At 48.2% G+C, this 144179-nt stretch overlaps 1 pseudogene; it reads right to left on the bottom strand.

The window, feature by feature from the left end:
* Positions 1–60727: 60727 nt before the first annotated feature.
* On the bottom strand, positions 60728–123097 carry LOC149865459 (uncharacterized; annotated as a pseudogene).
* Positions 123098–144179: the final 21082 nt, after the last annotated feature.

Raw genomic sequence — 144179 nt, 5'->3', positions numbered from 1 at the left:
CAGTTTATTGTGTGGTGCCGTGCGGTAGCAGGGGATTTGGAGTCCTTCTGGTCTCTTGTTCCAGTGACTGGACAAGGAGAGTGGAGCTCTCTCAAACAGCCTGGCAGGAAGGACACAGAAAAAAGAGTTCATTTGTTACCTTCCTTGTTACCACCTTGCTGTGACGCCTCTCATCTATCTTGTTATACCTCCTCGAGGAAATGAATCACTTGTTTTCCCCTCTCAAGGAGGTTGCTTTTCTGACACAGGAGGGCTTTTTTGGTTTCTAGCTTATCTGGGTGTTCATTTTTCCTCTCTACTTCTGGTACAAACGTAATGTCATAACTTCAACCAATCAATGCTTGTATTTCCTTCTCTTTGCACCACCCCAATGAATTTCTCACCTGTGCAATGGAGACAACTAAAATAGTAGTCGGCTAAATATGACTTAAGCCCAGCAATATTCATTCTGTGGAAGAGAATAGCCCTAGGGACTCCAGATGTCAGTTCAGGAATGTACATGCCTAGCTTGACTCATCTTATTGCTCTTAAAATTAAGCTTTTGCTTGAGGCCTGATTTCAGCAAGGTACTTCAAGGGACAGACTTGCAAGTGTTATACATCTACCATGGAGCTGGATTTCCCTGAAAGTTTAACACCTAATATGTCCCATTAAAAAAGACTGGTGAACACTTCCTAAAAACCTAGCTAGTTACCTTTCACTGGTTCACATCCACCTTTTTTGCAAAAGACTTCCACATTACCAGAAGAGCCAGAACTCTGAAACCAGAGGTTGGCAAAAATCAGGTGTACTTCTATTGCATCAGAAAACCTCACTGTATCAGCTGGGCATTTGAATCTTCCAAAAAAAAGTTTGTAATGGATAAATATAAAATGGGGAGAGGCAATCGATAAAATAAAACAGAAGAAAAACCAAGGCTAAGTAATCTCAACCTTCACTATTCTCCCTAGTTCTTCATGGTCTTGCAAATGGCTATGAATCTTCTCAAACTCCAGTCATCTTCTGGAATAAATGATTTAGTAATTAATGCAAATAATTCTCCATTCATTTTGAGACTATTAGCCATTGAATATGTTAAATGCTTTTTTGATTGGATGCACCAGTTCCATAATACTGTCATTTAACACCACTGGTCCAAACTGGGTGAAACTCCTTTCACCTCTGGTGAAATGTCTACACCTGCACTTAACTGCAGGGTAGGCCAATTAGCTGTGGAGCAAACATCATTGTCTACAAATGCAATACTATTAGGCTGCAGTAAACTAATTAATGCTGCCATAAAATAGTCCTGTCTGGGATTAGTACTACTTTTTATGCAAGGTAATTAACTGATTTTTAAGCACGTGTGGAGATGCTAGCTGTAGGTGCAAATTGCACCTAGTCAGCCCAGCGTGCCACCTGGGCACATGGCTCTGCATTTTCAGCACCTTTGTGTCCTGTCTAGCCCAGATGCTGCCACCCAGGGCTGACCTGCCCTCCTTCACCCCTCCCCCCATGCCCTTTGGCAGCATAGGCCTACCCTGCAAAAACCAGGCCACATCACCAACACAGCTGTACCAGGAATCATTGGCACACCAAGCCACCTCCACCCAGGCCTCATGGAAGAGCTCCCGTAGGCCTTGAAGATGTTGTGCAGCACACAGGTTTCGACAATGGCTCCAGGGAAGGAGGCAGCGGTATGTTGGCCTTGGCAAACTCGGGGTGGGTGGTGAGGGTGCACCAGCATCCCTTGAGGTGCCCAAAGGCAAATTCCACCAGTGTGCAGCTCTGGGCCAGGCACCAGTTGAAGTGCACCAGATGTCAGGCAAGGTATCCAGTGTAGGGGTGCATGAGCCACAGGAAGGATAGGTAGGTAGGATCCCTGATGAGGGGCAAGATGGGTCACGTGGCCCAGCTGCATGTCTGGGACTCCTGGAGCAAAGCAGCTGCTCTCCACCAGGGCTGGCAGATTTTCTGGAAAATCTGGGCATTGTGGGTGCTGGCGGCCCAGCCAGTGTAGATGTTTGTGAAGACCCCCTGTGGTTTACCATGATCTACAGCACTACAGAGCGGAAGCCTCACTGGCTATAGAAGGGGTGTTTGCCCGGGGTGGGCAGGTGATAGGAATGTGTTTCCCATTGAGGGGCTCAATGCCCTGGGGGAAACCAAGTTCTCAGAAGCCCCCCACCAACTTCAGGGGGTCAGCAACCTGGACCACAGTGTTGGCTAGCATGTCCTGGAGGGCACTGCAGACCTTGAGGAGCACCTCGGAGGTGGGTGAGGTAGCACAGGATGGCAGGCAGGGCAAAGTTTCACAATGGCGATGGCGGTGTGGGTCTCTGCAAGGAGGGGCTGGTGCACCCTGAGCTGCTAGGCTAGCCCATGGAACATGGACCAGGTCACGCAGAACAAGTTAAGCCACCAGTCGTCTCAGTTATGCCGTATGATACAATGCTACCAGTCCTAGCTGGTGGGGTGGGCCCAGGAGCAGCAGGGCCAAAGCACCATGAGCTCATGGATTCCAGACTCATTGGCACTTACATGGCCATTGTCAGCATTGCTGCCTGCGTCTGGGAGGTGGGCCAGGGGCTGGTGGTGGGTGGCCTGGTGGCAGTGGGTGCAGCATGGGCTGTGCCAGGGGCCCAGCTGTCTGGCAGGCTGGGGAGAATGGGGTCAGTGTCATCGGGGCCAGGCAGCCACCAGCATGGGTCTGGAGCATAGCTAGCATGGTGGTGAGCAGGCCACGGCACTAGTCATCGCTGCCGGGTGGAAGGTGAGGAGTGTCCGTGGCATGCCGGCTACAGGCTTTTGGGACTGCATCCTGGAGGGCTGTCAGCAGGCTGCAAACTGCTTGGTGCCAGAGAAGCATGCGACTGAGGAACAAAGCGTGGGGCTGGCACACGAGTAGCTGTGCCCAGAGCCTGGAGCTCACCCTGGCTGCTGCAGAGGAGCAAAAGCAGGGCAGGAGTATCCCTGGTATAAATTGTTCTACCCCAGCTCAGATTGCTGCATCCAGGCCTAGTTTACTCTGGCTCAAACTGCTCTGGAGTTTATTGCTTTGTATTATTTACACATGTAAATGCACCCTGTGAAATCTATTTTTTGCTGATAGATACGTTAAAAGGGCTGCTTTGTTGTTTTTATTAATTGGCCTGCCAAGCTGCCTTATTTGTGCATGCTGCTCCTTGCACAGTGCTGTGTTGAGGGTAAGCCCAAACAATTTAGGTCACAGGATTTTTGTCTGTCTGTGCCTGGATGCACTTAATCTTTGTAAATCTCATTTCTAGAATATGGACTTGACATGGCAAACTCTGAAATTTTGCTTTTCGTTTGGAGATTTCTGCCAGCAAAATCACTTCTGAATGTGGATGGGAAGTATCAATTCTGGCATGGCTTTTTTATACCTGGAAAAAATGTCTGTGTGACTATATTTTTAATAGCAGTTGTCATGATTTTGGATGGTTTTACATGGGGTACTGGTAGCCAGATCACTGCCTTTGGGCTTCTGCAGGCTGGCTTTTGCGCCCTGAGCACTCCCTGCTGGCCCCAGCATGAAATGATCTTTAAACAGGCAAAGCAGCTAAGCAAACTCTTGTTTTTCTGCTGTAGACACTGGAGGTGTTCCCTGTGGCTCTGGCCTTCACACAGCAGGCTTGTCTTCCATGTAGTTCAGCTCACCACAGCTTCTCCCAGCTTTTCATTGTGGCTCTACTTTCTGGGGTTTTTAACTTTTCAGGAAGCCAGTTCCTCATTAATAGCCTTTGCACAGCTGCAGCTCCTCAGCCAAGTTGGCTGGCTCCTCAGGGACCAGACCACCCTGGTGTAGTGTCCCAAGAAGAATATTCAAGATACCGCTGCTGAAACATGAAGCTATTCACTTCTAGGCCACTGACACCGAATCTGGTCCAGATTAGAAGAGGCAGCAAATCACTAGCATCTGTCGCGGGTGCATTGCCATCTCACTGCACTTAAGACAATCAGTTCATTCAAAAAACCCACCCAAATGTGACTGGTGATTCTCTTCCAAGAGAGGACATTGACATCGAGATCAAACCCCTTGCTCCTGGAAGCGCAGATCCATCCAGGTTGTGTCTGAACATGCCACTTCTCGCCCTGAACTTTAATGCAGGTGTCACGTGTGTTTGTACTACAGTAGCACACAAGATCTCGCTGAGACAGAGCTGTACGACACGGACCAAAACCCTGATCCTAGAGCTTTTCAGTCTGGTTACAGCAAATGGATACAGGTGGAAAAATGGGGAACAGCCCCAATGGCGCCTGGTGTTGAAGTTGTTACGGGCCCTTCTGGGGCTGATGTGTGTTGCATAGCTGTTGGAAATGGCAAGACAGCTCGATGGCACATGTGGTCCCTTCAGGTCCTGTGACCATGGCATGCATGCCACTTCAATTCCATCAGCCTAGAAAAACCCGCAGCTCTTTGCAGCATGTATTAGGCTCTGGTTTGATGAACGAAAGAAGCCATATCCAGACATCTTAGTCCTCTGCCCCAAAGATCTGCCAATTGAAATAATAGATTTTGAGGAGAGGTGGCAGTATTATCCTTGTCTTTAACAAAAGGGAACTGAGACGCAGGTTGAGGATCAGCTCATCAATGTACCTACCTACCTTTGAGACTTTGACACAGTCCTGTTCGGAGCCCCATATCCAGGCTGTGACCATGTCAGTACTTTAAACATCAAAGTGATTTGTGCACCATCCTTGTGCAGCCTAGATCTGAAACCTAAATCTCTTGCTTACTACTCAGGACCTTAACTCCAAGGCCATCCTTCTTCAGAGCACAGCTGTCAGCTCTCTGCTAATTAAAGCAGGAGCCTAATAACTCAGTATATTGAAACTGTCTCTGTATCACAGATAAATACAGAATATCAGTCTTTCAGCTCTCTCCACCTACCACCTTTCAATAGTACTAAATTCGCTCATTAAAATGGAACCACACTGCACAATAATAGCCCAGCATGCCATGATCACACTATAATAAGCTCTTCTGTGAGGATACTATCAAATTCCTTCTTTTTTTAAACTTTTAGCTTTTGGTTGGGAAGGCTTGTGTCAAACTCGAGAATCAGGTAGCAAAAACAGGGGAGTACTAATTAAACCCACAAGGTCACCCCAAAAGATAGCTAAAACCCAAAGGGAACACTTTCAGGTTCAAATGTTATCAAGCAGACGGGTATTGGAAACCACAAGCCACTTTGCATTGCTCTGTTCACGCTGCTTTCTTCCATCCCCGACTGGAGAGGACTGGTGAAACTGGCCCAATACTTTTTAACTTGGTTTAACCATCTCCCCCTCCTCAGCCAGTCACTGTAGATGCATTGTGGTATTGCTACCTGCTGTTTAGCCGGCAGAACAGTCTCAGCACCCTCTAGTGCTTTATGACAGCATTTTAAGCACACTTTTATTTTAATTTTTGTTCAACAAATAACAAGAAACATTGCAACCAAACAGGCTTTTTAATGAGAAAATGCTAATTTAGAGGACACGTTGAAATTATATTGGTTACAACAAAAGCTTTTTTGGGGGATGGTGTCTCAGAAGCAGGATGGTTATTCCTGGATAACAGACGGTGGAAGACTTGACCCTGGGATAGCCGAAGCTTTGTGGTTAGGATGGCACCTGCCCTGTGGAAGATGCAGGAAGCGGAGTGGTTATTCTAGTCGCATGAGTGTCGGCGTTCCTGGTCATTCATACTCAGTCTGGACAGGAATATGAAATAAGGCCTGTGTACGCTGGGCTCTGGGGTCAAGCCCAGCATGCATCTCCTCCAAAACGCCGTAATAAAGCTTTGCAAACATAAGTGAAACGGGGGGGGGGGGGGGGGGGGGGGTTGCCTATGTTATGCCTTAACCCCATGACCAGAAATCCCAAGTCTGTTCCTCCTGTTGGCTCTGTCCTAAGAAACCCCATCTCTCCTTCCTTTCGGGGTCACGTTCCACTTTTCTCTACCAGATTTTCTCTATCCATCTCTCACAGGCTGCTAACTACTATCCTAAACTCTGCAGTCCAGGGAACTTCTAAATCTACCCTGTTGTCCTCCGACTGCCAAGGTAATCTAGTCTTGGAAAATCTATCTCCGCTGTTTATAATGCTCTTTACTACATAAAGGGCACATCTACGTTTGAAACTAATGCCATTTAGACTGACTGCACAGTAAGTTTTACTGCACAGGAAGTCAGCCCTGGGATTGCATCTACACGTGCACCCTGTTGGGAGCAAAATTTGATCCTTTTCTAGGATTAAGTTGATCCAGGGTTGCTCGTGCCCTGCTCTGACCTCCTGCTACAGCCTCCAGCTCCAGCTGCCTGGGTGCTGTAAGGGGGGACAGGCTCAGCCTGGCAGGGGTCTTGGTAGGCATGGGAGAGGGGGATGGGATGGGGTGGGCAGGCACAGTCTGGCAGGGGGTGTTGTTCTGGGACGCTCTGATGAGTGTGCCATGGATAGTGCCTGCTGTCCACAACAGTGGCAGACAAGGCACTACCTGTGAGGCACCCAAGGGCTGCCACTCCCTACCCCCCATAGTAGAGCCCCTGGGCTGCTGCCTGCAAAACCCAGGCCCACAATGCTCCCCCAAGACTACACCCACTCCAGACGGTTTCCATTCAACAAGCTTTATTTCCCAGCACGGCACGTTCCCTCTTACCCCCCACAAAGCCTAACACCAACCATGAATAAAACACCCTCTTCCCCATACAACCACATCTAGCAGTGTGGCTGGTGTATGTGTGCGGGGAACAGTGGGCTGGTGGTGCCAAGGAGTAGCGCATGGCACCACTGTGGCTCCGGGCACCACGGTAAGGCCGGTGGCCCAGGGACTCGGCCAGGGGTGAGGGCGGGTGCTGGCCAGCCCGCACCCCCTCATCCTCTTTGGGGAAAAGGCTCAGTGGGGGCCATCTCCCACTCAGGGGCCACATGGTGGGTGCGGGATTGGGAGATGCCAGCCCAGGTGGGAAGCCCGGCTGCCGGAAAACCAGTATGGGAGCAAGGCGGAGTCTCCTGTCAGGCCCACTATCATGGGGTGGGGGCCAGCTACTGGGGCAGCGCCATTTCCCTCCCTGCCCATGGGTGGCCACCTCATCCAGCGTGGGCAGCCTGGGTTGACACCTCTGGCAACTGCAGGCATGCAGGGACAGGCCAGGGAGTGACCCATCCATGGCCACTCCAGCTCCACCCCCGGCACCCTGCAAGCACGCCAGTCCTGCATTAGCCTATTTTAATGGGCATTAGCTAAAGAGTACAGGTCTTTTTGGGTGTCTGTACACTTGCAGGGCCGATGTATCTAAAGGTGCTGTATACTTTAGGGTATCTCTACGCATGCAGCAAATATACAAAGGTGCTTTTAACTTTTAGTGCTTTATTTAAAGTGCTTCAGATTAACATGCTTTAAAATTGAATCTGCGTGCCAGGGCTTCATGCAAGTCTCATGCCTTGCTGTAACTTTGCACAGTAGTCAGCAGGGGGAGCCAGACACTGCGTAATCGAATTGCACTGCTGCCAGCGGGTAAATGGTGCCTGCCATCTCCTTTGTCATAAAGAAAAAATAAATGAACAGAATAAAAATCAACTTGGTCAATATTTTTAATCATTTTCACAACACCCTCCGTGAGAGGAGGGAGGGATAGAGGCCAGGGCTACAGATGCCACGCTCCCCACTGTGTGCCATCCCAGTAAGCACATCTGGAGCTTTGCTGGAGGGGAGAGGACCTCCCCAAGAGCCCTCCACCCTATGGTCCAGAAACCTTTAAGGACTTTTACACCCAGAGAAATGAGGGCTTCTCTGATCTCCAGTCTACTTCCCAGAGTAAGGACGGGGTGGTGGTGTCACACTGAGGACCAACTAGCACACTGCACCCCATAATGCACAGGTGGGCAAGCCCCTCTCCCACCCCATACTTCACCCCAGCCAATTACCCCTGGAAAAGGGGCTAGCCACCTGATACCTGCTTGCAGCCATCCCGCCACAACACTGTCAGGCTCATCCCCAGGTTCCCCTGCACCCAAGAGGGGGACAGCAGGGAATACACCCACTTCCTGCTATCACTACATGGCCACCGCACACCCCACAAAAGGAGGAACCCCCCAAGACCTCTGCAGCCCCCCAGGACCCTGCCCATCAGACCAGACTGGGTTCCTGTGCATAATGGGGGATAGTAGGCAACATCCCCCCTATCCCCCCCAACCACAGCTCCACCCCACAGGGTCCTGTGCACAACTGGGGTTAAACCCCCACACTCCCCTTCGCAGCAAGGGGGTGGTGACCTCCCCCAAGGCCCCCCAGACCCTGAGCAGCCACTGCATTGTAGGAAGAGAACTACCCCCACCCATATCTCTGCTCATTAGCACCTAATTAAAGCTAAATGAATAGCACACAGTACACGGTTCTCACTGGGTTGAGAGTTCAAACCCCAGGTCTAGCCTGAAAGCACTAGTGTGCACCCCCCTCCCCACCATCACAGTTTGAACTGGGGGGGGAGCCCCCTATGAGACCTCCCCAAAACTCTCTAGGCCCATCTGGTGGGGTCACTCCCACCCCCCCACTTCTGCCCCAGGGGCAGGCTCCTGTACAACCTCTGCTGCTGCTCCTGGGGTTAGAGCTTGGCTGCAGCTTCTGCCTTGGTCCGAATCCATTGCCCTGCTGGCACCAGAAAACCCCCAAAGCCCCCCCCCCCCGCACCCCCATGGGCCCATGCATGCTGTGGAGAGCAGGTAAAATATCTGCCTTGCCACCCATTGTAGTGAGGGTGGGAAACCCCTGCGCGATGCTCCTCCCCACCCCAGCCTGGGTCCCACGCACACCTCGGGGGGAGCAGGTCCCTACACCTTCATCAATGGCCACTGTAAATTCCCTGGGGGGGGCGGGTTCCCCACAGACTGCCTTTATGGGGTTGCCACAAGAAACGGAGTAAATGCAACACAGATACTGTCAAGTGAAACTTTAACAAAAACTTCATTTGTGTAGCCAACTCTGTGCATTGAGTTCAACTCCCCACAGCACATCAACAATGAAAAACTGCCCTAGGGTGCTGAGCTAGGGTTTCCCACCCCTGGCATCCTGCTGCTTGTGTTGTGTTGTTTAAAGGGTGCCATCCTTCCCCCACCCTTTTCGCCCTTCCCCGCCTTCTCCACTGCCCCTGAACCGTGGGGGGCCCTGCGAGCCTGAAGCGACGGCTGCCGGCCCGCACTCGCACCTGGTGGAGCCTCGGGAGTGATGGGCCTGAGCCCCAGGCTTTCCTGAACTGCTCCCAGCTGGGCAGCAGACTCTGCGACCAGCTCCCAGCATCGGCTGCTCACCTCTGATGCCCTGACAGTGGCCGCCACCGCTGTCTCCATTGTAGCCTCCTGCCTTTGCCAGCTTTCTAAACCCTTTCCCCAGACTTTCTCATGCCAGGCATCTTCTGCCCGTGCCCTGCATTCATCGATGTCCACTACAGCCTGCAGCATATCCTCTTTAGACTGCCTTCTATGAAGATCTCGCATCCACTCGGGTCCCGACCTGGCAACCCTCCATGGTCCAGCACCACGCTAGGCACGTGGTGCCTGCCGACAGTGGAGAGTCAGATGTGGCGGCTGGAGACAAGGGAGAAATAGTTTTGTGTTAGAGGCCACACTGCCCTCTTTCCAGGCACCTGGGGCTTCAGCCTGTGCTCTGTGCCCCTTCCAGACCCCCAGCACGAACCCCCAGGCTCCCTTAAATGCTCTGGGGAGCTGGTTAATCATTGCAGCACGCAGAGCTTAAAACCCCTGGGGGAGAAGCCCCCCAGGCAGCTGTCTGCACCAGCAGCGTGCCCCATGCTGCTGCCACTGCTCTGAGTGCTGCAGCCGGGGCTATGGCTGGGGCTCCTGCCTCCGCTCTGCACCCCTAGGTCCCATAAAAGATCTGGGGAGCGGGTTAAGCACCCGCCTTCCCGCATTGCAGCACACAGAGCTCGAACCCAGGGAGGGGGGGAAAGCCCCCCCACAATCTCCCCAAAGCCCCCTAGACCCCAGGCAGCATGTAGCAGGGCTCCCCCAATTTTGGGCCAGAGCATGCTGGGGCTACAGATGGAGTCTGGGAGGCCCCGAGACCCCCCCCAACACAAACCGCCAGGCTCCTTTAAATGCTCCGGGGAGCATTTAAATTACCTGCTCCCCACCACACTGAAGCACACCAGAGCTTAAAACCAGTGAGGGGGTGGAAAGCCCCCCACCCAACCCCTCTGAAGCCCCCAGGCAGTATGCAGACACTTGCCACTCCTGGTGCCTGAGCCATCAGGGGCATGGTTTGGGGTCTGGGTGGTGGTGGTCTTGTGGCCATACTCCTCAATGTCCGTATCCTCCTCTGTGTCCTCCAAACCCTCCCCTTCATCTGCACTCAGAGAGGCCTGCTCCTGCAGGCCCAGGCCTGGGACTGAGCAACGACCCCTGGTTCAGTCTGGGTGTCTTGCAAGGCCTGCCAGAGCTGGCAGCAAGGGGATGTTCTCATTCATCGCCATCTCCACATTGTGGCGGTCCCCAGGCATGAAGCTGTCTTGTTGTGGGTTATTCGGGGTCACAGTCCCAATACTCTTATCACTGGTCCAGGGAGCTCCTGCTCCCCTTGTAGTGCCAAATGTTTTGGTTGCCTTGCAAACCTTCTCCTTGGAGAGTATTTGTGACAGCTCCTCATAAAATGCACCTTTCCCTCCTTGCTCCGGATCTGTTGTTGGCATCTCTGGCCCGGTAAGTCACTTCATCACCTTGATCTTGCAGCGGCACGGCTTAAAGTCTCTGCTGTGGTCACGGAGCTGCATCTGCTCTGCGATGTACTGGAAGATGCTCTTGTTTTGGTGGCCGTCCTCCAGCAGGCGCTGGATTGTCTCTTCTCCCCGTATGTCCAAGAGGTCCGTTAGCTCCGCTTTGTCCCAGTTGGGTGCCCGGGGGTTGGCTGAGGAGTGAGAGCAGTCTGCATCGTCCCTGGGTGGCACAGATGCCAGCCTGTTCCTGGCTTCCACAGCTGATTTCCACACTCTCTTCCCAGGCCCCTTGTCTGTCTGTACCTTGCATCTCACTCTCTCAGCGCCTGGGTCAGCTTGCTCTCGGGGAAAGGGGTGCGTGACTTGTTCTGCCCCAGAGCTCGGCTGCATTCCCTTTTTCTTGCTGTGCTGGGTGTGTCACTATATTCCTCCTCACGGGTACTTTGCAATTCAGACTGAAGTAATCCCCATTTGTTAGATGGTAATGAGCCAGAAAGTCACTGTCTGTCTTTCAATCCCGTTTATGCCATCTGTCCTGTGCTAGCGCTCAGTCACTGGGAGTCGCCGGTGCACCTTGCCCAGCCAACAAGGGCACTGTTCCTGCCTGCTCTCATGTGCTGAACTTGTCACTAATGCAGTCCCTATAATACAGTAACTGCAGTTTTTCCCACCCCAAAGTTGGGACTGTTTTAGTGTTCCCAGCTGCACCTTGATCTCAGATGAAATGCATAAGAAATAGCTTCTAAAGTCTGTTTATAGCCTGGGAGAAATACTCCTTCCATCTGCATCCTTATCTCATGTGTAAACCATTCCTGGTGTAAAGCTTTCCCCTATCAGGTCACCTCCCTCTGCAACCTTGCTCTGTACTACTTTTGCACCGCTGCACTTAATGCAAGTCTAGCTAAGTGGTAAATGTCAAATATATATGTACATACTCTAATAACTAACTAAACTATAATATAGTATGCTAACCGCATGTTAAAAAGTAAATGAAGGTCTACGCCCAAAATCTAGCCAACAGTTGTTATGTAGGGAAAAACTGTGATCCAGTTGGCCTTTGTGTACCTCCTGTCCTTTGGTTTGTTGTGGGCGTTTTTGGGGGGTTTTTTTGTTTTTGTTTTTTGTGTGGTGTGTTTTTTTTTTTTTATTATTATTTTTTATTGTGGGTTCATTCTGGTACACACTTCTCATCTTGTTTTATCCACATAGTTTCTCATATCTAGCATGCTAAATGCCCGCATGGAAACTCTGTCCGGAGACGCCTGTCAGATCAATGGATGCTAATGGCTTTTGTTAACAGAGCTGTCGATCGTTGTGGAGCTATAGATGTTCACAGGTTTTGCATTTATGGTTAAGGTAGAGTGGGAGTCTGTTGATTTTGAAGGGAAGTTTTCTGATTGAGTTGGTAGAGGCTTGCAGGGTGCTTGAAGGCCTGGGGGGTTGGGAACCCTTCATAGTTGTTAGGGGCTGGAAGGGACCTTCCAGGAAAGACTGCTGGGATCAGATGAAGCTCTGATTTTTGTGTGTGTGAATAAGCTGCAATGGTTTGAACATCATTATCCAACACTGGAATCTATATGTAACAACCAGGGGAGTACAATCATTGGGGGGGGGGGCAGTTTCTTTTTTGCATTGTAGTAGGCTATCACAAGGCTTGTGGGGACTGTTCAAAGTTATACCGTCTTTCTCTGCTGGAGTGTCCTTGCTAGGTGAGGGGGGTGGGGTGGGTTGTAGCCATGTAGGTCTAAGGACATAAGCAGACAAGGTTTTGGGGGTAAATCTGATATCTTTTTTTAGACCAACTGAAAAGCTGGCCTAACGAAAGGTATCAGATTTACCCAAAGAACCTTGTCTGGCTGGGTAAAAGGCTCTTTTCCAGTTGATGAGGTGGGTGTCAAACGTTTTCAGCAGATGCAGTGGTATCCAAAGACTTGACTCGAGGTTACAGCTTGCTTGTTGTGGCTGGGTAAGTGGTTGGGTTTGTGGACAGGTGGTGTGTAACAGGGAGCGGGTCTGGGGGTCGCCGCGCTCTACCCTAGCGCCTCCCTGCCGTGCCAAGCTGCCCAAAGGGCACCCTCCATTTTTGCCTGCCACATCTTTGATGTTATATATATTATAGGGAGGCCATCTTTTCATCCACTTGGACACTGTTTCCCTTCCTGTACACTGGCCCTGTTTCCATAATGGGCATTTCAGTACACCCCCGCCTTATGGGCTATGCGTGGCTCCAACCACCCCTGTACCATGCCCGAAGCCTCGCAGATGTAATGGGCGTTCTTCAGTCTCACTCCATGTTTCACTGGCACTTGGGGTCTTCGCAGCCCTGCATCACTTAGCACCTTGTCTCACTCACCATACCGTGCCCTTTTGGCTTTCGTTGGTCACTGCCCCACTCTACTGTGAGTCCCCTATGAGGCCTTCTCCAAGCCACCAGTTGCAAACAGCAAATGCAAAACATAAGTCCTTGGGCTAGAACATAAATCCCAGCCGCCCTGCTAAAACCCCTTTTGAGCCACTTCAGGGTTGCTCCATCTCTCACCCACCAGCAGCTACTAGTGCAGTCAGGCCTCCCTCTTTGCTCACTCGGGAAGAGCTCTTTCCCCTTTAGCTTCCAGCAGGGAAATGGCTCCTGGCATCCAGCCTCTGCTTTATATAGGAGCTAGGCCCTGCCCCTTCCGGTCAACTGACCAGGCAGGTGTGGGTCACTAGCTCCCTCTGGTTACCCTAACAGCCTGCACCTGGGTGGATATCCTGGCTCTCCAAGCACCTTAGTGCCCTGCTACATGGTGCTTGTGGGTTTCCTCTACACAGGGGTGTGTAGGGTGCCATCCCTGATGTGGATTGTGGTGCTAGGAAACTTTGATGGTGCAGGAGAATTGGATCAAAGGGTGGTAGCTGTTGACTGGGTGGTGATTCCACAACTTTTTGAATGGGCAGATGCACTAATTCTTGGTCTCCTCCTTCAAACTGTCTCCTGAGCTCTTTTTGTTACATTCAGCCTCTAGCCGGTCGTGGACCTTTTAACAAGTTGGTTTTCATCACTTCCTCCACTGTGTTCAATAACTTGCATGTTTGCACGATGTATTGGACTCCGGGCTGGATTATGAGATGCTGGGGCCCTAAGATGGGGATTCCCAGCCTTTCCGTGCTATGGCCCAGCAAGCTGTGGACCAGAAGTGGCCACGGCCTGGCAAACTGTGGGCCACCACGTGGAGCCCACAAGGTAAAGTTACTTCCACGTCACGGGTGGGCCAAACCTCAACCATGGCTACCGTGGGCCTTGCGGTAGGAGTTATGGCCTCTCCACCCTGTTCTGCGGAGCCATGGTTTGCCAGGCCATGGTCACTTCCAGTCCAGCAGCTGACCCTTCACGGCCCAGGGGTTTGTTTAGAGGCCCCTCGTAATGTGGGGCCCTAAGCTACAGGTTGCTTAGCTTCTGCCTAAATCTGGCACAGATTGAACTGGGTTCTGTTCTTAAGTTTTCTCTTAGTCATCTTTAATAATGTCTAAGATACCTCCCAGTTGCCCCCCAAATAACTCAAAAAGGGAACACTCTGTAGGTGCCTGGGGGACCTGTCTTATAGTGAACATTAATAGTGCTAATAACTAGTCCCAGTGTCTGGGATCCTTTGCTATAATTTTTTTTTAAATGTTCTTTAGTAGTCTGTCAAATTGTTCCACCAGGCCATCAGTTTGCAGGTAGCACACAGATGTCTACAATTGTTTGATGTGTAGGGTCTTGCATGCTTCTCATACCCTGCCCCATGAAATTGTTCCCCTGGTCAGATTCTCTCTCTCTCTCTCTCTTCTGTTTGTTGCCTTAAAGCAGTGGGTCCCAACCTTGGGTCATGACCCAAATGAGGGTTGCAGGGTGCAATGCCGCTGGCGCCATGCAAAAAAAACTGAGATACACTGTGTGTTGGGAGCGCCACCACCACACTCTGCTCCCAGCAGCGGGTCATGGCAAAAAAAGGTTGGGAACCACTGCCTTAAGGAATCATGCCCACCAGTACCCACCAAGTTAACTATTAGCCTCCCTTAAACAGGGGAAAGGCAGCAACTGATTTCTGGGGACAACTAAAGACCCAAGACCAACCCACCCAGGAGAATGTGAACTGACACTTCAGATACCCATGGGGCTGTTAGACTGGCAGGGCACAGAGTTGAGATTCCAGGTGGTGGAGCTGAGTGTAATCAAAATATTAGTATCCTGCTGCACTTCTCTACTGGCTCTCCTTCTCTTGGGTAGACCTCTCTGGTATAGGAAGACTTTCTCTTCTTTCCTTGGCACAGTAGTTTGCTATATGATCTACTTCCCACATCAAAATGCCTGCCTCCACCATTCTTGTGAGGGGCAGGGTTCCCTCTGTCTGCCATCCCTCTCTTACAGGTCTTCTTCCTTGAAGAAGTGAACTCCCTGGTTTCTCTCTTCCTTATCCCCACTACCTGTTCTTGCTTCAGTTCACCTCCTTCAGCCATGACTTTGGCCTATTGCATGGCTTTCTCGGATGTCTGGGCAGTGTTGCTTCATCCTCTTTTAAAGATGTGTCAAAACTGAGAGAGATTGCTGTAGTACAGTCTGGTTTTACTATTTCTACTGTAGCTTGCTCTTTGGGAGGCTGCATCCTGGAGTGCTTGTCCCAGCTGTTCATTTTGAAATTGTTGGCAATAGGACTCCCCAAAGATTTCTAGTTGTTTTAGTTTGGTTTCCTTCCATGTGTCATAGTCCTGGGCTGCTGCTTGCGATAGTGCCTGATAAGCAGTTTGGGTTTCCCCAGTCTAGGAGGTCTGTAGATGCATCCAATTAACCCACCGCTGTAATCCATTCAAAGGTCTCAATAAATGCCTCCAGGGTCATCCCCCCCCGTATCATTTGCTCTAAGGCAAGACCCCAGAGTTTCCTCCATGACTTCCATCTCCCTGTGGCTCTTGAGCCGAGTTGGTGAGTTGTTCAAACAGCCACTGCTGTCAAGTGAATAGAGCTTTTGGTTCTTCTTCTTGTTGCATTTGATCTTCAGCAATTCTCTAGCTCAGCCCTGCTGCCCCTGAAATATTTCTAGTTACAGATCTTGGTTCTTTTGCTTTTGTTCCATCACGTCTGCCTACTGTTGTGCCAACACACACGCAACTGATTTCATCCTTGCCCTGGGGTCTCTTTACTTCTGCCAGGAGAGAAAATATACTGGCTGTTGGCAAATAAAGCCTTTTTCCTTGCCAGTGCACCAAACTGAAACAGGCCTCAATTTCCATGCAGAATGTTGTGCCCTCTGATGGTTTGATAAGACCTAATAAATGCTCTTGCTTCTCAGTCCCTTGCTTTTTTGCCTATTATGCCTTTATTGGTAATTTATAAATTTTGGAGGTGGTTCTCAGGTGAAGCCAAAGTGACACCAGGTGCCTCTCCCCAATCTAATCATCGTGAGAGACCCTCTTTTGGGACTTACCTGCCAGTTGGGTCCACTGGGGCTGGCAAACCCACCAATAGAGTCCACCAGGGTTCAAGTTTCTGCCTTGGTTAAGACTGCTCAGGGCTGCAGTTCTCCTTGAGTCTCTTCCCATAGGTTGATGTACTAATTAGCACTGAACTGGGCTCATTTTATCTGGTCTTGTTGACTCATGCTTGCCTCTCCTTTTGGCCTGCTTTATAGTAACCCACCACCTCCCTTGCCAATAGGTCCACTTGAGACAACCTGCTGTGTCAGTCCCAGAGGTCTCAGCCTGCTGATGTACAGTCCTGGGCCTCACGCAGGGTTGGGAGCCCTCAAGATCTAGTCCCACACATACAGGGCTGGAAGCACTGAAAATCCAGGCGATGCCAAGCCACCAGTTTCAAATGAACAACTCAGCAGCAAAAGAAGTCTCTCCTTCAAATGCACTCATTCCTAGCTGCCAGTTCTCTGGCTACCACCCAGATAGCAGGTGTCACTCCCATCTGCCATTGCCATGTGGATAGCAACTTCACTGAACTTCCCTGGGTTCCCATCAAATTGATCCATCAAAGATACCTTGGCTTCTGGGGGATGTTGGAGAGCAGATACAGATGGGATGCCTGGAATAGCAACTTGCACTTTCTGGGCTTGCAGGGTCTGCCTGAGCTATCAGGGCTGCACTTTGTATCCGCAGAGCCCTATTGCTGCATGGAGGTTAAGCAGGATGATAATCAAGGTATTAGTTTAGTACCTGTGGAGTATCCCGATTTTATGTCAAGGCAGTGCAAAGGGCTCAAACCAGGGAGTTGGAGAGTGCCATCTAATCCAGAGCAATATCCGTACTTGTCCAAACTGGCCAGAAGGTGAAGAGCTGGGGAGTTCAGATGTGCAGTAGGATAGGCAGGCGTGAGGGGCTGGAGGCCAGACGGGAGTAGGGCTGAGCTACCACATACTTTGAATAGGCAGAGTACAAGGGATAGGCCTGTGTTAATGTATTCAGCCCAGCTGGCTCTGCAGCCAATCAGCTGGATTTTACTCTGGGGCCAAATAATCCATCTGTTAAAAGACGGATTTCTATCTACCACCTCCCTTTGTATAAGTGGCTCCAGTGGCTCATTATCATCACTACAAATTATCTTGTTTCTTGTCAAAAGGTGCTCTAGCATCTGGTTAGTGGGTTTTGCAATGTCTTTGTCAACTAGATTAAAGAGCTCCATCTACTGTCAGAAATCTTATCCTCATGTAAGTACTTCTCGACCAATGTTTCCCAATCTTTTCCAGCCCAAGGCACATTTACATTCATAAAAATTTTTCCACGGCACACCTGTTAAGGTATTCCACGTCTTCATCCCTATTGTGCTGCGGCACACTGGTTGGGAAACACTGTTCTAGACCATGATTATGAACATGGGGGGGGGGGGCACGTGCCCCCCCCAAGATTGCACCAGGGCTTGCTGCTCACTGTCCCTGCTCGATGACAATGACACATGCAGCCTCCAGTGTAAGTGGTCCCTGTTTGCCCCTCACCACCATGGTGCTCCCCCAGTCTCAGGAGGCACCAGTCGTTCGTGGTCACGTGAGATCTTGCCCTTCTCTTGGTAAGGCCACATGGATTGTCTGTCTGTTATAGACCACCAAATGTGTTGACTCAGAGTCATTCTTACAGCTCCATTCAGAACTACTTTCAGGCTGTGGATACTAGAACTGTGCATGTTATTACAGTAACAGTCATGCTTATGCCGTGTTGGGTGGTAGGGAGGTGATGGCATTTCCACCTGATGGTTTTTTTTATACACACTTCTGTGAGATTAATTATCATAAGCATTTCATTCCTCAGTGATTCAGCAGCAGCACTCAATGTTTATTGCATCCATTCATTCTTTCCTGTGCATGTTTGTAATAAGCGGGTGTCCTGGGGCCAGTCCAAATCACTGGCCCGCCCACTTGCTTCCAAGCAAACCACCTGCCTATCTTGTCTGCCACACCTTGATGTTAATACTTCCAAGAGATGTCACAAAAGTTGGAGGCTGCCCGTACTTGTCCTGGTGACAAGGGCCTATGTACACAGCTCCAACCATGCCTCACAGACATTCCTCCAGTGCTTTTCACCACCCCACTACTCCACGCCTCCGACTGGAGCTCGTGATCCCAGTGCCTTCGCACCAAGTTCTTCCTTTTGCTCACATTCAGGGCTCCATGCCCCATCCCCTTTCCTCCCTACACTATAGTCCCTCATTCTTTTGCCCCGGGAGCTTCACTAAAAACTCCCCAAAGGCTCAGGGCCCTACCCCCTGGAGCCTCAATCCTCACTCCCTAGTGCAGTCTCAGAACTCAACTGCGAGTCTGGGTGCTACCTTAAGTCCCTCCACCTGACCTGGGCCCTTCCTCAGCACTCAAAGTGAGTCTGGGCTCCCCCTGGTAGGTCTTGGAATGTGGGGGCTGGGGTTATAAGGCACCCCATAATCACCTTTCACTGTGGAGGTGACTGGCCTGGCATTTTCCAGGGACTACCCCACCATGGGCAGCCCCATGAGACCACCCTACCCCGGCAAGATGCAATTTTCTGTCCTACCCAGGACAAGCAGCCTTCTGCCATCTCCTTAGCTCCATCCCTTACTTACAAGGTGTTCTGAACAGCAGCTCAGCTGGTGGTCTCTCTGGCTGCTGGAAGCAGACTGCTGCCTTTGCTGTTCAGAGTCCAGTTCTTATAAGGGGCTGGGCCCTGTGCCCAATGAGACAGGGCTGCTTATTTGGACTTGCAGCCAGCTGCAGGCTGCTTTGCTGCTGCTCATGCCCCTTTGTAACAGACCACAGGGTATGCTCTGTTACTCAATGTTTAAAATGATTGTCAAAATAATTAAGACTTTTTTTTAATCGGGCCTATGACTGGGGCATAGGTAGTGGCTAAAGTAAGACAGAAGCCAAAGAAAGAGTCTGGAGCAGAGGGGCCAACAGCCAAGAACCAAGAGCAAGGACAAAGCTACACGTTCAGGATCCAGGGAACAGGAAAAATAAGCAGAACTTGGGACATGAGGACCAGAGTCAGGGACGGATCAGGGGGTGGAGTGCAGCAGCTGCACCTCACTTTGCTGCCAAGAACTGCTCTTGGCTGGCCAACACGTGCGCTGAGTTTGCTCCTGTGACCTCAACTCCCCGCTTTTGCACAATCCTAGATCTGCTACTGACCAGGGTATTACCAGAAATCAAGTAGCCAAGACCAAAGCCAAGTATCTGTCCAGTTGCCAGGGTGTAGATCAAGGGTCAAGACAGAACTGCAGCAAGGGCAGCAGTTGATCAAAGCCAGGAGGTTCAAGGAAGAAACCAGGCTGGAAGGTCCAAGGCAGCAACACCTGACAACACTGTTCCTCCTTAAAAAAAAAACTAGCAGGGTTGTGTAGCCCTACTGTCAGTGGCCCGTGGTTCCTGCTGACTTCCCCAGGTTACCTGGTCCTGTCCTAGGAAACCCCAAGCTGTGCCGGGGCGGGTATTTGGCCTGATCCTGGGTGGTGCTGCAGCATAGGCCCCTCTCTGTGGATGTGGAAGACAGGTGTCAGGACCCCTGGGATTCAAACCCATTTGTTGAAATTTGTTTCGGCAAAGAAATGTTGAATGTTTTATGAACATTTTAGCTAGCTCTAACCAACTACTAGACCAGTCTCCCTTGTTACTGAATGTTAATAACTCTGTTAGCTTTGCAGGACTGAAAGCAATATAAAAATGCTCAAAATGATCTGTTAGACTAATTTTGGACAGTAGAGAGCAGTAGAGCTATAGTAAGCTGCCTCAGTTGTGATACAGGCACACAGTGATCAGCTTCTATTCAATTCTCCTCTCTAGGGATTGGGGTGCAGGGGGAGAAAACGGGAAATAGAAGGTGAAGGGAGAAGAAGAGAGTAAAAGAGGAGGGCATGAACAGAAACATTCCTCACATGACACTTAAATACTGTATAGCTCTTGTAGCACATAGATTTTATAGCAAGTTTTAAAGCACTTTACAAAAGGAGGCCAGTAGCATTATCCCTGTTTTACAGATGGGGAAACTGAGGTGCAGGTGCAGCATCGTGTCTGTGCTCACTGGCAGAGCTGGAAATGACTCGCCATATCCTAGGTGTGTCCAGTGCTCTACGCAATAAGAAACGGTGTTGATTCAGGCCACTTGAAAGTGTGTCCAGAAGATTTTTCCCCTACTATCTGGAAGTAGAGGATGTGTGGGCTTTCTTTTTTTAAATTCCAAAGGTTTGAGTGAATATCTTGTGTAAATACTACTACAGCCCAGTAAGGAGTAGGAGCTCTACCAATTCTCTTTCCACTTTCTGATGATCCTGTCTAGCTGCATGTTTTGCGTGGCATTAGTTGTAGACATTAATTTGAGTAACTTTGTTCCCCTGAGCAGCCAGTTTTAAATACATGGGCTTCCTCTCAGGGCTCACCAGAGGAGACCTTGGCAGATGCACTCAATCAGTACTCTTTTTAGAAATGGGCCTTGGAGCAAAAGCATGATCTAGTGCAAGCAGCCTTTTTGGCAGGCATGCTGCAAATGAGTCCTGTACTGTCCCCAAGTGCTACTCTGACCCCACTTCCTCTGCGGGAACTCCTGCTCTGTGCTCCCCACCTGCTCTTCTGCTCTGCTTTCTGCTTCCTGCACTGTCTGCTGCTGTGTCTCCTATTCTCTCTCTGATCTGCCACGTGCCACACACAGGGGCTGCCCGTACCACTTCTGGTACTCATCCCACAGGTTGGCCATCGCTTTCTAGAGGTTGGAGGGCAGAACTCGCTGAGCTTTCTCCACTTGGGTATCTCATCTCAACAGGCTCATATGCTCTTTCTACTGGAGAATGATGATATTCTAGTCCAGAGGGGTGATGGGAACAGTAATGTTAGTCTATTTTAGTCATTCAGCTGATTTTCTTATTTTTACTATCAGTTGAATTTTTTTATGCATTCCTTTCTCTTTCCACATTCTCAAGTGTTTTGAAGATGAAGTACCGCGTAAGCACAATGCATTATTATTTTCAGTTGGTAGCACTTGGGGAAAGTACAGGGCTAGGTCTGTATTAACCTGGGAAATCCCAAACATTTCAATACATTGCTATTAATACTGTCAAGGTTTATATTATAATAGTACCTAGAATCTCCAGTCAACACATGGGGGAAAAAACCTGTCCCTTAAGGCTTTCATAACCTACCTATTTATTAAAGATAAGTTGTTCCATTTCATGGAGTTTCAATACTTTAGAATATGAGATGCAGCCTAACGAAGAATAAAAAAATACTTGAAAATCCTCTAGAAAAGAGATGGAGCCCCCTTACTGGACAGGTGCACTTGGTGATCCCATCTAGGGTCATAGGCTCTAGAGACCCTGGCTACCCCAGCGCCCACCTGGGGCACCTGGCTACCCCAGAGCCCACCTTGGCAGAGGTGCCTTGTGGTTTAAACTGGCAGGAAATAGAGGTTCAGCAAAATGAAATCACAAAATGCTTCAATTATTGTTGAATCGGCAAATTCAAAAGGAAAATGCTTCAGTAGAATTTTTTTTTTTCCCCTTGAGCACTACTGACAAGACTTGTCATCGATAATCCTGGTAATGCTGTATTACTACCTTAGTACTCAGAAATCCCAGATGCAATCGCAGCACCCTGGTAGGAGGCATAGTGCATGACAAGATACTGTCTCTGTCCCAATGAGCTTTGGATCTAACTTGGGCCCTAGAAGGACCTGTGCAGGAGGAGCACTGATGGGCACTGTGCAGTCACATAAGGGATTTTTGGAAGTCCCTCCATTTGTTAAAATGTTTGCCTGGAGGATGCCTTACAGCCTCGAGAAAGGTTTGCATGGTGGAACGGTGTTCAAACCCAAAGTGGAATTTTCCCTTCAGGAACGAAGGGGCATTTCTCACCTGTTTGTTCATGACGTACACTTGCTTCACCAGAAAAACTTTTCCATTCTTGTTCTCCCACCAGATAAGATCACACCCAGCGTGACAGCGCGGCGGTTCTTGCCTGATCTACACGTTACTCCGAACTCTCTGGTCTCAGGTATGCGGCATGTGATGCTTCAGGTGTGCCTGCACTTGGGAAGGACGGGCTGCTTTGGTGTGTGCTTGTTCGCAGTTCCCTGGTGAGTGATCCGAGGCAGGACATATCATAACCAGATAGTTTCAGTGTATATACCCAGAGGCAACATTTATTCATTCAGGCTTGAGTCCTTTTTTTCCTTTTTTAAACTCTCCTGTCTATTTGTATCTTCCAGTTAACATGGGCCTTAGGGCCCACCCATCTAACTAATAGCCCCCCCGTGTGGGGCCAAAGGGTGAAAGATGCAACTAATTTTTTAGAAGTTGGCCTGCAAGCTGAGGTACCAGGGTACAACAGGTGAGGATAGCAGGGTATTTTGAACTAAGGTTTATTTCAAACAACCTTTTGCCCAGGTGCCCAGTGTCGATGAGGACCCTGGGGTGGAGGGAGGCTACAGATCCTGACCCAAAGCTCAATGGCAAGGTGTTGGTTGAAAGGCTCCCGTCAATTTGAATGGGCTGTAGATTTCGAACCAGACTCGCCACTGACGCCTATTAGAGCCTGTAGGAAAGGGATGGTTGCTGTGAGGTGTGAGCTCATGGTTTAATTAAAAGGCAGATTGCTAGTAACTCCTGCATCCCAGTCCTAACCTCTGTAGTGACTTCTATCATTTCAGCTTGGTCAATGAAAGTATGCATTACGGTCAGATTAAATTCCACCTTTTGAGCGCATACATGGGCTTAGGCACCCAAGTGTGATTTAGGATTTCACCCTGCTTCAGCCCTTGAAAAAGCTAATGGAGAAGGTGTGTGGGTTTTCCTTCCCCTTGCTGCTTTTTTTGACTCTCTCTCAAGGGACAGATGACAGTGTGTTACAAAAGAAGATGAATTTAATGGCTGTTCAAGACCAGAACAGGATAGAATAGAATTGTACTGAGGTGCCTAAAGCACTTGGACACCCAACAAGTAGAATAGCATCTGTATCATGTGGAAACACCCCTTCAGAGATTGCACAGTTATGGAAAATGAATATTCAGTTCTGTATTTGTAAAGCCAAAGCTGCTCGTGACCATTTGCAAGCAAATGAAAGTCAAGTTCCCCGCATTTAACAACCTCATGGCAACATGACAATGTGAAACTTTTTTTTAAACCAAAAGCATCTCCTATGGAAAGTTCTACACTTTTCAAACTCACTTCCCCACTTAGAGTGGAATAAACCCAGGTTTGTTAATCTTTGGGGTGGGGGTGGGGTGCTTTCAAAACCTGGTCCCCCCCCACCCCCAAGGCTTTTAGAAAGGGTAGGAATTGGGGAAATTTGGTGGATATTTATGGGTAATCATTTGTGTATGACACAGGATGGGGGCAGATGACCCGAGTCATTGAATCCTGTCTGCTGCTACCACAGGCACACCATATGGGAAGGGCATATCAATTTAATATCCTGTTTGTTGTTTTTGGTGGTTTTTTTCTGCTAGTCCTTTCATAACATCTAATCATAGGAAAGGAGGATTGGAAGAGACCTCACATCTAATCCAGCCCCCTGCTTAAAACAGAAACATCCTGGTCTAAACCATCCCAGCCGAGTGTGTCCAGCCTCATAATAGGAATGTTCTTCCTAATCTCCAACTTGCATTTACCCTGCTGTAGCTTGCGGCCATTGCTCTAAAGCTCTGACTTCTACAGTCACCGAGAAAAGCCCGTCACCATCCTCTCTCTGACCGTGTATGAAATAGGTTGTTCCCTGTGACAGCTTGGATGGCCCTACCTTCTATCTAATACTCGGTGCTCTTCAGTCAACTCTACAATATTGTATCCTGTTCTCTTCTGTTGAGGTTTGAGAGCTGCCATCACCATACTATCCAAGCGCCTTCCAGAGATTCATGTGAAGTGACTAGTGTATCCTCTATAGAGTAGACCCTTCTTGTTGGAAACCCCCTTCTTATGAACTCCCAAGCAGATCCCCAGAAGTGTAAAGAAAGTAATACAAACAGGCTTGTTTTTTTTATTGGATGCATTTAATATAGTTTCTGAACTGTTATATTAGGGGGGTTTTGTCCCCACTTCCCTTTTTGTTCTACTTCAGGTTGTTGGTGCTTCACATCTGAGCACTTTGTATAAATGAACAGGGGTCAGACCTACAGAGTTTAGATATGCAGGGATCTACTGTCATTCATTCTTCCCCTTCCTTTCCCAATGTAAAATCAGTTGGGAATGCAATGTTTATACAGAGGCTGTGCTTCTGTTTCCCTTTTCCATGACGAGGTGGGAAGTGCTCTTTGTGCTTGGAGCGGAGAGTGGGAGATATGAGGCAGTTCCAATGTCCTATGGAAATCTGTTCTGCAGTTTCAAGCAAAGCTTTGGAGAGAGCTCGTATCCACCAGGCAGATTAGATTACCCTGAGGCTGCATTTTTGCATTCAGGTTACCCAAAGCTGCATTTTGGGGTAGCTAAATGCCATGCTGAAGGGAAAAAAAAAAAAAAAAAAGTTTTTCCAGCTCTGCTCAGTTCTTTTGGCACAGATGAAATAGAGAAAGGGTAAAGCTCTTCATGAATGTACTGTGTTCAGCTTTGGGGCCCTGTAAGTGAGTGGGTCCAGTCACCTCCCTTTCATCCTGTTATGATCACCGGGACCTCTGCAACATCTCCACTCCCTCTCACTTGCCATGTCCTGATGTTATGTTACTCTTTGGGAGCATAGATGGTTTTTAGAGTGCTGGTTGGACTGACGAGGGCTGGTCTTTCATGGGGCTCCCCCACCTCTACACCCTGCCCCTCTCCTCTCAGATGACAAGTCGTACTTCTCTGCTGACAATGAGCAAGAGTCACTGGGTCTTGGCTTCTCCCTAATACGATTCAGTTACTGACTCCACAACAGGTTGCTGGCCATCCCCTCTAGATGGGTCTCTCTCTGTCTAATGTTCCAGCCTAACCTGCAGCCATCTTCCTTCTCCCAGGGATTGGGGGATCCTGGGCGGTGAGATCTCTACCCACTGATTTCCAAGATCCTCAGTGACGTGGCTCTAGGTCCTATAACCTCATTAGCTGAAACTCAGATGCACAAGGGATCCAACTTTCTCCTGCTCTCTCTCCCTTGCCAAGGAGTGTTAAATAAATAAATTTTAAAAACAGGCTCTTGCCCTTGTTTGTATTATTCTCTGCAAGAAAAACCTGAAACCCAGATTTGGAAGTCCAGCTTAGCTCCCTGTACCTGGTTTCAACCTGGTGACCATTTTATTCAGTCCCTCCAAACAAATCCCTCCTTTGCCTGAGCTTTCTGAGGGTCCCTCAAGGCTAACCCTGTCTCTGGACACACTCTCCATGTGTCATAGTTCCATAGTAGCTAGGGTCAGGAAGGACCTGAACAGATCATCTAGCCTGACCCCTGCCACAGGCAGGAATGAATGCTGGGTTCAAAAGACCCCAGATGGGTGATCATCTAACCTCTTTTTGAATTTGTCCAAGGTAGGGGTGAGGACCACTTCCCTAAAAAGTTGGTTCCAGATTCTGGCCACCCTAACTGTAAAATATTGCCTCCTGATCTCTAACCTAAACCTATTCTCCATCAGCTTATTACCATTGTTCCTTGTCACTGCAGGTGGTGCTGGGGAAAATAGGGCTCTTCCTATTTGCTGATGATCTCCCCTGTTGAGTTTGTAGGCAGCCACCAGGTCCCCCCTCAGCCGCCTCTTGCTGAGGCTGGACGGGTCCAGGTCCCTCAGTCTCTCCTCGTAAGGCCTGTCCTGCTGCCATCTCACCAAGTGGGTGACCCTCCTCTGACCCCTCTCCAGGCTGGCCACATGCCTTCTGAAGTGTGGTGCCCAGTACTGGATGCAGTACTCCAACTGCAGCCTAACCAATGTTGCGGGGGACCTCTTGTCCTGTATGGAATCAGCCTAGTCAAGGGGCTGTGCAGCCCAGCAATTCTCAACTACCTGCCCAGAGATGCAAACACCTACATGTGATTCATGAGATCAACCTAGAGATGTCAAATCCCAAGTTGTACAGACTGTTTCTAACCTGCTGCAGCCACTCCGAGTTCAGTTGCTTTTCTGTAGTTAAGCACAAAGGAAAAGCAAGGCCACAAGCATACTTTCATTTAAGGGCACCATGGGATCCAAGCCTGGATCCCAACCATAACACCTCCAGCGATTTGGGAAATCAGCTAATTATTAGCCCTGGCCCCAGAGCAATTTCTGAGGTTCAGTTTAAGGCACTGTAAAAGCTAGTCGTAGAATTTTTCTACATCACAAGTGGAACATTTTTATGGCTGGTTGGTCATTTTATGGCCCCTTCAGTTTGGGTGCATTTGCACCCTTGTCATTTATGCCATGATTAATACATTCGTTGCCATATAAATATAAGGGGCAGTATCCCGGCCCACAAGGGTTTGGCTGGCTGAGTCTGTTGTGGCAGAGTCCTCTTCCCAGTCCTTCTGCACCACCTTTGTTCCCCTGGACACTGAACCTCTCTCAGCATCCTCCTTTGAAACCCCACTGGCTTCCTCCAGCCGAATCAGCACCGGCTCCCAAGGCACACGTTCCCTGGACCCTGGAACCAGTGTGCTGCTCCAATTCTAGGTGCCCCCTCAACTTCCTCACATACTGGGGAGTCTGGATGTTGGTTTGCCCATCTCCTTGCCACACCTCACGCAACATCTAAGAGACCCCATGGTCAGTGGCCATACATTAATTCATTTATACATTAATTCAAAGAGGGTCAATGCCAGGGGTGCCTCCTTGATGGCAAATAACAGGAGTGGAATGAGTAAATCCCACTTCCTGTGGTCTCCTTGTATGCAGGCCTCTTCCTGGGTTCATTTAAAATGTTTGAGGAGCACAACCATCTGAGGGTGGTATACAGAAATGCACAGGTGCCTTATTTATAACATTTTGCATACCCCCTTCAAGACTCCAAACATGAAATTTGTGTCTTGGTCTGTCAAGGGGTATTCCTGTTTTGGAGATCCACTTTATTAATTCTTCTGCCACCTCCTAGAGCAGTGATCTACCTTCTTAGATGGCCTCTGGGTACCTGAGGGCATAATTGACAAAGACTAAAATGTACTGGTACCCTGCAGAGCTTTTTGGAAATGGGCTCTCAGTGTCTAACGCCACCCTCCCAAAAGGGGTCTCAACCAGGGACATGGAAACCAATGGGACCTATAAGGGGAGAAATGTCTGAAACCTTCTGGTATTTGAGGCAGCTCTGACAGAACCCTTTGACCTGTATGTGAAGGCCTGGCCTCTACACTTGCTGCATTAGCCTGGCTACTGTCTTCTCTCCCCAGGTGCCTATCCATAGGGCGGGCCTGGGCCAACCATAAGAGCTCCCATTGATGCTTCTGGGGGAAAAAAACCTGGATCACTTCCTCCCCCTTTATCTGGCCCTGGTCAGTTTTGGTACAGGATCCCATCCCTTTTGTGAAAGTGGGGATAGCTCTTGACCAGGTTGGAGTGTCCAGTCTTGGTCATCCTGTCTTCGTATACATGACAGAACATGAGCTCCTCAGCTTGCTCTTCTCAGAGTCTTTCTTTCCCAATAATCCCATCCAAATCAATCACCTTGGGTGACTCCTCTCCTTCATCTCCAAGAATGTACTCATTCCTTGCCATCCCCTGGTCCTGGGTTTCTCCCTTGCATACCTATACCTTGGCTTCTGTTTATAACCTGATTTAACACCTCATGGAAACATGGACAGTCTCAGCCTAACAACATGGGGCACAGTAACTTCTGGGCCATTCCCATGGGTATCTCTTCCATCCAGCCCAGAATGGTCAACGACAGGCATCTCCTCCAATATATGTGTATGACTGCCTGTGCATACATACCTCTGTTCTCCAATAGAATTGGTAAGCATGCTGAGGGAGATTTGATGTGCTTGTGGTGTACATGGCTGGAAAGTAGTACTACTGCATTGTACGCTGGCTGTCACTGCCAGAAGGCTCACAATTTCTTGCCCATCAAGGGTACAAGTAGATTTGCATTACTATACTGGAGTACCCCTCTGAAGTGGGTGGCAACTGGAACTACTACCAAACATAAAATATCATTCCTCCATTGGCTTCCTGGGAGCAGGGACTTGTGCAGTTTTGGTTTAGGCTGTCCCCTGATGCTTCTGCAGGTACACAGACAGGCACATGCATGCCTGGAACTCTTTTAATCATATATGCTTGGTTCAAGGACTGAGATTAGTGGCACCACTTTTCTGTGTACACATCAGGGGACTGCCTATGCTCACCTCAAATCTGAAGTGTTCTGAGAGCACAAGGATGAGGAAAGTCTTTATAGGAAGTCACCAGGATGGGATTGCAACATTTTGTCTTTCCCAGTGTGCCTTGATTCTATGTCAGCTATTAGGCCCATAAGCAGATATAGGTGGCTCAGTGCTATTCTTTTCCACTCTGCTCAAATCCTTGAAAAAAAATTGTTGATTAAGTGGCTAGGAGCTTTTTCTGTTACTTTAAGTGTCAAATAATGGTATGTTAAAGTAGAAGTGCTAATGCATTTTCAGGGACTTGAACAGGGTGGAATAGATTTGTACTTAAGTACTTATGTCCATTTAAATTCTCAAAAGAATCACTGTGGTTACAAGAATCTGGATGCCCAAAAGTGTCACTGCAGTTTAAAAGCATGGAGATGTTTGGTCTTCCTGGAATACAGAAGAAGTTGACCTCTAGGAAGTTAAAGCATTTCTGGTTCCCCTGAGCAACTTGGCTTGCCCAAAAATGACATGTTTATTTGTTTTAAATCGAAACCAATGACTAGTCAGCGGATAAGGTGGTCAGGTCAGATCTTCGGGGACTAGGAAACGGACATCAGACTTTCCGTAGTGCTACAGGTCTGGTACATGAAGAGTTCATTCTTGTGGTATATGTATGACTCGTTCTACGCTGCAGGGGAAATGTTGCTGTCTGGCCTACAAACTTGTTTTTTTCAAAACCAATATAGCCTGGATAGAGATTCTGTTGGTATTTTATGTTCTTTAAAATGCGAGTTGACCTCATGTGAGAATACTTGAAGGCCGAAACTGACTCTGTGCATTGAACATGTCTAACATCATTTAGCAGAGCCAGGACTTGGTATCATTATTAACCTTCTCTTTCACTGACAAGGCATTTGTTGACAATGCATAGTTGTCTTTTGCCATCATAATTTAGATTCCTGTAATGCAAACAGGCATACTTTAGAACAGGTGGGGTTATTCTAGACGCCGCTTTGTTATATAAGAAATGACGGAATAATAATAATTAACATTAGGCCTGTAACGGGGCCAGTTTAGGGCTGATCTCCATGTGGCCCGACCACCTGTTCTTAGGCTAACCACCCACTTTCTTGCCCGCCATGCCTTGATCTTAATAATTAATTGATAGATGTAATTAAGCAGAAGGCTGCTCATTTTCTGCCCTGATGCCAGGGGGTGCTATCTGGGGCTCCATTCCTCCCCTACACCACAGCCCAAGCCTTGCAGATGGTATCTAGCTGTTCCTGTCATCACCAGCCCCACACTGGGCCCCAGACGCCTTCTGACTGGATCTCAAACAGATTCCCCTCATCAGGTGGCCTCATCTGCCTTCATACAGGCTATTTAGCTCCCTGAAGCCATTTTCCCCTCCCAGGTGTGGTCCCTTCCTGGGACCTTTGGCTACCAGCCCTGGTCCACCTCCAGGCCAGTTGGAACCCCAGGACCTCGACTCTCGGGTGCACCTCACAGTGGGCCCCTGGCCCTTTTGACCAATCTGGTCCTGGTCCCAGCATGGGCCAGTTGAGGGTACTCTCTCAATTAGTTGGAGTCTCTAGCCCCTCACCCCCTCCAGGGGTCCACCCCCTCAGCCTACACATAAAGGAGTAACCCACCCAGTGGTAGGGGCTAGGGGTTAAGGCACCCAACCCGCCTTTCATCGGGGTGGTAACTGGTCTGGCATTTCCTGGGGGCTCTTGCAGCACTGGGAGCCCCACCAGGCCACCCACTCCCAGCAGGATGCAGTTTTAGGTCATGCCCAGGACCAGCCTCCTACCATCCCCTACAGCTTCTCCCTTACCTCCAGATGAAACTCAGCAGCCCTCAGGCTCAGGGCTGCCTATATAAACAAGGCAGTTTGGCTGTTGGGGGTCAGGTAACAACATCGCCTGGCCTAAAATGGCTGCCCTCATTAGACATCTGGAGGCTGCCAACTCCAGGGCCTTAAAGTGGCAGACGCACACAGTGCCCTGCCACAAGGCCCTTGGTTATAGTTTCAAAACATGTTTAGACAAGCTTATATAGATTGAGTTTTCTTATGTAATGTAATGACTTGAACTGCAACAGAAATCTTGCATGAATTTATTTATCGTGTATACTGGAGCAATGCTGAGCTTGAAATCCCACTGCACTACGAGTATAAATCCACAGGTAGAAATGGTCTTTAACCCAGAACTTTATAGTCTAATTTGGTGAGACAGGGTTGGGAAGAAGTCGCACAAGGAGTGGCAGTGATTTATGCACCCAAGTTTTTGGAAGATGCAGACATGCAAGGATAAAAAAAATAAGCATTTCATACTCATTAAAAGGCATTCAGGAGGCCTGGATGTGTTCAATATAATTCTGAAATGGGATTTAGAAATTTCTCTTCTCAGAATGTTAGATTTCCTGTCATTTAAAACCATTGGGTTTTTACTAGTGAAAGGTATTAAGTGATTGGGTTTTTGTTTTTGTTTTCTTTTTATTGAATGCAAAGTTGGGTTCTGTAACCCATAAAGATGTTTGTTATCCACTAGAGGGAGTGTTTTGGGCATCTGAGGCCACTGAAAACAATGCCATTTGCCAAAGTAAATTGTAGTTAACTCTGGGATTCTGTTCTAAATCTGGAAGTCGTGGATTCTGCATGGTCCTAAAATTTGAAAGCAACAAATTCCCCTCTCCAATTCTTGATACCGAGTCAAATCTTTCACCATTTTACCTATGCAAATAGTGGAGGATCTTTCTTGAAGTCACTGAGGACTTTCCTTGAAGTCCTTCAGGATTCATCCCAAAATAATCTCAGGATCAGATTTCATAGACATTAGGGCTGGAAGGGACCTTGGGAGATCATAGAGTCCAGCCCCCTGCCCCAGAGACAGGAAGTAAAAGGATCCCAGCAAGATAAATGTCCAAATGTCTCTTAAAGGAGTCCAGAGCAGGTGCTTGCACCACCTCTGGAGGCAGTCTGTTCCAGGCCTTGGGTGCTCAGACTTTAAAGAAGGTCTTCCTTATGTCCAGTCTGAAATGGTCTTGGAGGAGTTTGTGACTGTTTGTTTGACCTTGTCATCCCTTGGGGTGCTCTGGTGGACAGGTGTTCCCCCAGATCCTGTATCCAGATCAGTAATGTTTCTTCTGTAAGTAGGTGCTTTTGAAAAATAGGCATATTGTCTCCTTAATTTACCATCTGGATACTTTTGTCTATACCAGTCTTTATTCCACTGGTTGAACCTCAGTGACCATAAGAACAATATGTCTTTTGATAGCTGCCAGCATTTTTCCCCACCTCTACTTAATGGCAAAGTCTATTGAACTAGTTTTCTTTGCAGTATATATAATGTCTCATCATTTGACCTGGAGGGATGACCTCAACATGGAGAACCATGAATCCTATTCTACTTATTAGGTGCTGAAGTGTGATCCTACTTCTTCCTACTTGAAGCCCTGGTTTTAACAGTTCAGTGCAAAAGACTGGGGGGTGGGGGGAAGTCCTCCTCCTGCTGACTGCTTTTTGTGACTTAGTCTCAAGGCTAAGATGATGGTGTCCAACAAGAATAGCTGCACTTGTTTTTTCAGGGATTGAGCATTTGGGGACCTTGATGCTTCCTTTGTCTGGTCTATTTACAAGCCCTTGATCTTGGGGGCAGGTGTTTTTTCCATTCATTAACCCCCTGCTGGACAGGTGCTATGCTGATTAGACTCAGATTAGTGATTTTTAGGCATTCTGTTGTTTCCATTGGCTGACAGCCATATCTTCCTGTAGTAGTCTTCAATTCCTCCCTCCAATGTGATTTGTTGAATCCTCACACATGGAGAGTTTGGCAGTTCTTTACAAACCTCTAGCCTGTATGGAGCAGTCCAGGGCCTTGGTCCCTTGAAAGATGCATGCATGCCAGTAGATCGAGTCATTATGTCGCTAGTTTTTAGACTTAGGCATCCAGGGTGGAGGGGATGGTTCCCTTTGGTGTCTGTGTGGCCTTCTAAGTAGGCTAATCAGGGTACCACATAGACACTGAGCACTTGAGCTTCTGGGATAGCTTTGTGGAGGGCTCTGACAATCCTGTCAAGCCAAGAGGCTAAATTTGCAAAATTCTGGTTTAGATGTCCTGATCCACAGGTCCACCTTTAGTCTCAGATACTTTTCTGATTCACCTGGAGGAATTGTTCTATAGTTGTTGGGGTCGGAAGGGACCTGAGCAGGTCGTCAAGTCTAAGGGCACGAATGAATGCTGGAATCATACGGCCCCAGCTAAGTGATTATCTAGCCTCCTTTTTGAAGACCCCCAAGGTAGGAGCGAGCATTCCAGGTAGTGCTTGGGGTAACAGGGCCTCTCCCATTCCCCGCTGATCCCTACAAGTAAGTTTTATAGACGGCCACCAGATCCCCTCTCAGCCGACGCTTGTAGAGGCTGAACAGGCTCAGGTCCCATAGCCTCTCTTCGTAGGGCCTGCCCTGCTGTCCTCGGATCATGCAAGTGGCCTCCTCTGGACCCTCTCCATGCTGGCCACATTCCTCCTGAAGTGCGGCGCCCAGAACTGGACGCAGTACTCCAGCTGCGGCCTGACCAGTGTTGCATAGAGGGGGAGGATCACCTCCTTGGACCTACTCGAGATGCATCTGTGGATGCAGGACAAGGTGTGGTTGGCCTTCCTGACCATGTCCTCACATTAGTTGCCCACGTTCATCTTGGAATCAGTAATTACTCCAAGATTCTTTTCTGCTTCGGCTGATGAGAAGGGAGTTCCCCAGCCTGTAGGTATGCTGCTGGTTCTTCCTTCCCAAGTGCAGTACCCTGTACTTGTCAATGTTGAATCCCATCCTATTCTCATCTGCTCACCCCTGTAACCTGTCCAGATCAAGCTGAAGCCTGTCCCTCCCTTCTAGCATGCCTACCTTTCCCCACATCTGAGTGTTGTCTGCAAATTTGAACAAGGTGCTTTTCACACCCTCATCCAAGTCGCTGATAAAGAAGTTGAACAGTGCGGGCCCAAGGACTGAGCCCTGGAGGACTCCACTGCCCACGTCCCTCCAGGTCAAAAATGGCCCTTCCACCACCACTCTCTCTGGGTGTGGCCCTCTAGACAATTTGTGACCAATTTGCCTGTGTAGGTGTCGATGCCACAGGTGCCTAGTTTTTTTTAATGAGAATGGGGTGAGAGACAGTGTCAAAGGCCTTCCAAAAGTTCAGAAAGGCTACGTCCACTGTGACACCTGCGTCCAAGTATTTTGTGACCTGATCGTAGAAGGCCACCCGGTAGGTCTGACAGGACCTGTCCCTAATGAACCCGTGTTGGTTGCCCCTGAGCATAATCTCCCCTGCTGGTCCCTTGCAGATGTGCTCCTAGATAATTTTCTCAAAGAGCTTCCCCAGGACCGAGATAAGACTAATGGGCCTATAGTTACCTGGGTCCCCCGTCCTCCCTTTTTTGAAAATGGGAACCACATTGGTCTTTTTCTCATCCTCTGGCACCTGGCCAGAGCACCATGAGTGCTCGTAAAGCCAGGCCAGGGGCCCCACAATGAGCCCTGCCGATTCCCTCAGCTCCCTGGGATGGAGATCATCAGGACCTGCTGATTTGAACACATCCAGCCCCTCCAGAAGTTCCCTAACTCAGACTTAGGAGAGACTCTGCCAGGCCTAGGGTCAGGGAGGACTATTTGGGATCCCAGTGAGGGGGATGTCCCAGTACCTGCTCAGAAAAATGGAGGCAAAAAATTTGTTAAAGAGGTCAGCTTTTTCATCTAGTGTAACCACCAGATTGCCAAGGGTGTCCTGGAGGAGCCCCACATTACCTTGTGCCTTCTTTTTACTCCCTATGTATTTAAAAAAGGACTTCTTGTTATCTTAGAGATGGGACTAGGACTAGCAACCCAGATCAGCCTTAGCCTTCTTAACAGCCCCCCTACAGTCTTGAGCAACAGAGGTATAATCCTCTTTGCTCATAGCCCCTCTCTTCCAAGGGCTTCCAAGGACGTATGCCTCCTTTTTAGCTTTTAGACGTTTCTGAATGCCTTTAGTTCACCATGGGGGCTTTTGAGCACTCTTGCCCCCTTTGACTTGCATTGGGACTGTCACCCTTTGGGTTCCTTAAGAAACAACCACTCGTCTTGGATTCCTAACTCCCCTACCCTCTGGGATCTCAGTGCCTCCCCTACTAATCTCCTTAACTCACTGAAATCAGCCCTCTTGAAGTCAAGGGCTACTGCCTTGCTTCAGGCCTTTGACACCCTGCACAGGATTGGTGAATTCTGTCCCTGGACTAGACAGTTAGCTTGGTCACTGCAGTACTTGGGGACAGAGGCAACTTTGTGATCAGCACAGTGCGGTACTTTCAAGATTGAATGGAGTCTTGGTTTACCAAAGTCTGAATGGCATATCCCAGCTCTGGTTTTGGCTCTTGATTCAGTGGGATTCAAGTCAGAACTGCAATCTCAACTCTGGCTCTGAACTCTAAGTCAGGGTGAGCCTAGAGTCAGTCCAACAGGAGAAGCAGGAAAGTAGAGGGAGGTCAACAGCAAGTACCCAAGTCTTTTCCCCACTAAGGTACTGAGAGTTGGGCCTACATTTTAATGGACGGAGTGGGTGGGGCCTGCTGTTGGTGGCCTCAGGGGATTGGCTGTTCTGATTTGCCCCATGAGAACCAGCTAGACCTAGAGCACTTAACTGGGCTCTGCAGGCGATACCAGTTCCCCTGCAGCCTCAGAGGGTGAATTGCCCTGAACCTCTGATTTGGGCTGGTTGGGCCTAGGTCTCTGTTCTGGCCTCGTTACAAGCCAAGCATCCTTCTTTAATCACTTGCCTGCTTGGTCACTTTTTGTGTTAAGCAGGTTGTTGATGTTCCTTGTGCCATGGGACTTCTGGCTTAGTTTAAGCAGGAAAGTTTCTTTTTCAATTATACGGAAGCTCTTATGGGCTCACCTCTTTGGGTTGCTCTTGGGTTGCTCTTCTTGAACCAGTTCCACATTGCAGGCCTCCGGGTGCACCTATTTCTCGTGCTAGAAAAGACCACTGTTTGATCTAAATTCTTTACACAAAATTCAGAAGACCAGTCCCCTGCTGGTAATCATGGTTGCAGTTCTCTGCATTTAGGGCTGTGGTGCAGGTCATCTCATACAGGGCACACTGAGATGTAGTCTCCCTAACGTGTCTCTGCAGACGTTTAACTAGAACTGGTGTTGTAGCCACGTAATTACTCCAGACCAGACATGCTGGGTTGGCATTACATAATTACACTAGGACGGGGTCCCTTAAGACTCAGTTCTACTACTTTTGAAGCTGTAAGAGTAACTTTCCTCTGCTAGGGGGCACAGCTAGCCCTTATCCTGCTGTCTGTCTGGGTTCTTGGTCTGGGTGACCGCAGACAGGAATTTCACCTGGATGCCTTTAGGAGATTCACAGATGCTAGGGTCAGAAAGAACCTCAACAGATGATCAAGTTTGAACCCCTGCCTAGGCAGGAAAGAGTGCAGGGGTCAGATGACCCCAGCCAGATGCCTATCCAGCCTTCTCTTGAAGACCTCCAAAGTAGGGGAGAGCACCACCTCCCTTGGAAGCCCATTCCAAATTTTGGCCACCCTTAATGTGAAGTTTTTCCTGATACCTAGCCTAATCTGCTCTCTGTCAGTTTGTGACCATTGTTTCTTGTTACCCCAAGAGGTGCCCTGGTGAACAGAGCATCTCTGATCCCTTGCTGCGTCCCACTAGTGAATTTATAGGCAGCCACAAGATCCCCTCTCAGCCTTCTCTTGTGGAGGCTGAAGAGGTCCAGGTCCCTCAGTCTCTGCTCATAGGGCTTGTCTTGTAAGCCCCTAACCATACGAGTGGCCTCCTCTGGATCCTCTCAAGTCTATCAGCATCCTTCTTGAAGTACGCTGCCCAAAACTGGACGCAATACTCCAGCTGTGGTCTGACCAATGCTACGTAGAGGGGAAGTATCACCTCCTTGGATCTATTTGTCATGCATCTGCTGATGCATGATAATGTGCCATTAGCTTTACTGATGATTTCTTTACACTGGAGACTTGTGTTCATCTTGGACTCCACCATGACTCCGAGATCCCTTTCCACTTCTGTGCTGCTGAAAGGGTCACTTCCCAGCCAGTAAGTGTGCTGGATATTTTTACACCCCAGATGCAGCACTCAGCATTTGTCCTCATTGTCCTGCATCCTACTGTGTACTGCCCACTTCTCTAACCTGTTCAGGTTTGCTTGCAATCGTTCACTACCCATGTCCTTCCAGGTTGATACCAACCCATCTGCTATCACTGTCTGGGTGCGACAGCTAAGCCAATTTGCCACCCACTGGACTGTGTAAACATCTATGTCACAGACTCTTAATTTATTTATGAGAATAGGGTGAGAGACCCTATTGAAGGCCTTGCTAAAATCCAAGAAAATGACCTCCATCTCTACTCCTGTGTCTAAGCATTTTGTGACCCTGTCATAAAATGAAACCACAGTCAGGCATGATCTACCTGCTACGCATCCATGCTGGTTTCCCTGCTGCATTATTTTTTCCCACTGGACTCCCACAAATATGGTCCTTCATAATCCTTTTCAAAGACCTTTTCAAGGATGGAGGTGAGGCTGATTGGCCTATAATTACTCAGAACCTCCTTTCTCCCCTTCTTGAAAATAGGGACCACATTGGCCCTTTTCCAGTCCTCCGGGACCTGCCACGAGCACTCAAACAGCTGTGCCAGTGGTTCTGCTATGACACCGGCCAATTCCTTTAGCACCCTCGATGCAGCTCATCCGGGCCTGCTGACTTGAACACATCCAGCCCATCCAAGTGACTCTGCACCAAGTCAGTGTTGACTGTTGGTGGGCTGGTGTCCCTCTGATGCCCATCTAGGAACCCGTTAGGAGACTTATCTTGAGCCCTGTTCAGGAACACCGAAGCAAAATAACTCATTGAATAGCTCAGCCTTGTCCCCCCATCTGTCACTAATTGCTCCTTCTTGTTCAGTAGGGTCCTATGCTGCCCTGCGCCTTCCTTTTATTCCCTACATACCTGAAAAAAAGACTTTTTGTCGTTGTCCCCAATGGGCCTTCATGAGTCACTACTGGGAGTCCTGATCTCCGAGTTGTTGACCACTCCCTTTTCCAGACTTGGGTGTTACCGTGGTCGTTCGTCCTCCCGAGTTGCCTGCCATGACTTGCTGTTACACTAGTGGGGCGGGGCTAGCTCATAGGTCCCTCGGTGGCCTGGGTCTGGCTCGTCGGTTGCACACAGGGCTCCACCACCCCTACACCCTGGCCTCACGCCACCTGTGGCCTCCACTTCCCCGTGCCCGCTCAGTTATGGTCCTGCAGGCTTCTATAACGGTTTTCATCTTTGAGTATTCCCCAAAACCTTTGGGTTACTCCTGCCCTGATGTCAGTTCCTTCACACCGGCCTGAATTGGTGCCTTAGCCCCTACCACAATAGATGCTTCACCACAGACCCATCACCCTACACACCATGTGCTCCGTGCCTCCTCAAAGGGGGTTCTACTGTACCGGCTACCTCGCTGACCCACCACCAGCTCCCTATGATGGTGCCCGGGAGTAGCACCTCTCAGCTGTTTTAGAGTTGCACCCCTTATCCCTCAATCGGCGTCCTCTATTCTCGGCGGTGATCCCACCCCAATCTCTCACCAGCCAGGTGATCCTGCAGCCTCTCGCCCCTCTTCAGTGATTCCCGCACCCACCGCCTCAGCACTTACTTCGGGGTGCTCTGAATCCTCCTGGGTTGTCTCAATCTTCCTTTGCTCACCCGATCCGGTGCTTCGGGGTCGATCTGCTGGCGTTCTGGCCATCACTCCTCCTCCTCTCAGAGCCACTGTTCTCTCCAGCACGCTGGCTCTTCTCCAACTGTCCAGTGGGGCTAGCGTCGGAGACGGCCCTGATAGCCGTTTGCTCCCCTTGCTATCCGCTGCCTCCGGAGCAGCGGCTGCCATTTTTAAATCCACTGGCCGGCGTCTGATGACACCATCAGCTGCCAGCCGCAGCCGTACATAGAAGCGGCTAACGAGCCACGCAGGTTCTCCCTCCGTCACAGCGTCTCTCCTGTCCTGCTCTCCCGGTAAGTTTCCCCTGCTTTCTCGGCTCCTGGGACAGTCATCTTTTAATTGGTGTTGCTAGCCTCAGCTCTGTAGTTGCTTTGGCTTTTCTAACTGCCTCCCTGCAAGTGCAGACCAAGTAGGTATACTCCTCCTTGGTAGCTTCCCCCTGCTTCCACCACCTATATGCCTTCGTTTTTACCATTTAGGCTCCCCTGGATTTCCCTGTTCAGCCAAGGAAGTTTTTTGGCTCCTTTCCTTCTTTTCCCTCATACTGGGATAGTCTCCCTCTGTGCCCGAAGGATCGCGTCCTTTAGGAACGACCACCCTTCCTGGACTCCCATCTCACCAGTAGTCCTATCCTGCAGTGCGCCATTGACTATGCTCCTGAGCACACTGAAGTTAGCCTTCCTAAAGTCAAGCACTTCCACCCTACTAGTTATCTTATTTGCCATATGACATGGGGTGGGTTCAATTGATCGGTGGTCACTGTCCCCAAGGTGACCACGAATCTGCAGCTCCCCTACCAGATCCTACCCCACAGCCAACACCAAGTCCAGTAAAGCATTGCCCCTAGTAGGCCCATATCCCTCCTGCATTAGGTGAAGGTCCTGCATGCAGCAGAAGAGAACTGATTGAATAGCAGCCTTCAACTACTTGGAAGGGGGTTGCAAAGAGGATGGAGTTGGACTGGTCTCAGTGGTGGCAGATGACACAACAAGGAGCAGTGGTCTTAAGTTGGATTAAATAGTGGGAAACACTTTCTCAGGAGGATGGTAGTAAAGCACGGGAAAAGATTACTCCTAGGGGTTGTGGACTGTCCATCCTTGGAAGTTTTTCAAGACCCGGCTAGACAAAGCCATGGCTGGGATGATGTAGCTGGGGGGTTGGATTAGATGCGACCTCCTGAGGTCCTTTCCAATCCTCAATTGTCTATGGTCCTATGACTCCCACATCTAGGCCCCATAGACTAGTTCTTGCTGTTCTTCATAGATGCTCCAGATTAAATGCAACTGGTCTAATCAGCAGAACTGGCCACACTGGTATAATTAAAAAGCATTCGTTCCTCTCTCCGCTCTGTTCTGTGCTGTCTGCAGCCCCTAGTAACAGCCAGTTAACAAGTGCTGACACTGTATATGTTCATAGTGTCTGGCTAAGAAGCTTGTGCTGTCTTTGCCACCTTCATTAAAGCAGACAGTGATCAGATAAGCCTTCTCCCTTCACTGCTGTCTGGGTTTGTTTCCTGATTATTAGGCTCAGAAAGGAAAACTTCCCAGGGCTGGGTGTCTGCTCTCCTAGCAAGGGCTGCATTGTTAGCAGTCATTCTCACAGCGGCTTCTGGGACTGGAATGGTGCTAACCCAATAAATCTAATTTCCTCCTTGTTTCCTCTCCCTTTGAACAACAATTGATAGTCGCCCAGAGCAGCACGCAGAGGGCTGCTGTCTGGAGGGGGGGAAACAACCCAGCAGGTGTGAAACTCAAGTGATCCTGCTGTCCAATTGTCCTTGGGCACAGAAATGAACCTTGGGGCATTTGCCAGAACTGCTTTTGAGCTCACTGACACAATGGCTGAGCAGCTTTGAAAAAGCAATAGGGAAAGAAGATGGAAAATTAAGATGAGTTAGAATCGGCTATTAATTATAGATGGGCTTAGAAATACTGCATTCAGCTTTCTTAACCGTTCACCCATCCTCTCTCTTCTACCTTATCTTAATCAAAGTCTACTGCATACAGCATGCATTTGAGTTTCAGGAGACTAGGGATACAATTCCTGGCTCTGCCACTGTCTAACTGGGTGTCCCTAGGCAAGGCACTTCATACCATCTACCTCAGTTCCCCCCAATGATAAGGGAAGGGCTTCCTCTGGAAGCTGCTTTGAGATCTCCAGATGAAAACGCAGTGCAAGAGCAATGCACCTTCCATCTCTTCCAGCAACCGACAACCATGTCTTTCATTATACAATCCTGATTCACCCCCAAATTATAGTCTGTCCTGTGTGGTGAAATAAGACAGGAGTGCTGTGGAGAAACAAGTAGTATGTGATTTTTTTAGACTGCAAAGCTAGAAGTAAGCATAAGGATTATCTGGTCCAACCCCCTGCATAAATGCAGAAATGCCCTTCCTAAATCGCCCCCTCCAATGTTTGTCTAGCCTTGAAAACCTAAATAACTACCACTACTGTGCTTCAAGTAATGCTTAAACTCACAACCTTGGCATCACTTTAACAATGCAGCCTTGGGTAGCATGCATTGATTAAGCACAATTTTGAATATTTGCATCCTAATGTATTTTCATGCATGAACTGAATTAAGGTTCACAGACCGTAGCAATCCTGCCATGGTCATATGAGTGTTTGACATTCTCCTGTGTTTTTTCAATGCAGTTGACTTGCATGTGATCCTAAACAGAACATGCAAATATAGGAAACTTTACATATGCATGTTCATCTGAGTTCTGCATTGGTTTATGGGCAGCACATGTGACTTCAGAGAAGAAAGTAAGTTAAATGCAATTCAACCACTTCATTTCTATTAAAGATGATGTACCTGCAGTTCTCTTTGTTAAGGGAGACGCATTATAATTTCATATGACGTGAGGCCATTTAAAACAATTCAGTAATGGATTAGTACTGCAGCAGTATCCCACACCATGCAGAATCCTAGGTTTTAGTCTGACATCCTACGTAAATTTAGACAATTGCACATGCCTTTTTAATTAAGAGATTAAAACAATAAAATCAGCAAAAAAAAAAAAAAAAAAAAAAAAGAACATGCCCACAGAGGCAAATCATGCCTCTGTACACATCCAGACCCCTGTTGTGGATGAGACAGCCACATCAGCTGTTTCTTTTGGGGCTGGATTTGGCTCTTGTTATTCATGACAGTCAATTGTCTATACCAATACAATTCCCCCCTGTCACTGGACTCGGAAGCCAGTGGCGGGAGAAACTCAGCAGGTTTGGAGTTTGGGTCTGGTATGGATGCGCATCATAAGGGTGATCATAGAATCATAGCAAATTAGGATTGGAGGGACCTCAGGAGGTCGCATCTAGTTCAACCCTCTGCTCAAAGCAGGACCAGCCCCAACTACACTGTCCCAGCCAGGGCTTTGTCTACCTGGGTCTTGAAAACCTCCAGGGGTGGAGATCCCACCCCCTCTCTGGGTGACCTGTTCCAGCATTTTACTCCCCTCCTAGTGAGAGGTTCTTTTTCTTAATATCCAACCTAAACTTCCCTTGCTGCAACTTGAGCTCATCGCTTCTTGTCCTGGCATCTGCCCCCACTGAGAGCAGTCCAGCTCCATCCTCTTTCTAACCCCCCTTCAGGTAGTTGAAGACTGCTATTCAATCCCCGCTCCGTCTTCTCTTCTGCAAACTAAATAAGCCCAGTTCCCTCAGCCTCTCCTCACAAGTCATCTGCCCCGGCCCCCAAACCATTTGCATTGCCCTCCACTGGACTGTCTCCAATTTGTCCACATCCTTTCTGTAGTGGGGGGCCCAAAACTGGACACAGGCCTCCAGATGTGGCCTCACCAGTGCTGAATGGGGGAGTGTGGGGGAAGAATCGCTTCCCTCAATCTGCTGGCAATGCTTCTACTAATGCTGCCCGGTATGCCATTAGCCTTCCTTGCAACAAGGGCGCACTGCTGGCTCATTACATTTCTGCAATCAGGACCACACGTGTGATCTTGAAACGTCGTAGAATTGCTGTGTGATAAATTCTGCTGCTGATTACAGTAGCATGACTCCAGCGTCACTGCCGGCGAGCAGTTTGGTCCCATGTATGGGTTAATTGAGGAACTGGATTCTGGTCTGGTTTCTGCCGCTGATTCACTGTGTGATGATGGGGAAGTTGCTTTCCACTCCCCCCAGCCTCAATTTCCTGCTCTGTCAAGTTGTGCTAGTAATTTGGGCCTGGAGGGGGGGTTGATTTAGATTCAGATCATCCCCGTGCAGCCCAAGCAAATGGAAACATGACCAGGGTATGGTTGTGCCTGATTCTGAAGGCAGCAGCGCTAGCATAAATCTGGGGGCATTTATCTGGATTCGTGCCTCCGTACAGCCCATGTTCTGCCGTAGAAGTGTCAGAATAAGTTTCCTGTGGTTTTCTGGCTTCCAGCGGGACTTTGCTGCTTCTTAATGCCTTACAGTCAGATCACGGGCTGGATTCTAATCTCACTTATGCGCTAATCCTGGCAACACATGCATCTGTACAAAGTACTACGTAGTATGCTGTCTTAAGGCAGAAGAGTCGAAAATCCTGAGAGGATGTGATGAGTCAGGCTACCTCCAGAAAAAGTCTGAGCAAAGTGCATGTATCATACTGAGATCCCACTCTGCCTTTGAAACAGAGGTTTCCCTGGGGGGGGAATAATCAACATTTTCTTCCATGTGAGTCACAGCTGCCAAAGACAGCGCTTACACCACATAGTAATTTTCCATCCTTTCCCCAATATTGCATAATGCTGCCCACTTTTAGAAAGGCAGGTCAAGGACAGTGCAGCAGCTTCTCTGACGAAGTCTGTTGTTGACTACTTGTAGCCTTCAAGCATGTAATTTGGAAGCACCAAAGCGTGCATGCATCGTCTCCATCTCCGTCTCTCATGCCTTATTTTCAAGGATGCCTTACAGCAGTGGTTCTTAACCTCATTAGACTTGAGGCACTTTTTAGGAAATGCCAGCTCTTAGTTTTCACTCCATTTTTTTGACTACGGCAAAGTAATAGAGCCGTTCTTCTGTTGGGAAGACCTCAGGCCCTAGTGGGTCAGAAGGTTTTTGACCCTGTGGATTCCTATAGGGTTTATCCTGTGAATCCCTTGGAAGTATTTCAACGCCTAACAGCGCTGAAATTGCGTGGCACCCCACAACACTCTTAAAAGGATCTCTGCTGCGGCACCTTGATTGCAAACCGCTGCATTTTATAGTATGCATGCACTGCTATGAAATGAGTGTTGTGCTATTGTGTCTCCACCCAAAAAGCTCCAGTCTCTTTTGCAGGTATAATTATGCAAGCAGTGTGCAAGTGATGGGGGGACATTTAGAAAGGAGAGAAGCAGGTTATGAAATCTTACTTTGAACTGTGGGAATAGCGCTGCTCAGATCTGAAAGCCGTTCCCTCATCTCTTAATGCTTTCCTGCCTAAAACCACTAACTCCCTTGTATTTTCCAGGACTACCCCAGATATTGGGGCTGTGTTCTGGTGTCCCCCAAAAGCACTTGAAATAAACTCTTGGCCGATTTAGGACCAGTTTTTCAAACTTGGTACAAATGCCCCTATCCTCAAACTAATGTTGTACTGGTAGGCAGCATCCTACTAGGACCCTGGACCATGAGCATGGCTTTACTCCTCCTGATGAGTAAGGAGGCCCATGGCTGTCTCCTCTCTATTGCTGCCTCCCAAACTGAAAGTTGTTTGGCCATTTTCACACAAGTCTGAAACCAGAAGAAGAGGAGGAGAGAGAGGATATACCTACCCTTTGGATTGCAGCTTGTGTAGACATATTCAGCCTGGCTTTGAGTTCAGGTCAGGCTACCTGTGCCTGTTGCTTGAGTGGGCCTACTTTATACCCACGTGTATACCCCAGTCAGACTTGTAAAGTAAGCAAATGTCCCTAGTAATGCTAACAAATGCAGTAGTAACCTCCTTTCCCCAGCCCCTCCTCGAGCCTGACAGTGCCATGTCTCTCCCTGTGGACATCTTGCCACATTGGACGCAGCTGATCAGTACTGCCAGCTCTTATGCAAAGGAAGAGGCGAGTTTGCAAGGGACATTCCCCAGGGATCATAGTATTTTCAAACTATTTGCTTGCTTGGAAAAGGGGCCAATAATAGCAGCTTGGAAAAGAACTAGTTGCTGCGGAGATGGACTGAAACTTCAGGGGCACAACTAATATAGGATCCTTCTCTATTCTTCATCTGTCGTTCCTTGATACCATCACATGAATGCATCAGATACCCGGGTTATCGATGGCAGTGCCTAATTGAGAAGACAGAGCATGGGATTGGACTTGAGGAGACATGAGTTTCATTCCTGACTCTACCACGTTATTCGAATCACCTCACCTCTTGGTTTCCTGGTCTCTTCAATTGACAGTGTGATGCTGACCAAGCTTTCTAAAGAACGGTTTTGAGGTTGACCAGTGAAAATGGCCATCTAACCACTACATATCTTGGTGCCTTGAGGGAAGCCAGCAGAGGCTGGCAACATCCCCAGATGAAAAGATTGGACTTCTCATGGTAGGCAATAAGACACTTCACCATGTCAAAGAAAACTGCTGTATCTGATACAAAACAGGGCAGGGAGCTATATTGGTGGCTGCTTATACTGACAGAAAGACACCTGTGTGAATTAACCACCAGGATTTATAGCCACCCATGAACCTGGCCTTTCTTACCGATTCCCACTTTTCCACCATGCTTTATACAGCCCACCACCTCACTCTCTTTACCATTGCTATTGATTTTATGGAGGTGGTGTGCTACCGGGTCATACAAAACTCTCAGGTGAAAGTCCTGGTTGTGGAGCTCTTCCTTGCTGGGGTCGTTTGACCCCAGTACTCTTTCCTGCCATGGCAGGGGGTCGGACTAGGTGATCTACTTGGGTCCCTTCCGACCCTAGAAACTATGAAACTATAAAGGGCCCAAATTCTGGTATATGGTTGTATGTTCAGGGAAGCGGGTAGGGAATAAGTTAATGGGATGAAAGGATTTTAGCATTAAGCAGGGGTATTGGTGTTAATAGCATCCTTATGGTGGCAAACGTTGCGTCTGAGGCAGCATGATTCTGGTGGGTTATTAAAATAAGGAGGTGGGAGAAAGAGGCAGATAGACTGGCCAATATACTGCTTCAAAGCAGTACAATTTTGTGTTCATATGAGCAATCCTTGTAAAGTCATGAAGTGTGAAATGAGTACAGTATGCGGAAGGACAGGGCTGGGTATCACCCAGGCTGCTGCTCTGAGCGCTGTTTATCTTCTAGGCAGAGGCCTATCTCCCTGGCTCCTCATGCTGCTCGGTCTGCCTGTGTCCATCTATTACATTGTCTGTTCTGTGGATCAGGGACTTTTATTGTTGTCATTCCATGTTTAGTGCAGTACTTATTTCCCTGGGTCCTTGTCCACTTCTGTATTGCTAGCACTACAGAAATTCAAATGCTAGTAATGCACAGCCCATTCTGCACTGCAGTGCTCTGATTCTGCAGGGTAACGTGGTGGACACCTTGGGCCAAATCTGGGTTTTCTATATCCAGCACCCCAATACACCACACAGACGCAGCACACGGCACCACCTGGGTCAGGCACAGTGTTGCCATGTCCACAAGACACTGAGGATGAATTAATCAGCTATGCTGCTTCTGACAGGGCTACTGCTGGGGAAGACGGCTTTGCAAGTTGAGGGTGGTCTAAAGTTTGAATAAGCCCAATGGGAGCAGTCAGATCCAGGGATGCTCTTGCCCTGCTCTGCCACCCTGAAGCAGCCAGGGACAGCTCCAGACTCTAGCCACAGCTACCCGAGTGCCAGGGGGCTCCAGGGGTGGGCTCAGCCTGGCAAAGGATGCTGTCCTGGGAGCTTGTGCATGCCATGGATGCTCCTCACACTCCCCCGCCCCCGCCCCTTCCCCCAGCAGTAGCCAGGGCACCGTGTCTGTGAGGCATGCATGGACCACCTCCTCCTCCACCCTCCTCAGTAGGGCACCTGGACAGCTGCCCATGGCCCCCAGGGCAACCCCAAGACCATGCACACTACAGGTAGCAGCAACCATGACACTTTTTATTTTTCTCCACCACACCATAACAGACCCCCTCCTTCCCCAACAGCACGCTCCCTTCCTAATCCCAACATGCACCAACAATAAAGGACCTACTTCTCATGTAACTATGTACAGTGTGTTTTGTCAAGCGTTGCGGGGAAGGGACAGTGGGGGGGAGCCATCTAGGATATAAATCCAGGGGAGAGGTGCCTGGCACACCTGCAGGTGCAGATGATACTGGGGGCTCACCTGGGGGTGAGAGCAGATGCTGTCCAGCCTGCTCCCCTTTCCCCACCTCTACCATGGGGTCAGGGCCAGCATGTCCTGTGTGCAGAGCAGGCCTACTTGCAAGCTCTGGCTCAGGAGCCATGTGGCAATGGGGTGAACAGCACATGGTGGGTCGAGGCCACTGGGGGACCCAGCTCAGGGGCAGGGGGCCCTGGCCACTGCAAGTGGCACTGCACCTTGTCCCAAGCCCACTGGGTGGTTTAGCACTGGGCCACAGTGGCTGCTAGGGGGAAGGCAGGGCTGGGGATGGGAGCTGGGTTGCAGGCTGCTGCCAGGGGACACGTGGGAGTGGGCCGTGGGTGGCTGCAAGGGGACAGGTGCAGCCAGGGCCAGAGGCTGTCTCCGAGTGGCATGAAGTAGATTGCTGGGGCCAGGATGGTGTCCAACACCTGGCAGTCATCCCCAGTTGCCTCCACTGCCCAGGCCACCATGGTGGCCTGCCACTCCTGAGCTTCAAGCAGTCTCTCAAGGAGGGCAGTGTGCCTCTCATAGAGGGCACAGTCTTCCTGGGCCCTCTCTCACTCCAGGTGCTGGACTCGCCAGGCCCACAGACTGACTGGGCACAGTGGTGAAGGAGTGGCTTGCAGATTTAACAGCAAGTTGCAGTCCTGCATGCACCACTGGTGGAGGCAGCACATGCGGATATCACTGGCTGACAGTGGTACCATCCTTGCAAGTGCATCCCCTCCCAGTAGCTGGTGCCTCTTCCCTGTATGCAGCTGGTGGACCTGGAGAGCAAAGACAGAGAGGCTTTTTGTGAGAGTTTGCAACATTGCAGAGACAACATGCTGTGTACCAAGGGGCTATGTGCTGACTAGCCTCAGATCAGGGGTTGTGCATGCACAGGTGCCTAGGGACTATGATAAGTTGCTACAGCTACAGGCAGGCACCAGTTGAGTCCTCCATCCCTCCTCCCTAAGGAAATGGCCCACCTGCCCCCACTCAGCCAGACAGGAGAAGAAAAGGCACCCCCTTGCCTCCTGCAGGGTCTCTGGCTCCAAGTGTGCAGCCCAGGATGGGTGAGCTGGTGCAGGCATGGGTGGCCATGGCACCCCCTTCTCCCCCTGCCCTTCTCCCTGTCTGGGCCTTACCAGACAGGCATGGCAGGAAGTCCTGATGGTCAGACTCTGTCCCTAGTGGTCCAGTTGCCTGCATTGCCCCAGGGCACAGAAGCACAGTGCCTGGCTGTCCATGCAGTTGTCCCTCTGGGGAGGAGATGGAGCTGCTCTCTGCTGAGGCAATCCCCAGCCTGTTCTCCCCACTGGGGATGCATGGCCAGAGTTAGCAGGGCAGGTGTTGGCCAGGGCTCCCTGAGCTGTCAGATGAGGCAGGGCGCACACTGCGATCTGCAGGGCCTGAGTGGCCCTCCCCCAGGGACTGGTCATCACAGCTGGGCCACAGCAGAGGCTCCGGCAGGCTGCCTGTGCTTGAGTAGACATGACGGCTGTGTCCAGGGTCCCTCACAGCCAAGATGTGGGCCAGCTCCTGCATGAAGGGCATAGTCCTGCAGGCAGCCCCAGACTGCTGGATGTAGTCTGTGATGTGGGCCCACAGGGCCTTGATCTTGATGTGGCACTGCTGCCCAGACCACTGGTGGCTGTGCTCCCACATGCAAACCACCATGGCCTCATAATTGTGGGCATTTGACTGCTTGCTTCAGCTCGACTGCCTCTGCACCTCAGTATCACCCCAGACAGCTATGAGGTCAGAGATCTCTCTCTTGAACCAGTTGGGGTTGTTGTCTATGGTGCTGAGGATACTGCTATGCAGCTGCTTCCAGGGGCTTCTGGGGGGTCAGGCAAAGACTCCAGGTGCTGGTGAGGCTTGGCATGTGCCTGCAGCGGAAGGCACAATGCCCAGGAGTCAGATAGGTGGTGGCAGATGCCCAGGGGGCAGAGCCTGGGTCCACAGACCTGGCAGCTGACATGTGCCCACACCTGTGAAACGCAATGCCCAGGGGCAGGCAGCATCTGGAACAGGCCCCAGGGTTCAGGCCTGGGGTCAGGAGTCCTGGTTGGGACAGCCAAGGAGCTGTGTCTGCCACGTGCCTGGAGAAACTGCTAGTCAGGCTGACCAGGCACAGATTTCAACTCAAGTTAGTGTCTACACATGCACTACTGTGCGGTCGCTACTGCATGGTTAATCTACTACCTGTATCTCTAGGTACTAGGAAACTGTGCAGCAGACTTAATTTAGTGCACAGTAAATGCCACGCACATGTAGATGGTGATGGTTTACTGTGCATTAGATTAGTCTAATATGCAATAAAGTGTCTTGTGTAGATGTGCGCAGTGTCTTGTGGGCATGGCTGCACTGTTCTTGACCCAGGCAGAGCTGTGCAGTGCATATGAAGGGGCTGATTATGATGACTTTGCAAGTTCATGGTGGTCTAAAGGTTTAGCTCTGCTGTCATTAAGTGTGAATAATTACTATTCAATCTACCAGCTGAATCCTCCTTACTCCCAGCACTAGTCCTATGATGCTAGCTCTGCAATGTGCGTAAGGGTTGCGCCCCCTGACGACTAGAGAAAACGTGTTCCTGTGCCATGAAGATGCTGCTGTGCTTTGTGCCACAGAGGTCACACAAAAGACCTTATGGACTCGAACAAGCTTGAGGGAAACTTCCAAGAGAGGAGCAGATTTTAGGCACATGCTGTTGTGGTAACACGGGAAGCCCATCTCTCACAGGCTGGGGGAAAGGGGTGAAGAAGTGCTGCGCCATTCATCTTCCTTTCCCAGACTTCTGGCAATTAGGAGTAAATCTCTGTCTGAAACCTTTTGTGTAACTGCCTGACGAAATCTGGCTGGGGCTCATTGATTTGAGTAACTCTGAAGAGTAAATCTGTTCTCTCTTCCTGGAAGTTGGCACAGTCTCTTTTAGAGATTTGCCAAATGGTGTTGGGGTATCAGCCGGGCTCTGAAAGATGGTCATTTTTAACACGCTGAGCACCGAGCAAAAGGGCCCATTCAAACTGTTTGAGCATCATTGGCAGCGAGCCGTGAAGGCATTTCACCTGTGTCCGCAGAACCGTGCTGGTGACGGTCTTTTGAACGGTCAAGGATAATTCATGCCACGTGCGAGGCTTGAACTGTTCTGGGGGCTTTATGGCTTTCTTCCAAAACTCCTTTCTGAGGGGTCCAGAGCTAACTCGACATCTGGGTTCATTGCCCCGACTCGCCAAAGACGAGGTGGGACTTTGAGCAAGTCTTTCTCTGTGCCTCCGTTTCCCATCCATACAATGGGATTGTCTCTGCACCCTGCACTGATGGGTCTGATGTTCATATGCAACTTCCATTTCCTTTTAAAACGCATTTCATTTCCATGCAGAAATGAATTTAATTTCCTTGTGGAACATGTCTTGGTTCGGGGCCCTTCTTTTGCTTTCCATGAGTGTTGCTCTAGGTAAAAAGTCCATTGATACAAATAAAAACCAGGTATCTTTAGGGTCAACACAAACTTCTGTTTTCTGCTAGTCAAATATTTGCAAGTTGTTTTCCTCACCCTCCTTTTGGTTGCAAGCGGGTGATGGACTCTGTTCTGGGACGTTTCATCAAAGGTTACTATTATCTTGCTAGCAGTGCAAAAGGAGATCCATCCCTTGTAGTAGCAGACAGCATGTCTGCTCCTTTGCCCAGCCAGGCTACTGGGCATAATTTGCCTGTATAACCAACTATACACCATGGTCCCAGCAAGGGCAGAACCGCGGGCCTTTCTGCATCGTACCCATCGATTTCCACAATTTCAGCAAAAGTAAAAAAAAAAAACAAAAAACTCTTAGACTGCAATGGAGTTGAAGCTGTTGCAGTCTCCTTGAGACCATCGCTAGAGGGAGCCACTCTCATACTCATCAAAGCCAATGTTCAGCCTTCTCTCCACCTTGCCCAAATTGTTCCCCAAGTACTTACTAGATGGCCAAATCCCACCTGGGATGCAAATTGTATAATATACCGCTGGGCAATTAACCCAGAACCATCAGTATCAGAACTCACGCTGCTACTATTTTAGACCTGGAAGTGGGCAGGAATTTCCAGTAATGCTGGACATTGTGTAATTATGGCAAAAAACTGCTATTTGACTAATACAGATTGGGTAAGCAGCAGTATAAATAATAGTGGGGTATGGATATTTTGGAGTGAGTTGTCTACCAAATGGTCGCTGTACTGAGAAGCAAAACCACCTTTTTAGATCTAGTTTCAGCAAGAAGTGAGGGCCTTGTAAAAGCCCTGGTGGGAAATTAGGGGGAATTATTGGCCAAACTGGAGAGAACTGGGACCAATCCAGTGGTTTGGAGGTGGATAAGGAACCGGTTCAATGAGGGCCTGCAATGGGTTATATTGCATGTTATCTAACTGGAGAGTAGTTACCCATGGTAATTTAGTCTTGAGACCTCTCTGTTTAACATTTTTCTTAATGATCCTGGCACCGAAAATGGAAATGTCCTCCTGAAACTTGCAGATGACACTCAGCTGGGGCAGTACTGCCAGCACAGAAATGTTTAGGTAATGTTATGGGATGGAGTATTAGAAAGTGGAGTTTGTTTGGCTTCCTCTGAGACATTGTGATGATGGCCACAGCGAAAGCTGGTGGGGGGGAGGTTGACTGGGTACACTGATGCCTCTGGCCACGCATTCAAAAACCCAGCGGTTCCTGGCTATAGGGTTTTGCTAGTCCACTTGGGGTCAGACCAAATTTGTGGTGAGGGAGGAATGTTTCCCCTCTGCCAGACAAGAACAGATGGCATGTGAGGTTTTGCCTTGCTCCTAGGATCCCCCTCAGCATATATTATCCAACTATCCCTGCTATTACAGTGGCAGACTATTGGCAGTGCCCTCTTCTTCCTTGCATTTATCTAGGGCACATTAGTGCATTATTGATGTGTTAGTTCTAGTGTCTTTACATGAGTAGTTGTGAGCAAGGGTTTGAAATGGTGTTTCTTGGGGATTCCTGGGATAAATGCTTGCTCCGAATGCAGGAGGTTGGGCTTGGTGCCCCATGAGATCCCTTCCAGTTCTGTGTTCCTATCAGATAAAGAAGAACGTGCCGAGTTGTAACTATGGAGGGCAACTATGGAAGGGAGCCTTGCTCATATGCACCTCGTCAGTGTATTTTTAGATATAAAAGCTGAGGGTGTCCCTCTAGTCCAGTGATTCTCAATTAAGGTATCAATTAAGGGTGTAGTAGGATGCCATGCAGTATTAGCACTGTTGGGTGTGCAAACACCTACACATGATTCACAAGATAAACCCAGAGATTTCAAAGAGGAATCCAGTGCGTCGAAACCAATCTGACCTCTTGATCTTTTGAAAGGTAATCCATTTTTAGTTCCATTATTTTTACACAACATCATAAATACACTTATTTGTGAAATGGGGTGCCGCTAAATTCACAAAAACTTAGGGAGGCTAAAAGGGTCGAGAACCACTGCTCGAGTCTGATTTCTGTTTTTTTTGCGGGGGGGGGGGCCGGGTTTCCTCTCAAAGTATTATTTGCCAAAACCCGATGAGGGCATGGAGGGGGCGAGCATCCCTATAGAGTCGGTGTACTTCTTTACGGGATGCACCATAAATTGATTCTGACAGAAGGCAGCCTCCGTTACCATAAGCTGTGAACAAACAGACTGTGTGAGAGCTCACGTACACTGAAAGGCTCCTAAAAGTGTAGATGCAAGAGTAGCAAGATAAACGACTCTTCAAGTGCATCAGCAGTGTCACACCCTGGGGCCTGAAGCACACATTGAATTCCCTGCACCAGTGTCACGAGCAGAGATGCTGTGGGGTTTTTTTTGTTTCCTCTCTCTGGGCACTTCTGTAATCACTGGCTTTGTGTGTCATTTTAGCTGTATTGGTTTCCTATTGGCATCCAACGGTCGAAATCGGACTCGGATAATGATGTGCAATCAGAAAGTATGAATGGCAGGGACTGTGCAAAACCTTGGACGGTGTATCACCCTGCTAACTTAAATATGCAAAGACTCCTCAATCCAAATGGCAGGTTGTAATCACCTTGTCAAAGGCACAGCCCTCCAGAAATCTGTGGAATCGCAATGGGATTACGCTGACCCTACTGAAGCCATCCGAGAACGAGTGATTAGGAGGGTAAACAAGACTTTTACGACCAGAGAATGGAAGTCTTGCACGAATGCCCATATCTGATCATATTTCTCCCTTGAAATCAGCTTTTTCCATGAGATCTGCAGGCTGCTTCAAAATGACGCTGGTGCAGATCCCTTAACTGAGAAGGAACACGTGTTGGGTTAACACCAGTATTATGGGCCAGCATTGTGGGGGAGCAGAAAAAAACACCAGACCTCTTTCTATTCTGGTAGCCAAAAATGCCAAGACTTCGGAAAGACCTGGGAAAATATTGATTTGCATAGCACAATAATCCTAACAAACCTGTGTCCTCCTAAGGCTTTATACTTTTAATTATGCTTCATGCTGTAACTATTGAGGACAGAATTCAAGATCCTCGTTTCCTACCACTTCTTCTGAGGAAGAATCTTCCAAAACTGGTAATCACAGAAATCCTGTGAAGAGTTCAGGTCCCATACAATAGCGGAAAATGGTGCGAGAGTACGGCTATGGCAGTGTGCATGCACATACGCACACACTACTCAAATATTTTGTTCTCGGAAGATCTCACTTGGGAGAAATGCGAAGTCTCCACTGCTTTGCTTCAAATTTCTGTTCTCTCCTTGCCTGGAATGCTCTATCCTGCAGATGGATGGATGGGTAGGAAAAAAAAATATATATAAAATAATATATATATTATTCCCCCCGCCCAAAGATTTTAACCTAAGGGAGTTGGGTGCTCATTTGGACTCCTTCACTCTTTTTCAGGTTTCTGTTCAACACCTCAGGGATTTTCAAAGCCCAACTAGACAAAGCTGGGATGATGTAGCTGGGGCTGACCTTGCTTTGAGCAGGGAGTTGGTCTATATGTGATCTCCTGAGGTCCCTTCCAATTCTAACTTTCTATGATTCTATGATCTCAGCCTAAATATTTTAATTGACTTGGGATGGAGTGGAGAGAGACCATAAATGTGACGTGTTCAGAGGGTAAAAGCTGTTTTGGGGTTTTGTTTTGTTTTTTAAGGAATTAAGTGACTTAGGAGCACAAGCCCCACTGAAAGACCAGTGTTTAGAGTTTCACAGAGCTTAAGTCAATTAATAACTTCTTGGGTATTTTAGAACTGGGGTTTATTTTTAGAGAAGGATGGTCATAGGTATGGCTGCACCACTCCTGAATACAGAATTAGCCCCAATGTGTAGCTGTATTTTTGAAGAGTATTGAAACACCAGATAGAGCCCACTTGGTGTTCAAGGACAGCCTGTTAGGGGCAAGCTTGCTTTAGATTACACATGAAAGACCCTCAGCCTAATCCAATGAGTTCCAGATACAGAAAATAGTTTTTGATGGAGTTGAATGGGTTGCTTTGACCACGGGATCTTGGCACCATGATCTCTTGCATGGACCGCCAACAAGACCCATCAGTTTTTAGCAAACAGTAGAGGACTGAGGGTCAAACAGTTGAGAAGAAAGACCCCAAATGCATCCTAGCAGCTTTTCTTATGGGTTACGACCCCATCTTCTTCAGTTTTCCCTACTTTTGGGGAGCTCAAGTTTCCAAGCTCAGTGGCCCAACCCACACTCAGTGGATGCTGTGTAAAGGACAGCTCTGTTCTTTTATAAATGCTTCCTGTTTAAAAACTCTAAGGAGATTATTAGTCTGGATATAAAAATAAATTCCAACTAAGCTAATATATTTTCCAGAAACGTAGGCCATAACAACAGAGCTACGTAGAAATAGAAAGAGATGCTAAATGTCGGCTATAAATAGCAAATGCACATCTGGCCTTAGATAACTTATCTGCCAGGGTCAAGATTTAGATCATAAACGGCTCAGGGTAGAGATCATCCCTTCTTATAAATGTACATGGCACAATGGGGTCGCTGAGTGCATGTGCCATAGAAACAGTAGACAGCGCCATCAGTCAGCACAGTTCTTGGGTATCATTAGGATAAGAGCAATGAAAAATCCTATGTATGCTGAGAGACTAAAAAGCTGTTTCTTTTCGAGACCTCTGTTATAACATATTGGAATGGATGGTGAATGCAGATTGTGACTGAGCAGAGGTGCTGTGCTATTTCCTACCTATACCCCAAATACCGAGAAACCTTTTGAATATTGATCTCCATCTCTCATGCAGAATATTAGTGTGCTCTCCCTGGTGAAGTAACCACGCTTATTCTTTTGATGTCGTTGATTGAAACAAATGCCCTATATGCTCACGCTCACTCACACATACATACATATGTATATGTATATATTTTAGTGTCTTGAAGGTTGAGAGTCACTGTTAAAAAAGGAAAGATGATGATTACCACTAGGAAAAGATGACTCTTTCTGATTTTAAAAACTGAAGTCAGTGAATAAATTCTTAGATATTGCACCACCTGGGTTTATTTGGGTTTCACAGAGCTTGTCTTTCAGTGGGGATTGTGCTCTTAAGTCACTTAAATTCTACCCTCTGAAAACATCCAATTTATAGTCTCTCTCTCTACCCCGTCTCAGGTAATTTTTTTTTTTTTTTTAAAGGAATTAAGATATTTAGGCTGAAAGCTATTTATGTTGAAAGAAACCTGAAGGAATGAGGAGTCCAGCTGAGCACCCAACTCCCTTAGGCTGGAATCCTTGCAAAAAAGAAAAGCAGATCCTCGTTCGTTAGGAGTGGTGTAGCAGTGGATTGATAACTGGCTTAATAGCTTAAGAGATCTGGGTTTTAGTTCTGTCTCTGTCAATTCGCAGAGTAGTTGCAATGAGCAAGTTGCTTCTCTGTGCCTCAGTTTCCCCATGTGTGAAATGAATAGTATTGACAACCTTGGTGAAACTGAGATCTGCTGAAATGAGTTATGTAAGAGCTAAGCGGTACTGACTTGGGGCCCGGATCACGCGAGTTTAGCTAACTGTCTACACAGGGAAACTGCAAATAAACATGCTGCCAGGTGCCTAAAAGAGCAAACCACAGCACGGATGATTTTTCTCTAACTCTGTAAATTGCAATAATATTGTAATATGCAGGGGAAAAGTTGATATCTAATTTTATTTCGGATACAGGGAAATACAGTGGAGACCACACTGTTCTGTTCCTATTACTGCAGCAAACCGTGTATGTACTGCATTTGATATATAATTGGCTTTTAAAATATGTATCTAAGGACAACCTTTGTGCAGTTAATGTTTCAGTAAGAAACACTTTAGAAAATGCTGGGTAGTGAAACTTCTAGTTCCTTATCCGCTCTCTCTGCTGCGGTAGCTGAACCTGCCTTGTGTGCGCATGACATTTTTCACCCTGCTTGCACAGCCGTGCTGCGCTTATGTAAGGCAGCTCTCTGCTCTGTTGGCAGCAGAGACTGCGCCTTGGCAAACCACAAACTTCTCTTGCCCTCGGTGTTTCCCTTTGTCCTCAGATGACTGAGGTTTGATTCGAGATTCCTGCTTGCACATTCAAGTCATTAAAGCAAATAGCTGATCAGTCTCATAATCCCTATGGGAGATGTAGGTAGCCATACCAAAGTGAAGTCAAGTAGCAGGCAGGGGGGATTTGCATCCAATACACTAATGAAGGTATTGGATAAGTACAGCACAGGTAGATAGCACAGGTTTTGGTGAGCTGAAGCTCACTGAAAGCTGCAAGGCGGATCACTCCCTGATGCAGACAACTGGATCTCAGCTGCGAGAAATCCCCTCAATTGCACTGACCCGGATGGAGCTCTGCTGCTTTATACTAGTAGAGGAGCTGACCCCACTTGTACTCAAGTCTTGGGAGCTGTGCCTAGCCTATGTTAGGGGAGGATCTGGCCTTTGCATTGGAAACTGCAGGCGTGTTGAAGCTCATAGGTAATGGAGCAAGGCAAATAAGCTGTGTTCAAACACAGAATAAACCCTGCAGGGGAAGGACAAGCAGCCGTTAAGTTGCACGGTTCGTATCAAATCCTGGGAAACCCTTTTCAGGACACAATGATTTTATTTGGCCATGTTCAGCAATTAAATGCAGACTGTTAACAGCTAGCAGAATTTGCGGGGCTTCGGTCACCTACTATAATAGGGGCGGAGTTTTTTGTTTTTTTTTTTAATGTGAATTTTGAGATGATCTATACTCTTTCCTGTTATTTCCAGGCCATTTATCCAGGGTCGCAAATGTAAGAATTATTCCCTTTGCACGTTTACACAGTAAAATGTGTAAACGTACATACATAAAAATGTAAACAAATTAAAATGTGCCATTATTTTATCCAAAATACCTGCATTTATTTAAAAAAAAAAAAAAAAAAAAAAAAGGCAAGCAGAGTCTGCTTTACATTTCGAGTCAGGTCCCTTTTTATGCGGCTTTGATAGTGTTGGAGGGGCTTTAAAATTGGTGCGGCTTCCTCCCCCTTTTAAGTTGCCCTTTCCAGTGCCCAGGAGATGTAAGCCCATTGTAGAATGAAGGAGAAAAGGACTGCAAAGCATTTAAATAGCCAGAAATTGCCAGGGCAGGAGCTGAGGAGTTGAATCTCCATTCACCCAAATGTGGCTGGGGATCCTGGCTTTACTGGAGGCAGCTGGGAATGGGGCAAACGCAATACAGTTATGCTGCGCCTTTAAACAGATGTGGATCTCTCTTCAATTCCCCTTCATCTCTCTCTCAGCAGTGCCCCCTCATTTCCTTTCTCTTTCCTTATTCTTTGCATTTAAATGTCCTTTTTTACTTAATACCCCTGCTCTCCGACTGTTCAGAGCATCTGATAAAGTAAGCTGTTGCCTATGAAAGCTCCTGCCTCTGAATTAGTTGGTAAGGTGCCACCCTGTCCTGCCACCTTGTTCAATCTTCCTAGGTTTCTAACTGAAAGAAATGCCCATCTGCTGGAGCCTCATTGTTTTGCATACAGTCATGCCCAGGAATACAGCACAGTATCACCTTCGCACCCCAGCAAGAAGGCAGTGTCCCTAGCTTAAAACTACTGGGATCTGACAAGACAAAGGTGCTTGGAACTGGGGGTTGCAGTGGTGGTCAGTGTCTCTGCAAATCAGACCCCTTTCATCTGATTGCTGAACCTCAAGCCCAAGCTTGGAAATGTTGGCTTGATCCTACAAGGTGCTAAGCTTGCAGAATGACTGTGGTTCCCATGAGGAATGCGAGCCCCCTTGCACTTCTCAGGACCAGGACTGGGCCCCTTCATACATGAGTGCAGCTACCACTTTGTCATGGTCGTTTATAAGTGGTGCAGAAAAGAAAGTTATCCGTTTGCGGCAGGTCTATAACACTGACCATGGGAGTGGCACCGTACAGGGGTGATGTCCCCGTTCTGTCCTATCATCCGCCATCCCTGGCTGAACGGCAGCTCCTGTGCACTCTCTCTGGCCGAGTAGCCAAAACGCCTGGGAGTCGCAGAGTTTTGTTCCAACTTTGTAGTTCAGTGACAGTATGATTATAATTAGTGATGAGCACAAGTTGCACAAAAAAAAAAAAATTTGGACCCACCCATACATTTCGGGTTCTCCAGTTCCAAGGTTTGGGATTCAGGAAAGGGGCAGTCTGCAAACTGCAGGGTCACAAAGGAAGGTAAAGCTAATTAACACGGCCAACGCAAAAGTAGTGCCACCTTCAGGCTACATCGCTTCCATCTCGGGGTTGACCCCTGCTTGCTACCACAGCCCAGGTGCAGTGCAGACATGCCTTTTGTGCCCCAGTGAAGTGGTTTTTCAATGATGGGGACTCCCAGAGCAGAGACATCAGCAGGGATGGAGCTGTACAGAGCCTCAGGCCCATTTCCATGGACCGCTGCTATGGTGGTTGCAGTGCAGAAGGTAGCAATGGATCCTAAAAAGGGAATTAAGGTGCAATGGAGCATATCCTTGAGTGACGTTATGGAAGTCAGTGGAGTTATGCTAGGGATGTATTTGCCCACTGCCTCAGTTCCACAATGGGTGGACAGAGATGAACACTGGTTGGCATAAATGAACAAGACGCTGATTCTCCAGGAGAACATCTTTGGTGGAGAACCCTGGCCTCCATTAGTGGCAATGGCAAAGATCTGATCTCTTGACCAGTTAGTTTCACGGCCATGTGGTTCAGATGATGCCGTGTCCTCCTGTAGAGCAGCCAGCTGGTTTTGCTGCAGGATATTGGCTGGTTCCTCCTGGGAACATGTACAAGAGATGGTGAGTTACCTCTACCTTTTTAGGCTTTTGCTGAGGTAGAGGAAATGCAGCTGCAACATGAAAGGAGGGGTTGGAGCCAAATCTCACAGCACACAAATCGCTGATAAAGAGATTGAACAGCACGGGCCAAAGGACTGAGCCCTGGGGGACTCCGCTGCCCACTTCCCCCCAGGTCAAATATGACCCATCCACGACCACCCTCTGAGTACAACCCTTCCGCCAATCTGCAACCCATCTGACTGTGTAGGCATCAATGCCACAGTTGCCTAGTTTTTTAATGAGGATGGGGTGGGAGATGGTATCAAAGGCCTTGCTGAAGTCCAGAAAGACTACGTCCACGGCAATACCTGCATCCAATGCTTTTGTGACCTGATCATAAAAGGCGATCAGGTTGGTCTGACATAACCTGCCCCTAATGAAACCGTGCTGGTTGCCCTTGAGCATCATCCCTGAGGCCGGCCCATCATGGATGTGCTCCTTGATCTTCTCAAAGAGTTTCCCTAGGATTGAGGTAAGACTGATGGGCCTATAGTTGCCTGGGTCCTCCCTCCTCCCTTTTTTAAAGATGGGGACCACGTTGGCTATCTTCCAATCATCCGGCACCTGGCCCAAGCACCACAAGCACTCATAAAGGCGTGCCAAGGGCCCTGCAATAACCTCTGCTAGCTCCTTCAACACCCTGGGGTGGAGAGCATCTGAACATGTCCAGCCCCTCCAGAAGCTCTCTAACCCGGTCCTCCCCAACCTGCGGTCTGGAGGCGTTCCCCTCGAGTCCGTCTGGCGGGGAAGTCCCGGTCCCTGCACAAGAAAATGGAGGTGAGGAATTGGTTAAAGAGGTCTGCTTTCTCCTCTGGCACAACCATCAGATTGCCCAGCGTATCTTGCAGGGGCCCCATGTTTCCTGGTGCTTTCTTCATCCTCCCTATATATTTGAAAAAGGACTTTCATTATCTTTGATCTTGGACGCTAGTCGTAGCTCTATGTCCACCTTAGCTTTCCTGACCGCCCCCCTACAGGACCGAGCAGAGGAGGTATACTCCTCTTTGGAGATAGCACCCCCCTTTCCACCAGGTGTACGCCACCTTTTTGACAATCAGGCATTCCCGGATGCCTTTGAGCCAGGGGGGCTTTTGGGCACTCTTGCCCCTCTTGCTTCTTGTTGGGATGGTCACCCCTTGGGCCCTGAGTATCGTCTCCTTAAGGAACAACCACTCATCTTGGGCACTGAGCTCTCTTGCTCTCGAGAACCCCAGTGCCTCTCCCACTAATCTCCTGAACTGGTTGAAGTTGGCCCTCTTGAAGTCTAGGGCTACCGTCTTGCTGCAGGCCCTTGACACCCTGCGCTGGATGGTGAATTCCAGCAAGTGACGATTGCTATCACCCAGGTGGTCGAGGACCTGGAGGCCCCTGACCAGGTCATCGCCAAGTCCAACAGGGCATTTCCTTTGGGACCGTGCACCTCCTGAATTAAGTGGAGGTCCTGAATCTCGGCCAGGAACCTCCTGGGACGGTCCGACCTGGCTGACTGTTCCTCCCAGCAGATGTCCAGGTAATTTTAATCACCCAGGACAACTACATCCCTTGCCTTAAGTGCCTCTGCAAGCTGGCCCGAAAATCCCCGGTCCAGCTCCTCCCCTTGGTTGGGGGGTCTGTAGTAGACCCCCACTGTTAAATCCCTCTCCCCACAGCCCCCTCGTATCTTAACCCAAAGAACTTCAGCTTGCCCCTCCTCTGACCCCATTCTGCTGGCAGGGGATGTGTATTGCTCCTTGACATAAGTGCCACACCTCCAGCTTTCCTTCCTTCTCTGTCCCGCCTGTAAAGCCTATAGCCCCTAATGCTAACTGCCCAGTCATGGGATGAATCCCACCACGTTTCTGTAAGCCCTATTACATCTGGGTCTGAACTGGCTATTCTGAGGGCGAGTTCCTCCTGTTTGTTCCCCATACTACGAGCATTGGTATATAGGCATTTAAGGCCTTGCCTAGATGCATGTGCCACCCCCGGATTTGGGAAATTGTCTGGACCCCTGTTTCTTACCTGGGCACTCCTTGCATTTGTCACCTGTCTTGCTCAGGTGGTGTCTCCTAGTCTTTCTGCAGCCTCCTCCCCTGGCGAGGCTAGTTTTAAAGCTCGCCATATGAGATCAGCCAACCTGGAAGAGAAGACACGCTTGCCTTTAGGAGAGAGGTGAAGCCCATCCTGCCCCAGCAAGTCCCCTGCCCAAAAGCATGGGTCATTATCTAGGAACCCAAGGCTTGTCTGGCGGCACCAACTGTGTAAGCGCCAGTTGACCTCACCAACACAGGCCTCTTGTCGCCGTCCCCACCTACTCACCAGAAGAAAAGAGGAGAATATCACCTGCGCCCCTGTCTCCTTAAGCTTGTCCCCCGGAGGCTCGAATTCCTTCATAATGCAGTCAGGGTTGCCCCTCGCCACGTCATTCGTCCCCACGTGGATGACAACCATGGGGTACTGGTCTACAGGTTGGATGTAGGCCGGGATCCTCTCTGTGATGTCCCTAACCCAAGCCCCAGGCATGAAGCAGACCTCTCGCACCATGGGGTCAGGCTGGCAGATGGGACCTTCCAGTCCTCATAGGATGGAGTCTCCGATGACGAGGGCCTGGCATTTCTTCCTGCTGGTGTTTGCTCTCTGCCCATTCTTTGTCATGTGGGGAGTGGCATCATCCCCGCGGGAGGTGATTCCTCTGTCTTTCTCCATCACAGCTGCCAGGGCATCAAACCCATTTCCCAGGTGAACCTGGGGAGCTTCCACCGCTCTAGGCCTGGCAGCTCTGGATTTGGACACCTTCTGCCACTCCTGCATTGGATGCGTCTCCTGTGGGGGCTGTCCAGTGGGTCACCGGGCCTGCAGAGAACAGAGAGAGGCATTGATTTCCTCCTCTGCATCCCTGATCCCCACCCCCCCCAGCCTAGAGCTGCCTCACCTGCTCCTCCAGGGCCCTAAATCATGTGCAGGAGGGAGAGGCAAGGGGACCACCAGGCCCCACCTCCCCAGGACCCCACCGAACCCCCCCCAAACAGGGGGGCAAGGGGCCACCTACCCCGCCTTGAGCTCAGTCTAGGTGGAAGCCTGAGAAGAGCCCATGACAAGTGGCACCGCCAGGGTGGGGCCCCTGGCAGCCACGCTCCGCATCTGCACCATGTCTGCAGAGCTGCGCCTGCTGCTTTTGCTCGCTGAAGGTGCCACTCTGGGCAGCTACCTCACAAACGCCAGCGCAAACGCCAGCACACCTTTACAGAGCGTGGCTCGCTGTTGGGTGATCTAAGAGGGCTCCAAAGGGCTTCCCCTCCGGACCTGCCTCAGGTAAGTGGGGCAGAAGGTACAGCACAGCTTATGGGGAATCGGCTGTTGCTGCCCCCGCCACTGCTTCCTCTGCAGCTGCTGCCTCCACTGCCAAGGTAAGAGGGTACACGTGTGTGTGTGGGGGGGGGGGGGGCACATGTGCGCCCTGCTCCCTCTGCTCCTGCTCCCCAATTGCCCAAAAACATTGGGTCCAGCCCCTTACACTAGGCAGGAAAGACAACTGAGGACAGGTGACCCCAGTGAGGTGACCGTCCAGTCTCTTCTTGAAGATTTCCAGGGTAAGTTATTGCACCAGCTCTGGAGGGAGTTTATTCCACAGTCTGGACACCCTGACTGTGAAGAAGTTTTTCATAGTGTTAAGCCTGAAATGGTCTCCCAGGAGTTTGTGGCCATTACTCCTGATTTTCCCCACGGGTGCCCTGGTGAACAGTCGTTTGCTGAGCCCTTGATGTACTCCCCTGATATAGTAGTAAGCTGCTATGAAGTCCCCTTAAAAAGCCTTTTAAGGCTGAAGAGGCCCAAGTCCCTCAGCCTTTCCTCATATGGCTTACTTTGCATGGCTCTGATCATAGGCATGGCTCTTCTCTGGACTTTCTCAAGCTTGTCCACGTCCTTGTTGAAGTGTGGCACCCAGAACTGGATGCAGTACTCCAGCTGCAGTCTCACCAATGCTCAATAAAGCGGAAGAATCACTTCCTTGGTTTTGCTTCAGATGCATCAGTTGATGCATGCCAGAGTATTGCTACCGCATTGCACTGCCAGCTCACATTCATACCATGGTCTATTCTTACCCCCAGGTTCCTGTCAGTCACAGTGCTGGTCAGTTTGGCACCACTAAGCCTGTAAGTATGTTAGGACTTGTTTGTCCCCAGATGGAGCACTTCACACTTCTCAATGTTGAACTTCATCTGGTTCAGATCTGCCCAACTTGCAAGCCTGTCCAGGTCCACCTGTATCTGCAACCTATTTTCAAGTGTTACCATACTCCCCCATAACTTGGTGTCATCCACAAACTTGCCCATAAGCTCTTCACCCCCATATCCAAATCATTAATAAAGATGTTGAAAAGAACTGGGCCAAGCACCAACCCCTGATGGACACCACTGGCCACTTCTCACCAGGACAATACAGATCCATTCATTAGGACTCTCTGGGTCCTACCCTGCAGCCAGCTCCCTCTCCATCTAACTGTCAAGCAGTTGAGCCCACAATCCTCCAATTTTCCTGTGAGAACATACATGGGATACCAGATCAAAGACCTTTTGGAAATCTAGGTATACAATGTTGACCTTCTCTCTCTTATCCAGGTGGTGTGTTACCTAGTCATAAAAGGAGATGAAGTTGGTAAGACGAGATCTGCCTGTGATGAAGCCATGCTAGTTGTCATTCAGAATCCTACCTTTCATAGAAGTAGGGTCGGAAGGGACCTTGTAGATCTTCAAGTCTGACCCCCTGCCCTGGGCAGGAGAGAAAACTGGGCTCAAATGATCCCAGCCAGGTAATCATCCAGCCTCCTCTTAAAGGCCCCCAGGGTAGGAGCCATCACCACTTTCCTTGGAAGTTGATTCCAGATCCTAGCTGCACTGACTGTGAAGTAGCGCCTCCTCATGTCTAGTCCAAACCTAATCTCTAACAACTTGCGGCCATGATTCCTTGTTACTCCAGGAGGTGCTCGGGGGAATGAGGTCTCTCCCAAACCCTGCTGGTCCCCCATAGTGAGTTTATAGATGGTCACTAGGTCCCCCCTCAGCCTTCTCTTGTGAAGACTGAACAGGTTCAGATCCTGTAGCCTCTCATTGTAGGTCTGCCCTGCTGTCCCCGGATCATGCGAGTGGAGAGGGTCCAGAGGAGGGCCATGCTGTCCACATCCCTCCTGAAGTGCGGCGCCCAGAACTGGACGCAGTACTCCAACTGCAGCCTGACCAGTGTCACATAGAGGGGAGGATCACCTCCTTAGACCTGCTTGAGATGCATCTGTGGATGCAAAGTACAGTTAGCCCTACTGACCATGACCTCGCATTGTCGGCCCATGTTCATTTTGGAGTCAATAATGGTTCCAAGATCTCTTCCTGCCTTCGTGCTCTCAAGAAGAGAGTTTCCCATCTTATAAGTGTGCTGCTGGTTCCTACTGCCCAAGTGCAGCACCCTGCACTTGTCAATATTGAAACCCATCCTATTTTCATTAGCCCACCCCTGTAACCTACTCTAATCTGTCCTTCCCTACTAGCGTGCCCACCTCACCCCAAATCTTGGTATCATCAGCAAATTTAAACAGGCTGCTTTTTACCACATTGTCCAAGTCATTAATAAAGAAATTGAATGGTATGAGCCCAAGGACCAAGCCCTGGGGGACTCCGCTGCCCACCTCCCTCCAGGCTGAAAAAGACCTGTCCGCCACCACCCTCTGAGTATGACCCTTCAGCCAATCTGCAATCCATCTGACTGTGCAGGCATCAATGCCACAGTCGCCTAGTTTTTTAATGAGAATGGGGTGGGAGGTGGTGTCAAAGGCCTTGCTGAAGTCCACAAAGACTACATCCGCTGCGGCACCTGCGTCCAGTGCTTTTATGACCTGATCATAGAAGGCAATCAGGTTGGTCTGACAGGCCCTGCCCCTAAAGAAACCATGATGGTTGCCCTTGAGCATCTTCCCTGTTGCTGGCCATCACAGATGTGCTGCTTGATAACCTCCTCAAACAGTTTCCCCAGGATTGAAGTAAGACTAATGGGCCTATAGTTGCCTGGGTCCTCCCTCTTCCCTTTTTTTAAAGATGGAGACCACGTTGGCTTTCTTCCAGTCATCTGGCACCTGCCCAGAGCACCACAAGTGCTTGTAAAGCCATGCCAGGGGCCCTGCAATAACCCTTGCCAATTCCCTCAACACCCTAGGGTGGAGAGCATCTGGACCTGCTGATTTGAACACATCCAGCCCCTCCAGAAGCTCTCTAACCTGGTCCTCCCCAACCTTAGGCCTGACAGCATTTCTCCTGAGTCTATCTGGAATCTCAGTCGGGGAGTCCCAGTCCCTGCACAAAACAATGGAGGTGAAAAATTTTTTTAAAGAGGTCTGCTTTCTCTGGTACAACCACCAGATTGTCAAGCATAGCCTGCAGGGGCCCCACATTACCTGCTGTCTTCTTCATTCTCCTTATATATTTAAAAAAGGACTTTTTTTATTATCTTTGATCCTTGATGCTAGCTCTAGCTCTGTATCTGCCTTAGCTTTTCTAACAGCCCCTCCTACAGACCTGAGCAGTGAAGGCATAATCCTCTTTGGTGATAGCCCCTCCCTTCCACCAGGTGTACACCTCCTTTTTGGCAATCAGGCATTCCTGAATGCCCTTGGTGAGCCAGGGAGGCTTTGGGGCACTCCTGCCCCCCTTGTTTCTTGTTGGGATTGTCACCCCTTGGGCTCTGAGTATCATCTCCTTAAGGAACGACCACTCATCTTGCGCACTGAGTTCCTCTACTCTTGAGGACCCCAGCGCCTCTCCCACTAATTTCCTTAACTCCATTGAAGTTGAGAAGATACCTTCTGCAAGCTTATTACACATAGACTCCCCTTGATTAATTTTTTCAGGATTTTCCTTGTGATAGAAATTAGGCTAATTGGCCTACAGTTGCCCAGGTCCTCTCCCCTCCCCTTCTTGAAGATGGGCACAACATTGGCCCTCTTCCAGTCTTCAGGGACCTCCCCCAAGCACCACAAGTGTTGGAAGAGTTTTGCCAAAGGTCCCGCGATGACTTTGGCCAGCTTCTTCAGCACTCTCGGATGAAGTTCATCTGGTCCTGCTGACTTAAACTTCTAACTTTTCTAACTGAACATGCACCAGCTCAACATCTACAGTAGAAAGAGGAAAATCATACTAGATAAGGTTCAGAATGGGCATGGTAAAAATGACCACCTTAGTCCAGTGAAATGTCAAAGCAAAGTAATCATCCAGGAGTTCAGTTTTCTCCCAAATGTCAGTAACCAGCTGTCCTGAGTTAAGCAATGGACCCATGCTTCCACTTGTTTTCCTTTTGTTCCCTAAATGTCTAAAGAAGGACTTCTTATTCTCTTTGATTTCTGTTACTAGTTTAAATTCAGTCACTGCCTTAACCTTTCTTATCTGCTCCCTACAAGTGCGGGCCATTGTCATATAGTCCTCCTTGAGGACTGTCCCAAGCTTCCATTGTTTATATGCCTCTTCTTTTTCAAGAGGATCATGATATCCTTATTAAGCCAAAAGGGCTTCCCAGCCTTTCTGCTATCTTTCCTCACATGGGAATGGACTTCATTTGTGCTTCAAGGATCATGTCCTTAAGGAGCAACCGCTCTTCATGCACTCCCTTTCACCTTCGGTCCCTAGTCCCATAGCACTTTCCCTACTTATTGCCCTGAGCCTGTTGAAATTCACTTATTTGATGTCCAAAACTTCAACGCTGCTAACTGATGACAGACAGTGAATGTGCTGTCACCCAGGCTACCCTCTATATTCAAGCTGCTCATCAGATCATCTCCTATGGCCAAGAGCAAGTCTAGGGAAGCGTTACTTCTGGTTGGCCTATGCACTTCCTGAGTTGGGTAGAGCTCTTCAGTACAGGTCAGGAAGCAACGCAACCAATCTGACTTAGCCAAATGCTCCTTCCAAGAGATGTCTGGATAATTGAAGTTGCCCATGATGACCATGTCCCATGTGCATGCAGCTTCTGCCAGTTCTCTAGAGAACTCCAGATTAAGCTCCTCCCCCTGGTTTGGTGGTCTGTAGTACACACCTACATTTAGGTCTCTCTCACCACCCCTGTCCCCACCCCCATAGTTTGATCCAGAGGGTTTCAAGCTGCTCTTCATTGGAGCTGATGTCAGCCTCCGAGGAGTTGTATTGCTCCTTTGTATAGAGAGCTACACCTCCATCTTTCTTCCCTACTCAGGCCCTTCTGTGCAGGGTGTAGCCTTCTATGGCCTCATTCCAATCATGTGAGGAGTCCCACCAGCTCTCTGTAATCCCTACTGCAGTAAAACCTGTATTAACCAGCATTTTATAAACTGGAAAACTCTCTATTAAACATTATCCGAGTGACACGGCAAAAGCGAAACTGGAAGTACTGCTTCTGGGGGACTTCCTGTGTTGCCGCCACAAGCTGAGTTTTTCTTTGCCACTTCTTCAACCCAGGGCAAATAGCCTGGATGGGAAAAAGCAGCCTGCGTGTGGCCCCCCTCTCTGTCCCCTGGCACAGTGATGGGGGATGCTGGATAACAGAGCTTTTACTGTAAATTGTAATGCCCACTGTAGAGTAAGAGGTCTAGGTCCTCCTGCGTGCTCCTAGCATTAGTGTACAGGCACCTGAGTCCTCCTATTGAGACCCTAGATTTCCTGTCACAGCTGAGGGAGAACAATTCCCTTAGCTCTTGGAGGAGTGGGTCTCCTAGTGTCCCCAACTTCAGAGCTTTCTTGTGTGCCAGTCCCCAGGCATGCTCCAGCCAGTGTTTCCCATCCCCCGGTGACCTGAGTTTAAAGCCCTATCTAGAAGATTGTCCATCCTGGCTGAGAAAACTCTTCCATGTGAGATGGATGCCATCCCTTCCCAGGAGTCCTCTCTCCGTGAAATGTGTGCTATGGTCAAAGAAATGGAAACCCCCTCCATAGCACCACCACTGGAGTCATCGGTTTACTTCTTTGACACTTCCTTTGTGCTCCTGGTTGAAGGCCACAGACCTAGGAGGAAAGGATAAGACTACCTATGCCCTTACCCTTGAGCCGAGCCCCCAGAGCCCAGTTGGCATTCACGACCTGTTCTGGATTACTCCTGGCCATGTCTTTTATGCCCATGTGGATGAGGAGCATGGGGTAGTGGTTAGAGGGCCAGATAAGCCTAGGGATCCTTTCTGCAACATCCCAGATGTGGGCCGCAGGGAGGCAAGGGGGTTCAGATGGCAGATGGGTCCCTCAGTGCCCTTCAGGAGTGAATCCCTCCCCCCACCACCCCCCTGCATCTCCTCTTGGGTTGGTAGTTTGCTGACTACCTACCTCCTCCAGTGTCTCCATCAGAGCCCCCTCATGCGTGGTGAGGGGAGCATACCTGTTGTGCAGTGCCAGGGGAGGTTAGTCCTAGTCCTGCATGTCCTGGAACCTGAAACAACGGTTTTCCAGGTAGGTCTTTTCAGCCAGCCTTCTTGTTGACCACCTTCTCCTCTATCTTCTCTTCTTTTTCATTCTTCAGGAGAAGAGCCTGACTTGTAGTAGTCATCAATCTCCTGCTTGTGGGCCCTGTTGGCATGAAGTCTGCCTACCTGGGCCTGGAGCTCAGTCACCTATGACTCCAAGAACCTCACTAAGAAGCATACACCACAGATGGGGGAAACTGTGCTCCCATTCCGTTGTTAGCTCCCATTCCTGGGCCAGGTAGCCCCCGCAACCCAATCCAGGGACTCCCTTTAGGTGGAGACCAAAACCATGGGTTTGATCTGGGTAGAGACCTCAGTGCTGCAAGAGAAGGGAGCACCAGTTGGAGCCGATGCAGGAAGCTGCAGGGTATGACACATCTCTACCATTGTATGGTAATAGGCTATGCTATTACCCATGAACTGGCCTAGGAACTGGCCTGCAAACTGCTTCCCCTGTTGGCAGGCACCCTGGTGCATGAAGAGGCAGAGGGGACACTGCTCTCCCCATCTGTTATGGTGTTTTAGAGCCAAGACTGTAGGCCAAGCTCCCAGGACTGTGGGCACAGCATCAATCTGGCAGATGATCCCAGTCAAATCTCATGTAAATAGTCAGTCTTTGCAATAGCAGCTGTAGCATCTATAAATACCTAGCCCCATAAATATCCATCCATCTCTTCCTGTTTTCTAAGAGACAAGTTTCCGACCTTTTAAGAGATCCATTGTTATTTATCTTGATCACTGTCATCCTCACACAGAGAATGTTACTGTCATCTATCTATCTATCTATCTATCTATCTATCTATCCACCCACCCACTAACCCACACAGATGTCATCCTGGTTCTGTATTGTATAATGTATAGCTGATGTTTTTCCAGTACCTACAGTTTTCATCTTTATGATGTGTCCCAGCTATTGCGGGGGCACGCTTTCAGGGGCCCTATGCCTTGGCATTACATCAGGCATGAATCTCTACAAGGTATGAGTCAATGGAGTTGACTCAAAGTATAGTCATCTCCAGGGATGTGTTGTGCTGGGGATGAATTTCATCTGCCAGGGACAGTCCAATGAGATTGCTCCAAGGACTGATTTGGCCTTATAAACAGATACACAGGGAGATGCATGTGTTCCATTTGCAGATGGATTAATTTTCCCTGTATGCCCCTCAGAAAAAGAAAAGGGGCATTTAATTGATGGATGTAGTGAACTTTGTGACTTCCCAGTCTCAGGTAGGTTAATACAAGCTCATTTTCACCCCAGCTCATGCAAGGTTATGAGCTTTCCAGTTCAGCTGATGGGATTCTACTGTCCAGTGTCTTCATGCATAGGTAAAATAGTGTTTACAGCAGTAGCATGAGAAGCAGCCAGAAAGGAGCTTTCTCGGAGGCAACATATTTGTTGAAATCTTTATGCTCCCCTGATCATGCACACAGATTAATAAGTCGCAGTAGCATCCAGATCTTGCATGGCACTCTGTCAGTAGACCTCAAAGCATTTTGCAAAGAAGGAACTTCACGTCATGGTTACAAGTGTGGATAACTGAAGCACAGAGATGAGATGATATGACTTGGTGAAGGTCACCCAGCAGAGCCAGAAGACACATCTCCTGAGTTCCAGTCCAGTACTTAATCCACTAGGCCCCTCTCTGGCTTGGAGAAAGTGGGGGAGGAAAAAGGGACTAACAGAATCCAATTTGTATAGTAAATAAAGAGGTCCCCAAATTCTTCCAGACATCTCTCAAGGGCTCCAGAACTAAGAACAATTTTTCTTTCCCACAATGCAGCCCAAACTGAAACTTAGCTACTCTTCTCTTCCTTGGGAGCCAGGTCTCTATGGGCACATCTAAATGTCACCATATGGTAACATTGCTACGGCACTGTGTTGCAGTACTTCTAGAAGGAAGCACTAAAGCACAGTGCAGTAACAGGTGGTTACTGCACCATACACATGGAGCACAGGTGGACGTTGCCGTAGTGACACGCTATATCCAGGGAGCACACCACTATGGTAACGGAGCTGGCAATCGCATGTAGACCCATGTGATCACCGTGGATGTGCCCTATGTGAGGAAAATGTGTTGTAGCTTCACTGTCCTCCCCAGTTCGTACCAGCTGAGGATCTGATCCCAGCAGAGGTGTGAGATGCTACCATGAAATGAACAGGAAACCTGACCCCTTCCTCCATGGGGGACTAATTTAGGAGCACATTTGAATTCAATGAAAAATCCCATTGCCTTCTGGAAGAGCTGGATCATGTCCTAGGTGCATCCTTCCCCTCTTACTCTAGAGCTACTTGTCACAGGACGGGATCCTCAAAGATGGCGGTGTTACCCCTGAGGCCCCTCAACTATGCCAATACAGCCCTCTGGGCACCCTCTAACCTCGCCTGCCACGTCTTGATGTAACAGTAATGAGTAGGGAAGGTGCCTTTAAGCCTACTTGAGCATGATCCCGATGGACTTTCCTGAACCCTGTGGGTCCCGCACCCCTTGTGGGTCCCATTTCAAAATAGATGTCCTGGGACACCCCAGCCTAATGGGCTATATGTGTGGCTCCAACCGCCCCTTTACCACACCCCAAGCCTTGCAAATGGCATTGACATTGTCCTCTCTGGGCTCTCTGCAGCCTTGTCTCTGCCATGCCCTCTCTGGCGCCAGGGTCCCCACACTGCAGTGGGCCCCCAGTGAGGCCTCCTCCTTCCCCAGATAGCCTCATCCAAACCACCAGTGTTATCAGACGGCAAACAAACAGCAATCAAACAGGAGCTCCTGGGCTATAACATAACCCAAAGTTCAAGGCATGCTCTGCCCCTTTAAAAGAGTAAAACTTCTTCTCTAATAGTGGGTGCTTGTAGGCGAGGGTACCTTATGGGCTCCTGGGGCTGTAGCATCTCTGAGCCCTCCCTTTCAGCTGCTGGCAGGGAACTGAACTGCCTGGTCCCAGCCCTAGGGTTTATATAGGCCTAGGGCCCTGCCTCTTCTAGCCAGCTAACCTGGTGCAGGTGTGGCCAATTCCCTCACTAGCCAATTGTCATGGCAACCTGCACCTGGGCTCTCATCTGGCTCTTTGTGTTCCATCCCCAGGCAATCTCTGCTCTAAGAGGAGCAGGCACCTTAATGCCCTGTGACGCTGCTGTTGAAGGCATGTGGCCAGGGTGTGTAGAGTGCTCTGTGGTATAAAGCCTGGTCCAAGGAAGATCCTTGCACGTGGTTCCCTAGTGGGGAGGAGCGATGGGCTCCCTCCCGCTACATGAATCCTCTGCTTCTTTCTCCAGTACTCAAGCCGTCCTGTTGCTGAACAGCAGCTTGGTCTGATGAGTGAATTCTTCCATTCCCTTCCCCCAGTGCCAAACCCAATCTCTCATTATGTGAGACTTAATTATAGCAATAGGAAAGTTCTTTAAAAGTGGTTACTTCATGGCCAGTGGGGCTGAGTGCCATGGTGGCAACATCTCAGAGCCTGTCTGGAAGGGTTTTTAACCCAGCAAGGACCAACCTCTGTTAGCTTTTGTATTCACTTCAGCATGAGAGTCACATCCTTTTACCAGTCAGAGATAGAGTGAGAAAGGAAACAGGCCTTTCTCAGGCCTTATGAGACGCAGAGAAACAAAGATACAACTGAATCCCAATGCTAGCAGGTCTCTTATTTACCTTTCTTGATTTCTCTGCCATCTAAATTCAAAAACTTAACTAGTAAGGTAATAGCATCTGAGGGGGATTGGTTGGGTTTCATTAGGAAACCTATATTTAACATTCACTGATGTTAATTGGCCTGATTTGTCAGTAACCAGGTCAACAGTCAGGGCCTGAAACTGTCAATTATTTGCATATTATTTGCCTCTGGCCAAGGTTAAATAAGGATGCCGCTAACAGCTGCCTTGATCTGGAAACCCAAAAGAGGAAGTCTGTCTCCAAAAGCAGCCTTATGTTATTATGCCTGAATTTATTTGATCCTACAACCCCCTCTAGAAGTAGAAGGCATGAACTAAATCCAGATGGAGCTGGAAGGGGAGAGAGAGAGAAAATAGGTTGATTATTTTTTTTCTTTATTTTAAAATAAGAGCTTGTCAATGACCTTCCTATCGGTCTTTTATGCCCATTGCAGTTGAGGTCTGCCAATGACCCTGTATGCCTTTAAGCAAGTAATTTAGACCCAAATTTTCAAAGAATCAATGGAAAGTTGGGCTGGAAGGAACCTCACAAGGACATCTAGTCCAGCCTCCTACTCAAGGCAGGATAGTCCCTGACTAAATCATCCCAGCCAAGTGTCTGTCTAAAATTTTCAGGGATGGAGATACTACAGCTTCCCTAGGCAGCCTGTCCCAACGCTTGACCACCCTCAGGGTCAGGTAGTTTTTCCTAAGCTCTAACCTAAATTTTGTGTGCTATAGCCCGAAGCTACTTATTATTCTTAGTTCTGTCCCCTACAACCATAAAGAAAAAGCCATCTCCATCTCCTTTACAATTGCTTTTTTGATAACTGCTGGTACTAAACTGTTCAAAAGGATAAAATAACCTATAGCCACTTGTACCAGTGGTAACTAAGAGAAGAATCATCAACTCGCATGGCTCAAGATACAGTCTGCAGCAACAAGAAAGGAAATGTATATCCAGCTGGGATGTACAGCATGGAATGACATCTATTTGCTGGTTATATTGTAAGGGAGGGGATTATTTTGTTTCATCTTCTGCAGCATTCAGCATGGAGCGCTGTCAGAAGCCGGATGTCAGAATAACTGGACAAGGGGCACATCCTGGAAGACTAATTCTACTTTCTTAACGTCAAAGAAGTGGATGTTGACAGAGCTCAGACCATCACCATGGCAATGGCAGGACACATAGGGCATAAGCCAGAATGAAAATCCTCAAGGTAGGAAATTCAAGTACAGTGGTTCGATGATTTAAAAAACTGCAAAATCAATTGAGTCTGAGCTGCTGTCTGAAGAAAAATGTGCTATTGTTTTTTTGACTGTGGCCTACTGTGCTTATGGCATGTATAAAGTAGGTTGCATATTGCAGTGTATTGTAACTGGAGTATAACTTTGGATAGTGGCAAAGCACTGAAGCAGGAACCAAGAAATGCAAGCTGCTATAAGCCCTATGGAGACATTGCTTCTGCCTCTCTGCAGAGATTTGTTCATGGACCACATTAAGGCCAAAAGGGAACATCGCCATCATTTAATCAACTATAAAACAGCTTATAGAAGCCAACCGATAACAATTGAATCAACCCTATGAATCATCAGCTTAAGGAGATCATTTTTATAGAAAGGTGCCTGGTTTTGACTTACTGTGATGGAGAATCCCCCAGCCCATAGGTTCCCCTGAATCCCAGTTAAGCACAGTTCAAGGGGTTAATTACCATATTAAAAATGTCCTCCTTATTGCAAGCCTGAATGGACCTCACTAGTAGACTTTGCAGGATGTCCAATCCTAAGCATAAGAATGTATAATAGTTACCATAGGCAGGCACTTGCTGTTGTAGAGACTGGGCTTTCAAGAAAAATACATATTTTTTGTTCTTATAGCATTTAATAATGATGATATAGCTCCAAATTCTTGAGTCCTGACTCAAGGCTAATACTAACACCAATCTTTCCATTGTTTCCAGTAAGATCACTTGGCGTTTTTCAATTAGAATAAAGCAATTAATTGCTCCAGGCAAACATGGTCGGACTTCTCTGACCATTATGACTGCTCAGCATTTTTTGAGTTTCAGTACAAGGATATGATGCTGAAGAATGAACTTCAGTGCCTGGCAGTGGTGCACAAGTTTGTCTTGCTTAAGGTCCCTAGATAAGTAATTTCTAGGGCTGGGTATTAGAGAGATGCCTTAAGCGGCCTGATCCAATCCTCTCCAAAGACTGTGTTGTTCATACTCAGTTTATTAATTCAGACTTGGGTCAACTGGGAACAGAGTTTGAACATGACTCTGCATTTTTTTTAAGCTCCAGAGCCCCAGGGTTTCTCAACTGGGAGGAGGTGGCCCGCCATGAGTGTCACTAAGGGCAAATGGAGGTAGTTGCGAATCCTTGGAAACTTGATCATTGTCTAAAGCAAAATTAAACAAACTTGGGTCAGCCAAATAATTGTGAGTTGCGAAGCTAAATGTAACAGTTATGGCAGCTCTTTGTTGCATGACCTTGCTCTGCCCCTCTTTGTTTTTCAGCCAATTTTATTCGCAGGGCGAGAGGTGTGTGCATATGTTGTGCAAGATAGCAGAGAAAGAAAGGTTAAACACCTGTGAAGAGTGTTCCCAGCTCAAAGGCAACATCTGTTGGTTTTAAAACTTTGATTTTAATTTCAAACCAAAGCCTCCAGTCAACCCAGCATCTCCCCTGACCCTGCCTCTGCTGAGTGAAATTAACATGCTCGTCAGTTTCACTTTAAATTAAATGAAAACAAATGTCCATGTCAGTTTCATGGAGCAGCTGCTGAGGGCTCAAGAGAGCCCAGAACTGGGGAACCACCACCAGCTCCCTCCATCTTGGGGCAGAAGATTAGCTCTGGAGCAAGCCCACTCCCCCCAGGTAGATTTTTCCACCTCGCTTAGGCACCCCATGGTATCTGAAGTTTTCACTCCCAAGACACACCTATTAAGCAGAAACCGAGGCAGGACTGCCTCCGGAAAAGTTAGTCAGACCCTAGAGGTTGTGAACAAGACAGCTTGGCCTCAACGGACTGCTATGTTTCAATAAACTATGTTTAACTGGAAAATTTCTGATGAACTCTACTGGCAAGTTCTTACCTTTCAAAGCCAAGCATTCTTTGTTGGCATCTTAAAACACAAGTGCTAATAATTTAGCATAGGTTTCTTGCTGCCAAAATGAATACATGTCCTAATCCCCACCCCCTTTTTTATAGTAAGGAGATCAAAAATGTTTAGTATTTCAAACGGTAGTTTGCTCAGCTGAAATGAAAAAGAAACACTGACCTAAAGGAATGCAAGACACTGAAAGGTCTCGTCTGAGTCATGCCTCCAGTGGCCTGTTTGCTCTTTGTATTACTTCTTTGTTTAATGTTCCACTAGTTTGTCTGCACCACTGCTAAATTTAACCTCCTCCCCCACTGCATTTTGTAATCCAGGTTTTGTCTGCAGCCTGACTGCCCTACTTTGCTGCAATACCCTGGTCTCCTTGAACAATTAGGGGCATCAAAAAACCCCATAGTTAACAAGCCACATATAATGAAGGCACTGCTGTTGCCCAGTCATCTTTGGCTTTGATCCCACCGTTTGCATAATGTCCTAACTTTTGAGTCAGCTGCTTGGATACCAGGATGTTACTAGGGTAGGAAATGCCAAACCTCCATCACCTCATTTTCCTATTCAAAGTAACTTCTGTTCCAAAATATCCTGTAGACTATGGGAAAATACTCTGGGCTAGAATCCAGGAAACACACTCAGGTCTCTTCTATGAGCCTATGATACCCTGATCAGAAAAAGAAGATCCTTTCATTTTTAGCACACGGGTTCAAATCTAGCCTAGGTCAGTAATGACAAAAAAAAATCTTTGGCCTGTTATCAGGATCAATACAGAAAGCACTAGATAAAACTTGTGAGCCTTTGACACACCAGGCCAGATAGGGTTTATTACAGGACAATTGTCCCTTCACAGGAGAATTATCCAAGAATTGCTCAAGAACAGTCCACAATGGAAAACCGGTGAAACTGGACAGCTGTCTCTACACTGTTTAATTGTCCTACCTTGGGATGCATTAAGTAATGGGGCATAAAGAAAGCTCCCAGTCTTCATCACCTTAACTGCTGCCTGGTGAATTACCAGGGAGGGAGGAAAAAAATAGCACCTCACATTTCCTTACTTTAAATGGTTGGCAAGGTTTGTCTTATTGCAACAGTACAACTCCAGTTCCATGTTCCTTTACTGGTATTATCTCATGGGACACGCCAGACTGATAATGCAGCACTATATATAGAATGGGGAACAATCGTATGTTGCTGGTCATAAATCTAAAGCATATCAGAGATATGGCTGATAAGATATTGCACTTTCCCAACCTTGGGTTGCATCACTACAATTTGCCTAGAGAGGACAAGGTGCTACATCAGAAGGTCAACAGCGAGTTCATGGCTTTGGATGCCAAGTCAAAGCAAGTAATCTCCTTCCACCTGAGGGCTAGATGACAAAGCTATGCCCCTTTCTCCAGCATTTCCTGTTACATAGGTGAGATGGCTCCCAGGACCATGTGTACTGACAGCCTGGGACCATATCTAAGGCAAGTGTGTCAAACTCTCCTAGGGCCCCAGGCCAGATGTGGACCCACAGGGCTTGGGGTGGTGGTAGCAATGGGCCACCCCAGTGGCAGTGAGGCAAGCCATCACAAGCCATAAAGGTACTTGTTTGGCAGAGGTGTACAAGTGGTAGTAGGCAAGGTGACTGCATGGTGTCAGAGGGCCATGTGTTGTGGCAGGCCATGCCCACTGCTGGCCATGTCTTCAACTTCTGGTAGCCCAGAAGGAGCAGCTCTGCAGGTCAGAACTGGCTCGCAGGCAGATGTCTGACACCCTTGAGCTAAGGTGTGTCACTCTCCCTGTGCACTGTATAGGGAACCCAGGTGCCTACCTTAATGCCACGGACTGCACCTGGCAGCAAGGCACCGAAAAACTGGACCACTGGACATTGCAACAACTAAATCCTGTTTGTGACTCTAGCACTCATGTGCCAATTTAGTCTCTAAATAAATGGCCAGGTCCCCAACTGTGCTGTGTACTGAGGTGGTTCTGCTTCCTCTGAGAGATCATCAGGCATGCGGTGGGGAGTCTAACTGTGGCCACACAGTTGACAACATCTTGGCTAATGAGAAGAATGGGAGGAAGCACTTGGGTGCTATTTCAGTTCCCACCCAACTTTAACGAAGGGCTTTGCACTAATCTCTGGGCAAAGTTGCCTAAGATAAGAGCAGCCCTCTTCCCTCCAGTTTCTTCCTCTTCTGGCTTTGTCCTTTTTTTCTCAGATCCCTTCAGTCTTTGATAACCCCAAATGAGGCAACTGTTGCTTGTTCCTTACCAACATCTGTCTCTGCTGTCATTTCCCAAATGGCCGTTTCTTCAAACTTCTGTTGTTACTGGGACGTGCACACCAACCATCAGACAATCCCACAATCTTCACTGTATTTTCTATTAAAAGGAAAAAAAGGATGGAAGATGTCCAAGCTCCTTTAGTTACAGTTTCCATGAAGTTGAAGTTTTTCCTGGGAAAAATTTGATTTGGCCAAGTTTTTCTAATTTTTTTCCTATGATGGGAAAAATAGAAACAAATCCCGCTTTGGGTCAAGCTGGCCTTAATCATAGCATTTGTCTTTGTTGAATGGAATTGAAACATGGACTGAAATCAAACTGACCTTAACCAACATATCTGTTTTCCCTCCCAGGACTTGGAGCTCAGACGGCTCCGACCCCTTTTCTCCTCTCTAGGCCAGGGTCTATGGACTTGGTACATCTCTCATAATGCACCAGGGTCACTCTCATAATGCTCTGGGTCTGTTCAATGAATAAGATGGCTGTCCTGGCTTACAGGATAAGATGAACATGATATATGTTGAATTACAGCTCCTACGACATACTGTAGCCACCGAGGTGGACACAGATCAATGTTAACTGAAGCTAGAAAAAATCTACTTTTGCTTCAAGACTCTAAAAATATTTATTTTGCAGAACAGAAATTTCTGAAGAATCTCACTTTTGAAAAATTTTAGATTGAATGCTTCAATGGAATGATATTTCCACTCTATCCAGAATTTGGTTTCACCCCAAATTGGGAAAAAGAGTCAAATTTCAGTCGAATTCTAACCTTATTTGGCTCAATTTGTGGCAGGTCTCTGGACTGAATGAGGCATGTCCTGACTTACACCAGGTATGGGCAGACAGAATATTTATAATGCTTTGAAAGGCCTTAAACTAATTTTAAAATCCGGCAGATGGATGATACTCAGTTAGAAACCAGTGTTACCCTGCCCAAGCATTACAAATTTATCCTGGGAAAAATTGGGGCTGTATCTACATTGATACAGGAGTTATCCTTCTGAATCCATAGATGCCCCATTTTGCAATTCTTGCCTGAGCTTTCCCCCCCCCACCGCATGACGAGGATGCCAATAACTTACAACAAGTGAACTCCTTTCCATTTGAGAGGCAGAAAATCTTTAAAATATGAGCCACCGTTAGGGGAGGAAAGAATGTAACAAGCTAATGAAAATATATATCTTGCGTAGACTGAATATTGTTGACAGCCAAGAGAGGCGGGATTCAAGAAGTAATGTAAAAATTTAAATAAATACATCCCTGGTGATGGGGAGGAATACTAGCTCAAATAAAGGCAGCGCTACGCTGGTGTTATTATTTCAAAGTCATATGAACGGCGTGAGTCACACGCTCTACCTCAAGGGGGCAAAGTGCAGCATTGCAGTTTCCAGGGCAGCGTGCTGGAAATAATCTTTGCTAGCCAAAAAGCGATGTTGGAAGGTCTCCTTATTTTCAAATACCGTGCTCCCTTATTTGAAAACATGTAAAGAATTGCAGTGGTCTTAACTAACGATTCTAGCAGGACAGCAGCCTTTTGTGCACTCATGTGGAGTGTTTTTATTATTATTATTATTATTATTACTACTGCGGTTACTGCACTCACAACAGCCATGTCTAGAATAAGATCAGGGCCCTCGTTGTGCTAGGAGGTGTACATATGTGTTGTAGGAGATGGTCACCACACCAGGGTTAAATAGCCATTCTTTAAGAGGAAGCATTTTTTAATCTACATATTACAGACGAGAAAAGACCCAGCAGGCATGCAGGGCTCAGTGAAGTGAAGTGAGTTCACTATTGCAAAGGATATAATTGGTAGACTAAGGAACAAAGCCCAAAGTGCCAATTTACTAAGTGCCAACTCAGTGCCTTAGCTATAGGCCACTATAAAGTTTCCATTTAAAAAGGCAATACCTCCAGGTTTTGCATTTCTGGGAATCCTGCCAGGTTCATTTTTTTTTTTTTTTGTATTACTTTATCAGCTTAAATTTAACCTTACCTTAAGTGCTGCTGCCATGTAGAGGGATCCTATAAAAGCCTGAGTAATTGCATCTCCCACCTGTGGATGTTGAAATGCTTTGGTGAGAGGACTAATGAAAAAAAAAAAAATACAGGTTTATTTTCCAGAAGCGATAATGTAGTAATGCAATCTTTTGCCTTTGGTAATATTGCATTACCGTTACAATATTGCATTGCATTATTATTGGTAATAATAATACCTAGCTACGGTGCTCTTTTTCAGTGGATCTCAAGACACTTCACACAGGAAGTCAGTATGGTGATTATAATGCGATTTTACAAACAGGGAAGTTGAGGCACAAAGAGAAGGGATGTGCTAAAAGTCACCCAGGGCCAGATCCAGGAAGGTAGAATACAGGTTTCCTGAGTTTCAGGTCCATGATCTAACCACCAGGCTACAACTGCCTTCTCCTTAGTAGAAGTCTACTGTATTTTCCTCTGGCATGACTCTCCTGATTCGATTTTTAAATAAAATGTAGTTTTTTAATCCAAATCAATGTCACGCTGTGAGGAGTGTTCGAGAGTTTGTTCCCAAGTACCCTGAAGTCAGTGGGAATCTTTGCAAGGTATGACTTTGTACCTGCTCCAAGGCCCAGAGGAAAGGCACAGAAGTTAATGGGATACAAGCTCAAGTGCCCGGCGCTGACTGAAAGCAGACTTCATTGCACATAGAGAGCACAGCATATATTTATCAGTGCCGAGGCTTGAAACATCCAGCGTAGGGAAGTGCACCCATGTGTTTCCTGCATGGTCCGAGCACCCTCCGTGCTTAGCGTCAGGTGTGCTGTGAATCCCAAGCTGATAGTGATTGGGCATGTCAAGAAAGGTATGTGGTCCCTTTTGTTGCACATGCGTGCAAACCGCCCTGCATCCCCGTTGTCATGGGAATTCAAACCTCCTGACTCTCTTGCACATTCCCATCCTCTGCCGTAATGCTGCGTGGATGCAGCTCTGTGCACTGAATTTCAACGAGGACAGCCGCGTGTAGCGGACTCGCCCTGGAATCCATTAGAAGTCGCATGCCACTGAAGGGCAGTGACCACATACACCAGCTTATCAGTGTTTCTGTGCTCACAAGTACTGTACTTTTATAGGAATTCAGGAACTGTTTGTAGCAGCAGGTCAATAAGAACAAATGTCTCTCCAAGCTGCAACACTGAAGAAAAGCATTTTAGGTGCATTTAAAAATATGGGGGTTTCATTCCTCTGTTGGTTATCTGTGGGCTCAGGTGATGCTAAGGGAAAGTGCAGGCCCACCAGCCTTCAACGCTTGCTTCGTATAGCCTGGAACACAAGGTATCCCCAGGCAGCCGATTTAAAACAAACCAAAGGAAATACTTATTTTTGCACAATGCCACAGTTAACTGGTGGAATGCATGGCCACAAGTCATTATGGAAGCCAATAAGAAAACAGGGTTCAAAAGGGACCGAAGGAATTTATAGAGGATGGGTCCATAAGAGGCTATTAAACAAGGGTTAGCATTGAAACCTTAGACTTTGGACTATCTCTAAACAGATGACTGCTGACAGCTGGGAGTGTCTAACAGGGGGCAGATCATGCTACACACAAAGCCTTTTTTTCTCATGTGCTTTCTTTAAAGTACCTGATACTTGCCTACTGCCAGAGAAAGGCCTGTTTCTGTACCATGGGCAACATGGGCCACCAGAAGAACTATAAACCTCCCTTATTCAGAGAGGCCACTGGAGGTATAGCAATTTATTACTTGGGACAAACTCAAAAGGAAAGAGGGATGTGAATGACAGTCCCGGGTTATAACAAAGCTTCCAGAGGGAGAGCACACAGCCGGCACCCACCAGCCCTAAAATGAGTCTAAGGAGCCAGTGGATGCACCCAGTGAAACTCTGCCCGGAGACGTGAGCAGATGAGGGACAGAGACATGGCCTCACAGTCACCAGGGATCCCCCTGGCCAGAGCCTCCTTCCTGGACAAAAAATGGCAAGTTTGGCTAGAGCCAGGAGGAGATTGACCAGGAGGTCACAGGACTTGGTGAGGCCATGGATGGGGAGTAGGGCAGTGAAGGGGCTGCAACCTGGTGCACTCCAGGTCCCTGTGGCCAGAGTCTCCCTCTTCTGGCAGAAGGGGAAGAGATATTGGGAGTGCCCAGAAGGTCCCCAGTGGCTCATGGGATGAGGATGGAGTACAGGTATGTTCACCAGGGACCTCTGCTGAGGGTATCCCACCACTTGGTGTCTGGGCAGGATGCAAGGACGGGATGGTGGAGCGTTCGGAGCACACATGTGTAGAGCTGGCAGTGATGGGTTGTGTGGAAACAGACCGTTTTGGTACCCCCACCTGCTAACGTGGTGTGGTAGAGAGTGCCATTTGGGCTGCAAAAGCAGGGGCTGGTGCTGCCGTAGTGGTAGAAATTGCCCCCTTCTTCACCCTGGTGGGGGCAAAGGCCTGGCAGAGCACTGTCTGAACCACCCAGTCAGCTACTTACCCTGACACTGGCAGGAGTGGTGCGGCTCCTTGGGATAGGGGAAGGGTAGGTTTGGAGAGTGGCAGGGCAGAAGATGGCAAGGGGGACTGTGCAGGGGAGCCTTTGGGGTGGATCTAGTTGTCAGGAGACCATGCTTCTCCCTGCTCTGTATTGGGGCCTGTAGCTGGGGTGGTTTGCATGGGGTATGGAGGCGACCAATCAGGGACCTAGGTGTTGGATGTGCCCTCCCTGGAGCCCAGAGGAAGGGGACAAGCCCCAGGGCTCCCACCTCCCTCCAGGTAGTTGGAGGGCCAGGACTCCACTCTTGGACCCACATCAGGGATGATCAAAGCCTGGGTCTCAGCACTGGTGGCAGCAGGAGGGCAGGTCATGGGTGGTGGAGTGTGGGGGGTCTCCTGTATGGGGTCCCCCTCCTCATGACAGCCTGGCCACCTTGGGTCCTCTTCTCCAGGGGTCTGCTTTTTCATTCTCCCTGGTGGTGGGGTGTCTGGAGCAGCCTGAGAGGTGATGGTGTGACCTTCATGCCAGCCCCCGTCTTGAGTCGTCAGAGGGGATTCCCTCCAAGTTGGAGGGCCTGAGCTGCACCTGAGCTTCCCATTTGGTATGCATAGCAAATTGCAACCCAAAGGGGACCAGCACCAACTCAGCCATGGGGTAGCTCATGGCTAGGTCAGCAGGAAGAAGTGGTGTGAGTCTAAAGGGAGGTGGTGGTGGTCGGGTAGGCGCACCCCTCTTCTTTCTCTTCCTTGCCTGCTTCCCCTGCCCTGGGATGCCACTGGTGGCTGTGGCATGCAGCTGGGATGCCAGGGGAGCTGGTGGTAGTGGCACCCCTCTCCATAGTGTGGGCCAGCGGTGCCTTTCTCTGATGGTTTAAGGTGCTCTCCTGGTGGAGGTGCCCCAGTGCCTGGCACCAGGAGCGCCAGACGTCCCCCACGGTGTAGTAGACTTCATTAGGGACCTGGAAGAGGACAACAAATGCCCCCTCTGCACCTTCCACCAGCAAGATGACAACCTGGCAGCAGAAGGATCACACATAGCAAAGGTTGGGGTCTTGGAGACATGACCTTCTTCAGGTCCTGGATGTGGGCACTCCACCTCCTCTTACACAGCAGCCTCTATGACAGGAAAAACACCCCCTTGCCATACATCCTGGACCACCCTGGTGGTCTCCACTACCCACACAAGCCCCTGCATGTACATCTCAAAGTGTGGGCCATCATTGGGCATCCAGCAGTGCTGTCGGCTGAGGGTAGGGAAGGGGTTTCTGCTGTCTAAGGTGCAAGGGGAAGGGGTAGTGAAAGGCCCCAATTCAGGGGCTTCAGGCTTCCTTACAGCTGCCTGGGCATAGGTGCGGCTAGCCTTAGCCCTCTACCAGCCCCACAAGCATGGTAGTCCCTGAGTGGCTGCAGGCTGGAGGGTACCCCTTCAGGGTGGATCACAAGGCATTAAGACACCCATGAGAAGGAGAGGGAGGCACACTGATGCCATATTCAGTGTAATCACAGAAAAGGGGGCAGTGGGTCACAGGACTTACCATACAACAAGAAGAAGATGTGGGGATGCTGCCAAAGCAGCTAGCAGGATGGCATTGGAGGGGCCTGGCTGGTCTTGCTCAGTTCCCTTTAAGCTGTAGAAGAAGGAAAGGGAGCAGGAGGAAGCTTTTCGTTGCCCTTGAGAGGGGAGGGCAGGGCAGGGGCTAGCCAAGGTAGAGTGCAGGGGCCTCCGATAGGATAAAGTGCTTGCAACCCTTGCCAGAAAAGGCCTATTAGGCATGTAAGGAGGAACATGAGCTTTACACCCACAGAGCAATTTTTATCCCTCCCTTTTATTAGAAGGGGCAACTAGGCATGTGTCAACTGAGTTTGAGGGACAACTAAAGAGAAAACAAGGCTGAGAATGAGATTCCAGGTTTCAAATAAGTGCTTCAATGGGGAGACACCAAACAGTGCCTACCAGCCCTCAAATGAGTCCAAGGAGCCAGTGGACGCTGCCCAGTGAAACTCTGCCTGGAGACATGAACACACAAAGGACAAGAAAATGGCCCTGCAGTCCCCAGGGGTCCTCTGGTCAGGTAGATCACTAGCTTGGGTAGGACCAGGAGGAGGTTGACCAGGAGGTCCTGGGAATTGGCGGGGCCATGGATGAGGATGCATAAATGAACAGGTGCAGGGAGTGAGCAGGGGGAGGCTCTGAAGGAGGCAGTGAAGAGGTTGCAACCTAGTGCTCTTCGGAGGGCCAGTGCCAGGTCTCCCTCTACTTGCAGAAGGGACAGGTGTTCAGGGAAGTCTGAATCATACCAGCTACATGCCCATGGTGCCAGCAACTGAGGTTCCCCGTGGTTCATGAAATCGGGGGGGATATAAGCTTGTCCATCAGGGACCGTCATCCCCACTGACAATCTGGGCTGGACACAGGATGGGATGGTGAAGGATGTGGAGCATGAGCACATAGAGCTGGTGGCAATGGGGTGCATGGAAATGGACTGGCTTGGGATCCCACAGTCTGTTAACATGATGTGGTGGGGAGATGATGATGTGGCCCCAGGGGACTGGCTGAGGCAGAGGTGCCACAACAACCTTTGGGGGGATGCCAAGGGCATGGACGGCCTTCATGCAGGACCTGGACAATGTAGATGAGGGCACTGTTTTGTAGGGAGGCCTTGACCCTCTGGAGTACATGATGGGGAACTTGCAGCATAGAGGGCTCCATGAGTTGGGACAGCACAGTGGCATCTGCCCACCCCTGCTTGGCAATGTGAGTGATGTGGACCAGACCTATCCCCTGGCACACCCAGGGCAGTAGGCACCTCCATCACTTTAACCACCATCTGGGGTTTTTTCAACAGGGGTTCAGCGACAAGGTCGGCACCCTGGGTGACTGTATTTTGGAGGTGGAGACCAGCTGGAGGAGGTCCTGGTAGAAATCCAGTAGCTTCTCCAGGTTCTGCTTAGGGAGATCTCATTGGTAGAAGAATTGCTGGTCATATCGGAGCACTTGGAGGTAGCAGGGGCTCCATTTCCTATGTAGCTCCATGCCGTGTAGCTACCAGCACCATACAGGAGCCTCTGAAATTGCAAGGTAGACCAAGCCCTGCCCACCCTCCTGCAAGGGGAAGCTCAAAACGCTTGCAGACCCAGTAACAATCTGTCCAGAAGAAACCCAGTGCCCATCTCTGGAGACGGGCCAGGAGCTCCAGGGGCATGGGCAGGGTGTTCAATTGGGGCCAGAGCATGGACTGGATTAGCTGGTTGATGACCAACATCCTCCTGCAGAGGCCTGCCAGAGAAAGGATACTGGCTTACAGGGACCTTTGATCTGACCCAAGATGGCTGTGCTCAGGGAAAGCAATTCCCTCGCACAAAAGCAGGGGCAGGCATTTTGTTTTCCATTTGTTCGGCATTTGGCACAATGCATTCCTGCATTCATACTTCCTATGAGGGCGTTTGGTTCGTTAGGTGTAATATGCTACATCCTACGATAGGTGTACGTAGGCTCCTACAAATGAACGGCAGTTGAACTGAATAACCTTATGTGTCTCGCACGTATCCCAGTGCACCAAATGTCCTTGTGGAAACTATGTGGGTGAAACAAAAACAACCACTGCACTTGAGAAGGACCTGTCACAGAACATGATGAAGGAGAAAAACACCCAGTTGCCAATGGGAGAATACTTTTCACAGAACCACTGCCTCAAGTCTAACTTCACAATCCTCATACTCAAAGAAATATCTACAAAATACCTTCAGCAGACAGGCCTGCGAATGAAAATCCAGGACTGTACTGGACACTAAAAGCCACAGACTAAACAGAGACACAGGCTTTATGGCTCATTATCATTTACCTGTTCTCTGCTAAAGCTGCTAGACTCTGTAAGTAATAATGATCATCTCCCCTTTTGAACAGTCTTACCTAGTTCAACTGCCTTTCAGCTGTTTGGTGTTTTCTTTGCTCTACATTTTACAGCTCTTTTCGTATTCTTTAAGTGATTATTTTCACTTAGCAAACACATAATGGGGTTAAACAAAAGTCATTTTTATAAGTTTTTGGTTGTTACCGTGTTGCTCTAAGGACATAGGCAGGCTAGGTTCTTTGGGTAGATGTGGTATCTTTTATTAGACAAACTGATTTATTTCCCATTTTTTAATTGGTTTTTAGCTTAGGCAGTATTGGCTTCTTTCCTAGAGGAAGGGCACTTAGTCCTAGAAAGGTGTAAAAAATGAGGGGTGTTTAGTGATATCATTTACTGGACCAACTATGTAGTTGGGAAAGATTTTAGGCAAGCTTTTGGGGATTATCACATCTACAACAACACTTCAGATCTACTGCTCCCTTCAGTCAGGGTGTACATAGCCTCTGCAGTCTCTTGACCTTTGAACCATAAGCCTCACACAGGAGGCCAGTCTCTGAGTATCATATTTATTACTTGCATCTCAATTATGTATCCACTGGAGCACCATAGGGTTCAATGAAAACAATGATGCTTCAGCAGGGGATGAAGGTGCCTGCTTCACCTACCAGGTGTTTTCTGCTCTGGTTTCCAGTTCAACCCTTCACAGGATGCTGGGAAGGAGGCTTGCCAGTTGTGCTATTAAAGAAATGTCTGTTTGGTTCAGGGTTAGCCTGCATTTTAAACCATTTCCTCAGTCGCACCTTCATTGTAGAGCAGGCATATCTTTCGAGGCAATTTCAAAGCTAACTGAGGTCAACAATAGCCAAAAGAAGCCAAATCAGTGGAACAGACTGTACTTTAGGCCCTTTGAATGTAGGTTTTGTGGGATAGGAGCTACACTTTTCTTCATGCCTTTCTTGTCCTTGGGAATGGTCTTGCCAGCAGTTCCTTGTATTTACTTGACTGAATTCTCAGGATGGTAAATCATCTAGAAGTGAAAGATGGAGTCATGCCAGCATGTGTCTAGAAACCTATCCCCAACAAGCGTTGAGGCTGCCAGCATCCAATTCAGCTTTTATGGGAAGGCAAATAAGACAGTTCTGCAAAACCAAGCCTCTGAGATTTCAGAAGCACGTAGGAGAATCAAGTTTCCTAAGAAAGCAATTAGAGCATCTAGCACGAGCACTTCTCTTATCCACTTACAGCTTTTCTTTATATCCATCAGGGTACATTATCTTTCCCTATGCCACTATGAGCAAAATACAAGTTTCCATAGATATCTTTCAATTCAGATCAGATCAAAGAGAAGCATAAGATCTCCAGGTAACCATGAGCACGCAGTGTTCTGCATCTGCAATGAAGTACAAAACTGCAATGGCCTCCCGACAGCTGGCTGAGAGGTGCCACAATTGTAAAGATGCAGTGCGAATGGGATGTGAACATCTCCTTGTAGTTGCATGGCTGTCCTTGGAAAATGCCAGCTCTTATTTTTAACTTTTTTTTTTTGTCTACACTAAAATAGTAGAGCAATGCTTTTGTTGCAAAGGACTCGGGAAGATCTTAATAGGTTAGAATGCCTCTAACACTATGAATACCTATCTTCTGAATTGCATCTGAAAGTCTAACCATGCTAACCCTATGTGTGGTACCCTATAGCACCCTTCACAGGATCTCGAGGCACCCTGGCTGAGACTCGTTGCTCTAACCCAACCTGGGGCTGAATGAAATGTTTGCAGTAGGGGTATAGGTTGTAGCCATGATGATCTAAGGACATGCAGTTCTTTGGGCAAATCCAATTTTTTTTTATTAGACCTACTAAAATAGTTGCATGTAAAATAGTTATGTTTGCAATACAGATAGGAGACATTTGTGATGATTCTGATGAAATCCTCCAAGGTTTTGTGTTTCACTGAGCACAGAAGTCAAAGTGAAGCTTTGGGATTACAAATCACGGCGAACTAAGAGCAGAGGCAAAAGCCAGCACAAACCACAGTGAAGTGAAACAAATATGTCCTATGCACATCTGGGGAAAGTGTGTCAGATTTATATGACTAGGACAGAAAAGCACTTCCTTTTCTCTGAAGTGGAAAAGGAGGATGTGTATTTTCTCTAAGGATCTGTTTGGCTGTTTTCTGGTATCCCTGGAGCCTGATGTATAGCATCTAAATCATAAAAGGGCAAAGTTCTACTTGAGCCTAGGAGCCAGGTACCTACTTACGCTGAGTTGACTGTGTTGACTGTCAGCCTTCAACACGAGTGCAAAGCAGGGGTTTGAACTCATACCTCTGAAGCCTCTAGTAAGATGCCTTAAGTGCTCTGCTTATGTTCTCCCACCGTGCCTAAGCAGCACTTGTCAAAGGAAGAGTGATCTTTTATGTGAATTTTTTACAAACATTTTCAATTTTACCATATTTTTTTTTAAAGTGAAAGCAAAGTTTGCATTTGACGGTATTTCTCCTATTTAATCACATTGCGTTCAAACTATTACATCACTCCGAAGATTGTGATGTTTGTAGTGAGGGAGTGTAGGCTGGGGCAAATAGTTCTCATTCTTCTGAAAGCAAGGCAACTCACTTGACTGAGACCAGCTGTGGAGCTGGCCCTTTGCCACTCCCCGAATAAAGCCCCCAGTTTGTAGTCAACTTCCACTTTTAATTTTACTAACGCTTCCTGGCGTTTGATTCTCCAAGTGACTCAAAGGGTTTCCCAGCCCTGGCTCCACCATGGGGTCAGCCTTTCTGAACATGCCCTCTGTCACACGGACACAGAGCAATAAAATTAATAAATAATGTTCATCCTTCCCACCAGCACGTCAAACAGATCTTCAAAAAAAAAAATACAGCTGGTTCATTTAATTTCAAGTCAGTGGAGGGATTTACAGGATTAGCGACTGAAATAGGATCTGAATGACACTAATGACAGTAGAGACACAAAAATCGGACTTGCCTTTGCTTCCGGGATTTCTGAAGGATATGAAATAGGACAAAAGCTATGCTAAAATCCACAGGTAACCCCTTGTCTGAGAGAACCACCTTAAATTAACCCCAGAATCCCAGCACAATTTTTTATGACCTGTGGTTTATAGACTTTGTCATCTTTTTCAAGTATCCTTATGCACCTGAAGCCTAGGCAACATTTAAAAAATAACCTTAAAGTTCGTAAAAGGTCCCTAGTACATTGTGGATATGACCATAAGAACTGCCATTTACTGGCTCAGACCAGAGGTCCATCTTGCTCAGTCTCCTGTGTCACAGGGGGCACAGGGTGGATGCTGAAAAGGAGAGTGAACTGGGTATAATCAGGGGTTTTCCCATTATTCCTCTCCCACTTGCAACCCTCCACCATTTAAGCTCTAAGAAATTCGGATTCAGAAACTGTATCCCTAACGCCCATGTTCAATAGCTACTGATGCCCCTTTCCTCCCTTTTTTGAACCTGATTAAACTAGCAGCTTCTGTGACATTGTGTGGCAATCAGTTCTGTGCTTTAATTACACACAGTAAGAAAAAGAACTTCCTTTTTTTAGTTTTAAACTTACTGCCGGTTGGTTTCATTTTATGATCCCTAGTTCTTGTATTGTGAGGGACAGTGGGTGCATCTACATGTTCATTGAGGTGCTTTTGCTACTGTGCATTAAATTTGGTACCGCTAAGGTGAGATACTAAGTGTGCGTTAGGCTGCCCAAACGCACAGTAGCAAAAGTGCACACTTTTTAAGTGACACTTGATGCTCAGTAGCCTAATTTTACTGCATATTAGCACTTTTTTGCCAGGACACTGTAATGTACAGTGGCCTATTTTACTACTCATTAAAGTGCACATGTAGATGCACCCAGTAAATAACAAATTCCTATTTACTTTCCCTTCCCCATTTAGGATTTTATAAACCTTAATCATGTACCCCCTGAAGCATCTCTATACTGAACTGAATAGGCCTAGCCTTTGTAGTCTCTCTTCACATGAAACCCTCTCCATACTGCAGATCACCCTTTTTGCCCTTCTCTGTACCTTCTCCGGGCCAGAAATTAATGGCACTACTAAATACAGCTGCCTTTAAGTTTCCTGCCAATATTACAGTTATACATTCACTTTTTTCCTTTCACTAACAAAAACAAAGAAACAAAAAAACCCAGTTTCCCTCAGTTTAGAAAATGAAAGTCAGTGGTTTTGTTGCTGTTAATTACACACAGTAAAACAAGCTTTCCTGAACTGAAAGCTTTTGATACATACATACTTTGGCTAATCTATAAGATGCAAAATAACTAGTCAGTGGGTGTGACTACACATGAGCATTTACTGTGCAGTAACCAAAATTACTGTGCAGTATGGGCATGCATCTACATGTGCACGGCCATACTGCACAGTAAATATGGTGACTTATGCCAACTTGAGCTTAACTTTGATACCTGCATCATGTAGGTATCAAATTTATGCCTGATTAGTTACAATGCAGTAATGCACACGTAGACGCCTTCCTGCGCAGTAGTGGACTGACTTGGGACTAACTTTAGTCAGTCCACCCATAGTGTTAATGCAACTTAATGCCCGCACATATAGATGCCGGCCTATTTCCACTTAAGTTTAAGCCAGCATAAATGCACATGTAGACATGACCTATAAAGTGTAAATCTACCCTGTCTGTAACTTGATTTCACACTGACGTGGATGGAAAACTACATCTCACCTGCTCATTTTGAGGTTAGGAGCACATGAGAGAGTGACTCAGCGCTGTCTAGGAGTCACGAGCCAAGCAGAACTTCCTGTCTGAGTCACTAAATAAAGGTTTCTTCTCTGTTATTTCACAGCTTTGTTCATACCACAGGTAAGGTACGCCCAGTGCAATATCAACTGTCACGAGAATAAGGCCAGGACTTACCTAAGCAGCAAGGAAACAGATTCCATAATCGCATTATTTGTTCTCATAACAACAGGCGAGGGCTTGGCATTTGGGAACTTCTCACTGGAACAGGTTTATGCAAGGCTACTAGCAGGAGACTCTTATATTCTGGGTTATCAGTGGATCGCAAGCATTCAGGGCAAAGCCATTGAGAGTGAATACGTATATTTAAAAAGAGAAACCACTTGGTGAATAAACAAGGTGCTCTGAGAAATATACCCTCTGCATTTTAGCAAGACCTTTTCCTTCCCAGCAGGGATTTCAGTTACAGTAAATGACCCTCCCCGAGCAGTCATTCTCTGGCACACACCATCCAATTCATAAACTCAAGCAGCCTCATGTGACTGCAAAGAATATTGCTGCAGAATTTGTGCTTTCCCTTCTGCTTGCCACACTTAGAAGCTGGCTGAGAGGAGACTGGGTGATGAACAGTCTCTCCTCTCAGGGAAGGCCGATCCCAAATAGATTCACAGCTTAATCTCTCCAGGGATGTTCTATTTTTGCAGGCCAGCAGTCTTTCCATTGCCTTTCACAGGCTCTGAATCCGGCACATCTATGTTGTATAGGCTACCTGAGTTTTTTAGCACTAAGTAACAAGGGTCGAGTCACCTTATATTAAAAAATGATGAAAGGCAGCCAGCTATCTTGGAAAACAAAGTCCTCTTTGTTAGTGTCTTGGCACGGAGAGCCCCTATAACGATAGCAGCAGCAGTAGCACCAGTCAGCTCAAACTGGAATCTGCACATGCATTTCAGACCTGGTGAAACAATAGTGGGCTCTGTGGCCTGTCTCCTCCCTGCCTCTCTCAGCTCAGCATAGGATGATTCCTAAGCTGTGGTCTATTGAGTTCATGGCTGTCAGGGTCCATAAGACCATAATCACGGGATGTGGCTTGAACTGGATCTTGCACGCCTTTATCATCCAGCTTCTAGCTGAAATAGTAAAGGTGTGTGATGGCCCATGGGAAGTGTAGAGGCCTGACAGTCTCTTAGGCCAAAGTTTTTGGGGACCACTGAAAATTTTGGAGTGTCTCTAGCCTTAAGCAATCTTGACCTCCAAGTTTCTCTGATCCTATAACTAATGCCATTTGTGGTGGTGGCAGGCAGATTTCTGTGCTGTAGAAACCTGTCGACTAGGAAGCAGACTGACTTCAGGGACTTCTTCCCTCCAGTTGCAGTATAATTACCTGATTTAAAAGGCTACCTTCGTGGCTGATCTATGCTAAAGGTTACTAGGCCGTTACCAGTCCCCATTTCCATCCAATCGTATTCAAGTGTATATCTTAAAATAGAATAGATATTCTTAAGTGACTAGACTCCTACTAGTCACACTAATCACACTCCCTTCCCCTCCCTTCCTGCTCTCTGAGTGTGTAGCCTCATATGCCTGTCCCCTTGCCCTGACCTACCTTGGCATGAAGAGTCACAATTCTACTCTTGGGCCAGGGCCTGATTACTCTCTGCCACACACACACACACACACACACACACACACACACGTGTACATATGTGTGTGTGTGTATATGTATATGTGTGTGTGTGTGTGTGTGTGTGTGTGTGTGTGTGTGTGTGTGTGTGTGTGTAAAAGGCTGGAATATATCCTATACTCATAGAAGCCAACCTTTTTAAGCAAGCATGCCACAGATCAGCCCAACCCTCCCAGAGTGCTACTCCAAGACCCTCTCCCTGCCTGATCTGCTGCTCTGGTTTCTGCTTCTCGCCCTGTGCTCCCAGCCCAATCTGCTGCTCTGCTTTCTGCTACCTGCTTTATTTGCTCCTGTGCTACTTTTCCCCTCCATGGTCAGCTGCTTGCCACACACAGAGGCTGCCCCATGTTGACCACCCCTGTCATATACTATGTGTCAGCAAGTCCAGCTGGGTTTTCAACCAACTACCACAGGAAAAAATAAATACAGGATGGGAAGAATCTCTCTCTGACATCAAATTTAATTCTTTATTTGTACAATGACCCTGTGTGTCTCAGCTTGTACGTGTCTGCCTTTTCTCTTGTCCTTTTAACACTGTTAGACTGAAATCCCAAGGAAGGGTTACACAGAGCTAACAGCTGAGGTCCAAGAAACCTTGATAATCTTCTAAACACCTGAAATCCCCTTTATGTGGGAAGTCAGACACCAACCCCAGCTAACCAGCCTGCTTAGTCAAAGGAGAGTTTTTTTATTATTATTTCTCAAATTAAGTAATTTCTTCTCCTTCATGGTCCCATCAATATTTTTATAAAAGGTACAAAACATAGGTGATGCATAGGAAAGGTACGGGGGGGGGCACATGCACCCCCCTGAGATTGGTCCTCGCTGGCTGGGGAGTAGGGGCACTGAGAGAAGTGCCACTGGCATGTCTGGTTTTGCTGCCGGTGCCTCTGGGGTGTCTGTCCCCCTGTCCCAGTTGGCAATCAGCTGATGGGGGATCCCCTAGACTCAGGAAGCACCAGTCAACCATCATACAAAATATTCCTGACAGTATATAAAATTAAAAAGTCCTGTTCTTAAGCAAGCAGACTGTTTACAAGGGAATAAAAAAATATCCGCTGTTGTGACAGCAGCTGCATTTCTCGGGCGCTGTCTTTGCATCCAAGGCCTTTGGCACAGCTGCTGTATCCAGCTGGGCATTAGGAGCAACAGTTTTTTCTGCAAGATGGGCCCTTGCCATGTTTGCAATGGCAGGAGCCGGCCCATGTACGAAAGATGCCAGGACCACAAGTTCAGTCCTTGGATCTATTGCTCTATTTGTTGCTTTGACACCTATCAGATAAGAAGGAAGCTCAGAAGCTTTACAAGTAGGTGGGTCTACTGTGTTGGCATACAAATGCAACACCTGTAGCCAGAGTCCGTCAGGAGGTGCTCTACTGGGGCATGGGGCAAGGTTCATAGATTCACAGATTGTAGGGCCAGAAGGGACCTCAGGAGATCGTTGAGTCCAGCCCCCTGCACCAAGCAGGAAAGATACCTGGGGGTCAGGGGACCCCAGAAAGGTGACCGTCCAGTCTCCTCTTGAAGACTTCCAGGGTAGGCGATTGCACCACCTCTGGAGGGAACTTATTCCACAGTCTGGACACCCTGACTGGGAAGAAGTTTTTTCCTAATTTTGAGCCTGAATCGGACTTCCAGGAGTTTGTGGACATTACTCCTAGTTTTCCCCTCGGGTGCCCTGGTGAACAGTTGCTTACCGTGCCCTTGATGTGCTCCCCTAGGGTAGCAGTAAGCTGCTACCAGGTCCCCTCGCAGCTTTCTATTCTTCAGGCTGAAGAGTCCCAGATCGCTCAGCCTTTCCTCGTACAGCTTGCCGTGCAAGACTCTGATTATACATAGGTGGCTCTTCTTTGGACACTCTCAAGCTTGTCCACGTCCTTGCTAAAGTGCGGTGCCCAGAACTGGACGCAGTACTCCAGCTGCTTTCTCACCAGTGCTGAGCAGAGGGGAAGAATCACCCCCTTGGCTTAGTTGGAGACTCACTGATTGATGCATGCCAGAGTATTGTTTGCCCTGCTCGCTACAGCATCGCACTGCCGGCTCACATTCATACTGTGGTCTATTATTACTCCCAGGTCCCTTTCATGCGTGGTGCCAGTCAGTTTGGTGCCACCAAGCCTGTAGGTGGGTCTGCTCATACCAAGATGGAGCACTTTACATTTCTCAACGTTGAACTTCATCCGATTCCAATCTGCCCAATTTCCAGCTTGTCTGGGTCTGCCTGTTTCTGTAGCCTATCTTCAAGAGTGACCACGCTTCCCCATAACTTGGTGTCGTCCACCAACTTGGCCAGCGAGCTCTTCAGCCCCACATCCAAATCGTTAATAAAGATGTGGAAAAGTACTGGACTGAGCACCTACCCCTGTGGGACACGGCTGCCCACTTCTTATCAGGATGGCACAGATCCATTCACTACGACTCTCTGGGTCCTGTCCTGCAGCCAGTTTCTCACCCACCTGGCTGTCTTGGAGTTAAGCCCACAGTCCTCCAACTTTCTCACGAGGACATTGTGGGATACTAGATCAAAGACCTTCTGGAAGTCACGGTATACACTGTGAACCTGCTCTCTCGTGTCCAGGTGGTGAGTTACCAGGTCACAGAAGGAGATGAAGTTGGTAAGGGAAGACCTGCCTGCAACAAAGCCATGCTGGCTGTCACTGTTAATCTCAGGTGTATTCAGGTGATGCAGCAATGGAAGGAGCAATCCAGTAAGATGCCATCACCCCCAATTTCTCCTAACCAGTAGTGGCTGCTGGGGCCCTCAGCTCCTTACCAGACCATGTGATCAGCAGACAAGATTTCTCCCATGATCTGCTGAAGGTGCTACCTTTTGCTTGGGGCCTTAAAGCCTTGTCTCTGATCCATCATCACTACAAATTCCTGAGAAATTATTAACAGGTTTTTGGCAGGGTTGCAAAGGAGTGTGCAGAGGGAGAATGATGAGGAGGGCAGGGCCAAGCCTTGTGATATATGTGGTAATGCTAATAATGTGTGCAGCTGTACCTGTAGGATTATGTACCTTCATTTTCCATTTCTTCATTTTCTGGGGGGTTGAGTCAGGACTATCAGGTGTATAGAGCCACCCTAATTGTTTCATGGTAATGTCTTTTGCTGTTAGCATTATAATAAGGGTCTGACATAAACAGAGCAACAGTGGGAAATGCAGGGTAGATCCTGGGACTCTCATAATATGCCATTCCTCTGCTCAAACCCCGTTTGCCTCTTCAGACAAATGACTCATGAGACTGCTAGTCTGAGTCAGAGGAATAGGATTTTGCCTCCAATGTTTCTGATGCATGTGGAAATGTCATGCCTCTGGAAAGCCACAATGCTGCTGGTTACAGAGGAGACTCGGGGAGCCCGATTCGGAGTTCCTTCACCCCGGAGTAAGTCTGGATTAATTTTATTAAAGGCAATGGAGTCTCGCCAAAACAGAAACAGCATGACATTGAAGTTGAGCCCATTGATATATTGCATAAATAACTGGTTGCGTCTCCAGAGGAAAAATAATCTCCTCAGGGCAGTGACTTCTTGGGAAGAACTTTTGTTTTCATTACTCCATATGCTGGTTATTCTAGGATTTGGTTACAAATGGGTTACATAATGGATTTGCCTTCTGCAGACTTTGAATTATAAAAAAAAAATCAAACTTTTTTGAGTTCATATAAACAAAAACAAAATCAATCAATGGGCAAGGGAGACAGACGTGTCATTTTAACATGAACGAAGTATCCATGTAGACCATGGAGATGGGTCCTCTAGCCTGTGGGCTGAGTGACTCACCTCCATTGGCAGGGTGAGGCCTGGGGGATTTTTTGCCCATTATGCACTGTTGAAATGGAGTTGTTTTGGTTGCTGTTCATGACTCATGTCAGTGGCAGCAAAAAGGGAGGGGTGAACAACAGTGGCACCCCTGGATTTTGGAGATGTCTCCAGCAGCGATGGCTGTTAATGCTCCTTCTACTGCCAGAGGTAGGTTGTTAGACCTCTGGGGCTAAATGACTGTGAGTGATCCATTTGTTGTAGGAGTCATTCATGGCAGCAGCAAGGTCAAGATCACATGGGTCTTGGAGAATAATTTTGCCAGTGACCTCAACCCTGCCCTGAAGACTCATCGTGCACTTGGTGGAGAAGTCAAAGTGGTTGAAGTCTCCACCGCCTCCCCGGTGTCTCTTTTCTGTGGCAAGAGTTTCCAGGGCTGGCAGTCTTGCACGTCACTTAAACATACAACATGCTTGCACTTAACATTTTTTTCAGTTGTGATGTGGCCCATAGATTATTAAATGCAGCTGCTGCTGCTGCAACACCCTACCTACTGAGAGAGAGTTTGCCAGCTTGCCTTTCCAATGAATGAGAAATCACTTGTTAAGGGTTAATGTTATTTCTTGCCTGCACAGCTCTGACTTACCAGTAGAGGTGTGGGTAGGAGCTGGAGCATCTGAGCTGTATGTGCAGTGAGGAGGGGAGGGAGGCAGATAAAGTGCTTCCTGGCATGCTGGAGGACTACAAGTTGTTCCTTTGATCACCATGGAGCAAACTAAAGTTATCCTAACAAAAGCTAGGTAGCACAGTGCAAAGTTAATCCTCTCCTGAAGTGGCATAATTTTAAGATGCTCAGAAGGCACTTAGTGCAAGCTGAACAGCTTTAACACGTGGACACTTGCATCTTAAGTGCTTGTCATATGGTCAAAGTGTAGTGTGTAATTGCACCCTAAGATTACAAGATCCTAAGCAAATGCATTTCATCCTGGAAAGGGTAAGACCACAAGATCATGGTACAAACACATGACTAAGCCGTGATTCCACTTCCCTCCATTAAGATATTAAATACAACAGAAACAAATAAAGTTTTCCCCCCATTGCAACAGCAGATCTGGAAAGGCAAAGCCAATAACAATGGGGCACAGCCAAACTTCTATATAATGAAAGAATAGGATACATTAATTAAGGCTGACCTAATTACCCCAAGCCCCTAATTACACAGCTATTAATTATGACATCAATAATAATTAACACATTAGGAACATGTGTATTAAAACATGGTGTTACTTAACATCTGCTTTCTACTTAAGGTTGGATGAAAAGAAGTCTTTGTCATATTCCTTTCTTTCTGAAGTCTTTGGAATGGAAACTGCTTAAAATTGCATGGAAGAAATGTCCCTTCAAAGCGGCTTAGTAATAAAATAGGCATGAAAGAGTTTGCGTGAAGCAACAGCACACACAACATCACTGAAAGAGTATCTCATTTTGCTCTTTAGACATCACTGGGCGCATCTACATGAAACACTTTACTCAAGATTAGAGCAAATTAATGCTCAATAAGCATCACCATCTACACATGCAGACACTTACTGTGCAGTAATTTGCTCCAATCATGAGTAAATTTGCTACCTGTAAATACAAGTAGCAAATTTACTCAGGAGTAATTACTGGGCAGTACAGCACATGTAGATGGCCAATTGGGAGCAGATGTGCTCCCAGGCAGCAGGGGGTGGGAGATTGCTGCCTGCTGACAGGGTGGGCTCCGCCACCAGAGCTCAGCCAGGGACAATGTCCCCCTGCGCCAGCAGCAGGGAGCTCCCAGCCTCAACTCTGTGACTGCAGAGCTGGGGCTGCAAGAGTCGTATCTCCCAGGCTCAGCTCTGCAATCACGGAGCCAAGGCTGGGAGAGAAGAATCTCCCAGCCCCAGCTCTGCATTGCAGGGTGGGGTCTGGGAGTTCCCTGCTGCCTAGATAGGGGGACATCGTCCTTGCCTGGGCTCCAGCAGCAGAGCCCACCCTGGCAGCAAGCAGCTCCTGGGGGCAGAGAGTAATCCTGAAATTGCACAAGCAAGGTGGATGTTCCTTCATTACCTGGTTCCACAGAAACTCCACGCCCAGACCTTCCTTGACTGTGTGCATCATGTGACAAACTCTCATATGATCGGAACAACCTGGCAGAGCAGATCATTCACAAAGGTCAGGGCAGTGTCTTTTTGGAGCTTCCAAAGGCATGGAGAAATGTACCTCTTTGTAGCAGTCTTACACAGTGCAAAGTTCAGGTAAACACATCATCCTTTATATTTGATTTATCTGAATGTTGAGATAATATTTATCTCTGTGCCTTCAACATGCCATCTTGAACTTTCATCTCCTGTCATTTCATAAACACAAGGTGGGGCGTGCTTAGGATCCCAAGGGGGAAAACATTGGTTCTGTAAAGGGTTTCAGTAGAAGATGCTCTTCATAGTTGACCAATGCCTCAGGTGATGCTAAACAAGGTGCTGTAGCCAGTGTCATTTTTTCAAGATGAAATTTCAAATAATGTGCAATGCTTAAAAAACTCCAAGCCCTTTTCAGTGATTCCTGGTAATGAAGATCAGCCTACAGTTGATATGGGATGCTGTTTCTTCCTGTGCTGTTCATCATGGTGGTTGGGCAATGTTACTGGGTAATGTTCAGCAACTGTTATATCCCATGCTAGGGTGGATTGCATTTTAAGGGGGATGGGGATTTGTAGGGATTCCTAAAAGCATAGGTTGTAGAGCAGGGGCGGGCAATTATTTTGGGCAGAGGGCCGCTTACTGAGTTTTGGCAAGCCATCAAGGGCTGCATGACAGGCAGCCAGGGGCAGATGAATATTAATTTTCCAAATTTTTTAGGGGTCCTGTGGGCCAGATATAATGGCTTAGCAGGCCACATCCGGCCCCCGGGCCGTGTTTTGCCCACCCCTGTTGTAGAAGGTTTTGGGTGCAAGGTACTATACAAATGCCCATCATCAGAAGAATCCTCCATATCAACAACAACTAAATCGTCCCATCCTGAGGTGTGTGGTGAAGCAAGGAATGAGATAACCAGATGGCCAGCCTTGTGACTGGAGCTCAGACAGGACCTAATTTAAATGGGAGTGTCATTTCCTCCTCCTTCCCTTTCTATTTATATTTTCCCTGCGTTCTGTACTATTGTCTTTCATAACAGAGCCACATTCATAGGTTCATAGAAGTAGGGTCGGAAGGGACCTTGTAGATCTTCAAGTCCAACCCCCTGCCCTGGGTGGGAGAGGGGGTCAGATATGAACTCCCACTCATTCCCGGGGCTCATTCCCATCTCCCAATCCATCCCCAGCTTTCCACCACCAGAGATGCTGAGTTTCGTCTTAGCTCTAGCACCCACCAGCTCCCGTAGCTTTTATTGGATCATGGTGCACTACCTACAGAGTCTGCTTCTGCCAGCAGTGCCTTTCAGGTTTTGCTGGGAAAGCTTTGGAAGTATACTTAGTATCCATAGCCCCCAGGCCTGAGAAATGGTGCATCTGCATGTTAAAGTGATTCATCAGTGAGATTAGTGACCACATTATGTGTCACCAGAAAGGAATCCCTGTTAGGGGGGTTAATAGTGTGAGCAAGAGTGGGGCACGCTTGGCCCTCTTTAAACCTGGACCTTTGATGGTCAGAGAAGCGAACTGTTTATGCCCTAATTCTTCAATCTATCCCTCTTCAGCAAAGTACCTCAGCTGAAGTCCCATTGAATTTGGCCTTTATTCAGGGAAAGACACAAGCCTGTACCTTCAATTTTATTAATTTGTTCAAAGTTAGGTGAGTGCGGAGGAACCACACTGAGTCAATGCCATTAATGAGGCTTCAGGACATGCCTATGTGCTTGGCTTAATAGGGCTGGATTTCACCCAATGCCCCCAAGCTCTGCTGGATGGAGGCGTTAGGCCGGGGTATGTTTATACTCTGGGCTGTCAGGTCTTGGAGTCATTTTTGTTTGCTAGATTCAATTTCTTTCATTTGCATGTGTGGCCAGAGATAGGGCTTATGGGGGGAAAAAAAAAACCCCATGCATTCCATTATTAATGCATTAAAGATGAGAAGAAAAAGATCCAACATACCATCACTCCCCACAACACCAACTGCTCCACTCAGGATGAGCTGAATTTGCTAACAAATAAAGTTTTGTGTGGGCTTAGGTCTAACTTTAACCAGCTTAGATTTAAAACTCAGCCTCCTAGCACTGGATAGTCATAAAGGTAGGGCAGGGTGGCACCAGTTCAGAGAAGCACGGCCTTTCATAGGCAACGGCCTACTTTGTCAGATGCTTGACAAAGCATCACTGCACCCCAACCTGCACCCAAGTAAATTGTTGCCTGTGAAAGCTCTCTGAACTGCCACCCTGCCCTACCTTCTGCCTAACTTTACACTAACGTGGTTTTTCCACCTCTGAGGTTTGGGATTGAAAAGCTAACAATCTTCTTTACAGCTGTGTTTGAAACCTGGTAATAAGAAGGGGCTGGAAGGGAAATACTGACTCAGGTGATACAAAGGTCTCCTTGTAATGGATGTTTCTCCTTTTAATAAGGATTAAGCTTTATGACTATGTGTAATGTGTTTCTTCTGCTGAGACCTTGGCATCTCACAATTTCACATGACTGGAATGCAGAGTTTAAAACTAATAACAATAATATTTTTGCATTTATAGTCTCCCTTTCATCCATGGATCTCAAAGTGCCTGGCTGTTAATAAAGGCCAAATCAAACATCCTGCCCCTGCCTAAAATGTTTTTGTCTGCTTTTGTTTCAAGTGACATATAAACTAGTCTGACAAAAAGAAAACGGGAAAGAAAATTTACCCCCCAATGCTTTGCACATTTGTCCGCACTTTCACTTAAATATTCTTTTCCAGGTGTTCAGTGGAGTCATTCGTAGTATATAAAGCTAACCCCACCGCAGGTCTTTCAAGACTGGGGTTTTTGACTATGCCCTAAGGATGAAGTCCACCCCAACTCAGAAGGCCAAAGCAAGGCAAAAGTGCGGTTTACATCCCTCATAGACTTGCACCAATAACAAGAAAGACTGGATGTGGTGAAACACACTGTTAGAAACACATCTCCAACAGGAAAATGCGGTGGCTAAAATCACAAATAGAAGCAAATGGAATCGGGGGGGTGGGGGGTACGTGACCTGAAACTGCTGGGAATGAGAGATGGTTGGAGAAAGTGGTTTCATTTCAGTGAAAAGTTGCCCTTCTCTTCCTGATCCACTCTACTTTTAACTCAGCAGACCAGTTCTTAAATTGGGAACATCCCTTGATGGGTTGGGCACGCAGCCAGGCATGGCATCAGCAAGAAGTCTGACAAATACAGGCTTTGGAGCCACTTCCTCTGTCCATCCAGCAGCATTGCCAAACCTCCGTGGGGAAACAACTCACAGATGAGACCCATGTGTTCACACCTGGATGCCAATATTAAGAGAAGATCAGCTGCCCTTGGCTACCATGGCAGTGAGTGAGGTGAGAAAGGCAGTGTCTCAGGTGGCAAGGGACTTCAGTCTGTACAGACCCTTGAAGACCAGTATTAGTTGGCACTGGTGAGAAAAAGAAGTGATACTTACTGCGTTCCTCTAGCTTCCTGAGACCTCAAAGGACTGTAAACATGAATGAAGTGGCAAGAGTAGGAACAACGGCTGCATGCTACAGCAGAGGAAATTTTGGCTGGAGATTAGGAGGAACTTTCTAACTGTGAGGGTGGTCAAGCATTGGACCAGGCTGCCTAGGGAAATGGTGGCATCTCCATCCTTGGAAGTTATCAGGAGCAGGTTGGTCAGATACTTGGTTGGGACGGTTTTGTCAAGGATCATCCTGCCTTGAGCAGAGGTGTGGATTAGATGACCTCCTGAGGTCCCTTGCAGCCCTACATTCCTACGGTCCTATGAACCGTGAGACCCCTAATGAGGTCAGAATTGTCATCCTTTAAAAAAAAAAAATGGGTAAAACAACCACAGGGAGTGTAGGTATCCAGGTTGTAGCCATATTGGTCTAAAGGAAAAAGCAATCAGGACTCATAGTAGAGATAATATCAAATTTTAACTGGAATGAAATCTTCGTATTTTCCTGAGCAGGAAGCAACTGTGACCACCTGAAACCTGAGATCCTGCTCCTGCCTTTGTCTTGAGATAATTTGCATCATCACCGAAAAATGCAAGGTCCTCCACCTTGGGAGGAAAAACCTGCAGCTTCCTCATAGGCTCGGCAGTGCTATGTTGGTTAGCACTACAGAAGAAAGAGACTTGGGGGTCATCATTGACCACAAGATGAACATGAGCCTGCAATGCGATGCTGCGGCTAGTAAAGCAACCAAAACGCTGGCTTGCATCCATAGATGCTTCTCAAGCAAATCCCGGGACGTCATTCTCCCCTTGTACTCGGCCTTGGTGAGGCCGCAGCTGGAGTACCGCGTCCAGTTTTGGGCTCCACAATTCAGGAAGGATGTGGAGAAGCTTGAGAGAGTCCAGAGGAGAGCCACGCGCATGATCAGAGGTCAGGAAAACAGATCTTACGATGACAGGCTGAGAGCCATGGGACTCTTTAGCCTGGAAAAGCGCAGGCTCAGGGGTGATCTGGTGGCCACCTATAAGTTTCTCAGGGGTGACCACCAGGATCTGGGGGAACGTCTGTTCACCAGAGCGCCCCAAGGGATGACGAGGTCGAACGGTCACAAACTCCTGCGAGACCGTTTCAGGCTGGACATAAGGAAGAATTTCTTTACTGTCCGAGCCCCCAAGGTCTGGAACAGTCTGCCAGCGGAGGTGGTTCAAGCACCTACATTGAACACCTTCAAGAGTAAATTGGATGCTTATCTTGCTGGGATCCTATGACCCCAGCTGACTTCCTGCCCTTTGGGTAGGGGGCTGGACTCGATGATCTCCCGAGGTCCCTTCCAGCCCTAATGTCTATGAAATCTATGAAATCACAGATCCTCACAGGAGGTGAGAGGCTCCAGACCAGCTATGAGTTTTCCATCTATTGACTCCTCTGTGAAAGCCTATGAAATATGAACTTTCATTTCTACCCAGGAGAACTTCTACAATCTTTTCTCCAATCCCTGATGAAGGCATTTGTGCCCAAAAGCTTGCAATTAAAGAATTTTTTTTTGCAAAACTCTTGCTGGTCTAATAAAAGATATCATCGCTACTATGAGTCCTGATTGCCACAGGGAGTATAAGCGTTTCCCCCACGTCATGGGGAAATGACTTGATAGATTCAGTCTCTTGTCTCCTAGTTTCATAGCTGGAAGGGACCTTACAGATCATCGGGTCCAGCCCCCCTGCACTTGGGCAGGAACAACTGCTGGGATCAGATGACCCCACCAAGATGGGCATCAAGATGTTCTTTGAAGATGACCAGGGTCTTGCAATATAACTGCTATAAAAAACATCCTCTTTCTGTTCTATAAGCTAGATTAGCTAGAGCTATGTCACTTGTGATATGGTTATAGAATAACACTTAAACAGCCATTTTTATCAGAATTTCAGAAACTCCTTTGCCAAGGAAAGTAACACATCATTAGCCCTACTTTACACATGGGGAAACTGAGGCAGAGAGACTTGAAGTGACTTAACCAAGGCAATGAAATCTTGAGTCAGAGGCAGGTCTGTGGGTGGAACTCAGATTCTCCAATCCCAACCTTGTGCCCTATTCGCTGAATCACACCACTCCTCAGATCAGAAAAAAGGCTGATCTAGCAAACAGCAATGTTATGCACCAGAGCTATATCAAAGATCAGAGGGCATCTCATGCTAATCTTATCACACATCTGCCAGCCATCCAAAAAAAATGCAGCTTGCCCAATACACTCCCTGAAATATTGTGCGGGTGATAAACCGACACATTCCAGGTGTTAGGTTTCCCCAGTGAGAAGTTAAGCAAGAAAATTAGGCATTCAGGTTTGCTCACTCCCATGGCTCAGGAGTCAAGTTATTCGACACATCTGTAATTATGACATGCTCCCACCGGCTGGAAGGAGGTACCTTTACAACTTAGCAAGGCTTGTAGTTCAAGGGTACTGCTTGTTAGGGAGAAGCATTTACTGCCTGCATTCCTGTTTCTAGGTCACAAGCAAGGTGATTACTTCAGAGCTGAGATTTGCAAAGCAGTCACTGGAATTTGCTTTCCTTTCTGTCAAACCTCATTGGTTTTTTTGCAGAATCAAGTTTCAGGGAGTTTTCAGATAAGAGTCCCAAATTACGCAAACTCCCGCCAAACAATGATAGGGGATGGATAAAAGGTCATTTGATATCAACCTTGGGTTTTTACCCCCAGTCTTTGGTAAAAAGAGTTTCTTATTTGTTTATGTTTCTGGCTCCCTGTTGAACTGAGCTTGCCTTGCCTTAACCAGAAGCACAGGCAACAAATACCAGAGCTCATTTCATATTTAATCCCCATGCCAAAGCGTTTCTGGATGCCAAAGCCAACACCCATGCCTGACATGGTTTTCCTTCAACTATTTCTCAGCATTTTCTCCAAAACTTCCCACTGCCTCAAATCCATTAGTTGCACAGAGAACTGGAAGGAGACGGGAGTCTGTTCTTTTAGCCATTCCTACACAAGTGAAAACTTTCTTCCAAGTCCCCTAAAACAGACGTTGAGGAAGAGTTTGTAGAGTTTAGGGGGTTCTCCTGAACATGAGCCACATGCAGGATTATAGCCTTTTGTTTTGTTCATAATCCGATCCTAATTCCTGGTGACAACTGCACTACCCATAAGCATTAAATGAACACAAACGTATTCCAATCCGTTGGTCACTTGTCTAGCAATGATGTTCATGTCGACACCTCACCTGTACAATGATCCTTTTTGCTGATCTGTGTTGGCTCACCTGCTACTATTCATGCTCTCTTTGTAGGCAACTGGAATAATACTTCTCAGATTGCATTTATAAAAGTATTTGTGAATCTGGATACCCAAGTCCACCAACAGCTGAAGTTAAAAACCACAGCATTGCCCCAGTATTTGGTACTGTGAAAAGTGAAAAGCAGTGGCATGAAGTTTTAATCTATCTGCCCTATCTATAACAGTGGCTGTTGCTTTCTGAACTGACTGAAGTATCCACATTACCTTCAGGATAAACCTCAGACATAGCCATGACAACCCATGAGTAGACTATACTACTCTATGTGGGTAGGGTCTAGCTTGTTGGACAGGTCCATGGAATGAAGCCATTCCTGAACACCGCTGCAGTCTGGGAGTAGAAATGAACCTAGAAAAACGCCTAAGTAAGATGTATCCTTCCAAAGGGAGAGAATAGATGTTTCCTATGAAGGGCTGTCAAGAAAGTCATCTTGCAGGTAAAATGATAACAGAAACTGGAGGCTGATGTGGTTTCCCATGCCTCAAGGTAGGGCTTCCAGAGGTCAGGTTCTAAATTCTCTCTCTTAGGCTCTGTCTATTCTCCAGTTTTGCCAGAAGAGCAATTTTGGCTCTGTGGTGTGAGAACATCATGTCCTCAAGCTGACATGGATAGTCCCATGTCTTAGAAACTCAGTCAGCAGGGGCTGTTTTCTACTGCTGTAGCTGTACCCATCATTCAAGGGGGACAATGCAATTCAACAAGCATGACAAGCCCTTGTTCCATTGTAGCAGGATGACGTCTCAGGGTCGCCGTGCTGCTCCTAGGTCCCCTCTCTGTACCATGCCAAGCGTGCTCCAAGCACCCTCAGAATCTTGCCTGCCACGTCTTTGATCTTATAATTTGATCATAGGGAGGCTTTGTCCTCTTGGCTACAGTTCCTACTGTATGCCGGACCAGTGGTCGGTACAGGTGATCAGGTATGCCCCCGCCTCATGGGCTATGCGTGGCTCCTACAACCCCTGTACCACGCCCCAAGCCTCGCTGAAGGACTGGATGTTCATATGTCTCTCTTGCCCACTCTCTCTCCGGGGCTTCTCTGCCGTGCTGCCCCCCCTCTTTGGGGCTGGGGTCCCCACTCTGATGTGGTTCCCCTATGAGGTCTCCTCCATCCCCTTACAGCCTCACCCAAACCTCCAGTATAACAACACAACAAAACACAAGCCTCTACGTTATAACATAAATTCAGGCCTCACGGCTAAAATGTCCATGGAGCCACACCACAAGTGCTCCCTCTCTCACCCGTATCACCAGCTGCACCCACATTCAGGCTTTTCCTTTTTCACTCGGGCAGAGGTCCTTCTCCTTTGGTCGCCATCAGGGTCCTCCTTGCCTGGCCTCAGCTTGGGAGTTATATAGGAGCCAGGCCCTGCCCCTTCCAGTCAGCTGACTCCTACTGGTTGCCCTAGCAATCAGCAGTTAGGCTCTTTACTTACTATTCCACAAGTAGCAGGCACCTCAGTGCCCTGCTACAGCCATCATATAGTGCATCTCCATGGAGGGGCTCTTCCACCATAATTTAGGATGCACAACTATAGTGGTAGGAAGGCCTTCATGTAGACTGACCTTTCCACTAGTATAAATCCAGGGTTATGCCATTAATTTCAGCCAAAATCTTTCCAATTCTCACTGGGGGAATTGAGAGTAGAATTTGAAATGGCGGGAAATAAATGCTTGTACCAACACCTTCCATATTTCAGGTGTGTAAGCTTTCATTTCATAGATTTCATAGACATTAGGGCTGGAAGGGACCTCGGGAGATCGAGTCCAGCCCCCTGCCCAAAGGGCAGGAAGTCAGCTGGGGTCATAGGATCCCAGCAAGATAAGCAGTGTTGGCCTAAAGACATAAGCAGACAAGTTTCTTTGTGTAAATCCAATATTTTTTTGTTTATTAAACCAAGTCAAAATCCAACTATTTGAGTTAGTCTAAAAAAAGATATCAGATTTACCCAAAGAACCTTATCTGCCTATGTACCAACACCTGTCACATGTCCTTGTGGTTGGTTTTTGCCTTTAAACACACAAAATGATTCTGATCAAATAACCAATGAGCCAATGAACAAATTTCTGCTCTTTCCTGTGTTTATCAGTTGGCTTCATGTCACTCTGGCCTTTGCTAACTTACTTGAAATAACATTATGCTGACTAAGCAGCCTAGCCTGGAGCCAAAAATAGATATGTATTTGCTTAGTGATTTTTATCCACCTGACTTAGAGAGAGGGGAAATGCAATTATCTGAAGAATTATCCAGTGCCGTATGATTTTCTCTATGTGAATTTTGTGATTGCATAAGGAGCCCAATTGACACTGACAAGTGCAAGGTGCTGCACCTGGGGAGGAAGAACCAGCACCATACCTAGAGGCTGGGGAACTCCCTTCTCATCAGTGCAGAGGCAGAAAAGGATCTTGGAGTCGTCATTGATACCAAGATGAACATGGGACGGCAGTGAGGGGATGCAGTCAGAAAGCCCAACCGCACCTTGTCATGCATCCACAGATGCATCTCGAGCAGGTCCAAGGAGGTGATCCTCCCCCTCTATGCGGCACTGGTCAGGCCGCAGCTGGAGAACTGCGTCCAGGTCTGGGCGCCGCACTTCAGGAGGGATGTGGACAGCATGGAGAGGGTCCAGAGGAGGCCACTCGCATGATCAGGGGCAACAGGGCAGGCCCTACAAGGAGAGGCGACGGGTCCTGAACCTGTTCAGCCTCCACAAGAGAAGGCTGAGGGGGATCTAGTGGCCTGTTACAAACTAGTCATAGGGGACCAGCAGGCACTGGGGGAGTCCCTGTTCCCCCGAGCACAACCAGGAGTGACAAGAAATAACAGTCACAAGCTGGCAGAGGGTAAATTCAAACTAGACATCAGGAGGCACAACTTCATGGTCAGGGCGGCTAGGATCTGGAACCAACTTCCAAGCAAAGTGGTGCTGGCTTCTACCCTGGGGGTCTTTAAGACAAGGCTTGACAATCACCTTGCTGGGGTTGTTTGACCCCAGTACTCTTTCCTGCCATGGCAGGGGGTCGGACTTGATGATCTGCTCAGGTCCCTTCCGACCCTACTAACTCTGAAACTATGACTCATAACCCAGAGTTCAGGGACAACAGGATAGCAGCAATTAATAGAAATTAGCTCTACAATTGACCTGGGCCCTAAAGAAGAGCCTGAGTCTGAATATTTGTCAATATATAACATACCAATAGATGGCTCCCAAGAGTTTGTGGCCTAGTTCCTGGCCTTTGTGGGACCAATATATGTGGCTGTGGAGGAGAGTCTCCATAGACAACCTGGGGCCCTCCAGGTTTGGCAAGGAAAAAGGGGTTGATGGCAAAGCCTAGCTAGGGCCAGCTTCATCTCAGTCTTCTTCCATAGCATAGGTATTGATGAACCCCATAGCCAAGTGGTAGCTCCTGAGCCCAGCAAACTATTGGCCACTGAGCAGCCACAACCCTGCTTTTTTGTATGGAGGGCATCTGCTGTGCCCCCTACCACCTCTCTCTCTCTACTGTTTCTTGCTGGAAGTGTCCAGATCAGTCTTACTGCTATATGTAGGGGTAGTTTCCCTTGACCAGGTTGACCCCCAGTGTAACTATATGTACATAGCCCCATAGGTGCATCTATGGATTATGCAAGTGCTTAGAATTGGCCCCCTGCCACACTTGACTGCTGCTCCCATGAGACTGTGTAGGATTTAAATTGTTGGTAACTTTTACCTATCTTTGTGGCAAGAAGATCTGACAGCATTGAGCAGTCAGTCACCACCTTACTATCTGAAAGAACATGCTAAATCTTATCATGTGATGCCGCTGCCCTGGGGAAGACGATGTCTGCCCTCATTTGGTTGCCTTAGGGCTTGGGAAAGGGCTTATCATTCTGCTCATTTAGGTACGCGGGCTCTCTGTTATGTAACAGGTGATGTGCACAACATAGGGCAAACGTGCTGAGACTGGTCAAAAGCACCATGTTGGGCTTCTGTATAAGTCTGCAGTTGCACAATATGCTTACTTCACGGCACGTCTGAATTTGGGTCATTATGTTCTGGGCAGGAGCCTCAGAAAAACAAAGCCTGTCAAGTTGCTGACAGCTCAGAAAGGAGAACAACTCTGGAAGGGGAGAATCAGGACTTCTGGAAGGAAGAGCGATCATCTCTGCTGACCCAAGTTCAAATAGATGATGGGCTCTGGAGTATCTGGAAAGTACCCTGAGATGCTTGGAAGAAGCTGCTCTCTCTGCAGAATATTACTGCTGTAATCATTGCACGGGTTTAAATCTAAATGGATCGGATTCCCAGACCTTAGCAAGTCTCTTAGGTCTGGCAAGCCAATGGTCTTGAGGGTTCAATTGAAGTCGCAGGCTCCCAGCATACAGTCACAGCAGCTGTTCGAGGAGGAAAGGCATCCTTTCCGATGCCTCTTTTGGGCGATTTATGTTCTTGTTGGAGCCTTCCTCTGTTGCCTCACTTCCTAATCCCTGGGTTAAGTACAAGCAGTTTGCATCTTCTCAATATTAAGGACACTATTGTCTACACCAGACAGTTGCGCTACTGTAGCTCACACTGGCTTTTAAACCAATAGAAAAGGACACAAATTCCTCCCTGGACTCTCATCTTGCTAGAATGGCAGTTTGTGTTGGTTTAGCTTAAACTTCTTCCTCATTAACTGAGATTCAATTGACAAAAGGTGCTTTTGAACCAGGGGGAAAAAAAAGATCGCACAGCCTTTTACAGTTAACCTGAAACAAGTTCTTTAGTCCCTTCTTCTTATGCAATACCCACATACTAGTTTACAAGTATCAAATTTAATATTATTTAGGTTGGGGGGGAGGGGGTTAGCATAGCCCCAGCATGGTTTGAACTTGGAGAAAAAAACAAGCATAGTTTTTGTAAAAAGTTATTTGTGGCCCCCCCCAAAAAAGGTGCCAGACCCTGCCCCTCTAGGGTGCCCAGGCCCCAAATAAAATTCCTCCTTCTCCACCCCAAGGTAGCACTGAACACTAGTTTAAAATCATCCCTTAAATTATACCAGTTCAACATTTTTTGTATGGATGAGCTGTAAAAGCCATCTCCAAGTTATATTTGCATCTAAAAGAACTTAAGACAATCAGTTCATTGAGAACCACTCCCTCCCCCTGTGTATTTCAGGGCCCTTCAAAAGGGTCATCTCCCCCATGCAGGGCATAGACCTTTTTTTGACCTCTGGCAACCCTTTGTTATTCAACATCAAGGGTCATCATTAGCAATTTAGGCAGGAAATCAGGCTTCTCACCAAACTTCCTTATCTAATGATCGCTGTCACCATGTTGTAATGAATTTCCCCCAAATGCAAGGATATTTTTGTGGTGTAATGGCAGATCAAAGCATATTTATTCAGATATCAAAGGCTTTGCTGTGTGTCTAATTACAGGAGTCCTCTTCTCCCAGGCACTGTTTAGCACTTCTATATCTTATCTACTGCAACCCTCACTCAGTATGCTATTCAAATGAGATTTATTAGCATGTATAGGGATTATCATCCCAGGATGTCCCCACTTTATCATTAGCCAGCCAAAGCCAATATTTGACTCCTTGTTCTCTCTGTAAGTGTTTACCCTGCAGATGTGAGGATCAGTGCTTAGGCCTGGTATAATTGTTTCTTACCAATTTAACTGATTAGATGGGGCATGTGATTTTTAACAACAGCTATACATCTAAACCCTCAGCACAGACGTACTTTTACCAGCGGTGCTTTACATCAGAAAAACTCATTCTCCTTCCTATATCAGAATAAGCTATCATGGCATAAAACACCTATAACTGTGTAGGTGTGCACATGCACATACATGTTCATATGTACACACACGTTTCATTTTGTGGTCCGTCTAAAAGCAAAAGCCTTATTAGATTTGCACCTGTTTAAGCATATTGGTTTAAAAAGTTGAGAGATGCCTATACCAGAGGTCTTGTAAAACTGTCTGTGAATAGGCTGGTTTTGGCTTATTCTGGTCTGGTTTAAGTCAAATTAAACACACAAAAGGTGCTTTTAAAGAGAGGAAGAGCACCCACAAGCATTTTACACTAACCTAAATCCACCCTTCGAGTTGCATCATTGCAACTTTCTCATTGCAAGTCTACGCCCACATGTGCGTGCTCACACACACATACATACACGATGATGTAATCCAAGCAATACAATGTTAGTTTACACCCAAGGCCACAGCCTGTTCTCTGTCTGGGTGCAGACACACGTAACAAGTGAACTGATTCAAAATGGCACTGACTGGGGAACAATTGTGTGAAATGCTGTAGCTGCCACCAGGGGGTGGAAATGAGCACCCATCCCAGTGCATTGAGTGGGGGGGACTGCTTGCACACTAGATGTGGGAGAGTCATAGGGGCTGGGCGACCTTTGATTGGGGATAGGGCTTCACATGTTTGCTTTCCCTTCTCTCCTAAACATGTGAGCAGTAAATCTCAGTTACCCTACCCTCAGCTGTGCTCTGCAGTGTGCTTGGCAGAGGTGGGGCCCTTGGACCGGTTCTGATTGCTTTCCACAGAGATGCACGATAAGGGCTTTGGTTTACTGGAGAAGCACGATGAGGGATTTCAGCTGAATTGGGAGTGAGGACACAGCTGGCTGTTGTTATTGGCTAAGCAGTGCAAGGGAGCTCATTAAAAAAAAGGGGGCCAACAAAAGGAAAAATGGGGGCTGGGAGTGCTGGATAGCCTGCCTGTGTACCAGAGCCGCTGGTTGCAGCAGGGAGCAGGGGTTGAGAAGCAATGAAGTATGGGATACCAAACCATTTCAGAAAGCTTATCAAGTGTCCATGTCTATCTGCTCCAGGCTTAAACCTCATTCAAAACCATTCTAAGTGTTGTATGTGTCCATGTCCTCTAAAACACCTTCCCCATGCCGATTCAGCAGAGATGGGCCAGCCATGCCAGAGCTAATACAGGATCCTAAAGACCCCCTACTGTGTCTGTAGGGGGTGGGAGCCCTGGACTGACTTCACACCGTGCTGAACTACAGCCTGCTCACACAGCACTTCTTAGTAGCTGTGTTTTTAGGCTCCTCACCAGCCCTCCAGGTGGGGGGGGTGGGGGATGGGGCATGCCCATTTCTAAGACAGGCTGTCAATCTACCCTGCCTAATAGCACAGCTGGCAGGGCCTCCCTGGACAGGCAGGGGATGATGAAGCAGCAGATAAACAAGGGAGAAGCAGGTCTGTAAAAACAGAATGAGTCAGGCTTGCACTGGGGGAGGAGAAAACCTGCCGCAGAGGAGAGAGATGAGAAGCCTCCGTCTGGATCAGAGGAGCTAATATTTACTCAGCTCCTGGTTGCGAGGGAATGAGCAGAAGCAAAACCTGATGCTGGTCACATAGGCGGTTTCTCCCTGCTCAGCATCAGAGCCAAAAAATCCCTGGAGTAGGAAAGAACGCAAGGCAGCGGCCAGGAGTCCAGATGGGAGAGCTGCCATGGGAAACATGCCCCAGGCTAGCAAAGCTGTATCTGCCCATCCCTGGTCCCTCTGGGGCATTTTGCATGCCCCTGCAGGTGCAGCAGATATACTTAACCCTTTACATGCTATCTGAACACACTTCAGTTATCTCTCCCTGCATGTTGTATTTTAGTAAACCTGCAGCTTTGCATAGGTAAAAAAAAAACAAACAAACAACACCCACCTGCAAGTGTTTTGGAAGAGTTGGCTTGGATCCATAGCTCGTGTTCATCAGTGTAGCTCTGTTTAATGAAGCTGTCTCAGTACACCCAGCTGAGGAATGAGCCTCTTTAATTTAATTTTTTTCTCTCTACCTTTTGGTTTAGAAAACATCGCTCTTGCAAAGTCTCAGGGCACTTGCATAAAGGTATGTAGGTGGCCAGGTCCTCAGGACAGGTGCTATCTACTGCTCTATGTAACATGTCAGGGTCCCAGGGGTGGCTATGACACCCCCCGTGCCCCACTCCACCTCTAGGGTGCCTTCTTGTCTTGTCTGCCATGCCTTGATGGAAATATAAATGAATAGGGAGGCTGCCCACAGGCATTTGCATGGCCTCAGTCCAACTGGACCCTGCCGGTCTCCGTCAGACCCCTCATCAGGCTTTACTGGTCCTTAGGTCTCTTCTGGGCCTCACTCCCTAACTGTGCCACCGAAGGGCACCTCAAGCCTTAAGGACTAACTGCACAGCTCCAAATCCTCCGCTTTGTAACACCTGTGAGGCATGGGGTGTGGTAAAGATGTTGTTCGCTGTGTGGGGCTTCAGCATCCTCGGCTTCTGCCCCTTTAATCTCACTAGGCCTTCTAGCCTAGGTCCTAGTTTCAGTCTGTCCCTTCTAGTCACTGAGCCCCAAGACCCTGTCTGCCTGGACCCTGTCTGGCTGCACCTTCTCTCTCTGCCCACTCGGGGCTCAATAACTACTTGCACCTTGACCCTGCCCCTGGCAGGGTTCAAAGCAGTTGAGCACTCCCTTGGGCACTAATGGGACCCCCTGCCACCCCTATAGTCCCAACCTTAAACCACCTGTACAAATGATAAAGTAAACATAAGCCGCCCGCCTATAACCTAATAACAACAGAGAAAGCAGCCTTCGTCCCTTTAAGAGGGCAACCTTCTTTCACTCTTGGGCCAACATACTTCCCAGCCTGGCTCCTTGTGCACTCCTCAAGCCCAAGCCTTCCTGCAAGCAGCAAACTGGCCTGACCAGTGCCCCGGGTGCTTCTCCTAGGCAGGAGCTCCTAATCCTGCAGCAACCAGGGCTAAATTGGCCTGCCAATCCAAACCCCAGGCTTATGTACTCCCAGGGCTCTGCCTTCTTCTGGTCAGGTGACTGCCTGGACTGGCTGTTAATTGCCTCCTTAGTCCTGTTGTCCAAGCAACCAGCAGCTTCCCCCTGCCGAGCCTGCAGAGCTCCCTGGCTGGGCTGCTTTTATCTTGAAGTAATTGGGAGCCCCAAACTCTCTGTTACATTCTGAGTGTGTATAGCGCCCAGCTTGCTGGGGCCCCTCTGACTGCACCCTGGGCACTGTAATGACAAATGGCATCAGTGCAGGCCATCCATTAACTTGGGGTCCTGATTTTTGAAGGGCTTTTGCAACACCTACTACTGCTGGTGATTGGGCATCTCTTTAAAACAGTCCCTGGTTCATGACAAAAGGTATGTGGCTGCAAGTCAATCTCCCCATAGGGTGGAAGCCCCAAAGCCTGATTTAAAGCCTGGTCAAGCTCTTGACCAGAATTCCTGGTCAAGAGCTTGACCAGGATTTCTTGGGTCAGCTCACTGAGGTAGTGAAGGCTAAAGATGTGGTAGTCATGGGGGACCTGAACTTCCTGGACATCTGCTGGGAGGAGCAGTCAGCCAGGTCTGACCGCTCAAGTAGGTTCTTAGACAGAGTGCAGGACCTCCATCGAACCCAGGAGGTGCACAGCCCCACCAGGGGAGACGCCTTGTTGGACCTAGTGCTGGCCACGGGTGATGACCTGGTGAGGGGGCTGCAGGTGCTCGACCACCTGGGCGACACCGATCATTGCCTGCTGGGATTCACCATCCAGCGCAATGTGGCAAAGGCCTGCAGCAAGGCAGCAGCCCTAGACTTCAGGAGGGCAAACTTCAATGAGCTAAGGAGGACAGTTGGGGATGCGCTGAGGTCCCAGGGGGGAGGGGAGCCGGGTGTCCAAGGAGAGTGGTTGCTCCTTAAGGAGGCGATCCTCCAAGCCCAAAGGAAGGTAATCCCAATGAGGATCAAAAGGAGCAGGAGAGCACACAAGCCTCCATGGCTCACCAAAAGCATCCGGGAATGTCTCCTTGCTAAAAAGTAGGCATACACCCAATGGAAAGATGGGGTCATCACCAAGGAGGACAATTCTGCAGTCACTCGGGGATGTAGGGGGGAAGTTAGGAAGGCCAAGGCAGAGTTGGAATTAGGACTAGCTTCTCAGATTAATAACAATAAGAAGTACTTTTTTAAATACATAGTGGGAAAAAAAGAAGGTCCCGGGTAACATGGGGCCCTTGCAGGACACGTTGGGAAATTTGGTCATCACACCAGACGACAAAGCTAACATGTTTAACGATTTCTTTGCCTCTGTCTCCCTCAGTAGGGACCAGAACAGCCACCTCCCTGCTGGGCCTCCCTCGGGCCCCAGGGGAGGCACACCTGGGCCAAAGGTTAGCGAGGAACTAGTTAGGGAGCTTCTGGAGGGGCTGGACATATTCAAGTCAGGCAGCCCAAACGATCTCCACCCAAGAGTCCTAAAGGAATTGGCCGAGGTCATTGCAGGACCCCTGGCACGGCTTTATGAGCAGTCATGGTGCTCTGGTGTGGTGCCAGAGGACTGGAAGAGGGCCAACGTGGTTCCCATCTTCAAAAAGGGGAGGAAGGAGGACCCAGCAAACTATAGGCCAGTTAGTCTTACCTCGATCCTAGGCAACCTGTTTGAGAAAATTATGCTGGCACACATCCATGAGGGGCCAGCAGGGGACTGCATGCTTAGGGGCAACCAATATGGGTTCATCAGTGGCAGGTCCTGTCAGACCAACCTGGTGGCCTTTTACAATCAGATCACCAGATCATTAGATGCAGGGGTTGCAGTGGATATAGTCTTCCTGGACTTCTGGAAGGCCTTCGACACTGTCTCTCACCCTGTTCTCATTAAAAAAACTGGGGGGCTGTGGTGTCGACACCCACACAGTCAATTGGGTCGCCAACTGGCTGGAGGGCCACACCTAGAGGAAGTAGTGGATGGGTCCTTCTCAACTTGGAAGGACGTGGGCAGTGGGATTCTGCAGGGCTCAGTCCTCAGGCCCGCACTGTTCAACATCTTCATTGGCGATTTGGATGAGGGGGTAAAAAGCGCCCTTTTCAAATTTGTTGATGACACTAAGATGTGGGGGGATGTGGGCATGCTAGAAAGAAGCAACAGGCTACAATCAGACCTAGACAGGTTACAAGGGTGGGCAGATGTAAATAGGATGAGATTCAACACAGACAAGTGCAAGGTGATGCACCTGGGGAGGAACAACCGGCACCATACCTACAGGTTAGGGAACTCCCCTCTTGTCAGCACGGAGGCGGAAAGGGATCTGGGGGTCATCATTGACTCCAAGATGAACATGGGCCGGCAGTGCGGGGATGCAGTCAGGAAGGCCAACCGCACCTTGTCATGCATCCACAGATGCATCTCGAGCAGGTCCAAGGAGGTGATCCTCCCCCTCTATGCGGCACTGGTCAGGCCGCAGCTGGAGTACTGCATCCAGTTCTGGGCGCCGCACTTCAGGAGGGATGTGGACAACATGGAGAGGGTACAGAGGAGGCCACTCGCATGATCAGGGACAGCAGGGCAGGCCCTATGAGGAGAGGCGACGGGACCTGAACCTGTTCAGCCTCCACAAGAGAAGGCTGAGGGGGATCTAGTGGCATGTTATAAACCAGTCAGGGGGGATCAGCAGGCATTGGGGGAGTCCCTGTTCCCCTGAGCACTGCCAGGAGTGACCAGGAATAACGGTCACAAGCTGGCAGAGGGTAGGTTTAGATTAGATATCAGGAGGCGCGACTTCACGGTCAGGGCGGCTAGGATCTGGAACCAATTTCCAAAAGAAGTGGTGCAGGCTCCTACCCTGGGGGTGTTTAAGGGGAGGTTAGATGAACACCTTGCTGGGGTCGTTTGACCCCAGTACTCTTTCCTGCCATAGCAGGGGGTCGGACTAGATGATCTACTTAGGTCCCTTCCAACCCTAGAAACTATGAAACTATTCCTCCATACTGTCAGGTCCCAGGGTCCCCCACGGATCGAACAGACGCCACCGGACAGTTGCCTAGTGTGTCATCACCTATAATTGGGGTGTCCCACTCATACGTTTCGCCTGCCACGACTTGGATCTTAACGGAGTTGGTTCAGATGTCTGACGTGTATAATCCAATTATGAGACTGTCAATGGGCGGGGCGCAGGAGCGGCCATGATCTCCCCTGGCGCCCCTACCATGCCAAGTTTGGTCTCAAACACACCCTCCTTCTTGCCCGCCACGTCTTGGTTTTATATATAGTTCTATATGGGAGGCTGCCTTCTGTCCCCTTGGACATGGTGCTCTTGTACTGGCCCTACTCTATGCAGTGATCTGGTGCACCCCAGCCTTATGGGCTACGCGTGCCTCTGACCTCCCCTTTAGCACGGCCCAAGCCTCACAGGTGTACCGGACGTTCTTATGTCTCTATGTGCATTCGATGCACGCGCCTCTTCACAGGGACCTCTTTGATAAAGGCCCTCTCCAAGCTCCCTAAGATGTATGCGCCCTGTACGGGCTCTGTCCCACGTGCCCTGCCCTCTCTGGGCTCTGTTCCGCTATTGCAGTGCTTCCAGGACCGGTGCAAAAAAACAGAAAAAAAAAAAAAAAAAAAAAAAAAAAGCCCTCTCCGGGCTCCTATTCATATGATTGCCCTACTTCAGACTTAGTTGCGCGCTCGCCCTGCCTCGGGCCCCCAACCGCGCGCTCTGCCCTACTTCAGGCTTCTACTCGTCTAATCGCCCTTCTTCAGGCTTAATCGCATGCTTGCCCTGCCTCAGGCCTCCAACCACGTGCTCGCCCTACTTGGGCCTGTCTCGTGCTTCCCGTGCTCAAGGCTCAGGTGGCGTGTAGCCGTGCCTGACCCCCTGACCCTCCTTCAGGGTCCTCGCCATGCCTTCACTCTGGTACCCGAATGCTGTGCCCTCTCCGGGCACCCAGGAAAACCCCATGCTATTGGGGATTTCCCCTGAGCCTGTCCTGATAATCACCCCCCACTGGGCTGCGGTCGGGCCACCCCAAAACGCAGCGCTCTCTACTGCGCTGGGAGCACCCCCGCCTTCCTGGGGAGCTCCTAATGAGGCCTCCTCCGTCCCCTTATAGCCTTACCCAGTCCTCCGATGTACCAATACAAACATAAACCACCTGGTTATAGCCACCTGGTTATAACACCAACACAACTCCTGGCTCTAGCGCAACTCTAAGCCAACCTGGCTGTAACCCAAGAATGAGCCTTGTGGCTACAGCATAAATCCGGCACCACCCTGGCCCTCTTGCAGTACCTCCTTGCCAGGGGTTCTCTCTACTCGCATCATCAGGCAGATGGTCTGGCTGTTCTACTTGGCTCGGCCCGGCAGCAAAGCTCTTGCTCCTCAGGCTGCTAGATGGTATCTGCCCCCTGGCCTGGGCCTCCTCTGTTTATAAAGGCCAAGCCCTGCCCCCTGCAGGTCAGCTGACCTAATCAGTCACTGCAGCAACTCACAGCTGCGCTGCCCTGGTGAGTGGCAGATGAGCCTATCTTACTATGGCCAGTAGCAGGCACCCCAGTGCCCTGCTACACAGACTTACCGGCGTCTCACGAGGTCCCGCGTTTCTGAGGGCTCCACCACCCCTACACCCTCGCCCATTCCACTGGGTGGTGGCCAACTGGCTGGTCTGGCCACGTATCCTCACGTCCACCCAGATAATCCACAAATGAAAATCAAAACAAGCGCTACGACCAAGAAGGTTCCCTTTATCTGTGCTGCTGCTCTGGCTGTCTGCAGCCGCCTTCCTATCCAAACTTGCCCTCCGAGGGGCCGAGCCCCCTTATTGGCTCTCGGAGAGCCCCCTTGTGGGGCTTGACAAGATCCCCTTTCAACAGTTTTAGTCTACAAGTGAAGTGCGCCCCTATTACAGGGCCTGCGGTACTCAAAGTCAATAGTACCCTTCTACTAGGGCTTTCATGGTACCCGTCTCCTGCTGGGCTCTGCCGGCTCCTGGCCGGTAAACAAACAGTCCTAGTGCCTGCAGAGGCCAGCAGACTGGGTTCAAAACCCCGCTGGGGGTTTGTTCTCTGCCAGAGACTCCTACCACCACTCAGCGTTGCTTTCAGCGTCCCTTGCAGCGTACACCGGCGTGCTCCACCTCCTCCTTGTGCTCTTTCCGGTCCTGCATTGCTTCCACTTTCCAGTCCCGGCCTGTCCTTTATACTGGCAGGGGGAAATACCGGCCCCTTCCTTCCCAACACACCTGGGTAAGGGACCCCTCTGCCGGGCTCCTCAGGGCTGCGGACCTGGGGCCCCTGTCCTTCCGCTTAGCCCGGGAGCCTTGGAGCCTGCTGGCTCCTCCTCTCTCTCACATATCCTGCCCCTCAAGGTGCTTGTCCTTCTTGCCTTACTACGTCCTGTTTAGCTTCTTTATCTTCCAACTCCTCCTTTTCCCTTGGCTCTGTGTTGGACCTTTCTTCCTCACACCGCGATAGGAAGTCCGCCACTGTGTTCGCCTTCCCTGGTCTGTATGCAATGTAGAATCAAAAAGGTTGGAGAGCCAGGGCCCACCTCATTATGCGGGCATTATCTGTTTTAGCAGTATTTAACCATCTCAGAGGGATATGGTCAGTTATTAATTTAAATTGGTGACCCAAGAGGTAATAACGAAAGTAGTCCACCCCCCACCGAATACCTAGCTACTCCTGTTCCACCGTGGAATACCTTTTTTCGTGTTCATTTAGCTTCTAACTAGTGTAAGCTATTGGTCGCTCCACTCCCTCGATATCTTGTGATAACGGCTCCTAACACGAATGCCGATGCGACAGTCTGCAGAGTGAAGGGTAGTGTGAAATTGGGGGTATGGAGAATTACCTCTTGGCACAAGGCCTGCTTGAGATCTTCGAAGGCTCTCCAGCGATCTGCAGTCCAGTCAATGCCATACGACTTCCGACCCTTAATTGTCTCAACCAAGGGGTTTGCTATCTCCACGAACTTGGGTATAAACCTCCTATAGTAACTTGCAAGTCCCAAAAAGGCCTGTATTTGTTTCTTGGTTGAAGGAGCGGCATATTCTCTAATGACTTTCACATTGTCAGTGAGGGGCCTCACTCGTCCTTGCCCCACTAGGAATCCCAAATACTTAGTTTCTCTTTTTCCCAACGCACATTTCTTTGGGTTCGCCGTTAGTCCTGCTTGCCTAAGCTTGAGTAGGATGGCCTTCAACGCCCTTAGTAATATACACTGAAACGTGGGAACAACATCTATGTCATCAATATACACGGAGGCATAACCTTGATGCGGTGCAAGTATCCACTCAATCAGCCTCTGAAAAGTGGTGGCCGCCCTGTTAAGCCCAAACGGCATTCTTTTAAACTCAAAAAGGCCCCAAGGTGTACCAAAGGCGGTCTTTGGTTGGTCTTCCCTTCTCAAAGGCACTTGCCAATAGCATTTAGATAAATCAAGCGTAGATATAAACCTCGCCTGACCTATGCGCTCTACTAACTCACTCACTTGGGGCATGGGAAACGCACCAAATTGTGTCAGGGCATTTAGCTTACGAAAATCTACGCATAGCCGTAGACTCCCGTTGCGTTCAGTTACCGCTACTAAGGGCCTGCGCCATGGACTGTGGGATGGTGTGATGATCCCCTGAGCCAACATCTTTTCCAGTTCTTCTTTGATCGGTTAGTATCTATGATATGGGATCCTTCACCATTTCTCTCCCACAATTTGACCCTCTTAGGCCGGGGAAAGCTGCAGGGGTTGAACATAAAATTTTGACCAATCAGTGAAAACATCCCTAAACTCCTTGATAAGATCTTGCAGCTGTTTCAGCTGTCCTGTCTCCAGTTGCCTCCCTACCGGGATCCTATCTCCATCTTTGGGGTCTTCAGGGTTATCTGTAATTTGTCTCCCAAATTCCTCCGGCTCGGGCTCAGGAGAAATCAAGAGGCCTTCAGGCTCATGCCACTCCTTAAGGAGATTTATATGGTATATCTGTTTCTCCCTTTTGGCCCCTGAGCTCAACACCTCATAATCCATGGGTCCTACTCTTCTTAGTACTGTAAACGGGCCTTGCCAACAAGTCAAAAACTTACTAGTGGAGCTAGGCAACAACACTAGCACCTTCTGTACTACTTTTAACTCCCTCTCTTTCACGTGCACGTCATATCTTTCCTTTTATTTGCTTTGTGCCTTCTTCAAGTTGTCTTGTGCCACCTCCCTTACCGACTGGAGCTGCTCTTTCAAGTCCCGTACGTACTCTGAGGCCCCTCTTCCTGAGTTCGGGTCTGCCTCCCACCCTTCTCTCACAATATCTAACAGACTCCGGAGCCTGTATCCGAATGTTAACTCGAATGGGGAATATCCCAGCGATGTTTGCAGGGCATCCCTAATTGCAAATAGCAAGGGGGGGGGCCCATCAGGTTCCATTTTTTTGGTTCTATCTGTACACATCGGCGTAACATCCCTTTCAGAGTGCCATTGAAGCGTTCCACCAGACCATTTGTTTGGGGGTGGTACACAGCCGTCTTTAAGTGACGGATCTGCAATACTTTGCACAGGGCCCCCAATACTAGGGACATAAAATTAGACCCCTGATCGGTGATAATCTCCCTAGGGATACCAAATTTCGCCACCCATTTCATTAACTCTTCTGCCACCTTGGGTCCTGTGACTGCTCACAGCGGGATAGCCTCTGGAAACCTAGTCGCATAGTCTATGAGGACCAACAGAAATTGGTGTCCCGCTATACTCCAAGGCAAAGGACCTAGTACAGCTAGAGCCACCCTAACAAAAGGCTCTTGGACCACTGGCATCGGCTGCAAGGGCACCTTGGGGGGCTTATAGGTGCTCACCTTCTGGCATAGCTCACAGACCTTACAAAACCCTTCCACCTCCTCATACATGTGGGGCCAGAAGCACCACCTAGCTAAATGGGCTTCGGTCTTATTTTTCCCTAGTTGTCCCCGCAAGGGATTCCTATGAGCTAGGCATAGAAATGGCTCTCTGTAAGGTCTGGGTATAACCAATTGTACGACCTCCTCCCCTTCAGCCTTACCCCACTTAATACGATATAATAGCCCATTCCATATCTCAATATGGGGTATGGGGTTAATTTGTTTGGGGAGAGTCACCTGTTGGTCACCTGTTGTTCAGTTTCCTGGAAGGCCTGCAGTTCTTCATCACTCTTCTGGGGCTCACGGAATCAACTGCAACTGGCCAGCGCCTCTATCTCCAGGTCTTCTTGCACCTCTGTACCTGTCCCAACTAGCCCCTTTCTACGGCTCTCGGGGTTATGGAGCAACACTAAGATCTCAAATATCTCTGGCCAATCTCGACCCAATATGATGGGATACAAAATTTTCTCTTCTAATCCCACCGGGATTCTTCTACTGACCCCCATCACTTGGACATTCAACAAACGTTGTTCGTAGTAGGTCTTTTGCCTGTGGAGGCAAACCATCTGCACCCCGGCACATCTCGGTGCCTGCTTCCAAGCAATCAGTGATGGGTGCACCAGCGCTTGAGCGCATCCGGTATCTACCACGGCCTGAACTGGCCAGCCTTCTACCCATACAACCACCTCAGGTAGCGGTTGCACCATATCTGTTGCACTGGGCCCCCCACCACAGTCCATCAATTCCGCCTCTTGGGTTTCCCCTGATCCTGTCTGGTGTTCTGTGGACTCTGGCCCATTTCCCCTTGGTCCTGGTGTCATCTGTATACCCTGAGGACAATTTTGAGCAATATGGCCCCTTTTACCACAGGGGAAGCATATCAGTCCTGGAGGACTTCCTTTCTTGCTTCCCTTATTCTCCTTCTCCTGTTTCCTATTTGCCTCCTGCCCCCTCATACCTCGATCCTGCCGCATTTCTCCTTGGGCCATGTCGAAATGTTCGGCCAATTGCAGGGCTTCTCGTGACGACTTTGGGCAATGGCATCTCACCTATCTCTGAGTGTCCTCATCCAGATCTGCTATAAACTGTTCCAACAGTATCTGGTCACAAATCTCTTACTTAGAGTTAACCTCTGGTTTAAGCCATTTGTTCATCAAATCCACAAGGCTTTGCCACAATACTCGGGGTACTTTCTCCTCCTTTGGTTTCTTCCCTCTAAATGCCTGTCGGTGTCTTTCCGGGGTTATATTGAGTCTTTGTAATATCTCCCTCTTCACCTTATCGTAGTCCTGTGCGTCTACCCGGGTCATGGCCCTATACGCCGCCTGGGCCTGACCGATCAACAGGACCTCTAATTGTCCAGCCCATTTCACTTTCTCAAGTCCAGAGGCTATGGCTGTCCTTTCGAAAATCTCGAAAAAGGCCTCTGGATCATCCTCTCTGGTCATTTTGGGCATTCTAATGTCCCACAGGGCCCTTTGTGCCCAGACCTGTTGCTGGAGTATGTGCTCCTGTATAGTTGTCTGCCTTAAGGCGTGCTGCTGCTGCAGCACATGGGCCATCAAATTCATGGCCTGTTGTAGGGATTCTGTCCCTGTCAATCCCATTTGGTGCTCCATTTGAACCCCTCTAAGGAAGCCGCTGCTGAATTCCCAGCCAGTGCACCACTGTCAGGTCCCAGGGTCCCCACGGATCAAACAGACGCCACCGGCCAGTTACCTAGTGTGTCATCACCCATAATTGGGGTGCCCCACACGTACGTTTTCCCTGCCACGACTTGGATCTTAATGGAGTTGGTTCAGATGTCCGACGCGTGTAATCCAATTATGAGACTCACCGGCGTCTCGTGAATTCCCGCGTTTCTGAAGGCTCTGCCACCTCTACACCCTCGCCCATTCCACCGGGTGGTGGCCAACTGGCTAGTACAGCCACATATCCTCACATCCACTCAGAAAATCCATGAACAAAAAATCCAAGCACATGATCAGAGGTCAGGAAAACAGATCTTACGATGATAGGCTGAGAGACCTGGGACTCTTTAGCCTGGAAAAGCGCAGGCTCAGGGGTGATCTGATGGCCACCTATAAGTTTATCAGGGGTGACCACCAGGATCTGGGGGAACGTCTGTTCACCAGAGCGCCCCAAGGGATGACGAGGTCGAACAGTCACAAACTCCTGCAAGACCGTTTCAGGCTGGACATAAGGAAGAATTTCTTTACTGTCCAAGCCCCCAAGGTCTGGAACAGTCTGCCAGCGGAGGTGGTTCAAGCACCTACATTGAACACCTTCAAGAGGAAATTGGATGCTTATCTTGCTGGGATCCTATGACCCCAGCTGACTTCCTGCCCCTTGGGCAGCGGGCTGGACTCGATCTCTCAAGGTCCCTTCCAGCCCTAATGTCTATGAAATCTATGAAAATCAAAACAAGCACTACGACCAAGAAGATTCCCTTTATCTGTGCTGCTGCTCCGGCCGTCTGCAGCCGCCTTCCAATCCAAACTTGCCTTCCGAGGGGCCAAGCCCCCTTATTGGCTCTTGGAGAGCCCCCTTGTAGGGCTTGACAAGATCCCCTTTCAACAGTTTTAGTCCACAAGTAAAATGCACCCCTATTACAGGGCCTACGGTACCCAAAGTCAATAGTGCCCTTCTACTAGGGCTTTTACGGTCCCAGCCTCTCCTTTATACTGGCGGGGGGAAATGCCGGCCCCTCCCTTCCCAACACACCTGGGTAAGGGAACTCTCTTCTGGGCTCCTTGGGGCTGTGGGCCTGGGGCCACTATCCCTCCGCTTAGCCCGGGAGCCTTGGAGCCTGCTGGCTCCTCCTCTCTCTCACACATACCACAGGACTAAGCTTGAAGTACAACCACCAGAGTCACAGAAATGACAAGAGGGAGGCACAGGTAGATAGTAGCACCAAGCCATGAGAAAACAGGGCAGCAGATGCTGAATGATCAGCAGGGAAATGAGTTCTAGAGCTGAGGGCCCTTCTCCAAGAACAAATCCAGCCCCCAGCTGGTCAGATGTAGAGAGGGGTCACAGGGTGTGTTGGTTATAGCCCTGTTGGTCTAAGGACTTAGGCAGACAAGATTCTTTGGGTAAATTGAATATCTTTTATTAGACCAACTAAATAGTTGTAGAAATTATCCTTTGTGAGCTTTTGGGCACACAAGAACTTTTCTGCTGTTGTCTCTGTTGTGACAGCACAAAGAGGCTGATAGGGCAGGGAGCAGAAAACAAAGCAGCAGACCAGGCAGGGAGAACAGTGTAGGGAGCAGAAACCAGAGCTTCAGATAGATCAGGATAAGGGGATCAGACTGGGAGTTGGGCAGGTTGTAGTGCTTCATTTGTGGCATAAGCAAAGGGGTAAAGTGTTTAGTTTAATGAAATACCTTAGCTAAATTGCCACCTTCTTCACATTTCTGTTCCAAGTTCCTTATTAAAGAAACTGTTGGTTCCTTCAATTTTAATATAATCCAGAAATATACGGGATAAAGTCAATCGAGCACCACTAGAGCTGCAATAAACTCTTACTAAGAACCAGACAATACAGTGATCCAATCAGTACTACAAACCAAAAGGTAGTTGATAAATCTGCAGGTGAAAAATGACACTGAATTGCGTCAAGGTATTGTGTGACTCGATTATTAATGGAGTTAATATTTAGCCACATTAATGGCGTTAACAAGCAAAAAATTAAATGAATTGCAACACGTCATCAATTCTCAGAAATACTAATCCCAGACACTTAAGGAAGCAGTTTTCTATTTAATTCCAAACCCCAATTACAAGGTCTTGCTCATGGTAAGGTAATTAGCTGGACTAAATGAATGTTTCATAATCAAAAGCAAACCACTCAGTGGTTCCTGGACTTTCCATATGCCTAGCAACCACATAGATTTCCACTGGACCCTGTAGGAGGGTGCAGCACAGACTATCGCTCCTGTCTGGGCCTACCAGGTCTCTACTTCCCTTCAATCTTGCCTACCACACATTGCTCTTAATTAAAATTAAAGGGAGGTTGGCTGTTAAGAGGAAGGCAAAGAACTACTTTGAGGGCCATCTTCTTCACGGGGCTCCTTCCACCCTTCCACCCTGCTCCTTAACACTCCTAGCCAGGTGTCCAAATTTGTAGCCTTAACTTTAGGTTTCCAAACCCCTCAGTTGGCAATTGCCACTCAGTCTGCTGCCACCAAGCCTTCCTTAGGGTACCTCAATCAGTCTGAAGTCTAATCAGTAAGGTTGGTTGCCACCCACTTTATACCCCAGTGCCATGGAAGTTCAGTCAAACATCAGTGAAATTCACTACCTCCCATGGTGCACAGCATCTCAGTTACTTATTAATGATTCAAAAGTCCACATTTCATATAATAGAAGGTCAGCTGGTTGTCACTGAATCCCCCTGTCTCTCTCAATCCACAGGAGGTCAATTAATTATTAGTGAAGCATCCAGCCTCCCTGATTCACAAAGAAATCAATTATATAGCCATGGATTGGGTGGGACAATGAATTCATCAAGAATTAATTGAGGGATTCCTGGATGAGTAATTAATTATCAGTGAATTGATTAGTCTCCCATGATTCACTGAAGATCAATTGATTATCCCTGAATTTATCAGTCTTTATCCTTCACACTAATTGCATTAATTGTCCTGTTCTCGCTCTCCCTCTCTCTCTCTCTCTCTCTCTCTCTAATCAATGCATGAGGCACCCAATTCGTACAATCCTTCCATCATTTTATCAACAGCCTGGCACTACTCACTCTAAATTTTATTACCTCCCCTGGAAATGGCACTTGCTTCACACTGGTCAAATTCCCCTTCACTTGTCTGGTCTCACTCGCTCATAATTCACAGGGCCCATCCTCCTACCTACTCTGAATGGACCCTGCCACCTCGATAGGAGTTTACTAGTGTTATTGGAAAGTAGCGCCAGGACCCAATCCCCAGCTTGGAATTCCCTTTCCCTCACTCACGTATCACAGTATCCATTCTGACTCTCCTGTCTCTTCTCTAAAATATCTCTAGCGATTTTCCACACCTGGGAATTTGAGCAGTGTGAAGGAAGCTACTGCTTCCAGGGAAGGTAATAAAGTCAGGGTGAGTATTGCCAGGCTGTTGATAAAAATGATGGAAAGATTGTATGAGTTGGGTGCCTCATTCATTGATTAGAGAGAGAGAACAGGCCAATTAATGTAATTAGTATGAAGGATAAAGACGGATAAATTCAGGGATAACTAACTGATCTTTGGCAAATCATGGGAGACTGATCAATTCATTGATGATTAATTACTCAGCCTCCTGGAAGGCAAACAGCAGGGACAGTATGCACAGGTCCTACTTCTTGGGGTCTCCCTGGATGCATGCCCTGATCATTCCCTTTAAAGTCTGATTGAAATACTCTATTAAGCCATCCACCTGAGGGTGGTACATGGAGGTTCACAGCTGTCTTAGCTTCGGGGTCTCACACACACACTTTAATAACCTGGACATAAAATTTGTCCCCTGATCTGTTAAGATTTCTTGTGGCATCCCCATTTTAGAGAGCCATTTCATTAATTCCTTCACTACCATAGGAACGGTAATTGATCTCAGAGGAATCAACTCAGGATATCTGGTAGCATAAACAAGGATGACTAGGATGAATTGGTAAGCAGTTGCACTCTTTGGGAAGGGCCATCTGATATCCAAAGCGATCCCATCAAAGGCCTTTTCTAGAACTGGCATGGATACCAGAGGGACCCTAGAGGCCATAAGATCAGAGACCCTCTGGCACTTTGGGCACCCCGATAGAATATCTCCACCTTCTTATGCACCCCTAGCCAGTAGACTGACTGCACTGCATCAAATAGGGCTTGGTTTTATCCCTCCCAAAGTATCTACCCATTGGGAGTGTATGAGCTATTGATAGCAAGGCAGGTCAGTATTTTTGGGGCACCAAGACCTGCACTACCTCTTCGCCTTCAACCAATCCACATTCTACCCAGTAAAGGATGCCATCTCTTACCTCAGAGCATGGATAAGAGTCAGCTAACTCTGGGTGGAGCACCTCCTTGTCTCTCTATTCCTCCTTTGTACACACAGTGAAAAATGGGTTCCTCTTCTTAGAACTGTCCGTCTCCAATGATGTGACCTAACTCTACCACTTCCAGTTCTTCCTCCATCACCAGATCCAGATCTTCACCAGTTAGCCCCTCAATTTGTATGCTCTCCGTCCCTTCTTTTCTTTTGTTCTCCATTTTTCTCCCAAGGACTGGCTTGGTCACCACATGGAAATAGGGCCAGTCTCATCTTAGAAGCATGAGGCAGGGCAGTCTTTAGGCTATCCCTACTGGTAATTCCTCAGTTCAACCCATTATAGTTGTCCCAGAGTTGGTAAACCAAGCTCACGGTGTCACGGTTGGGCGGCCGGGTGGTGGCGGATTGGACACGAAACAGGTGGGATTTTTTGGCGTGGAGTCCTGAGGCATGAAAACGTAGTGGTTTCAAAACAGAGGGAGATTTATTTGACTTACGCTTTTGACGGCGTAGGTTGTGATGCTTGCTTCAGTTACAGTTTAAAGTTGCAAAAACAGAATGAACAAGAACAAAGGGGTCTGTTGGCCCACGAGGTTCCCCAACAAGCCCTTGCTTTCTAGCCGGAGCTAGGTGCAGCTGCCTGTTGGTTAGTCTCAGGGCTGGTCAACAGCTCATAAAGGGTCGAACGAACAACACGAACAATAGACAAAACTGTAACGCGTCGGGAAGAGCGAAGTGGTTGTGACACCAGTCCGATGGACAACGGGTGGTCGAAGAGAAAGCCACGGTCGAGAGCCGGGATGTGATGCAGCAGAGATACGATCGGGGTGAGTAGGGATGAGCCTAGTCGTAGTCGATGATGGATGCCGAGGTAAGTGAAAGCCGGAATCAGTATCGAAGCCGCAGCGAAGTAATCAAAATCGAGGTCGAGGTCAAAGCCAAAACAGTCTGGTGATCAGGAGAATCAATACGAGGAGAAACGAAATCGAAGGTATGAATCGTTGCGTAGGTTGTGAAGAGAACCGGGGATTGAATCCCAATATCGCTCTCTGCCTCGCAGTCCCTGCTGAAAGCAGCCTCTGCTACAGGTGGCGCACGGTCTCTCCCCGCTCTCTCACCACACAACCCGCACCAAGGTGGGGGCTCACACACTAATATAGCAGCCCCTTGGCCAATCAGGCTGCTTAGCCGTTAGAATTTTCTGGAACGATGACGTCATGCTCTTAGGGAACTGAGCATGCGTAACTTTGAGCTCTGTGTGGTAACTGTACAAGTTTCTCCATTCACGCACCACATGCTGACAGGGTGTTCTCTTCACCCCGTTGTGGTGCTTCCAAGTCTGCCTTCGTTACTGTCCGAGCACAAACAGAATCAATGACGGTGGATAGTAAGGCCCCCAATGTGGCATCCACCATGAGTTTTAGGACCTGTGTCAGTCCCCTTTGTCATCCAAAACTGCAATCTATTTTCTCTTCGTGAGGGTTTTCTGGGGTTTGTTCACTCTGCTTTTGATAGGCTTCTTCCCATGGGTGCCCTTGCACTCTTTGCAGATAACAACAGGCCATGTGCCCTTGGGCTCCACACCAGTAGCAGACAACTCCCCGGGATCCCAAGCTTTGGAACATTTGGGGTTGACTCTGGGGCAGCTCCACTGAAGGTGAGACCTGCAAGAAAAGGATGGTGAGGACAGTGACTGCCCCGATGAGGTGAATTGAATGACACAGGATAGTGCAAGGAAACTAAAGGTGAATGCCTCCACCAGATATAGGCCCCCTTCGTGATCTGAGGCTGATGCCTTCAAACCTACCTCTGAGTGTCTTCTTCTAAAGCTGTAAGAAATTGCTCCAACGTGAAGAGATCCAACACCTCCCTTAAGGTCCTTTCTTCTGACTGGACCCACCTTTCTAACAGATCCTTCAACACCTGGGCCAGGAGTCAGGGTTGTCTCTCCTCCTGCTTCTTTTTGGTTGGCCCTAAACTGTTGTCAGTAGTAATTGGGTGATATGTCCAGTTGATACAATATCATAGTCTTTACCTTTCCATAATCACTTGCCTCCACTCTGGATAGGGCTCTGTAAGCCACCTGGGCAGACCTATTAACAGGGGTCCTAATTGGCTAGCCCACTGCACTCTGTCCCACCCAGCCAACAATGCTGTTCTTGGATCACTCTAGGTAAGCCTCAACATCATTATCTGTTGTCATCTTTGGCATCTGAAGCCCTTCAGTAGTGTAAATCAATGCCAATTTTGGGCTTCAGTCTTCTTGCTTAACCCCTGTTGCTGATTTAGCAGCATGATCTGTTCCTCTGCTTCCCTTGTCGTCACCCAAACCAGTTCTTCCATCTGTACTTGCTGACCTTGTAACAGCTGTAGCACCAGTCCATGGGCTTGTTACCAATCCTGCGGCATCCCTAATGCTATCATAGTTGGGCTCTCATCCATTTTGTATTATTTCTCCTCCTTTCTATGGGTCTGTAACAGGCTGGCTTTTTAAGGTCAGGTCTCAGTGCCAGGCTGTTCAGGGCTAAACCTCCACCTTGCTTTCCTGCCACACCTTGATGAAAATAAATAAGATTGCTGTTTCTAAGGCGGGAGGCTGCCCATTGCTCATCCCCTTATACCAAAGGCCTTGGTACACGCTCTTTACATGGTCCCATGCCTCACTGACATTTCTAGGCCCACCACCTGGCCTCCCTTCTGGTGCACACACTGGGCCTTCTATATCTGGCCTCGCACCCGGCCTCCAACCTGTGGTACACACCGGGCCTTCACATATGTGGCCTAGCACTCGACCTCCAGTTGGGTGGCACACATCAGGCCTTTACCAATGCCTAAGTAAGTCTACCTTGTCACATCCAGTAATCAAGCATGCTTTTATCCAGTAGTTCTGTTTCCTTATTTGGTAATTCTACATTCTCTATTAGGTAATGCTGCCCTCTCACCAGGGTCACTCACCTCACAGCCCCACAATTAGGCCACTCTATTCTTCAGCCCCCTCTCTTGGCCACTCCACATGCTCAGTCCCTCCTAAAGCCACAGGGGTCTTTCACCCTGTGGGGCTCAGGCGGCTGCCACCATACCTGGTCCCTAACTCTTGGATCTTCCACCCTGTGGGCTCAGGTGTCTACCGCCATGCCTGGCCCCTACACTCAGGCAGCCCCCTTAACAGTCTGGGCCTGCCTGGCCTACTCTTCTCTGGTGTAGGTAATCCACTCGTAGGTGAGGGCTGGGGTTTTCAGGTGCTCCTCCTCACCTTTCACCAGGGAGGTAACTGGCCTGGCATTTCTCAGGGACTGTTCTGACATGAACAGCCCCACAAGGTCACCCATCCCTGGCAAGGTTCAGTTTTAGACCATGCCTAGGACCAGGAGCCTCCAAATCATCCCCATAGCTCCTGCCCTTACCTCCAAGGTGTTCCAGGAGCAGCTCAGCCTGATGTTGCCTCTTTGCCTACTCAGAGAGAGAAGCAGCCATCTGAGTTAAGGGCCTGTGTTAAAATGGAGGCTTCCTTGCCCCCCCAGCCAATCCAGGGTCCTGCCAGGGTCATGTGCTAGCCTTGATGAGGCCAGCACCAACCTGCCAGTTGCTCCGCTGGCAACTCAAAACCTCAAAGTGGCAGACACTGCAGGTGCCCTGTCACAGAAATGATCTCACTTCACTACCCAGCCAATGCACCAATGTAGGATGGTGCAGCAGGGACCACCTCTCTCATTCAGATCTACCAGGTCTTCACCGCCACTTCCCTTTGATCTTGCCTACCATGCCTTGTTTTTAAGAAAATTAAAGGCAGGTGAGATGTTAAGAGGAGGGCAAAGATCCGCCTGAATGAAGGCCATCCTCTTCGCAGGGCTCCTTCCACCGCTACACCCTGCTCCTTAATACTCCTGGCCAGGTGTCCAAATTTATAGCCTTACCTCTAGGATTCTGAACCCCTCAGTTAGCAATTGCCACTTAGTCTGCTGCCCCCAAGCCTTTCTTAGGGTACCTCAATCAGTCCGTGGTCTAGTTAAAGGCTGGTCACTGCTTACTTTATTCCCCAATGTCATGGAAGTTCAGTCAAACACAAATAAAGTTTATGGTCTCCTGTGGTGCCCGGCATCTTAATTACTTATCAATGAATTCAACAGTCCCCATTTTGTATATCAGAAGATCAACTTGTCACTGAATCCCAGTTTCACTTGATTCACATGAAGTTTGTTAATTATTAGTAAAATCACCAACCTTTGTTGTTTCACAAAAGATGAATTAATTATCCAAGAATTCCTCGATTAATTCTTGCTGAATTCCACCATCTCACCTGATACATGGCTGAGTAATTAATCATTAATGAATTCATCAGTCTCCCTAGATTCACTGAGGATCAGGTAGTTATCCCTGAATTTATCAGTCTTTATTCTTCATACTAATTCCATTAATTGTCCTGTTCTCTCTCTGTCTAATCAATGCATGATGCACCAAACATATAGGATCCTTCCATCATTTTAGCAGCAGTCCAGTACCACTGACTCAAATTCATTACCTCCCTGGAAGTATCACCTTCCTTCACTTCTCCGGTCTCACTCACTGGCCTGGGCCCAAGCTTTCCCCGTCCTCCTGGGCAGCCTCACTGGACTGTAATGCTGCATTTGGGAGTCCTGGTTCTATGTCTCCACGTGGCATGCATGGTGTTTCCAAAACCTGCCATGTGTTCCCCTTTTTGGGAGTAGCATGCACCAGCTCCTTTCTTTTGAACCGGCCAGATCTCTCTGAGACCAATAAGACCTGGCTCCCTCCACACATGACAGTATGCAACCAGAAGCACACTTCCTTGCCCATGAACCCTTTTCCTGGGTGTTCTAGTGATCATGAAGCCCCATTGGGTTTTTCCAGGTAGGTCTGCCCTCCGACCCTGCCCCACCAGCATTTCTCACCTGGAACAGGGACCGGAGCCGGCTCCCTGCTGCAGACCCCTATCTGTCTATGCAGCCTTATAGGATACAAGTCAGCAGTTCTTACTTCCTCTTATAGAACACTACATGATTTTACTAACGCTTTTCACAGAACCCAAGCAGACCTGAAGGTGATCATAGGAAAGACCTCATTAGGTCATCTAATCCATCCCCCTGCTCCAAGCAGGATTGTCTGTGTCTAAACAATTCCAGACCAATATTTGTTTAACCTGCTCTTAAAAACTTCCAAGGATGGAGGTTCCACAACCTCTCGAGGTAGTATGTCCCAATGCTTGACCACCCACATAGTTAGAAAGTTCTTCCTAATATCCAACCTAAACTTCTCTTACTACAATTTGAGACTGTTGCTTCTAGTCATGTCCCCTATGGTCAGAGAAAATAGTCTATCTCCATCCCCTCTGTAACCACTCTGAAAGTATTTGAAGACTGTTATCACAGCCTTCCCTTCTCCAGACTAAACAATCCCAGTTCATTCAGCTTTTCTTTACAAATCGTATTTCCCAGACCTCAGAACTGGACACAGTATTTCAAATGAGGCTCCATCAGTGCTGAACATACTAGAAAAATCACTTTCCATGACTTGTAGGCAACACTTCTGCTGATGCTGCCCGGTATGCTGTTGGCTATGTCTTTGTAACAAGGGACTCATTTAATTTGTAACCCACTGTAACCCCTGGGCCCTTTTATGCAGTACTGCACCCTTGTTGATCATTCCCCAGTCTGCATTTGTCAGGATGGATCAGGGTGTGAGCAGGCCCTTAACAAGCTACATAAGCAGGCTGGGGTCACACAAAGCACACATTGAAAGCTGAGTCCTCAAGACGAGGGTTCAGGCAGTATCATGGTTGAAGCAGATGGTGGGAGATCCCAACATATCAGAGGCAGGGACTGGGACAGTAGTAGGGCTGGAGTCAGGCTGGAGCACGACTGGAGGTCCAAGAAGCACATTTGTTGCTGAGATAAGTCCCACGGGAAGTTGGAGGGGTTTTATAGTCCCCCTGTCAGGGGGTTGCCATTCGCATAGGTTCCTCCTGGTCACCTGATTCTTCATCAATGTCTTCGTGAGAGAAACTAGTGGCTGGTATGTGATGAGCTACCTAGTGGTGCCATGGACTTTACTGCTGACTTGGCTGCTCTGGGTTCAAATCCTGGTGGTCCTAACAGTATTTGTGCATTTGACTGTTCCTCCTAAGTGCAGGACTTTGCACGTGCCCTCTACCAAATTTTATCCAGCTAATTTTGGACCATTTCTCCAATTTATCAGCGCTGTTCTGAATCCTAACATAGCATCGCACGTGTTCCCACTTGTAGCTCAAAAGAATTATAGGAAAGATAATAATGGGAGCACATCCCCACTATTGAAAATGAAAAAGAAGCTTAAGGTAAAAAGGAGCCTTCACCCTTCAGGACCTTGTGACATCAAAGTCACGATGGCAACTTGGGAGACCAAGCGATGGCATTGCTGTGTGATTCCTTGTGCTAGCAGAGTGATCCTACATGCCCAAGCCGAGAGAGTTTGTGCTGATTCTCTCTCCTGCTTCCAGAAAGCAGGGGTATCAACACTTTCTGGTGTTGAGGTGCTCCACAAACAGCACCCCACCAATTTCACACACCTTGACCCCACTCTAGTTTGCCCCTTCTATTACTTTCCTAGAGGTCTCCTAACCAGTTTGGAGGATCTACACACCTCACAATGGTATAATACAGAATGATCCCTGGATAGTTTTTAAGCTGTACCTTAAAGTGGTATCTCTCTTAAACAGCTCTTAGAAGCAGTGTGGGCTCTAAAACAAGGGAGACCAGCAGGAGAGGACTTCAAGGAAGCGGCCTTCTCCTCCCCTCCATGTTCAGAATAACAGCTGTAGGTATTTCAGATGGCCCCAACATTTGCTAAAGGGCTGTGATGCACTCATGAGTATACCACACATCCCTTGCCCCCACGTTTCTTCAGCTCCTTGTACATTCTCTTAGCATTACTCAGACTAAATACCAATGACGCAAGGTAACTGTCACATCACTCCATCCTCCAGACAATGAACTGGGATAATTGCCCATTTGACTTTGAATTTTGCTGAGAGTAATATGACCCTCCAGTTTTAAAGCCAAGCCTTTTTCTAGAGCTTTGCAACAGGTATTCTTCTTGAGATAAAGAAAAGGGAACCTTTCTGCAAGGAGAATAATCTCTGGCCAAAAAACAAGAGATAAGCCAGGGGTCAGGTAAAGCCAGTCCTATCCATGCAGAGCTTCATAGATCAGTAGCAATAGCTTGAAATGTGCCAGGAAACAAATGTGACTCTTATAAGAGCTCTGTTGGAAGGTAAGAAGCATTATACCCATCTTGCAGATAGCTAAACTGAGGCAGAAAGACTAAAAATGAATGCATCTACACATTCATTAATGCACTTTTGCTAATGTGCATTAAATTTAACCCCTCCATTGTGAGGTATTAGGAAAAGGCACATTTGCCTATTTTAATTCACAGTAGCAAAAGGCATTTTTATGTGTGTTGTGGGATATGGCACCAAGTGCTTTAATTAGCAAGCCGTGCTAATTCAAATCACCTGCACGTCACGTATATCAGCGTCCCTGCACATCCCCATGTTGAAAAAATGGGGGCAGTGTGCTTTGAATTAAAGCTCATCAAATGTGTTTTATTTCAAAGTGCCCCACTGCCATTTTTTCAGTGCAGGGACCTACAGGGACACTGATACACTAAAGTATCCTGGAATCACTCAAATGACCATTGAATTGAGTCAACTTGTGCTCAGATTGCAGCTCGTGGAAACACCAGAGGCAGTGGGGCAGGCTAAGTAAGATTGTGCATGCCCACATTTCAACAAAATGTCAGTGCCTGTCATTATAAAACAAGCCTCTTAGCAGGGAGCAGGAAACAAGCTGTTTTTCTGGCTTCCGTTGCATACCAGAACCTGCCTCTAGTTATGAGTGAACTTGGTTTATGATTCCTCATCAGAGCCATGTGAAGCTTGCAGTTCCTCATGCCTCATGGTTCCCACCCAAAACAAGTGAAACGTAACTGCCATGACCTGGTTTCACTTTGATTTGTTTGGAGCTGAATCTCAGGAGTGTGGGTCTTTGTGCACCCTTTGAGGATTGGCAGTGGAAAAGAAGGTCTTCCCATGAACCTTTGCTAATTAAAATGGTTAGTTCGACATACTATACCTGGAACTAGCTGAGAAGCGGTTTTGCCGTCTCATGGAAATATCAAGAGGTCTAAATTTTTTCCCATTCCACGTCAGGGAAGAACTAAGACCTTTCAATACTTTCATTCATAAAAAAGCAAAGGCAAACAACCCATAGAGTGGGACAGTCATCTTACATATGGGAGACCATGATTCATGTCCCTGCTATGGCTGAATAGATAATGAATTTGAATATCAGTCTTCTATATCCCTAGTGAGCTCCCTATGTTCTGGCCCATTGACTATTTTGTGCTTTCTTGCTTCCTGGTTTGGATAAAAATTCCATTCCAGACCTAAGGAAAGTGTTGTCAAAATTGGTTCATTCCCACAAAAACCTGCAGGTTTAACTTGATGTTTCCCAGTGAAAAACTCCTATCTAATTTTAAGGCTGGCTCCGAAGTTCATTTAAATCAAGCAGAGTTGATTGATTGGTTGACTGACCAATTGAATAAAAGGGGCATTTTGTCATAAAAGGGGCTTGTACCGGAGCAGGGATAGAGCCTTCATCCTATCATATAGTAACTCCTTCGGTGTATGATGATGTAGTAATACACGCTCCATTTCCACTGAAATGTATCTCATCTCCCTTTGGATTGAAAAGCTGTAGATAATAGCAGTTTAAAGGCAAAGAAAAATTTGGCTCCTAATGTTGCATGCCTGTACCAGTCACTCAGCCAAGGTGATTTGACTGGATCTTTGCGTCATTGTACCTGACCCTTCTGAAATTAGTTTAAATAAAACAAGGCTAGATTTCTCTTTGGGAGTACATCTGACTGTACTGCAGCCTAACCTCATCAGGCATACAAGATCCTCATACATCTTAGACAGTTATATCCAAATAATTGTAATCACTGGTTAATTATAGGAAAGTCTCACAGGGATGGCTGGAGGCCTGACTACAGAAGCTCTTGAATATAAAGTTTTCCTACTGTGAATGATCTTAGTCTATACATGGTTGTAAAGCATAGCCCTTGGGTAAAAGCATCTCATAGGACTTGGGCCCATTGATATCAGGTTCCTGAATAGCAGTACAACTGCTAGTAAAATTAATCTCTACTTGATGGAAATGATCGCATCTTATGTTTCAGAGAGGGGAATCCAAGTTCTCTGCAACCCGTCAAAATAAATGCAATAGTACATTTCTGCATTAAGGGGGGAAATTCCTCTTGATCTCTGCAGAAATTCAGCTCCTGTCCTAAAGCATTCACATGGACTACCCATATCTGAACATGAATTATTTGATCTTAAAGCTCTCCTGTCTTTTAAACACCCTGCTTAGAGCACTGGGCTCAGAGTCCTGCAGCAGTGAGTCCCACAGATCTTGCAGTTGAATGAGACATTCAAAAAAGCACATGGACTGCAAATATTTGCAAGTTTAAATGGTTCACCTGAGATTTGAACAACAGTGAACTGAAGCCAATTTTAAGTTCATGTCTATTTAATATTTGCAGTTAACACCTGGGTATATTTTACTGGATTTTGTTTTGTGTTGTTGTTTATTGGAACTATCTTCAATTACAAACCTGCAACTGAACCACTGATTTAAAGATCATTACAGCAATCTATTAGCCTAGGCAAAATACATTTTCTCTATTCAATTGCTAGCAGGCCTCCAACAACACGCTAATATTTTGCGTTAGCTCAGCCAATGTGACAGGGATAGAATGAGCCGGAGACTGAATTTCCTTCTGAATTGGCCCAGAGACAGGTTGGCATCATAATACAAAGTGTCAGTGCACCGTCTGTGCTGCAGGTCTGTATTAACCAAAGGATTTCAGAGCTTCGCAGCCAACCCATTTTCTACGCACAGAAAAGGTGACTCCAAATGAAATGGGGAAAACTCGCTCTCAGGTATAGCCCTCCCACAGAGTCAGCCTTTCACAGGTGGCCCAGTTGTTCAGCTGTGGCAATCAGCCATGCTTCTGAGTCTGGCTGGCTCACAGCCTTGCCGTACTTAATTTTCCCAGTGTCAGCCCCCAGCTGTTGTGGTTCCTGGAACTCACCATGGGGCCATGGGTATTATGAGAGATGCAGCATAAACCTCAGAGAAAGCAGAACTCCAATGTGTACGTGCAGGGTAGGGGTGTAAGGGAGGGGGGAAGCTGACATCTCATAATAGGGTATCTTCTCCCAGCCATTGGGAAGAAGCAATTAGCATATCTCAGAGACATACTGTAGTGCTGCCCTGCAAACTCATGAGCACATGGAGACTCTGGGCTTCGGGAATTCAGACACAGACATGCGATGGTGCTGCGCATTCCAGAATATGAATGGCGCTGGCCTGGCCCGCATTCCAGACACGGCGACTCAGCGCTCACACCCACCCACGGCAGCGTGTGTATGTGTGTGTAGGTGTACACACACACACACACACACACACACACACACACTTACTGACTCACATCCATTCTACCATGAAATGCTGCCACATTTCTGAATCAGGCAGCGGATCGGTGTCCTTGCCTCCTTATTTCTACCCCAACTCCCTCTCCCCCGAAAGCTTCCCGTGCTGAAATAAAATCGCTTCGAGGCACTGACACATTCAAGAGCGCATCCATCTATCTATGCAGTTTGGCTAGCATGGGGACAGGTGTCTTAGAAATACCGGCCTAGACGGACAGACTTCTGTGTTATGTCCTGTCTTTCTAGGGTATGTCTAATGCAGCTCAGTTTCTAAACAAGCTTCTGCACCAACCAAAATACTTCAACAAATTCTATCTGCATTCAAAGCTCCGTCTTCCTGGATGTATATGGATGCAGCCTGCTATGTTGGTAAGGATGTGGTTTAGGATCTGCAAGAGAGTCTTGTCACTGCTGCTATGAGCACTGAAACTGAAACTAATTTTTATTTTTCTGAGCAGTTACAGAAAGGTCAGGAGCTTCTGGTTACAAGAAATCTGAACTGGAACCAATTAAAAATAAAATATTTCTGGTAAACCAAAACCCTAGTCAGCCAGCTCTAAACTTGATTCTTGAAAACATCTTATATAGTCCTTTGATTTTTTTTTTTTCTTCTATTGATATTCAGCTATTACAAACTTGACGTTTATGTAACAGGCTCAGCTGGACGTTTCTTATCTTGGACAACTTGGAAGACGGGTGTCTACACAACAGGCCAAGTCCGGGAAAGAAACAAGCTAAAGGAAGAAGATTTAAGGTTGGTCTTCTTGGTAGTATCTGTAGTTAGATGTGCTTGAAATAAATCTGTGTTCTGGGTTAGTGGTGGAACCCGATATCTTGGTGGTATGTGCTTAGACACATTTGAAATATATCTGTGTTCTGGGTTATTATAACATCTTGCTTTCTGAGACCAATGTTATTTAAGATGACTCGGCATATCAGACTCTAGCCCTACACAGTTGGCATCCTTGTATAGAAAACACTGACAGAAATATAAAACGAAGAAACTAATAGGGCCATATAGACATTGAATGCAATTCTCCAGAAATTACTCTTTAGTTCTACAAAGGTTGATACTTGGCTGGTGCCACATCAGTAATAAATCTGCTCCAGCCCACTGAGCAAACCGTGACATCTTTTCTGTACATCTTTCTGTACTAGTATTTGGAGTTCACTAATAAATCCTGTAGGCTTTATCTGTGAGAGGGGAGGGCTTCAGGATGAGATCTAACAAGAAGCAAATTCCATGTTGCCTCATTCCTGGCAGTCTTCTGTCAGGAGCGTTGTAAGGACAATGTGTTTTTTTAGAAGTTTTGGAGTTAATGTCCCTTCACAGACAAAAAAAAAAAACTAGCTGCCTCTGCCCCTTAGATGCAGATGTGTGGACAGAGCTGGCATCCTCAGACTTCAGAGAGCATATCTTGCATGCTGATACTTGGAAATCTGGTTTGGATCACCCTTGGCCAACGGCTGGTTTTCTTTATATTGATGCTGACTTGGCTGTTTTGGCAGATCCAGCAGTCAACAACAAGGCCCAGCTTTAGAAATGCATCCCTTTAGTAACCAAAATCACAGGCTTGCTTGTGGGGTTTTAAGTTGCATCTGGAGTCTTGGCTGTGCGCATTCCAGTTCTTTCTTCCAAATTATCATTTCTGTTCATACCCAGGCTTTCTAAATACAATACTACGTGTTCAGTTGGTAGAGTTTTATCCACGCTCATGGATTTTAACATGAATTTAACATTGATACTGTGTCCAGAAAAATCTCACGGGGTGAGGTCGTCTCTTAATCCAAATGCAGTAGGGCCTTCATATAAACTTTCCCAATAAAGATCTACTCAGCTCTGCGAGGACCGCCATGCTACAAGGTCCATGTAGTCTTTGGACTTCGAGGAATGCCGATTCCTCAAGGTCAGATTAGGTATACATTGGGGAAGCTTATACTGAGCCTCCTAGGTCTGCCATCCAGTGACTCCCTTGTGCAAAGAACCCAAATGCCTCAGTGGGATTTTTTTGCTTGGCACCAGACTGAGTTTGTAGGCAAGTTAATTACAAATCCAGACATGGGAAAATTAACTCACCTCAAATAAGCCACTGATCTCAAAGACAAGACCTACCTATGAACTTATTATGCCTTTGGCCTGTTTTGGACCTATTTGACCCCCACACACACAAAAAAGGTGGCAGGTCACCGAGAGCCTGACCCAGCGAAGGATGCAGGTATTGCAACCCTAGACAGTCTTGCACCAAATCCTTAGCACCCTGTTGTCCAGTGGGATTGCACAGACCCAAGTTAGACGTCCAGGCCATCTGCGTTATCAGCGCAGCACAAGAGAACGGGATCCGCAAGCGGCACCGTCTGTGCCACCCACCCCAGGAGGAAACACGGAGGTAAGACGGTGTCTAATTTCAACCCACAGGGAGATGCCTCCCTCCGCTTGGGATACCCAACTCGGATGGATCCTCCACAGTCAGCAGCAGGACATCTTTTCCTGAATAGTCTCATGATGAGAGTATTACCTTAAACGGGAAGGCACTCAGGCTCAAATCCCTTCTGTGCTGAAGGGTCTCGACTCTGCAGCTCCTACCTTCCAGGATAATGTCACCAACAAGCTAAAATGTATTCGGGGGGGGGGGGGGAGAGGAGAGGATGTGGGTCATCTCAGTTATGCTGCCGCTGTTCTGCTTTGTATAAAAGCACGATGCCATATTGACCCCATCAGGAGCTGGGGCCCAGGTCTTCCCCTGCAATATGGGCCACCTTCAGAAGGAAGAACTGAGAGATGCACTTGCCTCCCAAAATCCCCTAGCAGTGGTTTTCAACCTTTTTCCATTTGTGGGCCCTTAAAAAAAAATTCAAATGGAGGTGTGGACCCCTTTGAATTGCAAGTATGGGTATTCACGCTACATCTTTTGCAAACCCCCTAGACATAGCCTGTGGACGCCCAGGGGTCTGCAGACCACAGCTTGAAAAAGCACTGCCCTGTAGCCTGCTGATTAGCGCGCTCTTCAAGGGAAGTAGGGGAGATGGTGTCACTGGCTGTACTGTTGTTTTCTCCAGGCTCAGGCTCTGCTTTATGCTGCCCTGTTTCCACCTCTGGTTTGTAGTTGCTGATCCTATGTAATAGGAAAGGTTGAGGCAGCTCTGCCTATGTTGCTGTGGGAGGTTATAGGTGGAGTAGTGCTGCCTACTACTTCACAGAGAGGCCTGGGAAGCACCTGCTGGCCCGTATTACGGGAAAACGGTTCATCACATGGTCCTGGGATGCTCCTTACATCCACCGGCTCAATCGCTTCAAGGGACGATTGCATTTCATTCGCCCCTAATGATACGTTTCCACGTCGGCAGTCACTGTGGCTGGTACTAGGGACCTTAACCAGTCGCCCATTGAGAGCCGGTCTGAGACGCAGCAAATAGCACAGCAGGTGCTGTTTTCTCTGAGCCTCTTGGATAAAGCCTGGGAACCCTGCTTTGTAGGAGCCGCAGCTGGGAACGAGGTGTTGAATAATGCGAACAGAGAGCGTTACACTGCCTAAGGGGATTTTTACATATCAAAATGCTACGACTGGCTGCACTGAGCACCAGGTAAAGGCCAGGCCAGCTGGGGAATACAGGTAGCAACCAGGGCCTCCTGCAAAGGAACTGCCCGGTTGTAAAATTAGCTCTTTCAGTGCCCAGGCACTTGCAAGCGCTGACCTGTGGGGACACACGGCAGGAGCCCAGCGCGTGGCTGAAGAAGAGGATTTTATTCACTCCCAGGGAGGACAGAGGCTGGTGCATTTTATCCTGCCCAGGCCTGCTTTGAAAGGGAAAGCTCTGGCGTTAAAGATTGCCCCTTCTTGAGGTCAGGGCACATGCTAAGCCGTGCCATTCTGCCATCTGTGCCTTCCCTGCATTCAAACCCCTCCTCCTCTTCCTCCTCCTCCCAAGGCGAGCGGCTTCTCTTCTCCAGCTCACTTTGCATCTTGCAGCCAGACATCGCCTGATCTCTCCCACGGCCCAATTAGATCTCAGCCTCTTCCACCCGACTCTCTCCCCCTTTGCAAAGGCGGGAGCTGTCCTCCTTGGCCGGGCTGGGCCCTTGCACTGTCCATCACCAGGGTAACGGCGCGCAGAAACAATCCAAGCCTGGTCCGGCTGTTTTGGACCACCTCCTTTCAGGATGCTTCGCTGTCTTTAACCCTTGCGTTGCTATGTGTTGGTTATATGGTAGGAGGGGGACTCTATAAATGCTGTAGTTACGGAGCTAGGCTGGGTAAGGGGAAGGAGATCCCCACTATATCCCCCCTCCTGGCTCATCGCGAAGAGCCCACCGGCTGTTGACTGTCCAGTTTGCACCACACTGGGGATTTCCTCTTCATTTCCACCCCCCGCATGTATTGCACACAGACAGATGCCTTCACCACCCCTGGGCAAGCAGGTCACCGTCCCCCTCGGCTCCAGTGGGTCAGCAACAGGAGCCCATGCAAACAGTGCATGTTCCCTTCGGTCTGGGCAACTGAAAAACAACCAACAATGGAAACTCGACACAAAACCGGCCCGAGTTTGGGTCAGACAGATGGAACAAAACAGCTCATTCAGCCCCAGACAAAAGGGGTTTGATTCCGTCGGAGCACCTTTAGCAACAGCAGAACAATGGGGAGCGAATAGGGCCAGACTTCAGCCCCGTTCATGCGAACAATAGCCCTATGGCTAGGGCATTCACCCAGGCACAAAACCCTCCCCTGGCAAGGGAAGACCTCCAGCCACAGCCCAGTGGGGCACGCTTGGCTAGGCACCACTGATCAGAAAGGGGTATGTCTGAGCAAGACAGCAAACGTGCATCTGCTTTCAAAGGTAGTTCGATGGCTCCTCATCCCATAGCTGCCTGCAGCAGCTTTTGTGCCATGCAAGAGCTGAGCTGGAAAAATAGCGCTGGAAAGGAGGTCATTTCATCCCAGCGTGGGATCACCCAGGTCACAACCATCCTAGCCAAGGGCTCGTCTAGCTGCACTTTAAAAACATCCAGTGACAGCCATTCCCTGGTCTTAGTGGCTCATAAAATTGCTATCCCCATTTTTTTGCAATAGGGATAAGAGCTGAAGGGACTTGCCTCACACCACACAGGAAGTCTGTGGCAGAACAGCTGTGTCAGACTCAGGCTAATATTCCCTAACCGCAGCCTCTCCTTTGCGCGTGCCTCGAAGCACGTTTGCATGTGGGTGTGGGTGTGGGTGTGGATCTCCACTCACACTGCAATGCAGCTTTTACAGCACACACGGAGAAACTTGAATCACAAGACCTGCATGCATGCGGACTTCCCAGGTGGAGGAGTTGAGGCTCAAGGCTATGCCTCTGCCTTGCTCCAGCAATACTGATGCAAGAATTGCCACAGACAGGCAGTGCTGTATCTAGCCCCGTAGCCTCTCTCTGTCAGCAGCTCAGGTTGAGAACACCCCGACGGATAGTCTTGCAATAAAATGTCCCCCAGCAGAAACTTTTCCTTAATCTCATGCTGCTGTCAGTTAGCATGAAGGAGCCAATCCTTCCTGAATGTCTTTCCCTGTCTAACACACTGGCAGATGTGCTTATTTGTCTAATCTTTCATTAATCCTGCTAAACTCCTGGCCCTAGTGCAAGCCTGTGGAAAGGAGTTCCATGGGTTAATTACTGAGCCAGATATCCCAGCATGGATGGCACTTCCGGCAGGAGTTTGCTAGGGAAGAAGCATTGTCTTGCAAGAGGGGCACTGGCCTGATTTCCCTGGATCCGTTTGATTCTTGCGAAGATGCCAACTGAGGCCCTAAATGGTTTTATGCCTCAATTCCTCCCTGTCCCCGCAGTGTTGCTCCATGCCCTGCCCACTCAGTCTGTGCCAAAGCTGAAATCATGGCCTAGCACAGCTCTGGGGACCCATCCAACGATATTATCTATCTCAGACCTGCTTCTTGGCGTGTGCATGTGGCTGTTCAAAGCTGGAATTGAGCGGAAAGAGCTTCTCAGCCGAGCTCTCGGGCTTGTCACAGAGTCCAGATACATCTGCCTGCAGCTAGAAGGTCCCAAAGACTGTTGGTTCCCAGTACTGACGTCAGCCATTTATTCGTCTTCTTCCCACTTTGAAATGCTGCTGCCAGCCTCAGCCCAGCTGAAGTGGCTACCACCACCCTCCAGCAGTTTGCACGCAATTAGATGTCCGCCTCGCAATCGGATCTGGTGAGAGCAGCCTTCGGGAGCTCCATAACCAAGGAGTTTGTCTTGTACTGGGGGACAGAGCATGCTAGCACAGGAGAATGGACGCTGGGTACGAATCTGGAGGCTGCAGAGGCAAGCACCCAGCCAGGAGAACTGTGTTATCTAGTATCTGAAAAGACCCGTTCTCCGAAAGAAAAGGAGTCTGGAGGGTCACAAGGCACGGTCACACCATGCCTGCTCCTGG

This window comes from Crocodylus siamensis, chromosome 4, assembly GCF_052110815.1.
Source record: "Crocodylus siamensis isolate JL-2025a chromosome 4, ASM5211081v1, whole genome shotgun sequence".
Taxonomy (NCBI): Eukaryota; Metazoa; Chordata; order Crocodylia; family Crocodylidae; genus Crocodylus; species Crocodylus siamensis.
The sequence above is the reverse complement of the archived record's forward strand: the minus strand, read 5'-3'. Positions and strand labels throughout refer to the sequence as shown.